Source organism: Syngnathoides biaculeatus, chromosome 5 (genome assembly GCF_019802595.1).
Source record: "Syngnathoides biaculeatus isolate LvHL_M chromosome 5, ASM1980259v1, whole genome shotgun sequence".
Taxonomy (NCBI): Eukaryota; Metazoa; Chordata; class Actinopteri; order Syngnathiformes; family Syngnathidae; genus Syngnathoides; species Syngnathoides biaculeatus.
In genome coordinates, this window is record NC_084644.1 from 7,038,200 (window position 1) to 7,160,095 (window position 121,896).

Genomic DNA, 121,896 nt, shown 5'->3' on the forward strand with positions numbered 1-121,896 from the left:
TCAGTTGTGATTAAAAATTAAATCCTTTATCATCATCTGAGGATGCAACCGTACCACAATAAAGTGCGCTTGCCCGCGCGCGAGCGTCGTGCTCAAAATGCTCTCCGCTAAGTGATTAACAATAACCAAACAAGAGAGGACGCCGGGGCCTAAAAACAATTATTCTGTAACAGCTGTTGAAGGAAAAAAAAAAAAATCCTTGAATGTTTTCCCTATAAAATTTAATGTGACAATATCTATTCATGAAGTCAGCAAGGGGAGTAGTTTTATCCATAGACAAAAACATTTGCCATGTTGGCGGCATGTAATATAGTACAGTATGTCATTTCTGCAAATTTATGCATGTGTTTTTCCCCTTCTGGAATGAAAATGGTGACTTTCCGAGCATTTTGGTCAGACCGCAACGCTCGGTGAGATCATAAATGTTGACGTCAATTTTGATCTGAGATTCTGTTATCCTCATGGGAAATAATGGAAAAATGATCACTTAAAAAAACATTTGGTAACTGTACATACAATGTTTTTAGTAACGTTCTTAATAACAGTGTTTGAATTGAATCAACAGCAATTTCTTTTTGAGACCCTTCACATATTTCGAAGCACATGAGAGTGAACTGATGAAGTCTGCTCTGATGAGAAAGAAGGGAAACGTCTTCCAAGACAACCACAACAGGGCAGTTGCGAGCAAACCAAGGCCCTGAGAATGAAATGAGCCTGATAAGTGAGAATACCCACAGGCATGTTTAAAGAGAGGGTGGAAGGGTGTAAAGGCCTCACAGTTCTGAGGACCCGGGTTCAATGCCGGCCTCGCCTGTGTTGAGTTTGCATCTTCTTCGGTTTCCTCCCGCATCCCAAAAACATGCAACATTAATTGGACACTCTAAATTGCCCGTAGGTGCAATTGTCAGTGCGACTGTGTCTCTCCATGTGCCCTCCAATTTTCCGGCAACCAGTTCAGGGTGTACCCTGCCTCCTGCCCAATGAGAGCTGGGATAGGTTCCAGCACTCCCCGCGACCCTTGTGTGGATAAGCGGCTAAGAAAATGGATGGATGGATCGACGTTTAAAGAGAACTACTGGAAAACCATGCAGAGACGGAGGATGTTTTGGTATCGTTCTTTATTCATGGCTGTCTTTAGGCAAAAGTGTGAGCGAGATCAGCTTTTTTCCAGATGCCCCAAACAATCGGAAAAGGGGATTCATCAGAGAAACTGACTTTACACCAGTCCTCAGCAGTCCAATCGTTATACCTTTTGCAGAATATCAGTCTGCCCCCGATGGTTTTCATGGAAAGAAATACTTCTTTGCTGCGCGTCTTGACACCAGGCACTCACACCTGCTTGCTGTCAAGCTCCGCACTGGTGGTTGACCCAACCTCACAGCTGAATGAACTTTAAGAAACCGTCCTGGCTTTTGCTGGACTTTCTTGTGCGCCCTGAAACCTTCTTCACAGCAATTGAACCTCTCTCCTTTAAGTTCTTGATCATCCGATAAATGGTTGACTTAGGTGCAGTCTTTGTCGCAGCCTTTTAGTGCATCAGAGTGATGACTGCACGTGTTTCCTTGCCGGTAACCATGTCCCCATCAACGCGCTCACCTAGGAAGAATCACTGACCCGATGTCAGCTGGTCCTTCTCTGTCAGGGCAGAATTGCAGTGGAAATGTCCGGGACGAAGTTCATTTTTACGGCAATTAATTTCAATTCATTGGATTTTTTTCATAACATTTTGGAGTATATTCAAAGTGACATCATAAAAAATGAAGCAGATTTTGTGAAAATTAATATTTGTGTCATTCGGCAAACTTTTTGGCCACGGCTGTAAATTTCTGAAAAAGAAAATGATTACTGTTTTCAGACCTTGTGTAGACCTTGTTCATAAAAAGAATTCATTTCATTCATTTATTCATTTTTATCATTTTATTATGACAGCTATAATCGAATATATGTATTTTAAAATTTGTCGCCCAGGTGCAAATAGCAAAACAAAACACATACGCATATTCCGAGGTTGTCTTTTAACATTCGTTTTTGCAACGGTTTTGGATGAAGCGTACAACCTTGGAAATATTTGTAATTTTGGGGTTCTACTATTAGGATATTCAAGCTAGCTCAGGCCCGCCACACAAAAAGCGACTGATCTGGACAGTCATTAAAAAAAATACACACAAGTTTACCAACTCGCCTCAGGTGTTTTTTTTCCAAAAACTTTTCGAGGCCCCACATATCCCTACTATTAAAAAAATTGTGCGACTCTCAAGGAAGAAGTGGATTGCACTACCCGCCATTGGTGTGTAATTACGAAATGTAGAGTTCGTACGCCTACCTCACCGAAATCATTGCCGGTCAAACAAAGCATTGTTCAATGCTAAGTCCGTTGAGACAAAACAAAAATGTCTTATAGCACAACGGCCAGAGTTTTGTCTGGTACCGTTAAACATTTACAAGGTGATAATAAACAAAGGTACGTGGAAAAATGATAGACACTTGGCATAGAGGACCCATATTTAATGCCAAAGTCGATGTTTTCGCTGATAAAAAATTCGACTGTTGATTCACTTCTGCTTGTCTTTGACAACTGGACCTACACATGGATCAGGTGAGTAAATCTTCGGGATTTACACGGAAAAGTTTGAAAGTGCAGAAAAGTCTGGACGCATACAAATACTTCGTTCCCAACGCGGAAACGTACTCGGTTACACATTAACCTTTGCCAAAATCCATCAATCCTTTCAGCTAATATTCAATACAAATGCCAATATTTAAATAAATGACCCCTGGTTTTACACAAACTCGCTTTCATTAATTATGATTGGAAAAATAAAAGAAAACGGGGACTCAGCTCCTCTGTACACGGAAGCGTATTGCGGCCACATGCACACACACACACCTCTAAACCTCTCTGCAATAGACATTTTTTTTTAACATGCATTGTTCTCAAATGATTCAATTTGGCATCAGAAATACTTCCTAATTTGAGATTAAGAATAATTCCTACCTGAAATGAAGTGATCATATTTGAGAGGCTGTTGGCAGTTGTGCGACAGAGACTCTCCACACTTTGCTTTTTGATCCAAATGTACATTTGAAATTATAAATCTCGTGGGATAATTCTATTTGTAAAACTGCATATTATATTGCTTGACTGTATCTTGCTTCCTAAGCCAGAAATGTTTGCTTTTGTTGTGAAAGTTGGCCATATGGCCTTTTTAATTGTCCTTTTACATCTGCAACTTCTGTTTTCCAATCTTACAGTCTAAGATGGGCCACCTGACTCTGTTCATATGCACGGCGCACGGTTACATTTACGGCTGGAACAAATTCCTCCGCCCTTCGACGTACAAGTGGTACACTCCCCCGGGCTACATGCTGTGCCTGGCGGTGCCCTCCGTGGTGCTCGTGCTGAAAATGCTGATCTTGGTGCCCTGCGTGGATCGAACCCTCACCCGCATTCGCCAGGGCTGGGAGAGGGCCCCGAGCGTGGAGGGGGGCCAGAGCAAGGCCACAAACCTGTGAGCATCTGAGCTCCTGGTTCGTCGGGAGTGAACTCGGTGCCATCGGGGATGGAAAAGACTCGAATCAACTTTCTTAATGAGTAATTGTTGATCACTGCTTCTCATGCATTCTCCTGGCATCGTTGAGGTTCTACAAGGTAGGGTAAGTTCATTTTGGGCAAGTTGGAATACGATTGTGGCCTCTGAACAAGATAACTTCCCCCCAAACGGAAAGACCGTCCAGGATACGAAGCTTTCTATTTCTCAGCTGTGTTTGTTGTTCCTCTTTTACCAAATGCGTCAAAAAATAGACTTGCATCCCTCCCTCGACGACGCGCATTGTTGTGATAAACAGAAGCAATCATTTCCATTCCTCTCTCTCCAAGTGGAGGATCACCCCCCCCCCCCGAAGCTGCTTTCGTTCGCACGGCCCAAATTTTCCTCCCTCTCAAGGGCGCCGCGTACGCAAAATTAGAATAAAGTGGTCACCCGAGTGGAGCCAGTCTCCGTCAGCCGGTTCGATGAAACACGCTTTACCCGGTAGAAGGAGAGACTGGTTTCGAGAACACAGCACAGAAACACAATTGTGTTTCGGTTAGACGTACACATGCAGCCGTAGTTAAAAAAAAAAAAAAAAAATGCTTTATTACTGCTGTCATCTTCTCTCTTTGGTATCATAAATCCGTGGGCAACTGTGCTTTACTGTGATTGGACCCAAATAACCGTGTTATCCATCTTGCTCCCCCAAAAAAACAGTGAGATTTTCATGCTTTATTTTTTAGAATTAAATTATAATGAATGGAATATTTTTTGAAGGTTATTAGTATTTTGTAATCTATGTAAAATAGTTTTCATTAAAAAATAATTCACACTGGGGCGGCACGGTGGAGCAGCTGGAAAGCGTTGGCCTGACAGTTCTGAGGTCCCGGGTTCAATCCCGGACCCACTTGTGTGGAGTTTCCATGTTCTCCCCATGCCTGTGTGGGTTTTCTCCGGGTACTCCGGTCTCCCCCCACATCCCAAACACATGCGACATTTATTGGACACTCTGAATTGCCCCGAGGTGTGATTGTGTGTGCGGCTGTTTGTCTCCACGTGCCCTGTGATTGGCTGGTGACCAGTTCGGGGTGTACCCTGCCTCCAGCCCACTGACAGTTGGGATAGCAACCCTTGTGAGAATAAGCGGCTTAGAAAATGGATGGATAGATGTGTGACCCTTGTGAGGATAGGTGGCTTTCAAAATAGATTGATGGAAAACCCAAATGTGCTTTTGTAAACATTATCATTGTGAGTGTGGCTGTTTTTCTCGATGTGCCCTGCGATTGGCTGGCGACCAGTTCAGGGTGTACCCCGCCTCATGCCCATTGACAGCTGGGATTGGCTCCAGCAATCCCGCGACCCTCGTGAGGATAAGTGGCTAAGAAAATGTATGGATGGATGGGTAATTCACGCTGTTTATTTTGTATTAATTTAAACATTATTAATTACAGTATTTTATTTTATAAAAACAGAATATATACAATAAATTGTTTTGATAATTGAGATAAATTAATAAGTAAATTTTAACAGGAAAATTGGCTAAATTAACAAATATTACAAGAATCTTTGTAATATAAAATCTTGGGGGGAGTTGGACAAAAAAGCCTCTTGATTGTTTCACATAAAATATTTGACTTCCTGAAATCTAGTTCGCTTTATCATTTTACTGTGAAAATCTCTCACTGTGCATTTTTATCATTTTTTCCCCTTCTGAGTTTAATAGTGTATTTTGAGCATACAAATCATTAAACATTCCTTAAGTGAAAACATCATCGTGACCTGTCAGCTAATGTGGCGCTCGCCAGCAAATAAAAAGTACTGAGTTGTGGGGTGCTCAGCTGGGACATCTGGTGGACAGGTGGGGAGTGACACGAATTGAATGTTAATCGGATAACGTCCAAGCCGAAGTGGGAGCAAGTGAGGAGGATGGAGCAGCTGTCGTTATCATATCCTCGTCCGCCCCCGTGCCCAACATTTATGCCAAAAACAAAACCAAAAAAACTTTGTTATCCAGCATCTAATAACATTATCTTCTCACACAATCTGTAATCCCTCCTCCACCCTCCCCTCCTCTTGTATTAGCCTCTCTTCATCAAAGAACCGATGTTGCTTTCAGGCTCTTTTGGATCCCATCTTTAGATTTAAACGAGATTCAAATATTGCCCCGGGAAGCCATGAATCTAATAATGCGCCGAGAAACTGTGAAACAAGCTGTCTTACATATTGTAAATTTCCTCTCGCGGTGAAATTTCACACACCTAGACAACTCTGATACACTTAACAGGATTATCTATGGCCTGCTAGAAAAAGTAAATAAACTGCTGCATTGTGGGTAAAAGATACACATCGTGTACTGGAATGACAAATTCACATAGGACTCATCCGTCTCATGTCAAAGGGTTTAATAAAAGACAGAAAACACAACGACATTCGTCTCATTTACTTCAGTTTTTTTTTTTTCAGCGTCATTGCTAACTTCAGGTTTTAAAAGTAACGAGCTCATTTTAAAAAATGCAACGAGTAGAAAGAACAGATATTTGTGTTTTAAAATCTAAGGACTAAAAGTAAAAAGTGGCCAGAAAAGGAAATGATCAGGTAAAATAAAGATACTTGAATTATCTATTTAAGTACGGTAACAAAGTACTTTGGTACTCGCTACGCACATAACGTATGTTTTCACACACTTAAAGCTATGGTAAAATGTAGATTTAAAAAAACCTGCAACAAATATTATCAGCCATGCCAAATGTGAAAGATTTAAAATAAAAAAACAAAAGCTGTCAAAGCTTTAAAATCAAGGCAAATCAAAATGTTGTCTCCGCTGCGGCTAGTTCGCTAAATTTGTGGAGCTACTTCTTTGTTTTGTGGTTTTGTTTTGTTGTTATGCGCCGGGACATCCGGACATATTGAAGCCGTAAAAATATACCCACTTAAGTCCTGCGTGAGATGGAATACTGTACTGTATATCCGACACGGCCTCGCTATGGCCTTCCCCGATGCACCGAGTTGCGATTGCCGTGAGCTAGTTTGTGCGCGAACGGGCTGAATGGTGTTAGCATGAAGGCAAAAGGTCATTCTACTCGACTTGGTGATGTACAGTATTCAGTAGATTGACCAAAAAACTTTGAAATGGTAATAAGCTAAAAAAAAGAAAAAATCTTCAGAGAGCCAGACCAAATAAATTATTTGGTACCTACATCTCTAAATCTCAATTTTCTCCAATAGTACACTCATTTGAAAAAATGCAGTAGAACATTAAATATAAATATTTAATTATTATCAAAGTCGTGAATATTTCCATCCTTTGGCCTTTGATGCTTGGTTGATATTTTCCACGTGTCACACTGTCTGGATTTCACTTCCTCGGGTGAATATATGCATCTAACTTGTGTTATCATATTAATGCACTCATGGAAATAAGAAGCAAATGGATGCACCTGCTGTGCGTACATATTGATGTTTGATCTCGTAACGTCTGCTTCAATTTCTTTGCTGCATCTACACTCTCACTTGTAATGTAATATTTCCTAGGGTCCTCCTCTGATGGAGCACTCGACACGCTCCCCTCGCCGTGATAGGATGAGACGTCGTAAAACGGGGGGTGGGGAATAACGAGTAAGGACAAGAAGTCGGCAACTCTGAGCAAATGTTTCCCGGAGAAAGACTTCAGTTGAACTCTGGAAACGGATCAGACGCGCGCGCAACTCTGCGGGGAGTTTATCTGAGTTCATGGATAGGATAGCGCGGAGTCATGGTTAAAAAAAAAAATGTAAAAAAAAAAAAAAAAGAAATACGCGACTGTGCAGCGCCGTCACTACTGCGTGTTTTAATTAGAAGTACGTTTCCATTCATACGGGAACAGCAGAAGAACGGCAAAGCCGAATCTGAGCGCAGAAATCAACAGAGCTGAATACAAAGAAGTAGATGAGCAGTTGGTCCGCCAAGATGGTGACCACCAATACTTTAGTGGACAAACTAAATATGGATTCATGGTAAATATAACGCTCGTGCACCTTTGTCACCGAAATCACGTGACTGGCCGGAAGTGCCGATCAAAAAAGCATTTTTCAATGCGAAATCAGTTGGAGACGACACGAAATTACATCTTACAGCACGACGCCCGGAGTTTTGTCCGATACCATTAAACGTTTAGAAGATGATAATAAACGAAGGTACGTGGAAAAATTAGATAAACTCGGCATAGAGGACCCGTATTTGATGCCGAAGTTGACATTTTCGCCGAAATCTGACGAAAAGAAACTGGACTGTTAACCCGCTTCCGCTTGTCTCGACAACTGGATCTACACACGGATCTGGTGAGTAAGTCGTCGAGATTTACACGGAAGAGTTTAAAAATGTAGAAAAGTCTGGATGCATACAAATACTTCGTTGCTGGATCTGTTCTCAACGGGGAGAAGGCTCGTGAACGCGGAAACGTACTCTGCTACACGTTAACCTTATCCGAAATCCATCGATCTTTTCAATTGGTATTCAATACAAATACCAATATTTAAATAAATGACTCCTGCCTGGTTTTGCACAAACCGCATTCATTAACTGTGATTGAAAAAAAAAAAAAAAGAGGACGGGGGAGTGGCTCCTCCATACACAGAAGCATATTGCGGCCACACACACACACCTCTAAAACTCTCTGCTACAGATATTTGGTTTTTTTTAAATACGCATTGTTCTCAAATGAGTCAATTTGGCATTATAAATACTTTGTAATTTGAGATTAAGAATAGTTCCTACCTGAAATGAAGTGATCGCTACACAGTCGTGTGTATTTGGTTGGGCACAAGCAATCACGTTTAATTGCCGATATCTGTCGATATTTTCTGGTCTTTTCAGCCGTTATTCCATAGACTGACCTCTTTGAATATCTGTCTTGTCGCTAAATTTGTATTTTTTTTTTTCAACTTGCCTCCATTGCAACATAGCTTGTATCCATATCTTTTTTTTTTTCTAGCCCCACCAACATCCTTTCTTTTTGCTGCGAAGCACAAAAACATTTTTGGGTGGGGGAGGTGGGGGCAAATAATCCAACAGTATATCTGTTTTTTGCAGCTCGAGATTTTCTCCAGTTTCATTTCTCGCTCTTCCGTGCTTTCATGACAAACGTCCTTGTTTGGAAAGCAATCCTATGTCCGGTTTAACCCGCTTAATGCGTGGAAGAAGGTCGGACCGACCCCCCCCCCCCGAGCCCCCCCGCCCGCTCGCGCTTTAATTCAACCCCGCAGGTAGTGAATCCGAAACGGCAAAGCATTTCGAAAATTGTGCGGTGTGAAATATGATGAGGGAAATAGATCTTGTTAAGTAGATGCAAATTTAATAAAATGTGTTCCTGAAAAAAGCGAGCAGGTGGAAGCATCATTCAATCATTGGCGGTATAAACAGGAAAAATAATGTTGACACCGACCACGAGGCTTTGTGTTTGATGAGAAAAATCGACAAGCTCGTCGGTTGAGGTTCAGGGTTTGAAACTTTAGTTTTTTATTTTTTGCAGCTTCCTCCAACATTCTGAAAACATTTAATTTAGGTGACTTGAAGACCCACAATTTTTCTGGATGTGTCAACGTTAATCTTCCTCTTCTTTTCCTTTCGGCTTGTCCCGGTTAGGGGTCGCCACAGCGTGTCATCTCTTTCCATCGAAGCCAATCTCGTGCATCTTCTTCTTCTCTCTAACGCTCACAACATCCGTCAATCTTTTCTTTGGTCCTCCTCTCGCTCTTTTGCCTGGCAGCTCCATCCTCAGCACCCTTCTACCGATATACTCAGTCACTCGTCTCTGAACATGTCCAAACCATCGAAGTCTGCTCTCTCGAAACTTGTCTCCAAAACATCCAGCTTTGGCTGTCCCTCTAATGAGCTCGTTTCTAATCCTATCCGGCCTGTTCACTCTGAGCGAGAACCTCAACATCTTCATTTCTGCGACCTCAAGTTCTGCTTCCTGTTTCTTTCCTCCGCCTGCTTCCTGCTTTCACTGCAGATCACAATATCATCTGCGAACATCATGGTCCAAGGGGAATCCAGTCTAACCTCAGCTGTCATTACTACCGCAGACAGGAAGGGGTTCAGAGCGGATCTCTGATGCAGTCCCACCTCCAACTTAAACGCTAATGTGAGTGCTTCTTTTTTTTTTTTTTTTTTTTTTTTTTATCAATTGTCCCCGGCAGTTGGCCAGTGACCAGTCCGGGGTGTACTTCGCCCTTCCCCCAAAGGCAGCTGGGATAGGCTCCACTTCACTCTCATGAGGATAAGCACTAGAGAAAGTGGGCGCATCTATAAAAGCAGTGGAAGTACTAGATTGGACCAACACGAACTCACACACACACACACACACAAACACCCCGATGGGGGGGAAAAAATGAAAAGCACACTGCAACTTTATAGTTTCTTTTAATAATAAGTAATACCTCTACAGACAAAGCAAAAAATAATTACAATTAAGGAAACAGACAGATTAAAAAAAACATGCATTACACAAATGAAAAGAAAAAACTCAAGGGAACCGTACTGTACTAATTATTGCTTTTTTTTTTCAACCCCAGTATGCTTTCTTCCTTTGATGTTTGAAAATTATGTTATTAAATGAATTCAAAGTGCTCGCATTCTGGCCTCGATGCAAAATTATGTAATATCTGCTCGGGAACCGTGCGGCTGACGCTTATGATACTGATGCCCGTTGCGGCAACGTGCTGACGTCCAGATGCTTTTTATTTACTTGAGCTTTGAAAAGGCAAACACGATTCAAAGAACAGTCCGGAAGGTGATTCCGCAAGAGATTTACACAAATTCCCGGTAAATTAAAAAAAAAAAAAATGCACATGACTGACGTTTTAATATATTGTGGCTTGCCCTTTAGCTTTTCTCGATACTTTCACGAGTGTCCATCCATGCGTGCAGTACCAGGCAGCAGAATAATAAACACCACTACAGCACAGGATACTTGTTCGCCTCCGGTTATTTGCATTTACAAACGCATATTTTAATTCATATAATCAATGAAATGTTTTGAATTTTTCTTTTGTTTGTTTTTTTAACAGCCACTTGAAGGCTGAATTCATGGGGAATGATTACTTGCGACGCTACACCCAGTATTTAAAAATAAAATGCTATCCAACTTTCATACCCGACGGCCCTCAAAGCAGACACATTAAAAAAAAAAAAAATCACACTGACGAACCTTAAAAATCATGCTATAAATTGCAGGGATGATAATTTTCCGTGGATTCGCGGAATTTGAAGTTTTTTCAGCTGAAAATGTCATTTTCGTGAAACGTGTTGAGAAAATTTGTGTGTGGGGGGGGGGGTTACGGCTAGACAAGGGATGATGCTGTGGTCAAGACTCGCTGCCGCTAGCATCTATCGGCAACACTCGTCGTGAAATTAGTCGCAGCCGTGATAGCGGAAAACGGCGTTGCTATCTGTTTGCATTGAATTTGGTGTTTGTAATGACAACATTACGATTTCCGGCAGCTTTTTGGCGAACATTTCACAGAGTAGCATTCTGTTCACTACAGCAGAGATATAACTTATAGACATACGTACACATATGTTATCAAGCGCTCTTCATGTTTGCCAGTATGGCAAAAGTCTTGGAACGAAAAGATGAAGCTCGTGCCGGGGAAATTGATAAAAAAACACGGGGTGAAAAACTGTTTCAGATGGGCATGGCTTGAAAAATGTGTAATTGTGCAGATAGGAATGAAAACTGTATCGACGTCTTTAACCGAACACGTACAAAAAGTGGGCCTTTCCGGCAAAGTGCTGTGCACTCTGTGTTCCGATACGATCAATTATGGAAGCCGAGGAGCAAAAAATATCCAGGAGGGTATCCGAACCGGGAAACCCAAAGGTAAGATGGACGTAAATTTCTCAATTATATCATTGACAACTGTTAAAAACATTAGGCCTATCTGTAGCACTGGCCCTGTAGATCATGCATTTTATCACTCACATTTAAATTTCATGATGTCTCTCTCTCTCTGTGTCTCATAATTATATATATATATATATATATATACACACAGTATATAAATAAATTACTTGTGTGCTTATTTCTGAAGTTTAACCAGTAAGTGCAGTAGCCTATTTGATATAAGTTCCCCTCAGTCTACATTTTTATGTCTGAAGTTTGGCAAAATTATTTTGGTTGTCTGGACTCATATTTTAAATTTTCAAAATTTTATGATTGCCCTGTATTTACACTGTTAGAAGTGACCAGAGGTCACCATTTAACAGTGTGTTTTATGAAAAATGTTCACGCCCGAAGGGGGGCACACCCCCAAAATTGGTCATTCTCATCCCTGAAATTGAGATTATGATTTTTCTTAATGTCCAATAATTTCACATCTGAATCACTGCTGCGTGAGAAAAAGCAACAAGTCACCCAAGTGCCATCTGCGAGGCCTGGTGGGGCACTTCCCCGCTTGCCCCAAATACAAAATCGCCATCTGTTTTCACTGTTAATGTCCGTCAATTCCGACCCCCCCCCCGACCCCCTGTGTCTTCCGCCGCGCCGTTCTTACGTTAACAGTGTTTTCTCCTCCTCGGGGTCGGTCCTCTCCCAGCCCCGACGAATGCGGGTGACCGTCCGGTCCACGCAAGGGAGGAGGAGCAGCAGCTTCAGCGCCAGCACCGCAGAGGGCACCGCCAGACTCAGCACGTAGCCTGGCGGCATGTACCACTTGTACGTGGAGGGCCGCAGGAACCTGTCCCAGCCGTACAGGTAAGTGTGAAGGGTACACAGGAATAAAGTCAGGTAGCCCAGCTTCGACTGGAATACAAGAACGGGAGCAATCAGCGTACTCGGTACGTAGAATTATGTGCTGCAAAGCGCATAATTTTAACCTTTTGCGTTTGTGTATATTCGCCTGCACGCGGACAAAGCGCTTGTAGATGCAAGCCAGTGACCCACGTTGAGGGACTGCCTCGAACTTACGGTACATTTGATGAATAACATTAACATTTAAACTAACGCTCTCATTTAAAGACAAAATGTGTGTGTGGAATGTGAAGATGAGCTTCACGCGACCCACTTACATTTATGAATGACTTAGTTAGCGAGGCCAATTATATTTCATGTTGGAGGAAAAGGCCACAGCGGCCCAGACTAAAGAAAGAAAAATGCTAAAACGAGTTGTTGTGCATGCCTCCGACCATCTGATTTCTGAGCCGCTTATCCTCACAAGGGTCGCGGGAATGCTGGATCCTATCCCAGCCAATGTTGGCCGGGAGGCGGGCGGCCCCCTGAACCGGTTGCGGTAGAGACAGACTACAGTCAGACTCACAATCGCTCCTAGGGTAAATTGAGAGGCTCCAATGCTAATACAATCCAAAGCGTTGGCCTCACAGTTCTCAGGACCCGGGTTCGATCTCGGCCCCACCTCAGTGGCGTTTGCATGTTCTCCCCGTGCCTGCGTGGGTTTTCTCTGGGTACTCCGGTTTCCTCCCACATCCCAGAAACATGCAATATTAATTTGACACTCTAAATTGCCCCTTGGTGTGATTGTGAGTGCGGCTGTTTGTCTCTATGTGCCCTGCGATTGGCTGCCGACCAGTTCGGGGTGTACCCCGCCTCCCGGCCAACGTTGGCTGGGATAGGGTCCAGCATTCCCCCGACCCTATTGAGGATAAGCGGCTCAGAAATCAGATGGTCGGAGGGATGCACAACAACTCTTTTTAGCATTTATCTTTCTCTAGTCTGGGTCGTTGTGGCCTTTTCCTCCAACATGAAATATAATTGGCCTCCCTAACTAAGTCATTCATAAATTTAAGTGTGTCGCGTGAAGCTCATTTTCACATTCCACACACACACACCCGCCCTGCCCGTTGACAGCTGGGATAGGCTCCAGCACTCCCCGCCACCCTCGTAAGGATAAGCGGCAAAGAAAATGAATTTATATATACTCGAAATCCCTCCCAACCTGACAACAGGGCTGGAAAATTATTTTTCCCAGTCAATTAAAAAGAAAAATCCTCTAAAAAAAAAAATATATATATATAATATATATATATATATATATATATATTGTTGTTGTTTTTTTTTACTTTTACGAGAGATTTTTTTTTTTATTGCCATTCCCCCAAGGTCCAGAGTAGTCAAAGAAGACTGGAATGTTTGTTCATTTAACCTCCCCACTCAAAACTCAATTCAAGCTTTGTGAAGCAAAACAGCCCGTGGTCAAACTCGAAAGTATAAGTTTAAAAAAAAAAAAAAAAACGTAAAAGTGTTGCCAAACTTGTGGAAACATGAATTATTGAAGTATAATGTAATAAAATGTGCTCAGTTCAGAGCCAATCAACATGATCTAACCTGGGGGTCATCAATACATTTCGTTTCTTGCACGTCCAGTAGTTCCTCTAATTTTCCACCCCACGTGAAACTCAGCGATGTTTTTTTTCTTTTTTTTTATTTCAACCACAGTGTAAAATATTACCAGCAGACAAATTGAAAGTGGATAAGCGACCGTTCCTTTCTAATTATTTTCAGCACGGACGCATTTGGAGGATCATCAGGCCGGTTGCGGCTCGCAATTTTTCAAGGGGCAAGCCCGGATCCAAAGCTGGCTCATATTCATTTGTCTGAAATGCCCCAACAATATACTAGTAGCCTGTATTCCATACTCGGTGACTGCCAAATTTGTTGGCGACAGAAAGGTGTCAAGCCGTTTGTCTATTTTTTTTTTTTAATACCTGAATGCAAATTTAAGTGGAGCACAGCTTCTGTGGCACTTTATTGTTTGATAAGTGAGCCTCAAGTGCCTGATTGTCAATCAACCAGTTGAACTGGAAAGGACTGAAGGCTTTTTGTGCTCAAATTGTGGCACGCAATAACACACAAAACAGGCAAACAACCCGCAAGTCTTTCAGAGAGGGCGGCTGAAATCAAAAGAACACAAAAGCCGTCATCGTTGAGGCGGCCCTGAAGGGCGCGTTGAAGAAAAAACAACAATCACAAAAATCTATTGATGCACAAACTCGACTAAAGGGAGAAATAATAACCTACATTGGAATGATGTGATTATTCGGAAAAATGCAGAAAATGCGAAAGGCCTGTTTCAAAACAATAAAGCCAGACTTAACAGAACTGATTGAAGAAATAAGAACAACAATAATGAATGACAAAAAGGGGAACTCGAAACCCCTCCCATCCTGACAACAGGTCTGGAAAATGATTTTTCCCAGTCAATTAAAAAGACAGGGATGAGAATTTTCCGCGGATTCACGGAATTCCGAGTTTTTTCAGCTGAAAATGTCATTTTTGTTTTTCAAAATTTTATGATTGCCCTTATTTACACTGTTAGAAGTAAGCAGAGGTCACCATTTAACAGTGTGTTTTATTAAAAAAAAAATTTCATACCTAATCCAGACATTTTCAGTGTTTTTCCAAATTGGTCATTCTCATCCATGAAAAGAAAAATCTTCTAAAATGGAAATGTACTTCAAAATATATATTGTATTTTTTTTCATTTTTGGCAACTACAACTGCTTTTAAAGTGCAGTCGGTGCCCTTTCAAAGGTTCATTTGTGAGCCGGCGCGCGTGTAACAAAGTGACACAAGCTCGCCTTTGCCTCATCCGAAATCTTCCAGCGGACGCTTAATACGACGCCGCGTCGCCACGCGCGCAAACGCGGTCGCCCTCATGCGCGGTTGCATAATGAGAAGTCTGTCGGGGAGCTGCCGAGCGCAGGAACAGCTTGAGCCTCGCTGGGAAAAAACCCGCAGACGTTTTGCAACCGGTTAACGACTGCCAATGTTTTCGGTAAACAGGCCGCGGGGATTTTGCAGGGCCGCGCGCGGCACACTGGACCTTTGTATTGAGGGTCAGCACGGACTAAAATGGCGTCAGAGGAAGTGGGGGTTGAAGGGGGGGGGGTGGCACTACCTGTACGTAGCTGAATTCTCTCCAGCTGAGGGCGTTGCTAACGGAAGGCAGGGATGTTATTCCCAGCAGGACGTACAGGCCGAATCCCAAAATGCCCACCGAAAGGTAAGAGTCCGATCTCCAGGCCACTGTCGTGTCGAACTTTGACGTTTGGTTCTCCTTGACCTAGACACGGAAAGGAAAAACATGACAACAACAAAAAAAACCACAAGGCTTTAAGTACTTATGCGAGAATAGGTTGACATTCTTTTCACAGGCGGCATTTTACCTGCGTGATAACGTAGTCCCAACCCTTGAATCTCACATAATATCTATAAGATTAAAAAAACAAAACAAAAAAAAACAACATTAATCGATATTCTTGGTAAGGTGCAAGCAACAAATTGATGTTCTTTCCTACCAATTTTCTGCGATCTGGTACTAACGATGCCAGCTTGAATTTTTGGGGGGGATTTTAATGTAATTATAATTTCGCACTCACTGCGAATGATTTAGACAACATCTCAATAAATTGTGCTCTCACGTGTAACATCCATCCCTTTTCTTCGCCGCTTATCCTCACGAGAGTCGCGGGGAGTGCCGGAGCCTCTCCCAGCTGTCAATGGGCAAGAGGCGGGGTACGCCCTGAACTGGTCGCTCAGCCAATCGCAGGGCACATGGAGACAAACAGCCGCACTGACAATTAGACCTAAGGGCAATTTAGAGTGTCAGATTAATGTTGCATGTTTTTTGAGATGTGGGGGGAAACCGGAGGGCACGGAGGAAACCCACGCAGGCACGGGGAGAACATGCAAACTCCACACAGGCGGGTCCGGGATCGAACCCGGGACCTCAGAACTGTGAGGCCAACGCTTTACCAGCTGCTCCACCGTGCCGCCCGCGTGTAACATATGACTCCAAATTGATAGAGAACAAGGAATAAGACGAATTATGCGTTTTTTTTTACTTCCTCCTCCTCCCTTTGCTGAATGAAAGCCGAATGAAAACCTGCATTAATGTTATTTGCCTTTCCTTTAAAATCTTTTTGTCGTTGTATGAATGCCCGTTCGTTACACATTTATACGCTTTCAATGAAATCAAACAGTTCCTTTTCACTGTGTTGGGGTTAAGGATTTACGCCACATTAGCGCTCGGATGACAAATGTATTAAAAGTTTTGCTGATAAATTGATTTTAGAGCGTAAATTGTTGCCATTGGTCGGGTTACTACTATAATATTAACCCACATGTCACTATTTATTGCAGAACACAATCCAATTACACAGTGTTGCCCATTATCACCTTATTATTATCACACCTCCTCATTCATTTAACCTAGTTCGTTATTTATAAAAATGACTACCGGTATCCTTTGGTTGGAAATATGCACTAGCCTGAATGTCAAATAAATTGTTCATCTCTAAACTGTATCCCTGCAAATATAAATGAAGTTTAAACTTTAAGGCACCTAATTGGGATGATGAGCGTGTAGAGGACGTGCAGAGAGGCAAAACCCAGAGCCAGCAGTCCCAGCTGCTTCCTGCACAGCATCCAGCGGTCCAGCCAATCAGGGAAGCGCCTGGAAGAGCAATGGCCGTCTTTTGTCTTGAGCAAAGTACCAAAACGCTCCGATCGCCTGCTTTTCCGACGTCTTACTTGTACTTGGTTCCCCTGTAGATCTGCAGGAAGGCGGCCATGATGCCAGGCAGGTAACACAAGGACAACATGATGAGCGACACGATGGGGCACACCTAAAAGACGCACAATGCGCGCGGGCCGCGCGGCAGCTGCTTTATTTCACACCCGAAGGTTGCGTACTTTATATAGTTTCAAAAGAAAAAGGAAGCAATGCGGACCTTGTTGGCCAGGGAGACCATAATTCTGAAGGAGATGTCTTTGCCCTGCACCGCGTAGGCGTACACGACGTCTCTGATGACAACGTAGAAAAAGAAGAAGGCGGCGAGGCCGACGGCGATTTGGAGCGGCAGCCTCCACTCGGGGAACAGCTGCAGGGGGAAGTCCTCCAGTTCCTGGGCCGCCGACAGAGAGCCCCGGTCCAAAACGGCGAGGCCCATCTTGGTGGCCACCTCGGCGACGGCCCGCTTGGCCTCGGTACTGTTGCCGCACACGTACACCTGCGATACAACCACACACGTGCGGGATTATACAGTCAAAGTTATAGAAATGTGGTCCATAAAGTCATGCTTTCTTTTGGGGGGTGGGGGGTAACTGGAAGAGAAAATGGGAAAATGTCACAGCGTGCCGTTGGAGGCGATCAATATTTGCTACAAAAGTTTTGGTATCAATAATCAGATATTTATGTGGTAAAGATTGATTATTTTAAGGTTTTTTTTTTTTAAACCTATACTAAACTACATCTGTATAACTTAAGATACTATAGTATCTATCCGTCCTTTTTTTCACCGCTTATCCTGACGAGGGTCGCGGGGAGTGCTGGAGCCTCGATACGATGCTAATACTGTATATACCGTAATTCCCGGCCTACAGAGTGCACCTGGTTACCGAGTACCGTATTTTCCGCACTATAAGGCGCACCTAAAAGCATTTAATTTTCTCAAAAGCCGAGGGTGCGCCTTATAATCCGGTGCGGATCAGTATTGAGCCTTTAGTGCAGCTCCATCTAATGGATGCATAACATAACTCCAGCCTCTACTGTAGTATCTATTCTATGCGCCTTATATTGTGGTGCGCCTTATAATGCGGTGCGCCTTATATGTGAAAAAAGTGTTGAAATAGGCCATTCGTTGAAGGTGCGTCTTATAGTGCGGAAAATATGGTACATTTGTAAAGGAAATACCATTTGGTACATACATACAGCTGTGTAAAAGGCGCAAGTGCCCACATTGAAACCCACACTGAAACACGAGATATTTACAAAGAAAGATAGTACACAGAAAGAGTTTAACACTAGCGTCGTGCTAAATTTAGCACTAATGCTAGCCCTAATGTTAACAGCGCCGGTTACCAGTAAATATCACTGAGACAGGCCAGTAACACAGCAGCAACACGCTAACGCAGCTCTCACGCTAGCGCAGCGCAAACAGGACCGGTATAAGTCACTTCCTCGACATATATATTCCACCGGTCTCACTTTTACCTTTTCTGCTTGAGTGCCCCCATGCGCCCGTTAGAAAAAAATGCACAAATTCGCCGCACCGCCACATAAACCGCAGGGTTGAAAGCGTGTGGGGAAAAAAGTCGAAAATTACGGTACTACCTAATATATACTAATCCTCTGTTCCAATACCATTCGGCCTTATTTTTCTCCCCGAGAAAATCTCCCACTTTGTTTTATTGATTTTATGTATTTAAACAGGTACTGTGCATAATGAATGTTCGCATGTTAATTTGCCAAATGATCGCCTTGGGCTCCACCTCCCCCTCCCCATTCGTACTCCCTCGGCGGCTCGATGCAACATTTGAAGTACAAATGCAGTAAATACAAGTACAGGTACACGTATCCTTCCGTGGCAGGCAACCTCCAGAACTCACGTTCAAAAGATGCTGAGAGTTATTGTAGGATAAAAGGAACTTCATAAAATTAGAGCCTTTTTCATCCAAAACAAACAGTAAAAGGATTACAGAATTTTGCATTATTTTCATATAATTTCCATTTTTGGTCATAAATAATAAACTATGCAATCAGACTTTTGCTACATTGGGAAAAAAATATTTAGCTCGTTGAATTAGGAGAATTTTAAAAAGTTCCCTTCTTGCATACGGTGACAAGAAAATGAACATAAATAATAATTCCACTACAATAGTATAATAATTCCACTATAAACCTCATAATACAATCACAGGGAAATGTTTTGGAACATAACCATCTCTATATAATATTTCATATACGTTCAAAGCAGCATAATTCTCATTTCGATGATTTAGCTACCTTACGACGACGGCGTCAACACGCTGTAAATATTCAATGCAACATTAAATGCAATGAGATCCAAAACATAAGCAATAACTCAGCCCTGACTGAGATAATAAGAAACCTCAATCTCAAGTGACACCATCAGCCAAGTATTAAATTAAAAACACAACACGTACTATATTTGTGTTGGAGGTTGCAGCCAGGCACATTATATAACTGATGATTAATGATGAATTAATTAATGAAGTGATTAATAATTGGTATAGGAATTACAAAATAATAGCTTTCAGTGTGTTGCAGTGACGTTTACAGTAATGCAAACTACAACCATAGAAAATAAATGTATTAAATCAATCAATACCTGTCTGACAATATCATTCAAAACTTATCATATTTAAAAATTCAGTTTGATACAACTCTGACACTCTTATGACTGTTCTTAATGTGTAACACTATAATAATCCAGTACTCATTTATGTTACTTTAATTTTGTCCCTTAGGTGCACCTTACATAAAGTAATTTATGTATCTTCAAGGATGAAATTATTTGAAAAAAAAAAAAAAAATGAACAATTTTCTAACAGTGCTCCAAATAGACTAACAAACACAAAAACGAGCACGCACACAAACACACACACGCATATGGTCCTGGCGGCCCTTCGGGAGCGTTCAAACGGATCCGAATGAAACGAAAAAAATACTCACATATGCTGCAGTTTCGCAGTACAGAGGCGGGAAAGCGAAACGTGACGGGATGCTCAGATCTAAGAGTGACTTGGAGTTAATTGACTCAAGGGCGCATCTGACGCGCCCCCCGCACCAAAGACGCGAGGCCGACTCGTCGAATTTGGCCGCCGCCACCGCCGCCCGCGAGCGCTCTGATCCGAACTTCAAAATGAGTTAATAATATCATTTGGACGGAGGTTCTTTCCATTATTTTGAACTTGTTGGTCAGCACCCCACTGGGGGGGGGGCACATCGGACACTTGCCAAAGGCTTGTAGCTCTGAAATTCCGGAATAAATTGCCTCGAAATCTGGACGCTTAACATTTGAAAATGCCAGAAAATGAATTTGTTGCTAGTTTGGAGATTCTTTACAAATTAAAAAAAAAAAAAAAAAAGTCAGTACTACTGCTATGCAGACTTCAAGCGGGCAGCCCGGAGTTTGTACCTGTCGACAAGCGTCTGAGGGTCCGTTCTGAAGAGACCAGGCGGACAAGGTGTTGAAGGCTTTCACCACGTGACATCCGGGAAGTAAACTGCACGGAAAACGTTGTCGGTCAGTCCAAAGTCGGGAGGTGGGCGTATTGAACGGGCGGGATTCGGGCGCTCTTACCTCTGCAAATACGCAGCGTTGGCCTCCGGGTACAGATTCTTCTCGGGGTTGTTGCTGACGTCGACCAGCACCTTAGCACCGAAACAGAATCAAATAGTTGCCGGACTGAATTGAGGAAAAAAAACAAACAAAAAACAAAACAAAACAACAACATGAGGTACTTGTGAGGTTGCCCAGGAGTACGGACGGGCGAGCACCGATGCCGGTGTGATGGTCTGAGAGCTCCCGGTGCTGAAACGTCTCCTTGTGATTAATGCGCATGCGCGTGTATTTTGTAAACTTCCGGCATGTCTGAAACATCGCCATCGGTCTTTCAACATGTGCCATTCGACAACTTGTCGCTGAGCGTTCATGTTCGCTATGGACGTCTCAGAAAGATGAACACAAAGAATGTACATATATGTGTGTAGCTTTTTTTTTTTTTAATCAACTTTTGTTTTAAGGTTAGGGAAAAACGTATGTTAGCTCCCTCCATGTAGAAGAAGGGGAACTATGAGACCGGGGGATTTCCCAGTAAGCGTCTGCTACGTACCCAGAGTTCCCCTGTTAGCTACGCATGCGTATTGATCACAAGAAGACTTTTCAGCACGGGGGAGCGCTCAGACCGTCACACCGGGTTGACCTTGGACGGTCCGCTGAGCCCATCGTCGAGTGAAACTGGAAGCTGACTGATCGATGCGATTGCCTGGCTACATCTATCTATCTATCTATCTATCTATCTATCTATCGACCGCTCAGACCGTCACACCAGGTGTAGTTTCCTCAATGGGCTAATCTTGCCTTCTTTCATCCCTTCTTTACTTGCACCACAAAAGAGGAAACAAAAGTAATCCTTGACTCAGTCGATGCGGTTAAAGAAAACTGTTTACTCAAATTCAAACTGGAAAAAATAAAGTAAATAAAATTGTCAATGAACAAAAATACAAAGAAAATGATGTGAATTGCGGAACCCATCAACCCAATCATATCGCAGAAATATGTCCGATTCATCATCTTTCAAAACCCTAACCTGAACTCTTGCTATGTGAGTTTACATATGTGTACACAAAGCTTATTTTGGTTTGAAATAAAATGCAGTTCATTGTGAAGTTACTCTCAGTATTTCTCAACAAACCACAAATTAAAGCCGCAAATATTGTTCATCCTAACGAGTCCAGTTTTTGCAGGCTTTTTCCCATATTCAGGGAACTTGATTGCACCATCCCGCCCTCAATTAAATGTTTAGTTGGAAGAAAAAAAAGTGGATGAAAAGTTTCCCGTTGACTCTTTGATGGAGTAGCTGCATGTGCGAAACACTTTTTGAGCATTAATGAGCGCACTTAGAAACAATTTCGACCTTTAATTCCCGGAAGACGGATTCGACGGATGCCTTCCGAAAGCTATTTCTGCAACCAGCGTGTTGGTGATTATTCTTATTATTATTATTATTATTTTTTTAAATAGCGCAGTGTGCACATTAGTCGAGATAAATAAATACCTTCCCGTCCAGTTGTGACCCGAGTGTCTCCATGAAGCCGTAATGTTCTCTGTGTACGCATACGAAGACCACGCTGGCCAACTGGGATGCGGCCGCGTAGCTCATCACCTGCGTTGGACGCACAACGAAACACGTGGTTACACACTTCCGTCACACACACACACTTGCAGTAGACATTTTACAAAACTTTCACTGGGAAAGCTAGCTGAAGACAAAATGATTTACCGTTATTTCCGGCCTACAAGCCGCAGCTTTTTTCACACGCTTTCAACGCTGCGTTTTATGCGATGATGCGGTTGATTTGTACATTCTTTTTAACGGCTGTAAGGGGGCACTAGAGTGGAAAAGGTAAGAATGAGACCGGTGGAATATATGTGCCGAGGAAGTGACTTTACCGGCTGTGTTCGCGCTACGCTAGCGTGTTGCTGCTGTGTTACTGGCGTGTCTCAGTGATATTTACCAGTAAGTTTTATTTTAACCAGCCCTGTTAGGGTTAGTGCTAGCGCTAGCTTTAGGACGTCGCTAGCGTTAGCACCGCGCTAGCGTTGCTAGCGTTAGCACTGTGCTAGCATGAAACTCTTTCTGTGTACCGTCTTTCTTTGGAAATATCTCATGTTGCAATGTGGGCACTTGCAGCTTTTACACAGCTCCGGCCTATGTATGTACCAAATGGTATTTCCTTTACAAATGTACTCGGTGAGGCTTGTAACCAGGTCCGCTCTATAGTCCGGGAATTACGGTATTTAAAAAAAATATACCTCAACCCTGTAAATTCTGAATTGCCAGATTGATTTTCATGTGGTCAGATTTTTTTATTTTAATTTTTTTTGGGGGGGTAGGGGGGGTGAAAAAAAGTTACAACAAGCAAGTGGCATTCATTCTATTTTATACAAAATTTTATACAAAAGCACAATTAGTTTTTCCATAATCAGCCAAATTATATTTATTTTAAAATGACATCTTCATGGAAGAAGGCCACTGAACAGGTAAAATAATCACAACGTTGCAGCCTGTATTTCAAGTTAGTACCTGCAAAGTTTCCCGAGTTCCCAGAATGACGCAACCTTGTAAGTGACTCATTCGCTTACCTAATTTTGCTACAAAGTCCCTTCGATGTCTTCATCGGAATCATTCAGCGATCGTGACAAACTCTTACAATGGAAAGATCTTGTAACATTTGCACATTAATGTCCACCGGTTATTTGATTTAAAAAGAAAAATCCATGTACTTATTAATGCCTACTCTACTTTCATAATCCCGATTGTTTATTTTGCACGTGTCCCAGATCATTCCACAGCCGCTGCCCCTTTAAGAGCCCCTCTGATGTATTCAATACGATTCTTCAATGGAGGCTGAAACAGCAAATAGTTGCCGGTCGTTCGTTGCGGAAAAAATAAATATTTACACTTCGGCCGCGGGTGTCAAACTCGAGGGCCCGGGAGCCAGATCTGGCCCACCAGATAAATTATCTGTGGCCCACGAATGTCAATCGTGTGAGGCTAATTCCAGCATTCTTGAGAAAATCTGGACCAAAAATCTAAAAAAAAAAATATATATATATATATATATATATATATATGAGGATTTTTTTGTTTTTGTTTTCTTAACTATTTATCCATGAGTTTGTTGCAGCAGCAATGAACTGATGATGATATAATCATAATAATATGGCTTCACAGTCGTGAAGCCCCGCTGTGGGAATACTTAACTGCAAATGTGACCCGTGACAAAAATGAGTTTGACACCTGCAGGCCTGCACATATCTCAAATTTGCTGATATTATGTGATTACTTTTCAAGAAAAGAGGAGGTGACTAAATTAGTTGACCGCAATTTAATCACGTGCAACTGAAAATTTATTTGTTGAAACAGAGATGATGCAATGTCAAATTATGGTGACATTGGCGCCTAAAAACGAAAACAAACCGGCCTTTATGCAGCAAAAGTCCAGGAAACCACCACAAAATGATGAGGAATTTGTTGGGGTTTTTTTTGACAGCCACAATATGTTTAACGTCCCAGAATTATGTAACCACATATGCATGTGCACATATTTCGTCAACATTAAAAAAAATAACAAAAACCAAATGCTCCGAAGCAGCAGAAATATCGAAAACGCAGACCTTATCAGGGACTTTCAACTCAACTGATAAGGTGCGTTTGTTTGTTTGTTTGCACGGCAAGAGAGTTACGGTATGATTAGGATTTTTTTTTTTTTTAAACGTCACCTGAGCTCCTCGAGGCAGTGGGCCGCAGCCGAGCGGTCTGCGGCTGCCGTACACGACCTCGTGGCCCGTCTGCAGCAGGCGCTGGCCCAGCGAGCGTCCCATGTCTCCCGTCCCAAAAACGCAGACGGGCTGCCGCTCCGGGGCGGCCGCCGCTCCTCCTCCCAGAGGATGCAGACACACGCTCATCGGCTTCCCCTCTTTTGACATCGGCCTCGTCTCCCCGGCAAAGTCCGCAGCGACCGACCTGTTGATGGTCGACAACCGTTCCCCACCGGAAACTCCAAATAACAATCAACAAATATATCCCGATGAAAACAAATCCCCTCTCGATCCTATTTATGCGTAGTGTGCATGTATGTCGTCTTCTGCCACATCACTCTGTTGACTCTCAGATTTGGGTGATGGAGTTTTTGTATTTGCTTTAAACCCCCCCACCCCCCACCCTGCACGCACCCCCTCCCATTTTCAGGATGGGCTTAGGGTGAAGTCTTTCCCAACTGTGATTCTCTGTGCCAAAAGGTGGGAGGTGCATGTTTGTCCTGAACCCATAATAACGCTGCTGTGCGAGTGTGCGTGTGTGTGTGTGTGTGTCTGGTTTCAAATATCTTCTGGGAAACCACCATTTTTGTCTCTTAAAAAAAAAAAACAAAAAAAAAAAAACATCAGTTCCCAATACTTCTGGTATTTCTTGTATTGTGAAATCGTTTTAAGCCCAACTGTAGATATATATATATATATTTTGCAATTGCCTCATATCGGATATTCCTGAAGAGACAGTTATGGTAAACATTAGCCAACACGGATTGGACACAAAGTGGAATGTTCCAAAACGCCCTCCTCTCCCCCATAAAAAAAATAAATACTTTTAACACATGTGACCAAAAGGAAGCCACACTTCTGTTTAGAGGGTAAGCAAATGCTCACAAGTGCTCACCGACTAATTAATAGCAAAGCAAATTTATTTTGTATAGCGCACTTCATACACAAAGTAATTGAAGCATTTGAAAACAAAGCGATAAAACATTTAAAACGGGATAATTAACAATAAAAATGACAAACAAAATATTTGTTTTCTAAAATGACAGTTAAAACCTGATACAGTGCAAGTAATATGATCAAAAAAGTGGATATATTCTAAAAAGCATGATAAAAAAAAAAAAAAAAGAAGAGTTTTCAACCTGGATTTAAAAACGTTCCCACTTGGGGCTGACCTCACCTCTGTTGGCAACTTCTTCCATTTGTGCGCAGCTTGTGGCGACCCCTAACGGGACAAGCCGAAAGGAAAGCAAGAAGATAATAGCTAAATGCTGCTTCGCCAGCTTTGCTTTGGACTCTGCGCTCCACTATTTGACCCGAGCCAGTCGATCTCAGAGCTCCACTGGGTTTGTGTTCCGGAAGAATTTCTTTCATGTGTTCATGACCTAAATCATTTTGAGATTTATAGACCAGTAGCAGAACTTTAAAAACTATTCCAAAGCTGACTGGAAGCCAGTGCAAGGACTTTTGGATTGGCGTTATATGCTCTGACCGCTTTGTTCTGAAGTTCTGAATGAGCTGCCGCTGTTTAATACTTTGGTTTTTTTTTTTTTTTTTTTTTCCTCGGGGGGGGGGGGGGGGGGCTCCAGTCAGAAGACCATTACAATAGTCAAGTCTACTTGAGATAAAAACACGAAAGAGCTTTTCCTGGTCTGCTTGACACATACAAGACTTCACTCTGGATGGGTTCTATGTTGCGATACGACCAACCAATTTGCCGGTGAATGGCGACTTTAATGTTAGTAAATCATGTTCTTCGTTTCAAAGGTGTAGCGGGCCTCGTTAATTTCCCAAACGGTTCGAAATGTTCCAGCGTCGGAGAGAGTTAAGGTGAAAGGCTGACCCCGCGACCTGTACGACACTGTAATTACTCCCTCAGCTGCGCCGCGATACAAAAGTCCACGCCGGTGTGGAGGAGACTCAAACAGAGCGCCGGGGTGGAAGGGATGAAATTTATTGCCGATGTGCTTTCCTGCGCTGTAATTAGCCCGAGACCCCAACAGCCATTAACTGGCAATTAGGCGGGGCAGTTTTTATTTATGTATCGCGTTTCCTGCACGAGGCCAAGTGTGACTTGCATAAATAGATGCGACCGCCTGATGGGGAATTTCGAGTGACGACATATTTGAAAATTGATTGGCATGGCAAAGTCAATCGTTCCAAACGCAATACTTTAGAAAAATGGAGATATTGTGGGCCCAAAACAAAAGGAGTGCCTTCATCCTAAATAACTGCAAGTCTGTGTCTGTTTTAAAGAGCAATATGAAAAAAAAAAAAAAAATCACAAGTCCATGCGAACAGAGATGAGAGTACGGGTGTCAAACTCTAGGCCTGGGGGCCAGATTCGGCCCGCCACATCATTCATGTGGCCCGCAGAAAGCAAATCATGTGAATCTACCTTTTTGTTTCTTGATCAAATTTTCTCCAAAATTGCAAATCGCCTTCACATGAGAGATTACAAACATATTTTGTGAGTGTCATAATCCGGACAGGTAAATTGGACCTTGATAAATGTAGTTTTGCAGTCATAATGGTTCTTTCTTGGAATCCTCGACGACAGCGTGGCCTGGAACAGAAATCAATTTGTGACTTGTGGCCTGGAACATGGATAATGTTCTCAGTTTTTCATGTTTTTTTTTTTTTTTTTTGGGTAGTCTAATGTCATCGTATAAAAAGTAAAAATGATCACGACGGGCACTTTGAATCCAACTTATTGGGATTTATATTGTGTTTTAAAGGTGGATGATAAAAAAGATGTCAATCCATCTATAAAATCTCTTATTAGTATTAGTTAAAAACTGGCGGCGCGCTGAATCAGCTGATCAAGCGTTGGCCTCACAGTTCTGAGGACATGGGTTCGATCCTGGGCCCGCCTTTGCAGAGTTTGCATATTCGTGGGTTTTCTCCGGGCACTCCCACATCCCAAAAACATCCAACATTAATTGGACACTCAAAATTGCCCCAAGGTGTGATTGTGAGTGCGGCTGTTTGTCTCCATGTGCTCTGCGATTGGCTGGCGACCGGTTCAGGGTGTGACAGCTGGGATAGGCTCCGGCACTCCCCGCGACCCTCGTGAGGATAAGCGGCATAGAAAATGGATGGATGGTTAAAAACTGAAAAAAAAAACTGCACACTGCAAAAGTCAAATCAGTAAACGAGTGGAAAAAACGGAGAAAGGGAACAAACGGTGGTGTTCTTGTTGAACTTTTGTATCTTTTCAAGCGGCTCAGCGGCGTGACGATCGTCTGCCCTCGCTCGTGTGTTCCAAATTGTCTTCCAGAGATCAGCGAAGGACGCCGCTTAACCTCTGCCGCGTTCGCGTTGTTTTTGAGTCCGCCGCCAGCGCGTGGGCGGCTTTTTTGATGCTGAAACCCGGAGTGAAAGGAAGCAGTAATCACTTTAAATGATGACACGGGTTTCAAAGAATTAAAAAAAAAACCATTTTTTTTTTCTTTTTAAACGGGGCCCCGAGCAGGGGAGGGTGATGACTCGATCGCAGGCCGTTACGCTGATTGGCTCGCCTGCAAAAAGACGCGCGTTAGAGTTGCAAGTCGATGCTATCTCACTAGTCACAATCAAAATGATTGATTTTGGTTACATGTGACATTTGCTTTAGAGTGTGTACTATCCCCCCCCCCCCCCAAAGAAAAAAACGAGATTCTGCAAAAAACTGCAGGTTTAAGAGTGGGGGTTCGACCTAGATGAAGTGAACACTCTCCATGATTAGAGGCCTAAGCTCCCCTGATAAATAAATGACTGAGATGATGCGGTTGCAAAAGTGTGCACACTCCCAACAACTAGGAATGTGACTGCGTTCAAAATAAATGACAGAGATGATGGGGTTGCAAAAGTGTCCACACCCCTAACTACTAGGAACGTGTCTGTGTTCCGAATGAACCAATCTCATTCAAACCTGTGTAAAATGAACCCAAATCTAGTTGAGCTGTTCTAGTAGGCTTTCACTTGAAGGTCGTTATCCATCCATCCATTTTCGTCACCGCTTATCCTCTCAAGGTTCACGGGGAGTGCCGGAGCCTATCCCAGCTGTCAACGGGGAGGAGGCGGGGTACACCCTGAACTGGTTGCCAGCCAATCGCAGGGCACAACGAGACAAACAGCCGCACTCACAATCACACCTAGGGGCAATTTAGAGTGTCTAATTAATGTTGCATTTTTGGGGGCGGGGGGGGCAGAGTGCAGAGGAAATCCACGCAGACACGGGGAGAACATGCAAACTCCACACAGGCGGGTCCGGGATTGAAACCTTGGACCGCAGAACTGCTAGGCTAACGCTTTACCATCTGATCCACCATGCCCGCCCCACCTCCCTGATAAATGTGCAATCAAACACATGGAAAACTAGCAATTATTCAATGGAAAGCACAAATTTAAATATTAATAACTACAGTGAAATCATGTGCGGTCGAGTGTGATTTGATGTCACAAAGAAAGGTGGGGGAACGGGGGGAATGGGGGGGGGCAGCTGCGTTCTGGCACCGCAGTCCAGATAATTGGACGGTTGGAATTTTCAGGCGACCAAGCGGGAATAATCCAACGGAAAGGCGCCCAAGGGGGAAGTCCAGCAAAAATTCATATTTGGAAAAAGGAACAATTGCGAACTGGACATTAAATGTGTCAAAAACAGGAAAGCATTGTTTGTAATGGTTAGTAAAAAGCAAAAACTACGATCATCTTGACTTTAAGTTAGCGAAAAAAAAAAAAAAACTTTCTCAGAGCTGCTACTCTGCTGACGTAGTGCAGGGATTCAAACTCTGAGCTGCCGTGCAGCTTGAAGGGGACATATAATGAAATATCGACGTTTTAATTGTACGGCGGGCCTCCGCTTTGCTTGCCCGCCAAATCCGCCAAGTGTGAAATTAAACAAGCAAGTCAATCTTGTGTAGCGTTTGCATGTTCTCCTCGTGCTTGCGTGGGTTTTCTCCTGGCACTCCGGTTTCCTCCCACATCCCAAAAACATGCAATATTAATTGCACACTCTAAATTGCCCCTAGGTGTGATCATGAGTGCAACTGTTTGTCTCGATGTGCCCTGCGATTGGCTGGCGACCAGTTCAGGGTGTAACCCCGCCTCCTGGCCGTTGACAGCTGGGATAAGGCTCCGGCACTCTCTGCGACCCTTGTGAGGATAAGCGGCAAAGAAAATGGACAGCCGGATGGATCATTTTTAATGTATCATATCTGGTTATGCATGTACATTGGTGGTAACGGTACATTGTTTTTTTACATTATTTGCCAAATTGTGAAACGTATTATGGAAGACGCCAAAAATGGTATATTTTTTATATTCCCAATTTCTAGGAATGACCAGCGTCAGCGCGTCCTCGCTACGACCAGTGAGACGCAGCGCTGCAAAGCGAAGCATAAAGTTCGAAAAACTACACTTTGAAAGCAAAGTAAGTGATAACGTCGTCCTCTGGTCACCTTGTGGACGTACATTTCACGTGTAAAATGTACTTTAGCGCAATCAACACTGTTGACACGCTTCATTTGCTCTAAATATGTCAATATGTGGAAGGCGGAGGGGGGGGGAGAAAATCTCTTTTTTTTTTTTTTTTTTTTTTGCTGAGCGCTTTAAATGGATTACAGAAGAAAATAAAGTCCAGCTGGCATCTTGGCAGCAGATGATGTGGTGGACTTTGTTGGCTTTGGACAAGCTTTGAGAACAGTGTTGCAATCTGTGCTTTTTCGGCTTGTAGACAGGAAGGAGGCCTTCTACTTTTGGACGCCCCCCACTTTTCCCGCGCAAGTTGTGCAAGCGCTTGTGGCCGGTTGTCTGCCGTATATCACCGGGATGCTTTTGAGGGCTTTCGAGCGAAATCTCCCGACTGACCCCTCCCGAACTAGCGGGCTATAAAAGTAATGGGTCAGATCCGATCTATCCGTCCTTGTTGAAGCGTTGGCGCACCCGCTGTGAAAGTGGAGCGCGGGGATGAGACGCGAGTCCCGATCCGACTGCTTGTTAAATGGAACTTACGAGAGCGGCAGGATGGAGGAAATTGCACCGCATGAATAATTAGCGTCGTCAGCTGCAGATGTGTGTTTTGGGGACATTTGGCTTCACTTATGGTTTCGTCTTCAGCACTCAGCTGACGCATTGCTCTACAATCTAGTTTTTGTTTGGATTGGCTATCTATCCGTCTGTTTATCCTTTTTTATATATCTGTCTGTCTGTCCTTTTTATCTGTCTGTCTCTGTTTATCCTTCTTTTTTATCTGTTTGCACTTTTTTATCTGTCTGTCCTTTTTTATCTGTCTCTGTTTATCCTTCCTTTTTTCTCTATCTTTGTGTCTGTCTCCTTTTTTATCTATCTATCTATCTATCTATCTATCTATCTATCTATCTATCTATCTATCTATCTATCTATCCTTCTTTTCCCTCTCTCTCTCTATCTGTCTATCAGCTTCCTGTTTACGGTTTTCTGAGGTTGTCGCTTTTTGCCTGCACAGCATTTGCATAGCGAGAACTGATGATTTAATGACCAGATAGGTCCATAATTTCCTTTTTGTATTACGTGTCCCGTGTACGCAAAAGTCCGATCCAAATAATGAAACAGAATAAAACAAACAGAAACACAAATGGTACGTTACGATTAACTGGGTCACGTGACCACACACTGCCAAATTTTGTCACTGTTTGACAGTCACGTGTGATTAAAGTTGTCCCCGTGTCAAATTGTCACTCGATCGCACGCTCCGGCTTCCCCTGCTGAGGAGCTGCCGGCGCTCCCTTCTGGAAAGTTCTTTAGCCGTGTTTACTGTCAAACGCTGATTGGAAAGCCACATTGTGATGAAACTTAGCGCTTGACAAAAAAGCAGCCAATGACATTGAGATAAAGGAGATATTGTGCAGGGTACAACACAATGTTGAACAAAATCTGTTCGTTCAGATTGCAATGCAAATAGAAATAATAGTTTGCTACATTGTAAAACTTGTCCATTGTTTTTTTTTTTCAAAAGTGTTTGCAAATGTTTCTGCTGAAATCAGTTTGTGCTGCAGACCGGCTTCACGTTTTTGAATATCCAAAATAATCGCATGAGTGTCCTTGATGAAGCTGCTCCTCCTTATGAAATAAGAAGCTGACGCGAATGCTTTGAACCAAAGTCTTGCGATGTACGCAGACGTCAGTTCATCTTTTGGAATAAAAGTCGAACAAAAAAAAAAAAGGGCGAAGGACTGAGATCTCGGGTCAGATGCAGCAACACTCGTTTATTGTTGGGGATACATTCTAGACACTCGCGCAATATGGGAAAATACTTGGAATGTGGAAGAACACACACTTGAAACACTAAAATGGATGAAAAGGTTATTTGTACACACACTTTTTAAAATATTCGTCCTTCCTGATCTTTGACTTGCTGGTTCTTCAAATAAGGGCCAAGCGTGCTTGCTTCAAGCTGTTTTATTTCTCGCTCCCAGTCGACGTGACACATGAAACAAAATGAGAATGAAACATTGTGAATTTCAACACAAAAATGTTCAACCAAACCGCATCGTTTCCATCCATCTATCCGTTTTCTTTGCCGCTTATCCTCACGAGGGTCACGGGTAGTGCTGGAGCCTTTCCCAGCTGTCAACGGGCAGGAGGCGGGGTACACCCTGAACTGCTTGCCAGCCAATCGCAGGGCACATGCAGGCAGACAAGAGTCGCACTCAAAATCACACCTACGGGCAATTCAGTGTCCAATTAATGTTGCATGTTTTTGGGATACGGGAGGAAACCGGAGTGGCTGGAGAAAACCCACGCAAGCACGGGGAGAACATGGAATCTCCGCACAGGCGGGTCCGGGATCGAACCCGGGACGTCAGAACCGTAAGGCCAACGCTTTACCTGCTGCTCCACCGTGACACCCCCGCATCATTTCATCCAACAAAAATGTCCCCTTAACGCCGTAGAATTAAAATTTAGCATCAATGTCGTGATTCATTTTCAAACAACTGCTACTTTAACACACACGGTGGCGCAACACATGTAAACACGTAACAGAACCGGCAGCCGTACTTGAATTCTCTCTTCTTCTTCTGCGGGGGCTCAGCCGAGGGCCGCGTCTACGTCATGACGGCAACGCAACTCTTTGAAGTGCGCGACTTTTGGTTGGTGAGCGGAAAAGCGGGCCGTGGTGTTTCGGAAAATAGATAAGACGAGTCCAAAGGATCCTCCCGAGGGTCCTCATGAGACTTAATGGGAGTTAATGGGGTTACACTGATCAGGGGAGTCGTGGGAGACCCAAGGTTCGTACAGCTCCGAACAGGAAATACACATTCACAGCGGATGCAAAATAAAAGGCCGATAGCTGATTCCTGGAATCGTTATTTTGTAATATTAAAAAAAAAATAGAAGAATTATACATGAGGCTTCTGCAGGGATGGCCTCTTTGATTTTCTTGGCCTAAACTACTGTTAGGCGCGTGTTTGAAAAGTCCCCCCTTTCAAATCTCGTTCGCTTAGCAGCACTTAATGAGATCGTCGTGAGTTTTTTTTACCTGAGAGCAAGCCTTTGATGAAATAAGTTTTTTTTACCCCCCCCCCCAAAAAAAAGGGGGTGGGGAATAGTAGGTCAGGGTGGCTACTGTAGCCGTCAGAGCTGTGTGCATGTGTCGAGGGTGATATATAGAGGTGACCTGGAGAAAATAGAGAAGGTTTTGGGGGGGGGGGGTGCATAGCAGTGAAGAAGAGGCAGCAGCAGCAACACAAGTGACACGCAGCGGGAGGGGCCATTCAATTTTAACCGAGAGAAAGAAAAAAAGGCCCGCCAGACGGGATAGTTACTTGTGCGCACGCATCCGTGCATAAAAAGCTTTTGAATTCATAACGACAGTTGAATGCGTGGATTGCGATGAAAACGGAGTGTTGTGCGCATAGTTTTCCTTCACGGTAACCTGACTCCACTCCTCTTCTTTTTTTTTTTTTTGTTAATCTTTATTTTTTTAGCTGTAATACTTTAGTAGAAACCAAATAGTATAAGATAAAATATAGCAACGGCATGCTGACCTTGCTCAAAAACAGTACAGGAACGTTATAAATTGTTTTTATCTGTTGTAAATTATTATGTTAGAGCCAGAACTTGAAAAAAAATGCAAAAAAAAATAAGTGATCAGCTTCATTGAAACAAACACATTCCATTCAATACAGAAAAATATATATAATATAATATATATGCTGTATACTATATAATATACTTTGACTCTAGTTCTAGATACGTCTACTGTATTTATTATTCTATTCTATTTATCTTAGGGGCGGCACGGTGGATCAGCTGGAAAGCGTTGCCCTCACAGTTGTGAGGTCCCGGGTTCAATCCCGGCCCCGCCTGTGTGGAGTTTGCATGTTCTCCCCCGTGCCTGCGTGGGTTTTCTCCGGCCACTCCGGTTTCCTCCCACATCCCAAAAACATGCAACATTAATTGGACTCTCTAAATTGCTGTGATTGTGAGTGACTGTTTGTGTCTATGTGCCCTGCGATTGGCTGGAAACCAGTTCAGGCTGTACCCCACCTCCTACCCGTTGATAGCCGGGATAGGCTCCAGCACTCCCCGCGACCCTTGTGAGGATAAGTGGCAAAGAAAATGGATGGATGGATTATGACCTTCAAGTGAAAGCCTACTAGAACAGCTCAACTAGATTTGGGTTCATTTTACACGTTTGAATGAGATTTGGTTAATTCTGAACACAGTCACGTTCCTAGTTGTTGGGGATGTGCACACTTTTGCAACACCGTCATTTATTTTGCACACAGTCACATTGCTCATGGTTGGGAGCGTGCACACTTTTGCAACCCCATCATCTCAGTCATTTATTTTGAACACAGTCACATTCCTAGTTGTTGGGGGTGTGCACACTTTTGCAATCACATCATCTCAGTCATTTATTGAGATGATTAAGATGTTTTCAATGAGGTGAACATAGATCACAATGATTGTTTGAAATTGATCTTGGCCTCATTTTCGTAACGGCGAATCGGATCAGTTACTTTTTTTTTTTTTTCAACGATTCAATGCGATTATGGATAATATTTGTTCACATGCTCGAAATTGGTCCACTGCACAACGGGGTGCAATACTATCATTTTGCCAAATTACGAGCAATATTGGCCAGGCAATTTATTTCCCCTCTTTTTTTTTTTTCTTTCCCCTCTCCTCTCTTTTCCTGACAATTCAAATGATAAAAGCATGTTGCTTGGAGCGGGGGGGGGGGGCGAGGGGGGGCATTAGCAGCAATCGGTTGTTCCTTTTTGAAGAAGTTAGCGTGCCCGTCGACTCGACGGGATTTGTATTTTCGGGGCCGATGTGTGAACATGGCCGCCGAACAGGAAAAGATGTTTCGGCCCCTATTAGATGCCTCTCCTCGCCGTCTCGCTCTTATCGCCGTTTCCCCCTTCCCAGATTGGGCCGCTTTCATCCAATTCCCAGAACCGGAGGGGGGGGGGGGATGCACAACACCGGGAGGGAGAAAAAGCACACACAAAAAAAAGGGCGACTACACACGTACTCGTGCGCGCACAAATTGCCCCGGTACAAAGCGCAAAATGCGGCGCCCGCGCGCTTGTGTGTATACGGACACGCGAGGCCTTATTTCCAGATGCTGTCAGTGGGGGGGCGAGCTGGAGGAAGCGCAGGATGAATTCTCCTCTGCCTCATTCCATCAAAGTGGCGTGACACCCCTATTTACCGCCCCCATCCATCTCCACAATGACTGCCGACCACCGCTGTCTGCCTGTGTGTGTGTGTGTGTGGGGGGGGGGGGGTCGTAGGGGTGGGGGCAGAGAATTTAGTGCCCTTCGCTGTTCTAACATTGGGGGGTGGGGGGGGGTGTTGCAGAAAGAACGGTCGTGCCGGACTTGCAACAAGGAAGTTGGAAGGTTGAACTGTTTTCTTCGACCGCAAACCTCACCAAGAAATGGCCTTTGGTTCACAGGTGGCAAACTCAAGGCCCGGGGGCCAGATCTGGCCCGCCGCATGATTTTGTGTGGCCCCCCGAGGCAAATCTACTGTTTCTCAACTTCCGTGAATTTTCCTCAAATCTGCACCAAAATTTCCCATTGTCGTATGCTAAATGATAATATTGAGATATTGCAAGCATCCCCTTGATTTATGATTCAAAACTACTTCATAAATTCCACATGCGGTTAGAGATATTTATGATTTCACAGACATAACGCCCCTCTCAGGGAAACTGTAACTACAATGCGGCCCGCGACAAAAATGAGTTTGACACCCCTGCTTCAGTTGATTCCCTAATAGGTCGCCATTTCTTTTTTTTTTTTGTCCATCCATTTTCTTAGCCGCTCATCCTCACAAGGGTCGCGGGGAGTGCCGGCGCCTATCTCAGCTGTCGACGGCCAGAAGGCGGGGTACACCCTAAACTGGTCGCCAGCCAATCGCAGGCCACATCAAGACAAACAACCGCACTCACAATCACATCCATCCATCGATTTTCTTTACCGCTTATCCTCAGGAGGGTAGCGGGGAATGCAGGAGCTTATCCCAGCTGTCGACGGGCAGGAGGTGGGGTACACCCTGAACTGGTCACCAGCCAATCGCAGGGCACATGGAGAAAACTCATAATCACATCAAGGGGTAATTTTAGAGCGTCCAATTAATGTTGCATGTTTTTGGGATGTGGGAAGAAACTGGAGTGCCTGGGAAAAACCCCGGGAAGAACAGGCGGGTCCAGGATCGAACCCGGGACCTAAGAACTGTGAGACCAACGCTTTCCAGCTGAGGCACTGTGCAGCCCTTTTTTTTTTTTTTTTTTTCCTTCTCGAATCTTATACGTCAGGATTTTCCTCTGGCTTTTCTTTTCATGGTCCGAAGTGTTCTCATCAGCGCCGAGCGTCCGAGTCCCCGACCTCATTTTGTCTCCGATTCCACACGCGTGCACCGGCCTCAGTTACGCCGCCGTCCTTCTCCTCCCCGAGCCCGTGGTCATCCGTTTTTGTCTTCAAAGTATTGTTTTTTTTTTCAGGCTTATCACTGGCCACCTCTGATCCATGACCACGAAAATGGGAAAACGGAGTGAGTGGAATCAAATGGATATCAACAGCATAGACCAGCAGAACTTGTCACTTCTCCACCGCTGCCGAATTTTAGGTGAAATAAACCCGTCACGAGAGGCACGCTGGCGCAGCTGGAGAACGTTGGCCTCACAGTTCCGAGACCCGGGTTCGATCCCGGCCCCGCCTGTGTGGAGTTTGCATGTTCTCCCCGTGCCTGCGTGGGTTTTCTCCGGGCACTCCGGTTTCCTCCCACATCCCCAAAACATGCAACATGAATTGGACGCTCTGAATTGCCCCGAGGTGTGATTGTGAGTGCGGCTGTTTGTTTCGACGTGCCCTGCGATTGGCTGGCGACCAGTTCAGGGTGTACCCCACCTCCTGCCCGTCGACAGCTGGGATAAGCTCCTGCATTCCCCGCTACCCTCGTGAGGATAAGCGGTGGGTGAAGAAACTCGATGGATGGATGTGATTGTGAGTGCAGTTTTTTTGTCTCTATGTGCCCTATGATTGGCTGGCAACCAGTTCAGGATGTACCCCGCCTCCTGGCTGTTGACAGCTAGGATAGGTTCCAGCACTCCCCGCGACCCTTGTGGGGATAAGCGGCTAAAAAAAATGGATGGATGGATGGATACCCATCAGATGTAAAATTACACATGCACAAAGTTTATCCACTTTAAGATTGTGCCAATAGAAAGGTAAAATTCTTCATTTGACAATATTGTGACTATGAACTTTTTACAAATCACAAAATCTACCAGTTTTTAATTTTGAACCAACTCGTGGCCAACGTCCCATTTTTGGGACATCGTGATTTTCACGCATTATATCCTTCAGTATATCAAAATATAAGTGTTTATCTAATGTTAATCGGATTCTGATTCTGGTTTTTGGGACGATCTACGAAGAACCCAAATACCCTCTCGCCAGCAGCGTCCCATTTTTGGGACGAGATTATAAATGAGTAAAGTTATCATATAACTTCACCATAAACGAAAAAAAAGTGTTATTTCCTTGATTTTGGGCTGTTAGGAGACTTTTATCTCAATAAGGCAAAAAAAATTGCCTCCCTGCTTATGAATGGGTTAAAAATGTTATTAACCAGTTCAGTGTCAAACATAGCATGAGAACAATTCGATCGAGTCTCTTGGCCTGTTCAAGGTCGGCGACGTGTCGAATGGGTGCGCCGCTTCTTCATTCCGCGAGAGCCTTGCGGCATTATCAGTCACTGTAATTTGACGGGGCGCGTATGCGCCCGCGCGCCATCGCGCTCGCAAATCTGCACAGTCGAGCACAAAAAATCACGCGCGTGAAATTTGTTACGAGTAGAACTACATAGATATTGAAAGACGTGGCTTATTTTGTGTTGTCTTGACCAATGTTCCCGCTAAGCTGCGCTACTGCGCAAATGCGCACTTGTCACACACTTTCAGCGCACATGAAAACCGATCCAGCGCAGTGAACCACAGCCTGACGTCTTTTTTTATTTTTATTTTTATTTTTTTTTTTTTAACACGGTAGCACACGGTCTCTGCTCAGCCTACTTCGACACCGCCCCCCTCCGCTCTTAAAAGGGTACACTCAGAATTACAAAAAGAACACACACCCATAACTTCACATCTGCGGGCATGACTGGCGGGACCACGCCTGCAACGTTATATCTGCGGGCATGACTGACCACGCCTGTACATTTTTCAAATGTGAATGGCTGGGCATTATGTCGCCTCAAGGTTGAGAGTCTGAATGTTTTCACGACAGCATCGGGTTGAAATGCATTTGAGTAAGCTTGTTTTTGTTTAAAAAAAAATTAAAAAAATATATATATATATATATTCATCATGGAAAGAAAAATCCACCCATTACACACACAGTTTAGGCAAGTTTTTTTTTTCCACGTGGCTGTTACACCTGAGAAAAAGAGTTTTGGAAGACGAAGCAATCATTTGCTTCTGTGAAATATGAAAGTCTTTTTATGTTGTTGTGGGGTCGGAACGAGCGCAGGCGTTTTAAGTGCACGGCCGGCGATGCGTTCGGAACATTTTAATCGCTGAGGTTATGGTTTAGCTTTTTTTGTGTGTGTGTGTGTGTGTGTAGCTAAATAAATGAGTAATTGAGCATGAATTTGGTTTGAAATAAAATGCACAAAAAGCACTGTTATACCTCACAACTGTACAACAAATATAATAATAATAATAACATTCTGGAGAAGGCGGCACGGTGGATCAGCTGGTAAAGCGTTGGCCTCAGAGTTCTGAGTTCTCGGGTTCAATCCCAGACCCACCTGTGTGGGTCATGTTCTGTTCGTGGGTTTTCCGGTTTCCTCCCACATCCCAAAAACATGCAACATTAATTGGAGACTCTAAATTGCCCCTAGGTGTGATTGTGAGTGCGGCTGTTTGTCTCCATGTGCCCTGCGATTGGCTGGCGATCAGTCCAGGGTGTAGCCCGCCTCCTGCCCGTTGACAGCTGGCATAGGCTCCCGCACTCCCTGCATCCTCATGAGGATAAGCGGCAAAGAAAATGGATGGATGGATAAATTGCCCCTAGGTGTGATTGTGGATGCGGCTGTTTGTCTCCATGTGCCCTGCGATTGGCTGGCGACCAGTTCAGGGTGTACCCTGGCTCGTGCCAGTTTACAGCTGGGATAGGCTCCAGCACTCCCGCAACCCTCATGAGGATAAGCGGCAAAGAAAATGGATGGCATACTGGAGAAACAAAATGAGATGATTTAATGTGTATAAATAAGCACGTGCATTTTAAATATGATGTGGCATAAATTGCGATGATTTGTGAATAAAAATTTAAATTTGGACGGTGAATGGGCGAAGGCTGATGATTCTGGCGCCGCTGGCGAGCATCCATGATGAATTTCAATCGTCAACATTCATCATTGATAAACAGCGAGAGTCCACTTTTTTTTTTAAGTAACATTTTCAAGTAAACCTGACACATGTCGCCGAGTGCGTTACTTTTGCTCCAGAATCCCCGAGAAAGGCCAGACGATCATGCGAGGCTGCCTTTGGACAAAGATGTCAACGGATTCAGTGAGCTGTTCATGCAACATCTTTTCTTTGAAATCCGCGGCCTACTTAATTACGTTGGACGCCACGAGGAGGATTTCTGTTGAAAATTGCTCAGCGGGGTGAAAAAAGAACAGACCGCCTGCTGGTTACGTAAAGCCAGTATGCTCCACATTGTCCAAATTCTATTTAAGATGCATTAAAATATGACTTTTGCATATGTTTCTGGCGCGCAGGATGGAGACAGCCGCCGGTTTTATCCGCAATGTTCTCCCTTGCACCAGTAAACCAATCTGCAAAAAGAATATCCATCCATTTTCATTGCCGCTTATCCTCACGAGGGTGGCAGGGAGTGCCGGAGCCTGTCCCACCTGTCAACGGGAAGGAGGCGGGGCACACCCTGAACTGGTCGCCAGCCAATCGCAGGGCACATAGAGACAAACAGCCGCTCTCGCAATCCCACCTATGGGCAATTTGGAGGGTCCAATTAATGTTGCATGTTTTGAGGGATGTGGGAGGAAACCGGAATGCCCGGGGAAAAAACCCAGGCAAGAACGTGCAAACTCCACACAGGCGTGTCCGGGATCGAACCCGGGACCTCAGAACTGTGAGGCCAACACTTTACCAGCTGCTCCACTGTGCCTCCACAAAAAGAATAGTGATGTTAAAATGTCCTAACCTTGTGTGCGTTTCAGCATCGAGCATTTTTTAATTTTGAATTCGTGCTACAACACAGGTGTCAAAGTCGACGCCCGGGGGCCAAATCTGCCCGCCACATGATGTTATGTGGCCCGCAAAGGCAAATCTAGTGTGTCAACTTCGATCATTCATATGAAAGTCTGGACCAAAATTTCAAATTGTCGTGTATCATAAATGATAATGTTGATATATTACAAGCATTTTTGTGTTATCAAAACATGAATACTTGGAAAAACGCGATTTCTGATTCTAAAACGAGCTCATAAATGTAGTGTGAAATATGATGAGGTGATTTAACGGTTTTATGGTTTCACGGTCATCGCGGCCCTCTGAGGGAAACCGGAACCACAATGTGACCCCCAAAATTTCTTTGACACCCCCCGTTCCACAATGAACAAAACCAAGCGACGGATTCATTGATAAAGGCCAGGATGAAGTTTTTGTTCCAGTAAATCTGCGCAATTGAAGCTGCCTTCAGCAAACAAAAAAAAAGAAAAATATCCATAAAACGGAGATGACGGCTCTCTTAAAAATGTTCAAGTGTAATGGACTTGCTGCAAGTTTGCAATTTAAGCACTTTGAATTGAAAAAAATGGATTTTGTCGGTGTTGTAGCGACTTTGCTCTGGTTGGGCTCTTCCATAATAAATTCAAAGTTTGAGGCAAATCGGTACTGCTTATACAGCAGTACTTATCGTACGTCATTATGAGTTACAACCTCATAAACAGTACTGCTGTATTTCCTGCGCGGTGATGCGTGTTTAAATAGCCCAAAGGCATTTATGAATTATCGAAAGTGCTTACATGCTTCCTCCAGATTTAATTAAAGTCGCCGCCCGAGCAGATGTGACAGATTGGAATTTGCAGGTCAACAAATGAGTGCTCGGGTCACCCGATATTATTTTTTGCTTTGTTTGTTTTTGGGCGGTCAAAGGTTTGACCGTTACATGCTTTTAATTGGAATATTTAAAAAAAAAAAAATATATATATATATATATATATATATATTTTTTTTTTTTTTTTTTTTTTAGTTACCTGTATAACAGTGTGCATTTAGCTGGGACACGATCATCATTGCAATTTTTTTTTTTGAGACTGCAACTTCAGAACTGTTCCCATGACACAGAAAATAACGTTTATGGATTTTATTCTTAACCTCGCCAGCCATATGAAGGCAAGCAGGGGCAAAATATAATATAAATATAACGCACTCGCTGACCATTTTGACCAAAAATGCTCACCCCGGTGCCGACGCCGTTCCCGTGCATTATGTTAAAAGCTGATTTTTCCATTTTTCCCAAGCAATAATTAGCCTCTACGGCTCTGCGTGGAGCATTTCCTTTGACATCTATTAAACGGCATTAAATTGCCTTCGAGTGCTTATTAGTTATGCCGCTTGGACATAACAATTTACATTAAAAAAAAGTAAAACGTGCAGATTAGAAAAAGGAATGCCGACGGGCTCTGCGGAATCATATGTGAGTCGAGACTGTAATATTTCTGGGTGGACTTCATGAACGAGCCGAATGGAAATGCGTGAAATCATTTTCTTGTGATATTTTGAGGAAATAAGCACCAAAGAAGCGAATGTTGACTTTGTTCTCCCCGTGCCTGCGTGGGTTTTCTACGGGCGCTCCGGTTTCCTTCCACATCCCCAAGACATCCAACATTAATTGGACACTCTAAATTGCCCCTAGGTGTGATTGTGAGTGCGACCGTTGTCTGTCTCTATGTGCCCTGCGATTGGCTGGTGACCAATTCAGGGTGCACCCCGCCTCCTGCCTGATGACAGCAGGGATAGGCTCCATCGCTCCCAGTGACCCTCGTGAGGATAAGTGGCAAAGAAATGGATGGATGGATATTGACCTTCGAGTGAGAACAGCTCAACTAGATTCTGATTCATTTTACACAGGTTTGAATGCGATTGGTTAATTCTGAAAACAGTCACATTCCTAGTTGTTGGGGTGTGTACACTTTTGCAACAACATTATCTCCGTCATTTATTTTGAACACAGTCACATTGCTAGTTGTTGAGAGCGTGCACACTTTTGGATGGATGTTCGATGAGTGTCATCCATCACATGCTTTCCTCTTAGTCAGTGGTGTCGCTAGGCCTGTTTTAAGGGACGATCCCCCCCAATGCTCTTAACCCCCCCTACCAAAAAAAAAAAAATTGTTTGAGATGATCCCAATTTTTAGGGTCTTATCCCCCCCTTCCCTTTTCTCAATACACCCATACAACCAAGCGACCCAAATACTTGAGATTTTCACAATTTTTTGCCCGACATCCCGAATTTCGACGATCCCAACTTTAAGTTTAAATGCGTATTTAAATGAAAAAGTGTCCTTCAAATATATTTAGCTGTGTGCTCGGTGCGCGTTTGACTGAAATTTGCACGTGCGGCTTTGCGGTCGAGGAGGAGGAGGAGGAGAAGAAGCAGCACGCGGGTGTAATTTAATTACTGCGCAGATAAAGAAGGTCGCCGGGGTTAATATCCTGCGTTGGCTGCGCTCTTCCCCGGCCACACTAATTGCTTTAAACACTTTCAGGAACTTGATTGACTCCGAAGGCCTTTTAAGGCGTTAACGTTTCCGCACCTCTGTCCATCCCTCGCTTTCCGGCTATCTGCAAATGTACTCCACTCCTCTTCTCTGGCCCCTCCGTCCCAAATTAAAATTTCTATGAATATGGCAAGAATTACGCGGCCCGTCGTCCGTGGACGCAACCTGTCGAGCTTTGATTGGCGGGCGATTTAACTCTTCTTAACCCGGGAGAATCCTTCATCTCCCGCGCGCTAATGACGCCGTTAAAACTTGTTCTTGATGTGTCGAGTTGCGGAGAAAGTGGGTCCAACGTTTTCTTCCCGGGGGGGGGGGTTTAAAAAAAAAAAAAAAAGAAGTGCAACCCCCTCACTTTGGCGCATATCTGCTGAGATCAATCCTCTCCGCACACGCTTCTCCATTTTCACTCCGCGAGACCTCTTAATGAGGATGGAGGTGAACGGAAGGAGTTATTAAAAAGTCTTCACCTTCCTCCCGGGACTGCTAAAGAGGAATTATGCGCAACTAAGTGCACTTATCGCCACTGTTAGGAGTTATTTCACATTTCCGCCGCCATAAATCCAACATTCTCCGCGGTGACGGCGGCAGTGGAAAATCATTTCTGCCGCTTTTTGGCGTCTCTCATCCTCCTCTTTTTTTTTTTTTTTCATTTCAAGGATTTGCTTGGAGATTTTCATTAGAAGGCTTCAAGTGAAGGATGTTCGGGGGGGGGGGTCGCAGATTGTGAGGCGGACAAAAAGGTGATGGGGAGGGAGGAGGTCGACGAGAGTGACAGGCGAGACAAAGAACAGAAATGCGCACTGATAAAGCGATTCAATATTTGCACGGGTCACTTCCCTGTTGCGCTCCTAAAAGTGTCACGTCCACGTGATTTTCCGACCGTTTGGGCCACACACGGGCTCAATTGGGCGGCAGGGCAATGTCAAAATGAAGCTGTCCAGACTAATCGGGCTGCGGTGTGCATGTGATGGAGGGGGGCGTTTTGGGGCGGGGTGGGGGGGGCGCTAACAAGTGTTTTACAGTTGCGCCATGTCGCTAATAGCAAATCAGGAGGCTTGACTTTGCACACGCGGCCCGTCATCACCAAGATGTCATTAGTGCTGCATGGAGGGGCTGATTTTGCGCAGCGCCTCCCTCTTTGGACCATTTGCATTTAGCTCCATCTTGTGGTGACTAGAAGAACTGCCATAATGCCAGCGATCCGGAGAAGATATGTTTTGACCATCGAGATCTGCGCGCTTATTTTAGTCGACGTCTTTCATCAAGGTTGAGCGGTTAGCAAATCTGGCAGACACTTCTGAGGTTGGCGGTTTGAATCCGGAATCCCGGCCTTCCTGTGTCGCGTTTGCGTGTTCTCGCCGTGTGTGTGTGTGTGTGTGTGTTTTTTTATTTTATTTTATGGGCACTACGGTTTTCTTCCACAATCCAAAAACGTGCAAGTTAGGTACACTGAAGACTCTCACTCAGGGGGTTTCAAACTCATTTTTGTCACGGGCCACATTGTGGTTATGATTTCTTTCGATATGACATGATGTAAATGTGTAATTACCGTATCAGATTACAACATAAACACAGTGAATTGATAGATAACTAGTTGAGAAATTAGACGTTAAGGATACTAATACCATCCATCCATTTTCTTTGCTGCTTATCCTCACGAGGGTCGCGGGGAGGGCCGTAGCCTATCCCAGCTGTCAATGGGCAGGAGGCGGGGTACACACCCCGTACTGGTTGCCAGCCAATCACAGGGCACATCGAGACAACAGCTGCGCTCACAATCACACCTCGGGGCAATTTAGAGTGTTTGAGTATTGTTGCATGTTTTTGGGATGTTGGAGGAAACCAGAAAACCCACACACGAGGGGCCGGGATTGAACCCGGGACCTCAGAACTGTGAAGCCAACACTACCTTCTGAGCCACCGTGCCGCCAGATACTAATACATTTAACTATTATCCAAGGTACTGTAAAATGATGTTTAATTATTACAAAAAGAAAACTTTTCAAAATCTCCACATTTGTTACATATAACAATTTGAAATGTTAGTATGGATTACATCAAATGATGTGGTGGGCCAGATCGGGCCTCCGGGCCTTGAGTTTGACACCCATGCGCTAACGGGTCTTTAAATGGATGCGAATGGTTGCGCTGCGATTGGCTACCAACTAGTTTCACCGGCTCACTTACAGTATTTTATTTTATTATTTTTGAAATGAGAATAGTATGCCTCAAATGCCTTCGAAGCGCCGTTAAAATTATTTTATTTGATGTCAAAGTCACGCATTTTCAGTGAAATTATCTTCAGTCTGGTCACATCCAAACGATTTAAATAAGGTAATAAATACATTTTTTCTCCCCTCTACGCAAATAGTAAGATGCAGTAATAGAAGACGTGTTGAGGCGGGCACGCGTGTGATTTAACTCAAATGCTTTTTCCTGGCCTGTGCAGACAAGATGGCGCGCTTGGAAAAAAAAAAGGTCACGACACGCTGTTACATTTGATATGCTGTGATGACTTCATTACAAATCCGACATCTATGAGGTCTCGCAGAGCCGGCGAAAAGATATGAATATGATAACAACCTTCATTTTGTACCTCTGACAGTTGGACGCGAGACTTTTCTGCCATTGGAATATCCAGGTTCTGTTCGTGACCCTGAAAATTTGGAAGCGCAGCCGAGGAATTGAGCCAGTCCGCCATGACGACCTCATTACGCCCTTTTATGATTTTTGCAGATGATACGGTTGCGGTGGGGGCTCCATTCCTGCGGTTGTTTCATCCATCTGTGTTCTTATCCTCACAAGGGTCACACGAGTGCTGGAGCATATCCCGTGTTTTTGGGATGTGGCGAAGGAAACCGGAGTGCCCGGAGAAAACACGCAGGCATGGGGAGAACACGCAGAATCCACACAGGCGGGTCTGGAATTGAACCCGGGTCCTCAGAACTGTGAGCCCAATGCTTTGCAGCTGCTCCACCGTGACTCCTGTGGTTGTTATTCATCAGAAATCATCATGTGGCCCTTTGTGAACATCGGATGATTTTCTTTTAATTTCATTTTAGCGGCACGGTGGCGCAGCTGGTAAAGCGTTGGTGTCACAGTTCTGAGGTCCTGGGTTCAATCCCAGACCTGCATGTGTGGAGGTTGCGTATTCTCCCCGCGTCTGCGTGGGTTTCCTGCGGCCACACCGGTTTCCTCCCACATCCCAAAAAACATGCAACATGAATTGGACCCTCTAAATTGTCCCTAGGTGTGATTGGGAGTGCGACTGTTTGTGTCTATGTGCCTTATGATTGGCTGGCGACCAGTTCAGGGTGTATCCCGGCTCCTGCCCGTTGACAACTGGGATAGGCTCCACCACTTCCCGTAACCCCCGTGAGGATAAGCGGTGAAGAACATGGATGGATGGATAATTTAGTTTATTTTTCTGTTAACGCTCAATCTGGAATGATTCATATTTTCATTATTTAAAAAATATACAGCGGTGATTATGTGAAATGTAAGCGCCGGTTGCTACAGCAACATCATTTTAAAAGTGCAGATGAGGACGAGAAAGATTTTTTTTTTCTCGTCCATGATGATTTCAAGCTGAGTAAAAGAGAGGTAAATTTATATCCACACTTGGAACCTTTTTTTTTCTCGAGTTCACTTGATTTATGCGAAGAAATAATAAAGCTATCCGTTTCGGTGCATAAAGCGTACAGTATTGTGCACAAAAGCTATGAGTGGCAAAGGTGATCCATCACCAGGATTTGCATGCTCAGTATTTGCGCTTTGAAACGGTCTTCGGGTGCGATAAATATCTCACCTGAGCATAGCGCAAAGAGACGCACGCCTCATTCCCAAAAAAAAAAAAAAAAAAACAAACAAACAAAAAAAACTGAAGACGACTTGACAACAGGATGAATCTACTGCAGTATGTTTTCAGATACATGTGGAAAATAAGTGAATGATTCACTGAAGCTAATGCTAACACGCTCAATGAATCATACACTATGCTCGGTGACAATTGTAAACAAGCGAAAAATGAAAAACAGATGCACAAAAAGGCACGAGTTCCGTGCCTGAACACGGTCTAACTGTTGTAACGGTCTCTGACTTTGTAGCCTTTATTTCCACATTTCTTACCCACCATTCCACTGTGCGGTCTCAAAAGGCGGCCATGCTAGCATCAAGCGTCAAAATAAATGTCTTCACATCAAGATTATTAAAGGTCAAGTGTCATGCTTTAAATATTGTAAAATTGATATTTTCACGAAAAGTACATATAACATGATTCACTTCAATGGCTATACGAAAAAAATAAATATGAGCGGAGAGCGCGTCAGCCATGCGCAAAGTTGCGGAAGTCTCATTCGACATTCAGGCGGTAGCCATATTGGCTGCATCTTCTGTCCGTGATGTCACACTGCTGTGACGACGACGGTGTAGCCAAACCGCCTCCCCCTCCGATCCATCTCTGCGGCTATGAGCCACAGCGGCCTGGCGCCGCGTCCGCCGGTCACGGCTTCGGCCGGGGTGGCACATCAACACATTTAGCACCCCTGATTTACGGATTACGTCCCCCTCCAACTATTATTGTTTTTTTAGTCGCTCTGTACACCCCTTCCTGTCATTTTGAACCCACGAAGCTCTCGTCCTTTGCACCTGTGCAATCCATTTTTCACAACAAACCGGGTCTTTTTAAAAAGTGCGAAAAGCGAATCCATCCTCTCGAGTGTTCGAACAAGATCCAGCAATGCAGCGAGCCGGCATTTTGGCTAACACGAAGGAACAACGAGCTACCTTCCCGCAGGTAAAACTAATGGAAACAAACGAGTCCACTTGGGGGCGCCGCTGTCCTTTACGTCACTTCCTGCTTCTCGAAAACAAATCCCTCGAGAGGATTTTCATGGTGGGAGTTACAAAAAGCCATATATGTCAAAATTATGTTTTGTGGTGAAAAAAAATGGCTGTGTCCATACCGGGTGCCATTTTTTTTTTCCATTAATAACATACTAAAAATCATGCATTTTATGACAGTGGACCTTTCGATATCATCACTCATATACCTTGAACCGTAAAAGTCATTTATAACACGAACCCCTTTAAGTCTGGTTTTTATCGTATTGTATGTTGGGGGTATTTATTGACATTTTAAGGTACTTTGTGTGCTTGAATCTAGTTTGTATTTTGAAGTTTGTGAAAGATATTGTTGCATAGGCAATGAAATCTGACTCGTCGACGTTAATGATGGCTGCAAATTTAGCCGATAGGCAAAGTGCTTTCATTTTCTGCCTCGTCGGGGGTCTCCTGGTGTGCTTGTTGAAGGTTTCTTCGTAGTTTCTAGACTTGACGGTGAGGTTTTGAAGCAATTTGCAAAGTTGACCATTTTTGCAAAATCTACTCCCATTGAGCAGCTAATTTTTGTTTTGTGTGTGTGTGTCCACCCGGGGTGTCTTCTGTTGTTGAAAATGTATTTTTAGCAACTTTTGTTTTTCTTTTTTTTTGACAGTTATGGAGCTGACAATTGAAGCCCTTTGTTAAACCGTTTTTGGGGACTAGTGACTCCTCTAAATCTTCGAGCCTTTTAAGGCCATTAGTGTCCCGTCGATGACGTCATCAAGTGTCACGGCTCTTTCATCAATGGAAGGACAAGCAGAGGTGCAGTTCTGTCGGGTCTCGAAGTCACGCAGGGCGCGTGGTGGTGCGACTTGACAAACAAGCCCCGTGAAGATCCCCACGATACGCAGGAAGGTGTTACAGCTATTTGCATACCGGCGGGGTTTGAGGAGGACTTGACATCGGAACAGGAAGCCGGTTAGGCATTTGAAACGTGAGGTTTTAGCAGCCGCGTTGGATTACATTTGCTTTGCAACCATCTGCAAGGGGGGGGGGGTGAAAGAGGGAGAGGCAAGGCTGCAAAACAGCAAAATTAATAAAGAATACTTTTAGTGGAGTGACTGAAAAGTTCCTGTCTGCACCATGGGGAAGTCAGGTAAGAAGACTGTGTGCAGGATGAAAATCGAATGACTCGTACTCCCGTTTTTTCTTTTATGTTTCATTTTTAAGAGTAGTTTGTAGTGTATTCCGCGTCGGCTGTGAGTCAGAAGAAGTGACATTTTGTGCGGCGGCGCGTTGCTGCTCTAAATGCGCCCATTGTGTCGGCAGTACCAGTGGAGAAAAAGCGCACGCGAGTGATGGCACCAAACTTGGCCGACAATCACCGCCAATCTCCGTCTGGCCTTTTTAAACGACCACACTCGAGCCACGGGATGGATTCTGCAATAACATCGAACTTTTTGTTCCGATAGTCGTGCATGCCTCTTTTTTTTAAAATTATTATTCTTCCCCCCCCCCCCCCCTGTCTCTTCTCGATCTGCCTCTTCTCGATCTGCCTCTCAGCCTCAAAGCAATTTGCAGAGGAGGTTTTGCAGTGCCATAACGACTACAGGAGGAAGCACCAAGCTCCGGCGCTCAAGCTGAGCGGCAAACTGAACCGAGAGGCCGCCCGGTGGGTCCACAACTAGTCCGAAAAACAAACACCCGAGTTTACACGTGCGGGACAGACCGCGAAATTCATTTGGATCGAAAACACCGATGCAGTACCCACAAGCTGTTGTGATATACACTTTTTTTTTTTTTCGTTCCACGTTGCAACTGTGCAGCTGCTGCAGGAAGTGATTGCACAAGAGTCGTTGCATTTCCGCAAACCGGTTTTTATTCTTCTCATGACATTTGTGTGCACAAGAGTCACGGCGTTTCCTCAAACATGTTTTATTCCGCAAGCGACACTTGGAACGACATAAATAACCTTTAATCGCTGGAGACTAACGTGAAGCGAGGACTAAAATGTCATGTTTGATGTTTAATTAAATCCATGTGGGGGGGGGGGGATAACATGAATCTATCAGGATGTACTGAATATCACGCTCAGATAAATCACCAGATATCTGAAAAACATGACTAAACTGATACTGAGAGAAGATGTACTTGAAACGCTATGACTTTTAAATCCATCCATCCATTTTCTTTGCTGCTTATCCTCACGAGGGTCGCGGGAAGTGCCGGAACCTATCCCGGCTGTAAACGGGCAGGAGAGGTACACCCTGAAGTGGTCGCCAGCCAATCGCAGGGCACATGGAGACAGTCACACTCACGATCACCCCGAGGGGCTATTTATCCATCCATCCATTTTCTTTGCCGCTTATCCTCACGAGGGTTGCAGGGAGCGCTGCAGCCTAGAGAGACAAACAGTCGCAGTCATAATCACACCAACGGGCAATTTAGAGGGTCCATTTTGGGATGTGGGAGGAAACCAGAGTGCCCCGAGAAAGCCCACGCAGGCATGGGGAGAACATACAAACTTCACATAGGGAGGGCCAGGATTGAACCCGGGACCTCAGAATTGTGAGGCCAAAAGCTTTACCAGCTGATCCACCGTGCCGCCACTTTTAATGTATACAGTAAATATATATATATGTATATATAAATGTACTCGATTTATGGATTAGTGTGTGCTTCTTTCACTCCTGTGTGATTACATTTATAAACAGAAAAACAGAGTATTCTAAACATCTTCTGTAATGTTTATACAGTTATTCTGTCATTTAAAATTGTATGTTTTGTTTAAAAAAAAAAAACACTGAAATATTTGGAAGTGGAAATTCAATTCACAGCTTAGTGAACTTTAGACGCTAACTCGGAGAAGCTACTTAGCGGACAGCAATTAACAATGTCTGTCAGATTCAGTGAAAAACAGAAGTGATTGGTTACATTTAGTCCTTTTTTTTTAAGTAGTAATTAGTGTTTGACTTCGAAAAATATCCAGTGCAGCGATGACATCATTAAAAGTAGGTGGCTAACATGCTAAATGCTACATTAGCTAAGCGGCTAATCTGCTACATGACCTTTTTAGCTCCCTTCTCAGATGTCTTATTATCATTGTTTTGCTACACGATTCTCTTATTATCTAATATGTAAATATTTGATGTGTAGTCATGTGATCTATGTCTTTTGTCTCCTTGAAGTTATGCTGAAAGCCTGGCTAGCACGCGCATCCTAAAACATAGCGAGGAGTCGAGTAGGGGAAGCTGTGGCGAGAACCTGGCATGGGCCTCCTACGACCAGTCAGGTACACATCATCATCATCATCAGACCTTTTCATTTAAGTCAAATATTTTCTGCCAGTGTTAGCGCCGGTCGCAAATGTTTACCATCTGGATGTTTACAGTAGAGCGCTAATGCACATCCTTCTCCTGAAAAGCTTGGATCTTTTTTTTTTTTTTTTTTATTGGTATTCCTTTCCATTTTGGAGCTCAGACGGCGTGATTCAACATTGAAAAATGCGCCGCTCTGAGTCATAAAGCATCTCCGACGGTGCTGCGCGGGGTGACCGAAAGTACAGCATTGTAAATAAAAAAACGTATCCCCGCGGGGATTTGCGCCGATCAAAAGGGATCCGGCGACAATGCCGTCGCTGCGATTACGGCGTGTGACAGAAGAGTGATTTGATGGCACCATAAATTTGAGGTTACTCTGCGTTGCAGGGAAGGATGTGGCCGACCGCTGGTACGATGAAGTGAAGCAGTACAACTTCAACTCTCCTGGATTCTCCTCGGGAACCGGTGAGGAGCTCACGCATCACACTGAGTAACGTCGCTGTGTTTTAGATCTTTACGTGGGAAAAAATGAATAGCAAGGTGTTCGGTATTGATTCTGATGTCGTGGTGAGTAGCTCGGATGGTCGGTTATCAGTAGGATCACGGCACATATTTTACATCGAAAAGATGGAGCGGCACGCCATAAAATGAACAAAATGGAGGTATGTGACAACGCGCCCGAAACTATCTGCAGTGCGATGCGCGTCACTATTTTGCGTGGACAAGGCTTGTTTATTATTGCACCAAAACACACACAAGCTGCTTTTCTATGTACGACCTCCATTTTGAATTTTCCAAATCGCTCGAGAAAAAAATTGTAGTTTTTATTTGAAAATTTTCTCCCCTTAAAACTTCGATCAAAACCTGTCGGTAAGATATATATTTTCCAAATTACTATGATTTATTATTTTTATATGTAGTTATTGATTCATAAGTGAAATCTGAAGGCCATGACCGCTCGCAGTGTTTTTTAACGCTCACAAAAACTGTTGGTCGCGTTACAAAATCGGTCAAAATTGCCAGATTTGTTGCTTTTTATGCAATTGTAATGAAAATAAGTGCAAATGGTAATTGTTTAGTCACGCTGTCGTCACAGAAAATCATGAAAATCCGTTGAGAAACAAAAACGTGATGACATTTTGAAGATCCCAATTAACCAGGAAGGTCGCAACGTTTTGTTCTTTTCTATTGTTTTACCAATACCATAATTATCCCATATTCCCAGTCTTTAAATGGTATAAAAATGTTTTTTTTTTTTTTAATTTAAGCTATTGAGATCATTTAAGTAATATTTTAAAGGGTTTTCAAAGCTCTTTCCAATGATAGCAGGTTTTTTTTTTTTTTTTTTTTTCAATTCCATGAGCTTGAAATTTTATGTAACATGCTTTCAAAACAGTATCCCCATAACATTAGTTTTGTAAACCAGGGGTCGGGAGTTCGTTTCTCACCGGGGCCCCCCACTCCCCAAGAGGGGGTGCGTCAGGAAGTGCATCCGGCGTAAAAACTGCGCCAAACAAATATGAGCGTCCATCTGAGACACAGATTTATTTTTTTCCGTTTAAAGGCGGAATTCTTCTAAAAAAAAATATATGTATTCTCCGTTTTTCTGCAATTTTCTGACCGTAACCCTTGCCAAAATCCACACTGGTTCATATTCCGGTCAGGCTTTTGTAAGCGAGGTGGAATATTAGATACACGCCTGTTGATTGGTCAAATGTTTTCCTCCTGACCAATGAAAACGCTTGTTGTATACGAGTCAGTTCACGGGGCCATTTTCAAGTCAACACGATGGGGGCGCTAAAGAGGAAAGACGCCTCTCAACTGAAAGAAATTGATTGATGTGTCAAAAATAAATCCCGACGGGATTGGATGGAACGAGAAATCGTCGATACAGTCGGAAACAAGGAAGTTACCACTCTGTTAAGCGACTTCATGAGCAAAATTGATCGACCTGGTAATGATCATGGATCAAGAGGTTGCAAGGCATTGGAAGTTCACGCCAAACGACAAAAACGCGTCAAACAACTGAAAGCAACGAGAACGAATTTTACCATAGCTGCTACATTAAGATGTCAACCCAAGACCAACAAGCAACCCCAGTTGCAGACGGGTTGAGAGTTCAGAACCAATTACTTGTAAAAAATGTCTGTATTATTTACTGACCACGACACATGACGTTAATAATTGTTGTCAAATTCGTGCGTTTCAATAATTTCCAAAAACTAGAAATTAAAACCGTTTTTGAATGGATACGAGAAACACGCTATGAAAACATGCTTGCATGCCATGATGCAAATCTGAATTCAATTTTGTTATTAGTTGAATTTGTAATTTTTTGGGGGTAAAGCTATGTACGTAAAATAATGAACGATCATATTGTGTACATTCTGAAAACAGAATAGCATTTATTTATAGATGTACTTGATATATTTCATCCATCCATTTTCTTCACCGCTTATCCTTACGAGAGTCCCGGGCAGTGCTGGAGCCTATCCCAGCTGTCAAGAGGGTGGAGGCGGGGCACACCCCGAATTGGTTGCTAGCCAATCGCAGGGCACATAGAGACAAACAGCCGCACTCACAATCACACCTACGGGCAATTTGGAGTGTCCAATTAATGTTGCATGTTTTTGGGATGAGGGAGGAAACCGGAGTGCCTGGAGAAAACCCACGCAGGCACAGGAGAACATCCAAACTCCACACAGGGGGGTCCAAGGATTGAACCCAGGACCTCAGAACTGTGAGGCCAACAGTTTACCAGCTGAGTCACTGTGCCACCAGATGTATTTCATTCATAATATAATTTATAGAACTTGCATGTTAAAATTGGTGATCATCCTTTGATCATGCTTGCAGCCCCCACACCCCCGGCTAATCAAATCACGTCTGGGAACAATCCGAAAAAGTTTTTTTTTACGAGCACTATCCTGAAATAACGTTCACCTAGTCTCAATTTGACAAATCGACTAAGTGTAAAATCAAAATTTTTGCTTCCGATGTTCTTGTCTTTTTGAATTCGTGTTTGGCGTGCAATGAAGCTGTCGTCATCGTGCCGATATCACAAAATGCGCATCGATCAGACGCCCGCGACGCGGGAACCGAGGCGCGAATCACATTTCCTGCCTTGGAATCACGTCCGCAATGTGGCGTCATTGTTTTAAGTGCTTTTTTTGGGGAACCGAATGCGCTTCACAGGCGACTCGTAGCGGCTCCACCTGATGATTCATGCTCAACTAATGAGGGGAAAAGTTTACAGAATGCGAGAGCGAGAGAGACCAATCTTGAAAGGAGGAATTCCAAGTGTGTAAATATTTAAAGAAACTGGTTTGTGGTAGAGGGCAAGTAAAACGCTTTCTTGGTTGGTACCAAGCTTATATTCAGAAAAACGTCCTTTACCATTGGGGAAAATCAACTTATTGAGTGTTACCGTAATTTCCGGCCGACAGAGCGCACCTGATTATAACCCTCACCCAGTACATTTGGAAAGGAAATACCATTTGGTACGTACGTAAGCCGCATCTGCGTAAAAGCCGCAAGTGCCCACATTGAAACACGAGATTGTTACGTGTGAATTTAGACTAACAACTCCTTTGTTCAAACCAGCAAAATGCGACAAGGCACTTGTATTGTGTTTCTGACAATTTAATCTCACACATATCAACACAACACAAACACGATAAAATAGCTAACTCAAAATAGGCGGTCAAGAACAGAGGGGTTGAGCCACGACGGTGAATAGTCACCAATGTTGAACGAGAGTTCCCAAACAAGCAGATGTTCGTCCCAGCGGGTATTCCAAGTTTAGCCAAAGTTCCATCCGATCCAAAAACAAAAGCTGTAGTTAGCGTTCCGAGCAGCGTAGTTTCCCAGAGCAGCGGCGAGGTCGTAACAAGAAGCCTCGTTGTCCGTCTTTCTCGTCCTTATATTGGTAATCCTTGAAACTTTTCAGACTTCCGCATCACAAAGAACACACGAAGAGTTCACGTCACAAAGAACACACACAGACATTGCGTCACACGAACCCAAGAAGCATCAGAGGAAACCGCGTCACATCATAAGGACTTAAAAGTATGAAAGGAAACTGTCACAAAGACCCGTGTTATAACAACTTAAAAGCATAAAAGGAAAATAAAGAGAACAGAGAATAAAAATACACACACTCATAACAAGATATTTACAAAGAAAGACAGTACAGAGTTTTCAAAGTTTTAAAAACTTAGCTTAGCTTAACATAGCAACAAGACGGTAGCCCAAACAAAAAACATACAGGTTAAAAAAAAAAAAAACTGCCGCAGCAGGTACACAGTAACAATATGTTAGGACAGCAGTAACAGGGCTCGCGCGGTGCTAACGCTAGCGCGGCGCTAACAAGGCAAGTTGAAAAAAAAAAAAAAAAAACATACTGGTAAAAATCACTGAGACACAGCAGTAACACAGCAGCAACAGGCTAGCGCAGCGCTAACAGAACCGGTTAAAAAAAAAAAAAAAAAAACATACCGGTAAAAGTGACTTCCTCGGCACATATATTCCACCGATATCACTCTTAAAGGCAATTCATTTATTGTACTTAAAATGGTGTCGTTATTTGGAGAAATTATAGCCCACTGAAATATGAGCTCTCCTTTAACAAGTCGTAAAGACGGCAGAATCTGAGTCGCGTTGAAACTCACGAGTCGGCTGTCATTCGAGAAAGGAAGGAACGATGTTTTTTTCTGCTCATTTCTGTTGAGGAATGCGAATATGTCAGCGTGCCGTATCCAAGCAGTCACGTGAGCGGCGTTTCAGAAAGTCGAAATGTTGCAAGCGCGCTGATGCGCTAATTTAGCCAGCCACTCCATTCGCTTCATAAAATGTTTCATTTTCAAAAGTCATTCGCTTTAGCTCTGCAGTCATTGGGTGGCTTCCAGTGTTGTAATTTGGAAAAACAAAAACTAATAAACATTCCATTCCAGTTGTTCCACATTTCCTCTTTGCCATCTTCAGTGATGACATCACCGCAAAGCAAAACACACTCACCGAGTTGAATCCTCACAAGATTTCCCCCCCATGTGTTATTGTTCCAGAAAATTCTCATTGATCTCCAGATGATGACGTTTCAATCTCTCTAGGCGGCAATCATGGATCAATTGCGCCCTCTGCTTGTTACTACACAGTTATAAAACCCACCAGGCTTAGTGGCTGCGTATCATAATATTGTTGAGATGGCTCCAATTCATCCGTTTTCTTTTGCCGCTTATCCTCACAAGAGTCGCGGGGAGTGCTGGAGCCTATCCCAGCTGTCAACGTCCAGGAGGCGGGGTACACCCTGAACTGGTCGCCAGCCAATCGCAGGGAACAAACAGATGAACTCACAACTACACCTTGGGGCAATTTAGATTGTCCGATTTAATATAACATGTTTTTGGGATGTGGGAGGAAACTGGAATTCCCGGAGGAAACCAACTCGGACACGGGGAGAACATGCAAACTCCACACAGGCGGGTCCCGGGATCAAACCCGGAGCCTCAGAACAGTGAGGCCAATGCTTTACCAGCTGCTCCACCGTGCCTTTTTTTTCCTTCTTCCATATTTCAAAAACATGCATCTTGGATTCATCTTAATTGTCTACAGGTGTGAGTGTCAATGAGATATGATGATCATTTTGGTGAGGCTGCCATCCATCAGCGGTGTCCAAAATACTGCCCGGGGGCCATTTTGGAGACATTTTTTAACTGGCACACTGCATAAGAGTTTTTTTTTTTTTGTTTGTTTTTTTTTTGGGTCCATATAAATAATTTCAAAACGTTTTCCACCTTGACCTGTAACGTTCTTTATCGTGATCATGTGTTCCGCCCGCAGGCCACTTCACCGCAATGGTGTGGAAGAACAGCACGACGCTCGGCGTCGGTAAGGCCGTCGCCTCGGACGGCTCCTCCTTCGTGGTGGCCCGATACTTCCCGGCTGGGAACATCACCAACCACGGACACTTTGAGAACAACGTCCTCCCCGCGAAATCCGCAGGTTGCCCTTCTTAAAAACGCCCCCCGCCGCCCCCCCCAGCTCCCGCCACTTCACTCAAACGTCGCTGCATTGAAGTGGTGAGTTGACGAAGGGGAGTTCTACTGATTGCCTTTTGGAGAATCGTGCGACCGTCCAGCGTCGGACTTGAGGAGCCACTTTTTCTCCTCGGGAAAGGACTTAACAAACGGCAAAGTGTTACTACTGTGTACCGACGCACAGGGACTCACCGTGGTGTGTATTTGTCTACAAACAAACTAATAAGAGTAACAAGGAGTCTGTTTGACGTCTGAAATGAAGCCATTCAACATTTTTGGTATTCTGGCTTTTTTTGTACTTATCAACCAAGAATCTCATGTTTGTGTTTTTACTAGTACATATGATGTAGTAAAATTGTGTGTGTGTGTGTGTGTGTAGGGGGGGGTTCATATTAAAAAAAACCTGTTGTAATCTGCCAATACTGTTAATTAAAATGACAAGAATACTGCGATTAGATTTTCATTTTGTTGTTGTTTTCTACCGTACATATGTGGTTGACTTATTTTTTGCAATATGACCTACTGCACTGCTTTTTAACTGTCAACTTCATCGCATTATCCTCATAGTTACTATTTATAACCGTTACATTTTGCCTTTACATTCTTTGTTTCCTTTATTGCGATATTGGAGTGCAAGTAAGAACTACAGTATCAAAAGATTTGAGAATTAACTCCTCATATGTACACCAAGAGTGGAATAATAAAATATGGCATTATGTTAAAAAAAAAAAAAAAAGCTGTTTCTTGCTACATTTTTCTGGTGAGAGGCCTCAGTGTAGTGAAGCTCCATTGAATAGAAAATGTGTAGTTAAACTCATATTTTGTGAAGAGCTTTGTATATAAAATTCAAGTGAAGTGCACTATCATGGGAAAAGAAAAGTCTTTGTGGGGGAAAAAAGAAAATAGCCAAAGGGATTTTTATGGCTGTTCAAAATTATTTTGAAAAGAAAAAAAGAAAAACTTTTGTATTAATTGTCATTGAATTTACCGTTTCTCTAACCATCTCCAAGTTATTAGATGCAGAAAAAGTGCCATCTACTGTAATTCCCGGCGTACAGAGCGGACCTGGTTATAAGACTCACCTAGTACATTTGTAAAGGAAATACCATTTGGTACATATATACGCCGCACTTGTGTAAAAACTGCAAGTACCCACATTGAAACACGATATTTACAAAGAAATTCGGTACAGAGAGTTTAACGCAAGCGCTGCCGCGCTAAGGCTAACGCTAAAGCTAGCGCCATGCTCACAGAGCCGGTACATACCGGTAAAAAAATCACTGAGACCCGCCAGTAACGCCCTAGCACAGCATTAACAGGGTAGGACAGGTAAAAGTTACTTCCTTGGCACACATATTCCACCGGTCTCACTCTTACCTTTTCCGCTAGAGTGCCCCCTTGCGGCCATTAGATAAAAAATGCAACACCGCATAAGCCTCAGGATTGAAAGCGCGTGGGAAAAAAAGTCGCGGCTTATAGGTCGGAAATTACAATAATATATGAGGACTGCAACAATGATTTCCCAGAATGCATCGCAAAAGCTTTTGCATTGTCCTGTAGCTCGTTAGCGTTGAGTATCTTCAGAGTGAAACTTTGGATTGGAATCTCACGTCGTCGTGTAGATTTGTTACCGTATTTGTTTGTCAAACACAATTCGCTGAAGTCGTAACTGTACTTTAATCAAATTCTGCTTTGAATACATTTGCAAGTATGGATTGCAATAGTCAGTAGCAGTAGTAAAAGTTTTCAACCTATTTTTGCCCAATGTACTTCATTGTTAACAGATTCTTATTTTCATGAATAGCAGGAAGAGTGTGCTGAACGTGTCGCTTTTGGTTGTCAGGCAAAAACTATTTTGAGGCGTTTGTGAGCGAGTCTGAAGGCGAGCAGAGTTCCGTTGACCGCACCGCACATTTGAAATCAGCGCAGTCCGTCCGGCAAAGCTGGCATCCTAACATACTTTTATTTATTGAGCAGGTATTGGAGATGCAACATACAGTAGCAGCGATACAGAGTGGGTTTTTTAGGCTTCGGGTCGAAGAGGAGGAGGAGGAGGAAGAGGTCGAGCTTCAAAAGCACCCACGGCAATCACATGGTCAGCTCCTGGGAGGAATATACAAAAATTGAACATGCTGAAAAACTCTATTCGTCATTTCTGCGGGTGTGTATGTAAGTCAAATCTTCATTTGAGTGGTCAACAGAAAAAAGTTCAGCCCGCGCGGTGCGACGGTCTGAGCGCTCCCGGTGCTGAAAAGTCTCCTTGTGATTAACGCGCATGCGCGTGTATTTCGTAACTTTCCGGCCAGTCCGAAACATCGCCATCGGTCTTTCAACATGTGCCATTCGACAACTTGTCGCCGAGCGTTCATGTTCGCTACGGACGTCTCAGAAAGATGAACAACTTTCTGTTTGTTTGTTTGACTTTTCAGCACGGGGGAGCGCTCAGACCGTCACAGCGGCTACAAATTCCGTGGTTGTGAAGCGACACCTGACCTGACGCTCACACTGTTGGTAAACACAAATCGTGGACCAACTGGTTGTGTTTGGGTGGCTAACAAGTCAGTCGACAATTAAAAATGACGAGGGGAAGAATTTGTAACGACATTGTAGGTAACAGATAAGCCGACACTTTCTTCTTCTTTGGAAGTTGAGCTTGTACTGCCATCTAGTGGAGAAGAACTCATCCACGGATGGCTGAAGAGTTTACCAGGGAGAAATTTGGCTTGTCGTTGACCTCCCATTTTTTTTCTCCCCCGACTCAACCCCCCCTGCGCTATCTGTGATTTATTAATTTATTCCGCCGTCTGCCGCGCTCACCATGATAGCGTTGACTATGTCGTTCTTGTTGTGTTGCAGAGCACGCACGGCCTTGGCTCGGGACACGTTGGCCTGAGCCATCACCAGCTCCACGTCCCTCTGCTCCAGACCCCCGTCGTCCACCTGCGAGCGCAGCACCGGGGGGTAAGAAATTTTGTCCAGCGTGTCTTCCGCCGTCCCGCAGACGAACGAATTGCGAGGCGGGCGTATACCTCCTCTTCCTCCTCTTCGCTCTCCTCCTTGACGTTGAGGCTGGGCGGGACGGGGGGCGCCAAGGGGGTGGAGGTCACAGGGACCTTGAATTTCTCTGCAGCGGCTTTGTGGGCCTGTTGAGAAAGATCCTCGATCTTGGGAGGGTGACAGACGAGAAGAGTCAGAAATGATGGAATCTTTGGAAACCGCCATCAGATTTCAAGATAAAAAGCGATTTACCTTGGCCTCCCCAAATACAATATAAATATCCGACGCGGGGCTTTTAAAGACGTCTGGTCTGCTGATGACAAACAGGATGCTCTTGGACTTTCTTATGGTGATTCTGGTCACACCATGGACCGGCTTTAGGCCCAGTTTTGACATGGCCTGCAAACGTAATGTCATTAAATATAACGGCGTCTGAATTGAAAATAGAGAAGAAGTATCGTTAACCTGACCTTGCGGGCCTTCTTCTCACTGCGGCTCTGTTTTGGTCTGTTCGGGCCTTCGTCTACAGAAGAAAAGGACTGCGGGAGAGGGTAAGTGTGATTTTTAAGAAACATGGCACCCAAAATGCTAATCCGAAGGAAATCAGAGCGCAAACGTAGAACTTTGTGTCATGCATCCTACTGATGACTTAAAAAAATCATAGCCAAAAACTCAACTTTTATTTGGTTCACTTAATTGTGTGTACTTTGGAGATATCTAAGATTCATCACTGAGACCGGTGGAGTATATGTGCCGAGGAAGTCACTTTTACCGATCCGGCCCTGTTAGCGCTGCGCGAGCGTGTTACCGCCGTGTCTCAGTGATTTTTACCGGTATGTTTTTTTTTTTTTTTAACCGGCCCTGTTAGCACGGCAGCACCAGCGTTAAACTCTCTGCGTACCGTTTTTCTTTGTAAATATCTCGTGTTTCAATGTCGGTTTCAATGTGGGCACTTGCGGCTTTTACACAGCTGCGGGGTATGTATGTACCAAAGGGTATTTCCTTTACGAATGTACCGGGTGAGGCTTATAACCAGGTGCGCTCTGTAGGCCGGCAATTACGGTATTTCTAATATTTGGCTTACTTTGTTTTTATTTTCAAAATAGGAGAAACAGTTTCCACGATGACACAAAGTACCTCTAGACTAACCAGCAAAATACCGACTCAATAATAAACATATTCGTAAATGAATATCTCCTCAACAGAATGAAAGACGGCACTCAGACTCACCCTTGGTTGAGGAGATCTCACCGGCTCCTCCACCAGTTCAGGGACTGAGCCCTCACTCTCAGACTCGTTACAAGAAGCCACGAGAGAACCTAGACACACGCAACAGTCTTTTGTTTTTGGGGGATTTCGTTATTTCTGCAATTTATGGGAGAACGTAAAATGTGTCCCCAATGCTCAACGTGTGAAATAGCGACTATGAAACATGTAAACTAAGACGATCTGACGACGGCTATACAAGCATCTGTTAGACGAAGCTATTTTTAAATTTAAAAAAATATTAGGGATAGGAATTCATCATTGGAACTTCCCTTTGAATGGTATTAAAAAAAATCTCAGTCAATGTATCAAAGTATCTGGTTGAAACCCAGCAAGAGTAATAAGGAGCCGAGAGAGTCATTGCGGAGTGATGATGAATAAATCTCAATGTCTTATTATTTAAGTTTTTCAGATTTTATGATGTACTGTAACACTACAAATGGAATGGTGCAATCAAAGGAAACGATGGTGGAGGAGACTCACAACCGTTTTTGAAGTCTTCAGAATTCGCATGGCCGCGCTTGACCGAACAGGCCGACTCTTTGTCGGTCAGCCGATGAGAAGAGAATGGCTGGCTTTTGTTTGGACTGATTGGAGCGGTTCTTGCTGTGGATCCACTTCTGTTTCCTGTTGCTTCTTTGACGACGGACCTTTGAACATGTCTAGAGAGTCCACGATCCTCCTCGTTGTCTTTTGCTCTCTTGACGAAACTGGAATCTTTATAGGGCACGTACTCGTGATCAATACTTGAGCTGAGAATATCGGTTATTATTTGCAAAACATGCGATCCTTACCTTCGGCCGAATCCTTTGTGCAGCCTTGTTTGGCGGTACGGCATGAAGAACTGCAAGATGACTCCTGAGTTGGCTTGGACATTTCCAAAGATGCTGAGGCGAACGCAACACTCTGGTCGGATTTGGTCAGTGTTGTGATGGTGGCCTCTTCCGCATTTGGAAGAATTTGGGAAACAGCTGCTTGTCGGCTCGTGGCAGAAGTGGCGTTAATTGTGGCAGTTGTATGGGATGTTGCTTGGGAAGGCAGTTGGTGGGATGAAAGTCCAGAGTGGGATACCTGCACACGTGTGGGAAGGTCTGGCTCTGGCTCTGTCGAGGCTTGATGGATGGGTGAGGAAGAGGACACGGGAGACGCTGAAGAAGAAGATGGCGTGGCGAGCGTGTTAGCCTGTGAGATCTGATCATCGTCTATGTTATTGTCATTAATATCCACTCGGATTCCTCTCTCACTATTTGACGGTGGTCTGTTATCAAGCACTTCCTGTCTGTTTTCAAAGATCTCTGCTCTGTTGTCAAGTCCTTCTTGTTCCTGGTTTGGTTCTACTGGAGCATTGAGGTTCTCCGGAGTAGGCTTTTCAGAGGTCTCTAATTGGACGTGTGATCCAGATTTGTCTTTCTTCCGCTGACACTGGACTGCCGACATTTCATTGTTGGCCTTTTTGCCTTTATTCATTTTTGAAAGGCCGCCAATCGCCACTGAGCTTCCGTCTGTTGAAGTGCGTTTGGGAGCGAGAGGTTTCTTTTCATCATCAGCAACTTCGGGGCTAGAGTCCAAATTAGTGGCCGCCTTAAAGGCCTTGTGTTGTTTCCGTCTTCGCCCTTTCTTAATCGCGCCGGCTTTTTCTGTGGAAAGTGCATCCTTGGCAGTGTCATGTGCAAAAGCCTCCAAGGTAGTTTGGGAGGAGGCGGGAGTTTCCTTTTTCTTTCGAGAGTTCTTTGTGCATCCCCTTTTCACGTTTTCTTCGTCACCCGTCCCTGAGTTCAAACTCACACACTGCTGTCCCTTAAAGGCATCTTTAGTCTTTGGTTCATCAACAGGTCTGTCAGTCACAAGACTTGCATCACTTGTTTCAGGCTCCGCCAGCACTTCATCTGATTCTGACGGTAATCCGTTATTTGCACGTTGATTGGTTGTAGATCCGTGAGATTTACATGTCGGATTAAAGGACCCAAATGACCCATCTAGTAAATAAAGTGCAACGTTTCCGTCCTGGGTGATTGTCTGATCATCTGGACTTCTCTCTGGTCTGCTGTTGAGATGTTGACTTGTTTCAGATTTGCTCTCTCTGGTGTTAATTGATGTTAAGCTACAATGAGATTCTTCTGGGGATGGTGTTTGTGTTGTGCTTGATGTTTGGCCAGCAAAACTTCCCTCTCGGTCTTCTTCATCATTGGGCGCAACAGAAGCCCTTAATGGCATCTCTTCGAGGGGAATATTAGAAACCGATTCCGTGACCTTGACACTCACAAATTCGGGTTTCACGTCCTCTGACAGAGCGTTCAGTCCTTCACGCATTGCTATTTCAAGTGACTCAAATGTGGAGTCATTATTATTGTTGGAATCCATCCACGTGACTTGAATTTGCGTGTCTGTGTTATCATTGGCGTGATTTAGATTGCTGACATCATCGTTAGGCAATCTCTCTCCCCCATCTGCCTCTGAAATCTCTTCAATTGATTTCCAGCAAACCAAATCAGCCTCAGAAGTTCCTTCTCCTATCGGTTCTTTATCTTCCTTCCTCTTTCCATCCATTCTGTTGTGATCTTTCGTCTCCAGAACATAACCAAAAGCAATGTCGTATTTTTTGTACGCTTCATTATTCATGTTAGGAGTTACAGTATTCTCTGTCCTGCGGCCTCGTGTGCCGCACACAAGTACGCTGTCTGCCTCTAACTCATACTTCTTCCCCAAAGACAAGGAAAGAGACTCTCCTGCTCCCCAAACTCCAAATTCAGAAATGGATCCTGAATGTAATCCATACTTATCATCACACCAAATCCTGGGTCCATGATCAATTTTACTTCTTGTGTCTGTTTCTGAATTTTCTCTTTTGGGTGAGATTGCCAGTGGAGAGTGAGGTGATCCTGACACTCCAAGTACCCTCTCATCAGTACTCAAGTTCTCCTGACCGGAGTCACCGGGGCGATGTTCAGGAGTCAAGGTCAGGTTGTCGGCAAGTCCTAAAATCACCTCCGGGGAGGGAGAGACTGGGATATTGCTGGGGTTGGGACTTGGCTCTTTAGGATAGGAGAGAGGGAGGACACCTTTATTCAAGTCATTAGTAGCAGTGGTCATACCCAAACTAGAGAAACCCAAATCAGTGGCTCTACAGTCTACGCTTGTAATGTCTGCTCTACTGTTCATATTTTTCTTGTTCTGGTCTTCTCTCTCAGGCTTATCAGATCTCTTGGAGGAACACCGTGATGGCACAATTCTACTTGTTCCTGCAGCAACATGACTTCCTGATTGATAATGACTGTGCTTAATAAGCAATTTATAAGAATCCCTTTCTTCGGTGCCTTCATTGGGCTGTTCTACCCCAACATCCTTCATATCATCCTCATCTGCCGATTCATTTTGAAGAACTGGACTACCGTGGTGTGTAGTCTCTAGTTTTCCAATAGAAGGGCAGTTGGAGGATTGGGCAGTCGTGTGGTTGTGAGAGCGCTCACAATGGCTGTGTTTAGATCGCTCTTCCCAGCCAAACGTTTCGATCATCTCAATCAAATTCCCATGGCCTTTGCGAGAAGAGTCACACTGAGTGGGAGCTGTCAATAATTTTGCAGGGATCTCATCTGCTTGTCCCGGTTTTGTATTATCTGATGGACTAGAACGTCCCATTGCTTCTTCAGATTTTTGTCCAATTTCTTTGAATTTGGACTCAGTGGACACGTCTGCAGAAAGACGAGTTGTTTCAGAGTGATTCACTTTTGTATCTGGACATTGCTGTATGTCCAAAGATTCAGTTTGATCAATTGCATTGGCTAATCCAGTTTCCGATTTTGATGGTATTTCAGTAGAATCCAGTGTCGGTTCTAGCGACTGCGCATGCCTCTCGGTGCTGTACAGTCGCTCATCTTCCTCCCCGTTATAGGAGGCAGAATCTAATGAGTCGTCTGTACCGTCTTGGAAACAGAAAAAGTCATCCAGACCCTCATTGATAGACGTCTCTGACAGTGTATGAAGAAAAGAGGCTGAGCTATCCTCATCGGTAGCACCCTCCACCACTTTTCTGACGTACTCTCCCTCTTCGTCATCTTGCTCCTCATCTTCTTCCTCTTCAACCACTCTCACCTCCACCTTCGCGTCCTCAGTCGGCTCAGCACTGTTGTCGCTGTCATCATCATAATCATCATCATCGCCCTCATCATCGTGCCCACCATCCACAGTTTTATTGCAACTGGCATCATCATCTACAGAGTCGTCGTCGTCATCTTCTTCGTCACCGTCTTCAACATCTGCTTCCTCCTCTCCTGCTGCATATGCATCGACATCCTTGTCTTCATTCCTGTCCATGACTACTTCGTTGTCATCTTCTGTGGGAAAGAGAGTGATTTCAAAGGAATCTGCTTTAAAAATAAGGCTCGTGTGAGGAGGAAACGGGATGAGAGAGACGGGAATCATCCTTTCTTCTTCCAGTAAATCCTCAGCACTAGCAGTCTGAGGAAACATAAAAGAACTGGGGCCAGGCCCACCAAAGGCTCCAGGACAGAACGAATCCAGTTGAACGACAGGTGAGTCAGGACTAGGGTTGGACGAGGCTATATCAGGAGTGACATCTGTTGACGTTTTCTCTCGCTGATCAGGTATGTGTCTGTAATTTACCTCGGATATACACGGGTCCAGTTCCAGTTTGAGAAACGTATGTGTGGGTCTGCAGTGATCCTCCATCCTTGCACCGGCCTCCTCTCGCGGACAGAAAGAACTCTCAGACTCTCCACCATCTTCCTGGGAGTCACTGGTGTGGCTGCTACTGCTCCTTGGTGGAGATGTATTCTTTGTCGCCCAACAAGGACGACAACTTTCTCTGGAAATCCTGGTCTCATCTTCATCATTTTGAACCTCTTCTTCTTCAGGTATCGTTGCACCTGTTATCCCAAGCTGCGGATTAATGATATCCTCCGAAGAGTGCATATATAATTCCCTTACCGTCTCACCCTCACGCTCTGGACGTGTTCGCACTTTGTCTTCGCCAACTTCATCTCCGATCTCAGACAAGGAACCAACAAAACAAGCACGGGCCTCCTGCGTGTCTTCGGCGAGCAGGAGGTTGGGAGAAGTGGAAGGGGAGGCAGATGATGCATAGGAAGAGGTCCAGCTTCCTCCCTCAGCTGTCATATAAGAGCCAGAGGGGGAGGTCACAGGGGAGCAGAGGTCGTCGCTGTCTGAGGGCAAGCCTGGAGAGGGGGAGAAAGCAGGAGATCCAGGATATGAATGATGTTTGAGATGCGAGGAGTGTGGCGCCATCTTGATTGGAGTAGAAGGGGCGGTGTAGTACAAGTCAGGGTCGAGGGATGAGGGCAGGCCCACTCGGAGCGGGTCGACGGAATAAGTTGGCTCACAAAAGGACAGCGTGACCGGACACGCCTGCTCACGGACAGATTGGGAAGGCACTTCGACGTTAGCAGGGCTTTGAGCCGCTTCCTTAGACATCAAATTGTCATCATTTGTGACAGGCTCCAAACAAGGGGAGGACACGGGGTAAGGTATTGCAAGCACAGGGGAAACGTGTAGAGTTGAGGATGGCGCATGTTCCGTTTCTTTATCTTCCTTGTCCAGGTTTTTAATTTTGCACTTTTCATCTTTTGTTTCCGTTTGAGTCGTGTTTGTCTTTGTCTGAGCTTCAGCAAAGCTTTGGATGACTGTTGATGGGTTAGCCTGGCCACAGTGTCCATGCAATCGTGTCCTCTTCAGGATCTCCGATGGTTTGAGGAGTGTCTCCTGGCCCATCACCACCCTGGTGTCTGTGGTCTTTGGCTCTGGATAATCACTCTCCACCTCAGAACCAGTCAGGACCTGGGGGTGATACACACATATTAATGTCCTGCATCTAGATCAGGGATAAGAAAAATATATCTTAAACAGACTTTGATTCTCTCCATTTTTACAGGGACAAGGCGCCCACAAGGTCCATGACCGCCTAACTTTCCAGACAATCTCGGCAGGTTTTTGTGTCGATGGTCAGACCCCTCGGGTTGAGGTCTTGGAGTCCCAGTGGAGTTAGGCGTTGCAAGAAATAGTCTGGGTCCAAATGGGGAAGTGTGTGATGGTAGTAGCTTCTGGGGAGTGCTGGGAGAAGGACTGGAACCGCTGTCAGAAGGGGACGAGCCACTGTCACTGGGTGTAGACGCCGTGGACGGATGTCTGCTTTTGCCTGGAAAACACAAATTCCACAGTTGTGAACGAACCTCTCCACTTTTCTCCTGCCAGATACCATTAATGATAACACATCACACATCTGAACCTTTGTAGGGATCAGATTTGATCTTTGATCATTGTTAGATCATCTGGACAGTCGCATTTCCTTTCGCTCTTGCTGTGTCTCTCTTTGAATATCAACATGTGCGATTGCAGTATACTGTACATGAAAAGAAATATCTTCTTTCTTCAAGTCGTATCACATTTGAACCCGTCAGAACAAGTAAGTCATGTATTTGACTACATTCATCCAAACATCCCGAGTGGTTGTGCGATGTGAGTTTGTCTCTGTGACACCGAGGGAACAGAGGCTTCATTTTAACTAGGCCGTTGCCACCGTGACCTCAATCCGCATGCTGATTGGCCATTTTGACACACAAGTGGCACAGCTCTGTGCCAGCCACTGACACACACTCGTGCACACGCACAAACACACACTGTTACTCTGCCAGTGATCATTGTCACCCTACTTCCCGAGCACTGCTCATGGCTGTGGCGGGTGCAAGCCTCAGCACTTGGAATCGCTGCTTGTTCTCCACCACAGCAATAAGCTCAGAAGTGTGTTTGTGTGCGAACTGAGTCATGCCTTGGAGACTTGGCTCGAATGAGAGCGATACCCCCTGCTCAGCATGCACACAACTCAGTCAACACAACGTGGCCCAACATAGAGAATGAATGCTCACCATGCACGCTTTTGTTCTTCCCTGCGCAACTGACGAAAAGGCAACCAGGTTACTGGAGCCTAAACGTTAGCCGCCATATCTCAGCTGCAGTTTCTTAAATAGCTCTGCGCCGCTCCTCTGGGTGAAGGCGGTGAAACAATAAGTGGAGCAGCGTCGCTGAGGCTGCGGCGCCTCCTCGACAGGCCTGAGGGGAGTCAGCCAGTGCTCCAACCAAAAAAAAGAGAACTGTGTGGACGTTCAATCCTTGACTGTCTGGTGCTTTCAAACGTATTAAATGGGATTTCTTGCGTGTGTATGTGTGTGTATGCAGACCGTCAAACATTTCCAATCCATAATTGCATTGAGCTTAGCATGGAGGCACGCACTGGAAAGGAGAGCAATGAAGATTAGCCGAAGTAAAAGAGAATATATGTGCGTGAATGAGAAAGTTGGAGGGGGAAGAGTGAGGTTACAGGGAGAAGAGATAGCGAGGGTGGACCACTTCAAATACTTGGGGTCAACAATCCAGAGCAATGGTGGTGTGGTAAGGAAGTGAAGAAACGGGTCCAAGCGGGGTGGAACAAATGGCGGTAGGTGTCTGGTATTCTATGTGACAGAAGAGTCTCCGCTAGGAAGAAGGGCAAAGTCTATAAAACAGTGGCGAGGCCGGCCATGATGTACGGATTACAGACGGCGGCACTGAAGAGACAACAGGAAGCAGAAATGAAGATGTTGGATGTTGAGGTTCTCGCCAGGGATTAGAAATGAGCTCTTCAGAGGGACAGCCTAAATTGGATGTTTTGGAGACAAGGTTCGAGAGATCAGACTTTGATGGTTTGGACATGTCCAGAGGCGAGAGAGTGAGTATGTCGGTAGAAGGGTGCTGAGCGAGAGGAAGACCAAAGAGAAGGGTGATGAATGTTGTGAGGGAGGACATGAAGACTGTGGGTGTTAGAGAGGAAGATGCACGAGATGGGCTTAGATGGAAAACTATGACACGCTGTGGCGACCCCTAATCGGGACAAGCTGAAAGGAAAAGAAGAATTGCATTTAGCTTAAAAAGATTTTTGAGTTGATTCTAGTTGTTATAGTTCCAAATAAAATTACCTCAATAATATCTAGATGTGGATGAGCTTAAAGATGCCTTAATATACTTGCAAGGAGGAATATTAACTATTCAGTGAAAACAGACTAGAATACATCTCTAAGCTAAAATTCTATCACATGTCCCAATGTAGTTATTAAACATGGCGCTCTCTCTGATTTTTACTCATACCAGGTGTACGTTCTTGTCTGACTTATTCAGATACCAACCCCCAACCACAAACATACTCGACAGTTTAATCAGTCATTGGTCAGTGTTAAGCAAGTCACATACGGGAGAACTTAACAGAAATGAATCCACGATTGTACGTACATTTCCCATCGATTACACTTCCGGGCATGTTTTATTGCTCCTCATGGCAGCGCAACAGCTCAGCTGCTTCAAGCTCAAGAACAGAGCCACTCAAAACAACAACACGTGAGCCTCATTGGAGACAAATCTTCTTTTTTTCAGGTCTCATTAACTTTTTTTTAACGTCTCTTCCTAACTTTTTTTTTTTTTTCAGGAAGAAAAGGTGAGATCATGGACAAGCAATGATGTCATCCCTGGACTGTTCACAACCCCTTGGGGGGGTGTCATACACAGTGTCCATGGTATTTGCCTTCTTGGCGATTGCTACGACATGATGTGATGTGATACACAGTTTTGTGTTTCTTGTTTTAGCAATGCGAATTCCTTTCCACCACGTCCAACTGTTTGTTAGCTGCCTACTTCCTGGATGATGACGGTGGTGATGGACAGATGGGCCGTACCATTATGATTCAGGGAGATCGACTGTTCTATTGAGCCTATAGAGCCCGTGCACGTGACGTCACCATTTTCACGGCGCCATATTGCCGGTCAAACGGAGCTGCGCGACATTGAACGGGAGGAGAATATTTACAATACCCGAGACCTGTTGCGCTGTTGGTTGTCACAACGGACGAGACGGATATTCAAAGAGATCGTTCTATGCAATACCAGATGAAACCACCAGAAAAGACTGATGGATTTCGGCAATTAAACGTGATGGATGATGCCCAACCAAATACACAAGACTGTGTAGCAATCGCTTCATTTCAGGTAGTAATTATTCTTCTCAATCTCAAATTACCATAAAGTATTTATAATGCAAAGTTGGCTCATTTGAGAACAATGTACGATTAAAAAAAAAAAAAAACTGTCGCAGAGGTTTGTGCAGGTTAAGTGTGGCCGCAATCGCTTCCGTGTACGTTCCGTGGAAAGGACTCTGTCCTCTTTTTTTTTTTTTCCAATCATAGTTAATGAATTTGAGTTTGTGTAAAACCAGGGGTCATTTATTTAAATATTGGTATTTGTATTGAATACTAGCTGAAAAGATGGATGGATTCCGGCAAAGGTTAACGTGTGGACGAACGCGCTTCTGCGTTCACGAGCCGTCAAAACCTTCACTATGTTGGATTTATTCTTGATGAGAACAGATCCAGCAACAAACTATTCGTATGCGTCCAGAATTTTTATACACTTTCAAAGTTTTCCTTGTAAATCTCAACAATTTATTCACCAGATCCAGGCCTATATCCAGTTGTCCAAAACAAGCGGAAGTGAATTAACAGTCCAATTTCTTATCGGCCAAAACATCGACTTTGACATTAAATATGGGTCCTCATCGCCAAGTTTATCAAATTTTTCCACGGACCGTCGTTAATTTTCACCTTCTAAATGTCTGATGGTATCAGACAAGACTCTGGGCGATACAATTCCGTGTCGTCTCCAACCGACTTAGCATTGAGCAATGCTTAGCTTGACCGACAATATGGTGACGTAAACAAAAGTCACGTGATGAAAAGTGACGTTATGACGTAGGTGCACGAGCTCTACACTGATTTAAACATTCACAATATATTCCTGTCATCACGCAAGCCCTGCCACAAATAGTAAAAAAAAAAAACATTGAAGTAAATTTTGATTTCCCGCATTTAATCAAGATTGCTTTAATGTCATCCCAGTGCTGCTCCCACCAGCCCTGGCGGGCCGTGTTGGAACTGCCAACATAGCAAAGTACAAGTGCTATCAACAGTACCGCAACCTTTCACAACATCCCAAAGTTTTAGCATGCAAAGACCGTTTTTTTTTTTTTTTTTTTGTTTTTTTGCGTGATGTGTGATTTCTGCCACGCTGCTGTGTCATGATCCAGCAAAGGCTGCCGCGGAGGGCGGAGCCACATCGAGTAGGCCCATGTGACAGTTCGAGGGACGAAGATGAGGCTGCATCGTGCGCACGAAGACGCGGAGGCCGAGGTCCGGGGTTTTAGGGGGATGGGGGGCGGGGGGGGGGTGGTCGAGGGAAAGAATCGAGAATTACGTGACAGTCGCACCGCATGCTTTGCGAGAGTGAGATCAGGGGCGTTCCGTGGACACTTAGTGAAGGCTTTCTTTTTTTCTGGGGTGGGGTGGGGGTAAGTGACTAAGATGACATGCAAGTGCACCACTGCACAACTGAACCTCTTATTAAGAGATGGTCGCCATTCAGAGGCTCTCATAGTAACGTTTGCCTCTTTGCGCTCCCTCCCCCAGGCATCCTACCTGGTCCGGGGAGCCCGATGTGGTTCTCTCCCTGGCCCGGATGCTCGTCGGCGGGCGCGGATCCGTGAGCGCTCTCCCCCGGCATGCTTCTTTCTCTCCGAGCTGCCTGGCTTTGGCTCTGACGCAACAATAAAAAGCCAGAGCAGACAAGGTGAACAAGGGGGGGGGGGGGGTGACGGAGGAAGAGAAAGAGGAGGGGAGGTGATAGGGTGGGAGGGGAGGGCTTACTAGCGACCCAACACTTGCATCTTCCCTGCAGCACGTGGTTGTCAGCGGATAAGCGGCTGCAGGGTTCGCCCTCTGCCGTGTTGTCGCCGCTTTTGCCTTTCTCGGGGTTGATCCGCACAAAAAGTCTTCCCACGGCTTTTATGCTCGTGTTTTCTTTGCGTGTCGGATCCGCAGTCCCCCGCATGCCCGGGCTCTTCCTCTCCTCCCCTCCCGCATCCGAGCTCTGACAGGATCTTGGGAAATGATGTCAGCACAATTTTTTCCAGCATCCCTCTCAGTGCTGCCCTCAATTGTGAAGGATGATACTGCAAAAACAGGGCCACGACGGGGAAGAGAAATATTCATCAAACCGAGGAGGAAGAGAAATTAAGAAACCTGAATGCAGTAAATCTAATTACAATCTTTAACCAGACCCCCAAGGGCAGGGAGAGCATCTGCTTAATCCCCCCCCCCCCCACTTTCCAATATCTGCCTCTTCTGTTATTTTATATTTTTACGTGATCAGTTTCTATGGCAACCGAAAAACTTTCCGCGACAGTGTTAGCGTTCTAGAGAAGAGGGGAAGTCATGCGGACCTTAAAAATGCGTCTATTAGATTCGCATACGCATACACAGACTACAATTAATTGCAACCGTTTATATTTTATATATAATATTTGTCTTCCTCACTTGTGGTTGTTGTGATTACCTATGAAGCAAACAACTCTTCTCGTCTTTTAATGGACCTTTCCGATGGTGATCTTAAGCTCCGCCCCCTTAGCCACAAGCTTCCAAAATGGCGATTGAACAGAACACGTTTGAAGTCGATTCTCTATCGCGTATTCCAGATAATGTTGGGGTATGTTTTTTTTTTTTGCCAAATGCGTCAAACTTATCCAAGAGGGTTCTCCAGAGAGGTCTTGGCTATTTCACGCTAGGATATGTACACAGAATTAAGATTTTGGACGGGGCTTGGACGCAATGTCAGATTTACAGCAAAACGTTGGCGATTGATGCAAAAAAGTTTGACGCCTCACAAACTTCATATTGTAATCCAACAGGATAAAATAGTGGAATCGTACTGCGCATGTCAAGCAGGGTGAGTACTTTTTACTTGGAAAGATCACGAGTAATATCATCGTAGTCTTTATAAGTGAGTGGGTGCATTCATGTGACTTGGCTGGTAATGGAACCCAGTTTTCAGTCTAAAAGTCCGATGTGATACAAATAGGCAAATAGGCATTTCTCTTGCATGGCATCACGCAATTACGTATTCCTGACCCGACTCTTCGGCATAAAACATGACACGCTTCGTTCAGCAGATCAGTGATACACTAACAAAGTGAAAGTTGTTCTCCTGCACTGATAATAATTCAATGAAACTTCTCCCTCACTTACCTTCGAACATGCAACCTTGTGTTTGTTGATTTTGTTCACATTTAGTTGTACGTGCGCTCTTCCGCGAGCCTTAATCCATCGTAGACACTTTGTCGACTGTGTTTATCCTAGCAGGTTTGCTTTCATCAGTATTGCACGTTCCGCAAGCACATCTGAGGACCATTTTCTTTGTAACATTAACTTTTCCAAGCGCACGCTACTGACAAACCAGCGTTGCTTGTGGGACAATACGGCGAGATGGGCGTGTCAAGCCAGGGGTTAAGACAATGCGGCGACCTGATTGGCTATTATTGTACGAGTGATTGACAGGTCGGAAAGGTCCATTTTTCCTCAATGTCATTCATAACACAGTTAACAGTTTCATTTGCACTCAAAATTGTTAATGATAATTATTTTGTTGAGTATTTTGTTCCAGATTCGGACGCTGGTTGACGCAATAATGAGAGTGGTAGTGTACATAAGGAGCAGCCATTGGCAAGCTTTTGCATGCAAGGCTCACATTTGATTTTTAAAAAGGAGCAGATGGGTCAGGTAATTCATAAAAGAGGTAAACAAAAAGAGATAATAGTTCAGTGTTTATGGCAAGTCATTTCTTTTAGCAATATTTTCCCGTTTTAAATAATTCACTCCCTGCCCAGTTAATGTGAATATTTGACATGTAATGACGTCAATGGCATTGAGTTAACTGATGCGCTAATGAGATAAAACAATCTAAAAAATATATACAATACTTTTTAATTAACAATTGAGAGGTGAAAAAAAATGCTAAATTACCACAGCTGGTAAAACGTTGGCCTCACAGTTCTGAGGTTCCGGGTTCAATCCCGGACCCGCCTGTGTGGAGTTTGCATGTTCTCCCCGTGCCTATGTGGGTTTCCGCCCACATCCCCAAAACATGCAACATTAATTGGACGCTCTAAATTGCCCCTTGGTGTGATTGTTTGTGCGGCTGTTTGTCTCGATCTGCCCTGCGATTGGCTGGCAACCAGTTCAGGGTGTACCCCGCCTCCTGCCCGTTGACAGTTGGGACAGGCTCCAGCACTCCCCGCGACCCTTCGTGAGGATAAGCGGCAAAAGAAAATAGATGGCTGGACTACAGAACTGCTTGAACATAAATGGTCTGTAGGCCAGACAAAAGAATAACTGATTTGCCTTTGGGAACCATCGACTACCCCTAACCTTAAAAATATGAGCAGTTTTGCATTTTTGTCAGCGGTTACCAGTCACAACTGTACCAGAACATGAAGAATACTTGTTAGAGGCTCGTACGATTTGCATGTCTTGTAGTTTCATTTCGCCCCAGACATCCTCCGCCTGAAAATAAAGCGATGACTCTGGAAAACCACATAATGAGAGAAGGAATTCACAATAAAACCTTTTTATTCCATCACACACATCCGTGAAATTATCAGCATCATTTTGAATGCCCCCATTTAGCACATTTTCGCCAAATGTTCTGTAATGAAATCGCGTTCCTCGCAGATGCTGCAACTCGGAGCCTGACAGAAACAAGAAGGAGTGAAGCCCTCGCTGCTGGGGCTTCTGACTCCAGAACTCTTGCTCACCATCTCCATGGAAACAGGGAAAACCCCACGCGTTGCCACAGGAACGACAGGCAATATATGTGATATATTTTTATTGTTTGTTGGTGCAAGAGCACTCCCCCCGCAATGCTGCGCCGTTTGTGTGTGCGTGTGTACTGTATTCCCCGCTTCTAATTTTGCAACTGCGATCGAGACGAGCCAGTTCATTTGGCCATCTCCTCGGCCACAGCTTTGCCCAGCTTGTCCTTTAAATACGCCAACTTCTGATGCGCCGTCTTCAGCTCCAACCACTCATAATAAGGAACCTGAAACAGAAAAAGGCGCATTTAAGCATTTTTGTAAAGGACACTGCGTGGCGGCAAACCGGAAAGGTGCGATGATGACCATAGAAATGAACATCTTGAAATAAAGGAAAGTGGTGTATGGAAGCAAATTAGTGCCACCAGGATTAGAATTTGAAATGTAAAGTGATCATATTTTGAAAGATTGCTACAATTCACTGTCTGAAATTCAACTAAATTGGTCCTTCGAGCCGGATCCCAAGATGCCGGAGGATTCCAGCGCGTGTGTTGAATATCAGAAAGACCGTGGCCACGGCAGACTCCTTCTGAGTCCAAAGACCCTTTCCAGCATTTAGCATTTTATGGTGAATTTTAGTCGGCGAATTGTAGCAACTATTGAAAATGGGATCACTTTACATTTCAAATTCAAATCCTGGTGGCACTAATTTACTTCCGTAGTGGTACACACATTTATGTCTTGCATAAAGCGACCAGAAGTCGACCCACTTAATGAGGGGCAAAGAAAGTTGCTGCAAACCGCCTGCTGCACGTTTTGCTCCACATCGTCAAAGTTAATGGAGAGTCCATCTTTTTTTTTTTGCCGAATACCTTTTGCACTTTAATGACCGTTAAAGTTAGAAGGTCAAAAATAGAACTCACCGTTGCCAATATCAGAATCAGATTTAAAGGAGGGCTTTGTCAAAAAAATAGGAACTGGAGCACACATTAAAAGTTAGTAGATGAGGGTTCAATGTTTTCTTTTAATGGCAAAATTATCCACAGATTTCACCTAAAAACATTTCTAAATTGGAAACTATGATCAAAAGTCTTGTCGCGCAGACGTATCAGTGACCCCGGCTGGAAAACTGACAGCCAACCAGTGTTTGGTCCAGTGCTTCCTGTTCTGACCCACCGTTGCTCGTGGATATGTTTCACCGAACAGAGAACGTCCACGAATCTGGCATTTTGTGAAAACTAATTTCAAACAAAACAAAACAACAAGAATTATATTAATAATAATCATTAAATTAAATTAAAAGAACGACAAATTTGGGTGCGCTTTCTCATTGTTGTCACAGTTCGGGGCACAACACGTCGGCATCTTGGTCGAGCTCGAAAGAATGAAACCTGGCAGATATCCAGATATTGCGTGGATTTCAAAAATGTTCTTTACTTTAAATTTTGTTATTTCAATTCCTGTCCAAAATATATGTAATAATGATATTACTTCCGATTGGAGGATTTATTGTACATGGAAATTTTGGGCAAAGTCCTCCTTTAATAGCCAAGTATGTAACACCACACAAGTGAGTCATTTCAATTCCAAAAGTGACTCTCGTGTGTTACACAGATTAATTCAACACAACTACTATTTAGAGGACAATTTCTTAGGATGCTGAATGTTGTGTTAGCTGTCAGCTAGACAATTGTCGCAATTATAAAAATACAATCAGGGAAAAAAATTAACTGTACACTTGTATACTTACTATATGTATACTATACTGTATACTTGCACTTGTATATTAGCAAGATTTGAAGCAACCATGATCATAATCACAATCGCACTTACTTCCACGACGATGAAGCCGGCGAGCTGCAAGTGTCGCTTCATCATGGTGAACCGTCCCAGAAGGTCTCTACTCTTGGAGCCAAAGTTGGGGAATTCCCACGCTACAAAGGCGATCCTGAACACAGCATGGAGAGCACTTTAGAAAGTTAAGACGACAAATAGAACATAGATGTAAAAACAAACTAGATTAAGTTAGGCCTGCTTTGTTGTTGTTATCCACTGATTCCCCTCCCCAAAAAAAGGGCTGGACGGCTCATTGGCCACCAAAACTGAAGTCGCTGAAAGTAGATATCCGCCATCTTGATACTCCCACAACAACCATGCCGACTTGTGCGTTAATCGCCAGTTTCGTGGCTGTGAGAAAACATTCCACAGGTAAGTTAGAAAGATTTACTTTGCAACTGTTAAAGTTTGTTTGCAAATGTTTCTTTTTTTAAATTTATGATGAGCTTAATTCACTTGAACAAAATTTTAGTTTACAGTTGTTGTTGTTCACTCTCTGCTTCAACTTTAGAGGCCGACGGCTTTTCGCGAAAAAGCGAGGTAAATATTTTCCCAAACTTCATCAGCAGATCAGCAAGAAAACACATTTTCTGTAAAATTTCTGATAAATTTCATAAAACAGAACTCTGCAAATTGAATTTGATTTTCAAATGCGATGAAACAAGTTTAAATTTTGTCTGAAATAGGACGTCGCAAGAGCAACAAATGAACAATGAATTTAGGATGTATTTTCCCATTGGGGGTCCTTATTTCCAAAATAATATCGAACTGATTGACTTAAAATTTTATCAATAAAAAATGATTAGTTTTTTGCTAGGTTATTATGATATTGCTTCGCAGCGTATTTTGGGAAAAGTTAACATGTCACGGAAATCAGGCCAAAAAAATATGCAAGGTTTCTTGGTAGTCACGGTGTTTTAGGTCTTTCCTTTGGACTTATCCTTTTTTGTTTTACCAAGTCGAATTAAAAATCCTTCATGTTAGCAGAACCGAAAAAATGTCAAGCTCACATGACCAGTTTTAATTCGACATGCCAAACTTTGAGGAAAAACCCCGCCATAATCGAACCTTTAAACCACGCCCTCCACATGTTTTGGGAGTACCAAGATGGCGGCCAACTGGCTTCAACCAATCGACACACCGCTCGATGTGAATGCTATCCAGTGTTTTTTTTTTTTTTTTCTTCATCTAACTCACCGCCGCGCCCCTTCGGGTAAAGCCTGTTTCCCGCCTCCAGTCGGAAGATGAGGAGCTTTCAGCTGGGATAATTCAATCGGCTTGTTGTCACTATCGACTACCACTTCACAGTCTGAAGAGCAGAAAAGCAAATTACATTTGGAAATAAGCCATCACCAAGAAGAACTGAATTCAATGATTAGCACACATTGCTTCCTGTGTGATGAATCTCTCCACCCCCCCCCCCCCCCCCTTACCAATAGTCCATCCGTACACAGTGGTGACCCCCGTGCGATGCATCGCTGTCCTGCCATCCACCAAAGCGGCCAGAGCCTCCCTCAGGCTGCTCTGCAGCGGGGAAGGAGCTGAAGCGCTGGCTGGGACGTGCAAAGCGTCGAGGCGGGCCGAGGACGATCCAGGATGCTCTAAATTCAGCGTCGCGGCGAGGTGCAGGAGCTTTAATTTGTAGTTTTCGACTCGAACTGCACTGCCGTCTGCAAATGGGGAAAAACATACCCCAATCAATTGTGCCAGAAATGTGTACTGCTCACTTTTGAGATGTGCGCACCTGACAGCTTGTCAACGTGTTCCTGCTGGAGCAGCGGAATGAGGTAGTCTGGCTTGGCCTGCTGCACCACGCACAGGGACCAAGCGACGTCTGTCTGTAGGAAAGGCTCCAGACCTGAGAAGGAGTTCTCCAGCACTGGATGAACCTGAACACAACGCGTACAAGCAAGACTTTTTTTTAATGAGCTAGTGCACCTTTGATGAAGACAGTCTGAGACGGTTCCTGTGCCTACTTGGGCCGTGTGGAAGGATGGGTGGGGTGGGTGATGGCTTGGGGGGAGGAGAGATAAAATTCAGCTAACTGCAACCAAAAAATTGGTCAATGCCTTGAGGCAATAAAAAATACATACCGTAATCGTAAAAGCCGTGACACTTTCACACTTTCAATCCTGCGGTTTATGCGGTGATACGGATAATTTGTCCATTTTTTTTTTCTAACGGCCGCAAGGGGGAACTTGAGCAGAAAAGGTAAGAGTGAGACCAGTGGAATAAATGTGCAGAGGAAGTGACTTTTACCGGTCCGGCCCTGTTAGCGCTGCGGTAGCGTGTTACTACCATGTCTTGGTGATTTTTACTGGTACGTTTTTTTTTTTTAACCGGTGTGACGGTCTCCGCGCTCCCCCGTGCTGAAAAGTCCCCTTGTGATTAATGCGCATGCATTACTCACAAGGCGAACTCTGGGTACATAGCAGATGCTTACTGGGAAATCCCCCGCTCTCATAGTTCCCCTTTTTCTCTATAGAGGGAGCTAACATATATTATATCCTAACCCTAACTCTAATCTAACCTTAAAACGAATGTAAGCACATACCTGTACATTCGCTGTGTTAGGGTTAGCATATATCCATAGCGAACATGAACATTCGGCGACAAGTTGTCGAATGGCACACGTTGAAGCATGGATGTGGGTGTTTCGTCGGAAACTTACAAAATAGACGCACATGCGCATTAATCACAAGAGGACTTTTCAGCACCAGGCGCGCTCAGACCATCACACCGGCCCTGTTAGTGCGGCGCTAGAGTGAGCGTTAGCGCAGTGCTAGCGTTAGCATTAAACTCTCTGTCTACCGTCTTTCCTTGTAAAGATCTTGTGTTTCAATGTGGATTTCAATGTGGGCACTTGCGGCTTTTACACAGCTGCGGCGTATGTATGTACCAAATTATATTTCCTTTACAAATGTACTGGGTGAGGCTTATAACCAGGTGTGCTCGGTAGGCTTGAAATTACGGTATATTGACATAAGCATATTTGTGGCACCTAAAACTGTGTGGCTCTTGTTCATGTTTTCCACAGATTTGTTGCAGATTAAAAGAGAACTGCATTCAGTTTTGTTGAATGCGCAGATGAGCGTTTGCTCACTGAATCTGACAGTGGGGTCATAGATGTGCTCTGCTCCGAATAACACGGGTTCGTGTATGAAGTACAACCTCCACAAGGAAAACTCATGTTTTTTCCCCACTCTGGGATGTGAAATAGAAGCATTACTTGTTGTTGACTGGCACGTTCAAATTATTACCATACCTTCATAAAATTATCCCAATTGTGTGGTGGCACCAAGTACTTGCCAGAACATCACTAGTACCTTTGCATAGAACTCTTCTCCTCTACTTGGCTGGAAGTTCAGTCTGGCAAATGTCATGAGCATGTTCCAAAGCTGCAGATTGCTGTACTTCTCACTGTGCTCCATATAATGCTGGTTAAAAAAAAAAAAAAAAAAGATGCAAATAAGAAGTTACAAAAATGTTGTCACGCTCAACCATGAACCTTTCTAACGTTTAACTTAAACGTGAATTCCGGTGGTTTGCATTAACAATGTATCCAATAGATCATGTAGTATGTACTCTATTTTATGTTGTTATGTTATGATGTGAAATCCTCTCTTGTTTAATAATGATTTGAGAAGATTCTTATCGACAATTACGAATTTTCAGGGGCGCTGCCATTTTCGCGAGTCACATGACCAATGTGGGCGGATGTGACGTGTTAAGTGCCGTTCCAAACGCTGGATTACATGGGACACCATTTATGCCCTGCGCTGATTTCTCAGATTTATCCTCATGTGATGAAGAAATAGCAGTATCGGTTGATCGGGAAGACGGAGGAATACTTCCATACACAGCCGAGAGCGCACATAGGTCATGTGACTCACGAAAATGGCAGGGCCCCTGAAAATTTGTCATTGTCGATAAAAATCTTCTCAAAACACTATAAATGAGAGAGGATTTAACATCACATTATCAAGATAGTGTTCATATTACATGACCTATTGGATACATTGTTAATGCAAACCAGTGCATTTCCCCAGGAAGATTTCAAGGTGTGTGGTTACAAGGACTGACCTCGGCAAAGGCCTCGAAGAGCGGGACGTGAAGCCATTTGAGGAAGCCCATCGACTTTGCAAAACGCGTGACGTCGGACGAGGTCAGTTCAGAGACCCTGGGCATCAACTCGGAGGCCATCCGCTGAAACGCTTGAGATTGATGGAAATTCAGCTTGCCTGGAAAATCAAAATGGCAAACATTCTTCAGATAATGCACGAGGTGGACTTTCCTGTAGAATCTAGCCCAATACAAGAGTGCTATTAAACAGTTATTGATGTTATTACCGTATGCGAAGGCCATATCGAGTAAGAGCGGAGTGGTGAATTCAGACGACGGTCTCTGGAGGAGGTGGTAGGACAGAGCCCTGAGGAGGGCCACGGACCTGCGGCCCAACGCCGCTAAAGACACGCACACTTTGCGAATTTCTTCCGCTGAAAAGCCTTCCGCGAGCTCCAAAGCCTTACGGGAGGGAAAATAGAAGAAAGGTTAGCAGAAAGCACCGTACATACGTACGCATATTTTCAGATAAGGTCGGTGCATTTATGAACTCAACTGCACAGATTGTCTATTTTTATAATACAGTGCTGCGTTGAGACAGGTTAGCTTGCACGACCGAGTATTTATTTAGTGTAGCTGGAAACTATAGAAAATGGAAATCATGGAGTGAAATACACAATGAGACATGAGGAAAACTGGACAAAATATGCCATAACATCAAAAGATGCTACTACATAATGTGGAACCAGGTTTATCTTAATTTTGTTCATTGGTTCCCACCACTTATTCCTTTTGTTGTTGTTATTATTATCATTATGTGTTGTGCAGTGTATTTTTTTTTTAACTCACAAGTATTGCATCTTGTCAGAACAGGTATCACCCAAAAGTTCCGATATCCAAAAGTTCCAATAACGAGAACATTTGAAACCTCAATTTTTTTTCTTTTATTGAAGCAAATATGTAAATCTGTGTACATTGTTTTTGGAACATTTATTGTACGGTGCTTCAAGGTGGTATCATTTTTCTTCTTTTTTTCACTACAATGATTATTCTTGTTTGCCCTTTAAGGTATTTTTTTTTTTTTTTGGGCTCACTTACGGGTATGAACTTGATTGAGGATGGCCTACTAGGTTATATAATTGGAGATGAGAGAAACCCTCCTATTCTGCCATTTATAAAGGTATTATTATCCCACTGTTAATGAATGTAAATTATTTTTTTATTATTTATTTTATTATTATATTAATTTTTTTCTCTCTCCCTTTTTTCTTTCTTTCTCTGTATATAAAAATGTGGGGAAAAAAAAACAATTTAAAAAAAGAGAAATAACTTATAAATGAAGTCGCTGTTTTCATTTACACAACAAGAAAATACTTATTACTACTAATAATTGTAATCTCAATGTTGGCTTTGTGTTTCAAAACCACATTTATGTATTTACAGCGAACATGATGAACATAACGCATCACCATACCTTGTCCTCGAGTCTGTCCATCAAGACAGGTGACAAATGTTGTCCTTTGGAAATTAACCCGCTGACAGTTTTGGCGTCTGAGATTTCAGTCCAGCGCAGTTCCAGCTGTTTTAGCGCCGAGTTCACGATGGCCACATCTTGCTGGGCCTTCCTGCTGGTCCCCCACTCTGCCAGGAAGCCGAGGTGCTTGTAACTTAACCGGCGGATTCGCCACAGCACCTCCGTTTGGATTGAGGCCAGCAACGGATCCGTTTCGGGGACGCCGATCACCCAAAGAGCCCGCAAGATGGACACGAGGGTGCTGTTCCACACTGTTGATATCTGGAAGACATACATCAGGAATTCATCCTCACAGATGTTGACATCCGGGCACTTGCTTCCTCACCTGCTGCGGTATAATATCCATCATGTCCCGCAGCCTCGTGTCCGCGGCAAGCTGTCGGGGAAATTTCCCCTGCGTCTTCTGCACAATCCTCGTCCACGCCAGCAGAGTACAAGCTGCTTGGTTTCCATTCCCTCCATGTTGTTCCCAGGCTCGCAGGACGTCCTCGGGCACCGCGGCCTTTTCCACCGTCTCCTCCAGCTGCGTGCGTGTCGGCATACTTAAAAACGCGTCCTCTCTCGCCTGCGCCCCCCTCTCTCTCATTGACCTCTCCGACACATACGGCCGGCACCGAGTCCTCTGCAGCTCAGCCAGGCCGGCGGCTGACGGCGGCAGGCAGGCGGCGGAGGCCTGGGAGGAGGTCCTGCAAAGCAGGCGGGCGTATCGGCCCAAGAAACGAGCAGCCATGGGGCTCTTGAGGTCGGACTGCGGCGGACAGATGAGAAAATGTTCTCACTAGTCAGCAGCCCAGGGTACCATTCCACATTGAACCTAAGATGACATTGGACAATACGGTGAGTCTACACCATTAAACAGTAAAACAGTACACAGAGACAATGAATATTATCAACCAGGTTATGAATAAATGTTATGATCACATGGCTCGAAGTAATTTAGTACAAATACTTTGTTACTACAGTGTCATTTCAAGTAGTTACTCAAGTATTTATTTTTCTGATGTATTTTAAATTTGTATACTCTTTCAATAACTGTAGTTTTGTTGGCATACAGTGTTTTGGTTTCTTTCAGCACAATTGTAGTTTTTTTTTTTTTTAGAAAAAAGGAGAATTATTTTGTTTGCAGAACATAGTACATACTACAAATAGTATTACTTTTATGACATAATTTTAAGTACATTTCAGTGTGGTAAAGAAGCGAAGAAACGGGTCCAAGCGGGGTGGAACAGTTGGCGGAAGGTGTCTGGTGTTCTATGTGACAGAAGAGTCTCCGCGAGGATGAAGGGCAAAGTTTATAAAACAGTGGTGAGGCCGGATCAGAGACGGTGGCACTGAAGAAACAACAGGAAGCAGAACTGGAGGTAGTAGATGGTTTGGACATGTCCAGAGGCGAGAGAGTGAGTATATTGAAAGAAGGGTGCTGAGGATGGAGCTGCCAGGCAAAAGAGCGGAAGAAAGGAAGAGCAAAGAAAAGGTTGCTGGATGTTGTGAGGAAGGACATGAAGACAGTGGGTGTTAGAGAAGAAGATGCACGAGATAGGCTTGGATGGAAAAAGATGACACGCTGTGGCGACCCCTAACGGGACAAACCGAAAGGAAAAAAAGAAGATTTTAAGTACATTTCAGCGTCTGGACTGTTTTTTTCCTCCCCTGAAGTAAATAAATTGAATAAGAACTACTTCTGCAAATCACTTTCCCCCTGTATCTTAGTAAATGCACTCCTACTCGAGTACTTTGCTACTTTTGGAAAGCCTCTCTGTTTGCATTTCAGCCATTAGCATAGTAAATGCTTTTAGCAAACGCTGGTTGCGTAACACACACACACACACATTGTTTTGGTCAGCAGTACGCTGCAGAACTGGTGCAGTAGCCTTGCAAGTAAGTGTCACCTGTCCCCGATTTGACAAGTAAGAGACGAGACGTGCAAATAGGCGGCGGCGGTCTTAGCTGTCAGTGTTGTGAAATGCTGACCTTGTCGCGTAAAGTGAAGACTTCTCAATCAGCAATTTCACCTCCTGTCGTGCGTCTCTTGCCAAACAGCAGCCGTCCGCCACGAATCACAGCACCATCCGTTGTCAAAAACAGCCCGCAACACAGAAATAAATGAAGTGATACACTTAATGGAAGGTCTTCACATGGGAAATTGGAATGCAGTCGCCGGTCGCATGAAAATGGCGTCATCGGCAAGCCACCGTCACACTCGCTCTCCTGCAGTTTAATTTTTTTCCCCTATTCATTTTAAAGTAGTATTTTTCCCGATAGCTTACAAAAACTACATAACTATTAAAAAAAAAATTAAACAGCTTGGTATTCTTCCGCTACATACTGCCGGTTGGAAAAACAGCAAATAACAAACAACTACCGCCACCTAGAGATTGGAGTCGGAACTTGCCTGAGAAACGAAAGTATGCGGGGATACTGGATATATATATTTGTTAATTTTGTTATTTTTGAAAGAATCCATGTCGACCTGATTCTTGTTCCATGAGCACCTTTCTTCCCCAAGATACACAGTCATAAGCATAGAAATAAAAAAGCCATCGAAATGTGTATGAATTGATTGTCACACAGAATACAAAAGAAATCAAACAATTTCTTAAAGTTTATTAATTGGAACGTATAAAAACAAGCATGCAACCCAAAAGATAAACCCAAAAGGATTGCAAAAAACAATCATTTACGCAACAATAATAGGAATGTCTTGTAAATCTTACAAAGTTGGAGTTTTTAAGTAACTTTGGCAGAATATTTGGGAGGAGGGAAAACTGTGAGCGTTTCAAAATGCAATGACGAATTTTAAACTTTGTCACACCAGTTTAGTGTAGATCTACTGAGTAGATGATTTTCAATCATATATTCAAGCATATTTTGGGCTAGTTTCTGCTCCTCCAGTTTAGCAAATGTAAAACTAAACTTGTCATGGGAAACAATGGGGAATAACATCAGCTGCAGTCTACCCTCAAGTAATTTACGTCCCTCATTCGTTGACGGTTTTCCCCATTTTGCATCCTACTCTACTCTCCAGATGGCGATTCTGCCGTCACGCCGCTCAGACCCGCTCAGGACGTAGCGGTCCTCCGCGGAGCAGAGCGTCTGGATGCTGTCCGAATGGGCCTGCAGCTCCTTTGCCACCGTCAGGGTCTGCGGGTGAATCACCAGCAGCCTCCCTCTCAGCTGAGCATCGCGGTGACCTCCCACGCTGCTCTCACCGCGGCAGCCCACCCAGATCTGAAGTCGAGGGTGACGAAAGTCACCCAAAATAGCTCTCATTGTCAAAAAATAATAGTAATCAGGCGTAATAACCAAACAAGGCCTACCTGGTCCTTGACTCGGATCATGCAGGTGACCCCTGAGCAACCTGTCAGGGAGATCTTCTTGAAAGCAGCTTTATGGCCGTCGGCGTGCCACATGAAGAGGTCGCCGGAGTCAGCCAAGCCTGTCCAGAGCTCCCCTCGCTGGAACACGCACACAAAAAAAAAGCATTAAAAAAAAAAAAAAAAGTCAAATTTATCATTTTAAACTTTACAATGTCATTCACACTGCACACATAAACAACCACGCGCACTCACAAATGGACAATTTGGAGTCTTTTTTGGAGTTAGCAGACGTGCTAACCACTTGTGTAGTCTGCTCGCCATTCACCATTTTAATCAATGATTCACAGTTAATATTATTGCTATTTTTGACTTTTTAATTCAGTGAATTTTTATGCTCTGTGAGGTGAAAATAAAACGTAGTTTCGCTGGCAGAAGGCTTTAGAAACAGTAACTTAAGTTTTTATCTCATCCAAGATGGAATACTCCATCCATCCATCCATCCATTTTCTTTGCCACTTATCCTCACAAGGGTCGCGGGGAGTGCTGGAGCCTATCCCAGCTGTCAACGGGCAGGAGGCAGGGTACACCAATTGTAGGGCACATCGAGACAAACAGCTGCACTCACAAATCACACCAAGGGGCAATTTAGAGTGCCCAGTTCATGTTTTTGGGATGTGGGAGGAAACCGGAGTGCCCGGAGAAAACCCCACGCAGGCACGGGGAGAACAAGCAACCTCTACACAGGTGGGGCCGGGATTGAACCCAAGACCTCAGAACTGTGAGGCCAAAGCTGCTCCACCGTGCCGCCCCTAAAATTCTTCTTTTTTCAAATGTAAATTTTTTTTACTGTATTATTGTTTTTAGATGATGTCATGTTTAATGCTTTTACATTGAAGATAAGCAACTCAGAAAATGGACGGATGTTCAATTTTTATTTATGTACAGTACGTTGTGTCAGATGAGGGGTCCTCGAATATTAAGTATTATTTTGTCACTATTTACATCCACAACATGTGACACAAGATGAAGTAGTTCGCGGTCAATATTTTGTATTAGAGTCATTCATCTTGTATTGTTGGTCAGTTTACCTGCACAATGTTTTTCTAGTCACAGTGACTTTGCATTATACTTGTTAGGAAAGATTAACGTGCTACATGTTCAACAAAGATGAGGATAAGTCACCTCTGGAATGACAATAAAGCTGCTGAGTGCACTTGTCGGACCTCGCACGTGTTCAGGTAGCAGCAGCCTCCTTTGTGGCGTCCCGCTCTTTTTCAGTTCCACAATGCTGTCACTGCAGCCTGTAAAAACAAATCATTTGGAAGGTTAAATCTGATGCGCGTAAAGGCAGGAAAACATGCGCACTTACAGCACCACAGCGTATCGCCGTGGATCTGTACGGAAGAGAGATGCTCGCAGATGACGTGAAACTGTCGCGTCACCTTCAAGCTGGACGAATCCCACTGCAGGATTGTCCCATCACAGCTGCATGAGTACAGCTCAGAACTGCAACGAAAGAGCATTAACGTGGGAATAAGAAGACTCGAGTGTGGCTTCTCTTACAAAAAATGGGTTCGGTTAATGCTCTAAGGTGTGATGGGGGGACAGGAGCAAACTACAGACGACTTTAGAATGAAACAGACTACAACCTGGAGTAGTTAGTTGCCAGTCAACCATTCCCAACATTCTCAACGATTACAGGACTCTGGATAATGTAAATTCTCGGTGAGCATGTAAAATGTTCCAAGTAACTTCAACCAATGTTAAGTTTGAAGCGACATGTCAAAGATGCAACTCATGTAACGCACGTCTACCTGCTGTGTTGATTTCCTGCGTCCAGTGCGAGTCCCGTCACCTCGTTCCTGTGCTCGGTAAGCCGTTTGCTGCAGGACAAGCTGTGAGCGTCGACGATGTAGATGACAGAGTCCTGGGAGCCGATCCAAACCTGGTCCTGGACCAATCCCAACATGCAGTTCTATTGTGGACAGGTTGGGCTTCAATTTAGTATATCAAAAAGTATTCTCTGTTAAAATATTTCTAAAGAACTTTTTTAAAGTAGCTCTAAAGAATTTCAAAGAACTATAGAACTTTAGGACCCAGTCCCATAGAATTCCTATAGATACATTTTGTTCTGTAGAAATTCTAGAGAAAACTTTTAGCAGGGTTCATTCTTATTTGAGAAATTGTTACATTCTGCACGGTAACCTCCATTTGGAACCCGAGGACTAATGTATATACTGTAATTTCCGGCCTACAAGCCGCAACTTTTTTCACACGCTTTCAACCCTGCGGTTTATGCGGTGATGCGGCGCTAGTGTTAGCGCACCTAGTCATAAGCCTCGGTACACGGAAAGAGTTTAACGCTAGAGCCGCGCTAGCGTTAGTGTGATGCTAGCGTTAGCCCGATGCTAGTGTTAAACTCTTTGTGTGTACTGAGGCTCATAACCAGGTGCCCTCTGTAGGTCGGGAATTACGGTATACATATTTTTTAAAATATGGGACGGCTTGATTTCACTCACCAGCTGTGACTCGCCAAGACGGATAGCGTCCTGGAGGATGGACCAGCTCGCGGCATCGAACACAACCACCCTGCCCCCGCTGAGGGCCACCCACAGCTTGGGATTCATCTCATCCTTTGAGTCGTCGCATGTCAACTGACCTGTACAGGAGAAAATGTCCATTCACGGAATCAAAAGTCTGGATACTGATTAAATGGACTGAAATATAACAATGGAAGAAGTGACAATGGGAGAAAGGCAGGTTTGAAGGAATTATGTGCAAGAATTGGTCACCAGTCAAATTCATTCAAGGCTCCAAGTGGACAAGGATCGCACATTAGCTTTTTGGTACAAATAGTGAACATATTTCGGGGTTGTCTATGTTTTTTTTAGCCATGCAATTAAAAAAAAGTTTGACAAGAGGGAAAGAATTCCCAATTTGTACAATGGCTGGATCAAAAGGGTTTTATGTGCATTTGTTCCGTCTGACCCGTATGTACACTTAAAAGGCTGGAAAACATCTCATGACTATATATATGTATATATATAAAAAAAGAAGTCAATCAGCATCCGTAATATCCACCAAGGAACAAAACACGTGTGGCATGCGAGCATTTTTGTTGTCGCGCAACAAAACTTCATCACAGCTATTCTGTAAAAATAACTTTGATGGCGATAGAGAGGGAAGTTGCAGCAATGCCGACGACATCAAGACGGCAAAACTAGAAATGCAGCGTGAATGACAAACATACAGCATATACTGTAGATGTACATGCATACAATAATTCTGCACCAGGGGTGCTCAATGAGTCGAAAAAAAAAAAGATAGCCGTATTTTTCTGACCTTTAGTTTACCGCGCAAGTGCAAAGAATGACACTTAGTACAGGAAAACACGCGAGTCAGCGAGCCCCCCCGTATTTTAAGCCCTTGCTTAAGAAATCTTATCAAAAATGAGTTTGGACGCTGGAGTAAAGAAGAGGACAAAAACATATCACTTTCATACAGAACGGGAGACGGACTTATTTTTCACGATGTCATTTTCGAAGTGTGTTTGACTCGTTTGCCAGCGTACTATTGTAATACCTAAAAAGTTAAATGTGGAGTGGCATTTTCGAACTCTTTATGGAAAATACGACGCCGACATTCCGCCGAAAAGCAAGCTGAGAATGAGAAAAGTGAACCAACTAAAATGCCAACCGGCGGCCGCACAGCAGTCGCTTTTCACACAATATAGTTCGACAGCGAAAGCCGCCACCGTAAAGGAGTTGAGTTACACGGCGCGGTGAAGCCGTGGCTGATGCGTGGAAGGACGTCGGCGTTGCAGTTGGAATCCACTAAAATGAGTGACACAGGCCAGGTGTGCATTTTTATTCAGATGGTGTTTAGTGATCGTCAACGTGAACTAAAATACTTACAAAAAATGTTTATAGTTCTTATATATTCGAAAGAAAAAAAAAAAAAGATGGCCACGCCTCTCCCCGATCGTGAGAGGCTGGATGCTTGAAAAGTAGATCTAGGGGTAAAAAAAAGTCTGGGCACCCCTGTTCTGCACTATGATTATGTACATGGAAATCATCACCCGGTCTGCAAACCGTACCTGGAGTGTAGAGCAGCATGCGGACAGTCTGCGGCTCTGCCAGGTCCAACGATGGGTTAATTTTGTGTTTTAGCATTTCGGATGTAGTTTTCGGCACCATCATGGGCACTGTCCAGAGAAACGTACATGCAATTTACAGACGACAGGAACAAGAACGTTAAATCACGATTTCTCATATTTGGAAACAATCAATCAAATAATCATGATCGAAAAGGAACGATGGCGTTCCAAAGCATTCGAGCATAGCTTGCATAAAATCGGTCTAGCAAGCCGTGTTGTTCGTGGACAGCACAGAATTGCTAATCCAGTTTGTTCCCCATAAAAAGTGCAATTCATCCATCAATTAAAGAAGGGTTTACCAAGTTCATTGTCAGAAATCTCACATATTCTGTATGTAAACTACTGATAGACATGAAGAATCTATTAATGCTAGCATGACTCAAACATCTCCTTGATGATCAATAAAATATCTTACGTTGGAATCAGAATCTGGAATCTTACTTTTGACTCAACAGTAAGTGTAAACAGTAGTTTTATCGTTATTGGAGAGGAAGAGTAAGCGGGCACCTTCATGTTTGATCTTGTCGAAATAGGCGAGCTTCGAGGCAGCACAGATTGACCTTTGGCTGCGCAGAACCCCCACCACGGCATCCATCAGCAGCACATTGGTCAGAGCCTGAGTCATGTACTGAGGGTACTAAAATTGACATCATCTGAAGTGTTTCACTTTGCGTCAAAACCACGCCTGCCAAGCCAAAATTATTCCTTTTCCTTACCTTATGCTGGTCGGCCATCTTGCGCCCGGCCCACATCTCCTTGACCACAAGATTCCAGAGAGCGGTTTCTGTTTTCAGGTTGGCCTCGAACGCCTCCAGCTTGCCGGAAGTTCGGATACGCAGAGAAGGAATCCGCAGCGGGAGAAAAGGAGCCGAAGCGACCTTTACCTCCTGTATGGAAGAGCCCTTAGCTGTTAGCTTGTTAGCCAAGTTCACAGGAAACGATCATGATTGAAAAGTTTTTTAAACTAAAAAAAGCACCTGTATATCTCTGAACATGGTGATTTCCTGGAAGCCCGGCCGACCCTCTGGGAGTAAGAAGAGACGCTTCTGGGTCATGGCGATTTTACCGACGCCGCGAGAGGTCTTGACGCAGGACGACACCTTGTAGACGCACTCGCTGTGGTCCAGGTGCTCAATGACCTCAGCGGGGAAGTTGACGTCTTGAGCCTCGGCCTCGGTTTCCTTCCAGAAGGTGTAGAACCCTTTGAAGATCTCGGGGTCCACTTGCTTTGACTCACCTAAGCACACGTGTATACCCAATCCGATTTCAGCTTCAGTGTGGCCGTGCCAATATAATCTGCCCAAGACCAACAGAATCGTGAGAGCTAATTGAAAGTAAACATAATCGGTCTGTGTTTTTAACCAGTAGGATTTCAAATTCTACAGCTGGGTTAGGTTCAGCACTTCCCGTGACCCTTGTGAGCATAAGCAGCTAAGAAAATGGATGGATGGATTCCAAATTTGACAGCTGGGATAGGCTCAGCACTCCCTGCGACTGTTGTGAGGATAACCGGCTAAGAAAATGGATGAATGGATTTCAAATTTGCCCTCCCAATGGCCAGTTAGCTGCTTATCGATGACATCAGAATTTTTCCATCCTCTGATTGGTTGATATCACACCGAGCCAAGTTCAACTAGCAAACTATATTGGTGCGATCAAATTTTTTATTTAATGATCAGCATCTCTAGGGGGTATGAAGTATTTTTTAAAAATTATTTAATAAATATTAATTTTTAATTTGTCATGTTCTTCTCCCTTTGCTTCCCAAGTTACTGTATTATCTTGGTTTAATAAATTATTTCAAATTGCTTTACTTAAGTCTACTTTGGAGTCTAAGACTTGTGGATCTGGCGGGAGGGCTCCAAGGCCAGCACCTGGTTCCTGGGTCTGCACCAGTCAGACCGAAAGGGTGACGTGGGTCCCGCTTCACATGGGCTGACACCTGCGGGAGAGGCCATAGGGGTCAGGCGCAGTGTGAGCTGTTGGTGGCCAAAGGCAGGGACTTTGCCGATCCGATCTGAAGCTGACTCTAGGGACGTGGAATGTCACCTCTCCATTCGGGAAGGAGCAAGAACTGGTATGTGAGGTCGAGAAGCCTCCACACAATGCTTAGGTTCTGGTACCAGTCCTCTTGAGAGGGGTTGGGCTCTCTTCGTGAGGGGCGCCAAGGTGCTCCGTGACTAAACCACACAGAATGTTTGTACAAAAAACTACAAGATCCATTGACATGAAGTTTGTGGTGGGGACGTCATTTCTCAAGCAAGTCCTCATCATTACTTCTTGAATTTTCAGATCCAAAGAAATTTGTTTTCACAATTTTGAGGTCTCTATTGACCTTGGATGCATGTTCAGGGAATGTGGGAAAGTGTGTCTCAGTTTGAAAAATAATGAAAAATGAGTCCAAGTCCAATCTTAGAAGAGTTTCACACAATGAGGACTCAGGACTCAAAATCAGGGGTGGGTGGGCAACCCAAAGCCTGTGGGCCATTTACTGTGCGGCTCATGGGAGTATTTGATCTGAACACGCATGCATTTTGAAAAACATTTAACCACTTTAATCCACAAAATATCATGCACCCATTAATAAAAACAAACAAAAAAAAAAAACGCATTTGTTTAATTCATTTTCATAAACTTTGCTTGGACCTTGCAGGAATTTATAAAAGCTGTCACGGCGCCTGATAGCGAAACACTCCTGCAATAAATCAATTTCAGAAGATATCGCTTTGTTTTCTGTTGCTATATTGAGGCCCGTTTATTGTTCAGATTTATTTATAGAACTGCATAACGGCATTATTGTGATGTAAGTGCGAGGAACTAAATATAAACATGGTACACTCGTGTTCTTTGCGTGTCCGTATTTGGCGCAACTTGCAGTCTAGAAATTGTACTTCATGCTGAATACCAATTAGAATGGAACAGATTACAGGACTGTTGCGTTTGTTTGTAAAAAAAAAAACAACAACATTTGTATATAAAGACCTTTTGTTTCTAGCGAGTCATTGGCTGCAGGGTTCATGGAGTGCTTGGCCTTGCGTGCTTCCAAACCCAAATGTGACTTCTTGAAAAAATGTGTGGCAAATGTAATGAATTAAGCACAGTTGGGTGTGAGTATCAGCAAGTAGAAAAACAATCCAACTGTAACAGTCAGAACGACAGATTTCATTGTACTGTAATGTAAATGTACGTATCACGTTTAAATGCAAAATAGATTTGATTTCATGATGTTGGCTACTAATTAAAATGTGAATGGAGGACAATAGATGATCCTTAAGTTTGTTATAAATAACTTTTGGAATGTGCTACACAATGTATCTGTTGTATAAAAACCATTGTGAAGAGATTTTATTGTGAAGGTGGATGGTCACATGACCCTGGTTGCGTTCAAAGCACTTGTGGAATTGTGGGTAAGAAGCGGGAAAATATTAATTAAAGGGGAAGGCCACTCATTGAAAATAACAATGTATCAGATAGGTCATGTCCTTGGTACTATAACTTTAAAATAAAGATTTTCACCAGATATCATTTCAAGTTCGCTGACATTGTGGCGGGTCACATGACCTACGGATGTGACGTGTCGTGCGCTCGACCCGCTGCTCGGTCACGTTCCTACACAGTTATTGTCAGCTCAGATTTCTCGGATTTATCCTCTTCTGATGAAGAAATAGCAGTATCGGTTGAACGGGAAGATGGAGGAATACGTCCATACAGATTTGAACCTGTGGCTGTCAATAATGTTGAATATTGGGATGGTTCTTTGAACGGGAATGACACGGAGTCTTACTACTCGGAGGCCGACGCGCAGGACATAAGTGCGTAAACAAAGGCCCCCGGAGGTCGTGAGCAAGCTCCGGGCCGGCAACTGGCTGCCCGTTGACAGCTGAGATAGGCTCCAGCATGCCCCCCGACCCTCGTGAGAATAAGTGGCAAACTCAATGGATGGATTTGAGTTTCACAAAAACATGAGTTCTTTACTACAATTAACCCATTCATGGACAGGGTGGCAATTTTTTTGCCTTATTGAGATAAAAGTCTCCTAACAGGCCACAATCAAGGAAATAACACTTCTTTTTCATTTAGGGTTAAGTTATATGATCACTTTATTAATTTATAATGTTGGCCCAAAAATCTAACTGCTAACTTTGACCAATGAGTTATCCTCTCCTGATACCAAATTATGGCTTCAGATTAAGACACTTAAATATTTTGATATACTGAAGGATATCATGCGTGAAAATCATGATGTCCCAAAAATGGGACGCTGTCCACAATTGGGTTTTAATATATCATTTTTCGTCTGTCTTTGGAGTGATGCATAATCACATGTAGAAGAATTCAATAGTCTTCTACTGATTAGATGCCGTCATTCGTACAATCGAACAATAACCAAACGGGCCCAGCTTTTAAAATTGAGTCTATAAACTTGGATAACCTGGCATGATATTGCAAAATTGCAAATAAATATTGTATTAATGTGCGTGAAGTTCATGGTAATTTATTTGAATCCTGATATCAGCAAACAGTAGAGTCATTTGTTGACCATGTTGTTGGAAAATGGCAACACATTATTCAAAAACATGTTTACTCCTTAATGGGAAAATGTGCGCAAAATGGGAAGGAATTCCCCTCGAAGTCTTCTTCCCGTGTCCCTCCCTTCCATCACTTACTGGCAGAGAGCGCGTCGAATAGGCGATGTATGGTCGCCACGTCCTTAAGGATTCCGCCCTCCTGGATGCAACGCACAAATTCCCCTCGATCCAGATGCTTCCGAGGCAGTTCGAACTTCTTGAAGTCGTCATCGAGTCGCGCCGACGGTTTCTCGTTTTCCGTCTTCACCTGACGGTTTGAAAAGGTGACGTAATCCTTTGGATGTTGAATTCGTGAAGGTGTAAGGCTACCGACCTTGAGGATAAGTCTTTTGAGCTCGGGCCATCTGTTGGCTTGCTGCTGCTCTTCCTGTATGAGCGAGTCCACCAGCCACGTGACCACTCGCGTGGGGAAGATGGCCGTGTCGGTCTTGTGGAGAGTCTGGAAGTTGGCCAGAGCGTTGAGGCGCCGCGAGCACAGCAGATTGGTAAAACCACGCAGGTAGTAGTATCTTGGGGACAGATAAAACAACTCTTAAGTTTAAGTGCCGTAATTCCCGGCCTACAGGGCGCACCTGGTTATAAGCCTCACCCAGTACATTTGTCAAGGAAATACCATTTGGTACATACACAACACACGCCGCAGCTGTGTAAAAGCCGCAAGTGCCCACATTGAAACCCACATTGAAACACAAGATATTTACAGTTAAAAACGGTACACAGAGAATTAGCTAACTCTAACGCTAATGCTAGCGCCATGCTAACGCTAGCGCTGCGTTAACAGGGCCGGTTAAAAAAACATACTGGTAAAAATCAGTGAGACACGGCAGTAACACGCCAGTGCAGGGCTAACAGGGCCTGACCGGTAAAAGTCACTTCCTCGGCAAGTATATTCCACCGGTCTCACTCTTACCTTTTCCGCTAGAGTGGCCACCTGTGGCCGTGAGGAAAAAATGCACAAATTAGCCGCATCACCGCATAAACCACAGGGTTAAAAGCGTGTGAAAAAAGTCATGGCTTGTAGGCCAGAAATTACGGTATAGTTTACCTCCAGGGTTGGAGTCAATCTAATTTAACACAAGACTTGTGCAAAAGAAAGAACATTTACTTTAGCAGGACCCTTAGAAATAGCCCCAATTACCCTAAAATAGACACTTCAAACCACAATGGCAGAATTTAGGGCTTGGTATCGTGAGGACTTTTTCTAACTTTTTACGTTCCAAAGAATTCTGCGAAGAAAGAAAGCTCAAACTCCACATGTATTATTTTGGTCATCATCGACCTTTGCCGTCATGCTGTTGTCCACATGCAATCAGGAAAACTGAAATATGGGGGTGTATAAAATAATTTCTTTTCAAAATCAGTCGTGAGTATTCATTTAAATTGGGGGCAAGTGGATAATAGCTTTAAAAAAAATTACCTGGCTAGTAGAGTAGAGTTTTCACTTTGGACCGAGTCGATTGCCTTGCCAAGAAGCCGGATCAGCTCAAAGTAATAACTTTGAACAGCGTGAAAGGACAGACAATCGGGAAATTCTGGGAGCTTGAAAACCGTCACGGGTTTGGGAGGCAACCTCGCTGCTTGGATCAAAGGAGAACATGCAACGAGGAAAACATCAGTGCCTGAAACTAACCAGCTCAATTGCATCCACTAAGAGGTTCTGTTGAGTTGTTCCTTTCCAGTCTCACCAGGTTCACACATGATGATTCTGGTCACTAGTGAACTTCTTTGAAAGTGAACGGTTTGCTCTTGGTCGCTTAGGGTGGGAAGGCTCATTCCCTGTCGAGGAATCAGCTTGTTCTCGGGGAGGGAGCTCTTTCTCCGATCTTGGATCTCCTGCATGGTGGGCCTGCGTGGGATTTCCAGTGATGCCTTCATCCTTGTGGGAATCGGATCGGGAAACAAAAGCAATAGTGGGCAATAGTGGTGCAATGCGACGAGTTACAGTTAGGTTACGATGAAGATCTATCATATACGTATATATTAGTTCAATAGAAGATTTTGTATTTTCCGTACCGTAAGGCGCACCGCATTATAAGGCGCACCTCCAATGAATGGCATATCCTAAAACTTTCTCCATATATAAGGCGCACTGGATTACAAGGCGCATAGAATAGATGCTACAATAGAGGCTGGGGTTACGTTATGCATCCATTAGATGGAGCTGCACTAAAGGCTCAATATTGATCCGTATATAAGGCGCACCGGATTATAAGGCGCACTGTCGGCTTTTGAGGAAATTAAAGGCTTTTAGATGCGACTTACAGTGCGGAAAATACCGTAAGTCTTTTGAATTTGACACACCGCGGAGAAGAATGTTTTTGCCAGATTTGAATGATTGAAAAAAATGGCAACATATATAAAATGCGGCTCAAAATGGTGACGTGAGCACTCAGCGTCGACAACGAGGCGCTCTAAAGCGGCCAGGCTAGCAGACTATCCGAATGGAAAGATGCATTTTCAGGGTGCTCAGGTTCTTATGGAGTGGGGAGTGGAAAGTGACGCGCTTGGGCCGTGTTTCAACCACGCCCACAGAAACAGGAAAACTGAAATGCGGAAAAAAGTTTTAGCACTAAAGCTCCTCAATCCAGCACTACGTCGTTCTTAGTTTTCCCACATTAAGCCTTCACAGCATCTTAAGATTCCTCCCCTCCACCATCTCCTTGCCACACCCCAACCTGACCCCACATAAGGGGAGGGCAATAGATGGATAAAAAGAAAAAAGATCCATCGTTTCCTTCAAATGGTCCCAGGCATTCATATTCCATCAATTTTCTTAGCCGCTTATCCTCACAAGGGTCGCAGGGAATGTTGGAGCCTATCCCAGTTGTCGACAGGCAGGAGGCAGGGTACACCCTGAACTGGTTGCCAGCCAATCCCAGGGCGCATTGAGACAAACAGCCGCTCTCACAATTACACCTAGGGGCAATTTATTAATGTTGCATGTTTTTGGGATGTGGGAGGAAACCGGAGTGCCCGGAGAAAACCCAGCGACAGCTTACTTTTGCATCTCAGATCGAGTGCTGAGTTCCATGCGAGCAAAGTTGTCCATCTTCCTGTTGAGACGATCCCTGAGGAAAGAATGGAAGATGTGTGTCTCCAAAACCTGCAACGAAGCCATAGAACGACACAACAATGTGTAAAACTTGGAATAAATGTACATTTTTCTGGAGGTAAACCCCACAAACACGTAAACCTACCAGCTAAAATGTTAAGTTAGCCAACACTGTTTAGATTGATTAGACTGCACTTAGGCACCTAATATTGAGTCCTGTGAGCATTTATGTTTTTGAGTATTGTGTGATACATAAAAGGACAACAATATAAAACGCATTTACATTTTTGTAGAAAAGTTGTTCCGCTAGTTCTCTGCTTTTCAGGAACTCTTCACCGTTAAACACTCGGTGTTCATAGTTCAAGTGCCTGCTCACATCTCTGCAAGGCACAAACAAAGAAAGAAGGTCGAACTAATAATGTGACAACATGAGCAAAAGTGTTCTTCATAATATTGTATCCCATGAATATAAGCGAGTGACAACCGGAATATGTTGACAATGAGTTCGGTGGTGATGCTCTGAATGTCACGGTTCAGATTGCGCTGCCACGCTCGTCTCCGGGCGCGTTGAACCTCGATGTCGGTGCAGCTCACACGCTTGCACTGCTCCAGGTCAAAATGGATCTTCAGAGATTGACACCTATACGAAACTTGTTGGTTATTATATGGCCACTGACAGCCCAATATACATTTTGAAATAGATATTGTTATGAAAACTACATATAATATTATTCACTTCAACGTCTATACAAAAAAACCCCGCGGAGAGCGTGTCATTCATGCGCAGGGTGGCGGCCATATTGACTGCAACGTCATTTGCAGATGTCACACTGGGACAGTCGCCATTGAGAAGAATCTGTTCCACCTGCTATGGGAGATGAACATGAGAGATTTTTGGATTTTTCTGACGCAACCTCTGACACGGAAGCTCTTTTCGAAGAAGAGAAGATCTCACAATCGAGTGAAGTGGCCGGGTCAATATTACCCTATCGTTTCGAGCCATAATTAGATGATATGCGGATCACTTCTAACTAACAACAGACTCCTCGACAGTATGTGTGACAGTATTTAGGGTACTGAGGAGGACCCATGCCGGGCGAAGTAACTACTTCAGGGGTGCCCAGACACCGGTAGCCGGTGGGGGGAGAGCTCCTTTCTCCTCCCACACACAGCCAAACCGCCTCCCCGCCTGATCCACCTCTGTGTCGGGGCTAACGCCGGCCCCGGCATTAGTCGCCACTGCACATCAACACATTTAGCACCCCTGACTTACGTACTTTATTAAGTTATTATGACGTGGATCTTTTGTTACTTCTGAGAGGATTACGTCATCCCCCCCCCCCAACAATTGTTGGGTTTTTTTTAAATCGCTCTGTACAATCTACCTCTCATTTGGAACCCACAAAGCTCTCGTCCTTTGCACCTGTGCAATCCATTTTCCACGACGAACCGCGTCTTTAGGAAACGTATGAAGAGTGAATCCATCCGCCCGAGTGTTCGGGTAAAATCCAGCAGTACAACGAGCCGGCATTTTGGCTAACACGGAGAAAAAAACAGCTAATCTCTTGCAGGTACAATAGGTGTAAATATGCAACCCCGCCACTAGAGGCATCTTCCTATTTCTTCTTGAACACAAAGTCCGAGAGAGACGGCGGGAGATGAAAAAAATCGATCTACGCCAAAGTCCAGACTTACCGTGAAAAAATGGATGGGGCCATTCTGGATGATTATTTTCAGTTAAAAACACTAAAGTTTATGTTTTAGGTGTCAGTGGCCCTTTAATCAAAATGAAATATTGAACTAAGTTTGTAGCAGGTATCAGGACGGCATAGACCTCTGCGTGAAACAGTCAGCTGCAAGCGGGGGGATCTCTGGTAGGTCAACAGTCTCCGAACAGGAAGTGGACACACATCCTTCATCAATGTTGATGAGGATCAGATCATCTGTTTCCTGCATGGACAGAAAAAATGACGCAATTTTCCAACGTGTTTAATTGAGCGACTGGTCCGGGCAAATGCCCTCACCGCCGCAACTTCTTCAAAATGGCAGAGGTGGCAGCCCATGAGGAAGGCGGTGGGCGCCATGAGGAAGTCCAGCATGCCTCTGGCCAGGACGGGAACGTAAGGATGTTGCCACGAGAGGGGCTGCAAAACCAAGATCGGCACAAACAATGTGGGACGTAATGCATCACTTCTATCTAAATCATCTAAAAAGGGGAGGAAAAAAAAAAACAAAGATTAGCACTCCAAAAACTGTACATAATGTGACTATAGATTGAACTAAATATCTTGTCAAATAGTTCTTCATAATCACATTTCGTTGAAAAACAAAATGACAGTCAATGACAACATCAAAGCCATCCATCCATCCATCCATCCATCCATCCATCCATTTCCTTTGCCGCTTATCCTCACAAGGTTCACGGGAGTGCTGGAGCCTATCCCAGCTGTCAACGGGCAGGAGGCGGGGTACAGCCTGAACTGGTTGCCAGCCAATCATAGGGCACATGGAGACAGCCATACTCACAATCACACTTAGAAGCAATTTAGAGTCACCAATTAGTGTTGCATGTTTTTTGGGATGTAGGAGGAAACCGGAGTTCCCGGGGAAAGCCCAAACAGGCACAGGGAGAACACAACCGGGTCCGGTATTGAACTCGGGTCATCAGAACTGTGAGGCCACTGCTTTCCAGCTGATCCACCCTGCCGCCCAGTGTTTTAATAGTGCCAATAAAATGTGCATTTGGGGGGTAGGGGGGAATACTTTGAATAATTACCAAAATTCCCAGCCGACAGAGCGCACCTGGTTATTAGCCTCACCTAGTACATTTGTAAAGGAAATAACATTTGGTACATACATATGCCGTAGCTGTGTAAAAGCCGCAAATGACCACATTGAAACACGAGATACTTACAAAGAAAGACGGTACACAGAGAGTCTAATGCTAATGCTAGCACCGCGCTAACGCTTGCGCCGCACTAACGCTGACACTAGCGCCGCACTAACAGGGCCGGTTAAAAAAAAAAAAAACATACCGGTAAAAATCATTGGAACACGGCAGTAACACGCTGGGCCGGACTGGTAAAAAGTCACTTCCTCGGCACATATATTCCACAGGTCTCACTCTTACCTTTTCCACTCGAGTGCCCCCCTTGCGGCGGTTAGAAAAAAATGCACAAATTAGCCGCATCACCGCATAAACCGCAGGGTTGAAAGCGTGTGAAAAAAGTCGCGGCTTATATGCCGGAAATTACGGTATAGGTTACCTGCAGGAAAAGCAGCAAGCTCTCAGCCACCAGCGTCAGTCGGGCGCAGCTGGCGGAGAAGAGGACGACTCTTTGCTCTTGGAGGAGGCAAGACAACACCTGCACAGGGAAGAGAAGGGACAGGTGAAGTTTCTAGAACAGCATGCGTCCATCTTTATTTGTGCAGCACCTGCAGGAGCTGATGCGGACGGAAGCAGAGGAAAGGCACGTGAAGGTCTAAATCTACAGCTGGGTAATCTTTGTCTTCTCTGGATGGCAATTCGATCATCAGAGGATGCAAAGTAAACATCTGAGGGGGGGAGACAAACATAGCATCGTCAAGCAATATGAGGATTTTTTTTTGTCTTTTTGTTTTTAATATTATGAAGACTGTCACGGATACCAAGTGGAGTTGTCCGGGAGGCGGGATGGGCACCAGCACCAATTTGGCTGCAAACTCTTTCACCTTCTCCTCAACGTCCGAAAAGCGACAAGCTCGGAGCTCCATTAGAAGACTGACGGGGAAAAAGGGGATGAAAGAAATCTGGCAATAACATTGGTTCAATCGGACCATCACAAAATCGCCATAACGCATGGAAAATAATGTCCCGTGCTACCAAAATATAACTTTTGGAAATGCAAGACAAATGTATAACAAAGAGAAAATTTAAGGCTGTGTCAAGATCTCGAGTTGTGTTTTTTTTATTGGTTGTCAGTTGGCTCTTCTGTGTATTTTATTGTCTGTTTGAAACCAGATTGTTCTGTTGTCCTGTTCTGTTTGCACTACTGCATTCTGTCTCGCGGCCATATTGGATTTCACACTTTCTCATTTTATTCCCTGCTAAAATAAATTCTATAGAACATTTCTGAAGTAGTTCTAAAGAATTTCTACTATAGAACTTTACGACCCAAGTCCTATAGAATTTCTATAGAAACATTTTGTTCTGTACAAATTCTGTAGAATTCTATTGAATTTCTGTAGAAATTTTCTAGCAGGGCTTCACTGTAATTATGGTGTTTTCAAAGTATTTCTCCTTATTCTGATCCTTCCTAGATTAGTCGCTGTTTGTAGTACTGTGGTGATACCATTTTTCATACTCACTAGAAGCGCTTCAGGTTCCCATTTTTTTCAGTTCTAACAAAGCGCTGTACACAAATAATCATACCATCATAACCAAACAGCAACTGTATTCTTAACATAAGATAATATCTAATCTCGATGGTTTTGTGTTTTCACGTGTTCTGGCGAGAAAACAGAGGCCTCACTGAAATCGAACGGCGGTGCGTTTGCACAGCGAACTCGCAGCCACGCCTCAAGCGTGTAACAATATTTTATAAGAATAAAGAGAGTGAATGACTCCTGCTATGTCTGCTTTGGAATCCAGTTAACTACTGTAATTCCTAGTTTAACGCTAGCTAAACTCTTTCTGTGTACGAGGCTTATAACCAGGTGCGCTAATGCTAGCTCTGCGCTAACGCTAGCCGCAGGGTTGAAAGCGTGTGAAAAAAAGTCGCGGTTTATAGGCCGGGAATTACGGTACATGCCATTCCAGGCTGTATTATTCTGAACAAAATTTGGTTGTGCTTCCTTTCCACTCACCATGACAGACAGTCTTTTAGCGCAGTGAAGTACGGATACTTGGAGATCACACAAAAACTGTAGGGACAGAATAGTTTGGAGCCAGCTCCATTCTGACTGGACGACGTCAACTCCTGTAACGCACAGCGGATGCAGTTCGACTCGGCTTCACGCGTGAGGGCGGTCATGTTTACTGGTCCCCACCTGGATCGGTCGCCAACACTGCGCTACTACTCCATGGGACTTTTTGCCAAAGACGTCTGTGAAAACCAGGAAGTGGAACTGCTCCTCTGCCTTTACGTTGGTCACTTGGAGCCCACCTCGAGAAACAAAGGCAGGTCAGTCACGGCAGTCGTTAACAAATTTTTAAGAATCCGTTCCTTCATTTTCTTTTCACAACTAACATGCATTTTATTCTCTTTCATGATAGTAGGACTTCAATTTTTAAAGTGCATTTGTTGGCACTGAGAGCAAGATATAAATTTCGCCCTGCCAAGAAGCCGAATCAGAACAATAGTTTTTAATCCCTGAAATTGGTGGTACTCTACATAAAATGGATGTCATGACACACAATATTTTTGTGAAACCTCTTTAACTGTACCCAAAAGTTTTCAGAATTTGAGAGAGCTAAATGCTAAATCGTTAGCAATCACGATTAGCATTACTGCGCTAGTGATAAAAAATGAACTCGCCCATTCAGCTCATGCTTATCCATGGGACGTGTAATTGCATATATAACAGTGTCTTAAAAATGACCTACAAATGCTCCTTTGTCGTTTTTGCCAAATGCTTGAGGGAAAGAACCGAAGAACCTAACATCAAAGAGCTCAGCACACACCACAACCCGGACTTGGACTTGCTGTTTCTGAACTCTAAGTCGTTCGTTCTACTTGCCGTCTGATTTTAGATCTTTCATCCTCGCTGGTGTTTAAATTCCTCGTCAAAGTAAAAAGTACTAAGCACTCCTCGCGCTCACTGAACAAGTAACTATCCATCCAACCATCCATTTTCTTTTGCCACTTATCCTCACTAGGGTCGTGGGGAGTGCTGGAGTTCATCCCAGATGTCAACGGGAAAGGGGGCGGGGTACACCCTGAGCTGGTTGCCAGCCAATCGCAGGGCACATCGAGACAAACAACAGTCGCACTCAAAATCACACCTAGGGGCAATTTAGAGTGTCCAATTAATGTTACATGTTTTTGGGATGTGGGAGGAAACCGGAGAGCCTGGAGAAAACCAGGGAGAACATGCAAACTCCACACAGGCACAGCCAGGGTTAAACCTGGATCCTCAGAACTGTGAGGTCAACGGTTTACCGGCCGGTTCACCGTGCCACCCATTTATTAAATTGTTTAATTTTTAAAAAAATGTCGTTAATTGAGTATATTTTGCCTTTTGTGGCGTTCAATACCAGGGAAGCAGAGTTGAGGCAAAGCCGTGAGGTCGATGTCTTTGGGAACTGCGGCGTCTTCACTGTCTTTTCTACCATTTGCCGCATCTTCACCTGCACAACTGTGACGGGCTACAGTAATAAGACACAAAGATGAAAAATTGAAATTCGCAAGATATGCAACATTTGGGGCGTGAAATTTTTTTTTATATTAGCCTTTTGGGTGAAATTCAAGGATGGATCTAAAATACACCAGAGGAGGATCTACAGAATAGAGCTCGTGCACCTACGTCACCAAAGTCACACGACTGGCCATATTGACGATCTAACAGAGCATTCTTCAATGCTATGTCGGTTGGAGACGGCACAAAAATATGTCTTATAGCACAATGCTCGGAGTTTTGTCCAATACTGTTAAACATTTAGAGGGTGATAATAAACGAAGGTATATGGAAAAATTAAAGACAGTTGGCATAGAGGACCCATATTCAATGCCGAAGTCGATGTTTTCACCGATAAGAAATTGGACTATTAACCCGCTTCCATTTATTTTGGACAACTGGATCCACAGATGGATCTGGGGAGTAAGTGGCTGAGATTTACACGGAAGAGTTTGAAAGCGTAGCAAAGTCTGGACGGATACAAATACTTCGTTGCTGGATCTGTTGTCAATCAAGAATAAATCCCACAGGGTGATAGAGCCACTCAGATTTTTTCAATACAAATACCAAAATTTAGATAAATGACCCCTGCTTTTACACAAACTCGCATTCATTAACTATGATTGGGAAAAAAAAAAGACAGCGAGTTGGGTCCTCCGTACACGGAAGCGTGTTGCGGCCACACGTTAACCTCCGTAAATGTCTCTGCGATAGACGGTTCATTTTCTTTTTTTAAATACGCATTATTCTCAAATGAGCCAATTTGTCATAATAATTACTTATTGGAAATTTGAGATTGAGAAGAATAATTCCTACATGAAATGAAATGATCGCTACGCAGGAGTGTGTATTTGGTTGGGCACCCTCAATTACGTTTAATTGCCGAAATCCATCAATATTTTCTGGTCTTTTCAGCGAATATTCCATAGAATGATCCCTTTGAATATCCGTCACGTCTGTTGTGACAACCAACGGCACAAATGGTCTCGGTTATTGTAAATATTCTCCTCTGGTTCAACGTCTCCCACAATGTCGAACAGCTCTGTTTGACCAGCAATATGACACCGTGAAGACGTTGACGTCGCGTGCACGAGCTCAATAGAGTTTGCGCTTTTAGATCCGACACGAACAGTAAGAATCTCACACCTCGGCCAGGTGACGCGGTGGATAAAGACGACCGCTTCCTCTTCTTCCTCAGCAAGGGGCGATGCCTCCTCCCATGCGACCTCGCCGCTTGCGAGCCGCTGACAAAGGGAGGGGCGAGGACGTGCAGGACCTCGGGCTCCAAAAAGACGCGCTCCAGACTTCTGTGACGGTTCACAGCCTTCAAGCAGAGTCGCCACACATCAGTTCGTCCAACTTTTTGTGTTGCAGAAGCGGAAATTACCTGGCAGAGCTCGCGCAGTTTCTCGGTGGACGCTCCCACCACCACACAGGCCTCGAGCAGAGGAGAAGGCAGATGGTCCGACATTGTTGACAAGGGTTCAGAACCTGACCCAAAGCCTCACATCGGCCGGGACTCAAGCACTGAGCTGCAAGAGAGAGAGAGAAAGAGAGAGAGAGAGAGAGAGAGAGAGAGAGAGAAAATAAAAAAGAAGGCGGAACGGTGACATGCAAATTTGACACAAATAATATCACATTAAAATTGAACGGAGCGACTGTTCCAGTAGATTTGAATGGTTTTGCAATACGACAATCGACATATGACTTTCTCATTTTTTTCAGTTTCTCAGAATACGGTGTTTACCATTTAGGAATCACAAATTTTGAACTTTATTTTCATTTTTACACTTCATTTGTATATTTTTAATCTGAAGCAGGTCACCCATTTCCAGGGTCTCAAAAGTGTAGAAAATAAAATAAATCAGAGCTTGCCTGGATGCAGACACCTTCAATTGTTATTTTTTTCTTCGTTTGTTTGTTCGTTTGTTTTTGTGAGATTTTGCGCTCTCGGCTTGCCATCCCTCAGAAAGTCCCAAGTTCCTTTTCACACAAGACAGCTAAGCAGCTGCCTTTCTGGAAAAAGCGTGTCATGAAATGAAATCTACAATCAAGTGCGGTGATTAGAAATAAAAAGGGTTTACATAAAAGTATAACGTTTCGCACTTGTGACTTTGCTCGACGACTTTTGTGTCCCGGCAATAACAAGAAAATCATAAAGGCTCTCATTGTCCAAATACTGCAATTAAATTTATACATTACATTCATCTAGCCAATGAAGTTATGGGAAAGAGTAGCGTAGGCTAGACTCAGGACAGAAGTAAGTATCTGCGAGCAGCAGTATGGTTTCATGCCTAGAAAGAGTTCCACAGATTGCTTTGAGGATGCTAATTGAAAAGTACAGAGAAGGTCAGAAGGAGCTAAATTGTGTCTTTGTGGATCTAGATAAAGACTATGACAGAGTACCAAGAGAGGAATTGTGGTACTGCATGCGGAAGTCTGGTGTGGCGGAGAAATATGTTATATAGAATAGTACAGGACATGTATTAGGGCACCAGAACAGTGGTGAGATGTGCCGTAGGTGTGTCAGAAGAATTTAAGGTGGAGGTAGGACTGCATCAGGGATCCGCCCTGAGCCCCTTCCTGTTTGGAGCTGTTAGGCGAAAGAGCGAGAGGAAGACCAAAGAAAAGGGTGATGGATGTTGTGAGGGAGGACATGACGACAGTGCGTGTTAGAGAGGAGGATGCACGAGATAGGCTTAGATGGAAAAAGATGACACGCTGTGGGGACCCCTAACGGGACAAGCCGAAGGAAAAAGAAGAAGATTCATCCAGCCTACAAATCAGACAATAATTGCCCTCTTTAGCGCTCGAGAATGCTCTTAACTACGCCATTCAAAGATGGAGGGTGTACAAATGTGTTAGTTCGCATAAAATCCGCGAGACTTTACAACACGCAAAATAAACGGTGCAGTTTTTATCTCTGTGTTAACTGTTCTTGTACCACATTAATGGAAGTGCATGTTTAATTGTGCCGTTGCACGCCACAGCTGGACGTGTAATGTGGAACTCATTACAATGCATAATCCTTTTAATAGCTTCACATGCCATTTTACATCAAAACTGCACTTTGTGTGTCTTCCCACAATATAATATTATCCATTCTTCTAAAGATCCATCCATCCCTTCTCTATTGGAGCTCATATCCCAGCCGACTTGGGGCAAAAACCCAAGTACACATTCACAGTGACTGAGTGGGAATTGGACCCACGCTTACTGCAAATGAACATCTTACATCAGTGACACTAATCCTAAATTCGCTTTTTTTCCCTCCTAACCTTCGTTGAGCCATAGCACATTTGCACATTTCATACATCACTAAACAGAAATCTCACAAAAATTACGAAAATAATGTGTCAAATGTTAGTTGAACACCAAAGTGTTATTGTGACGTATGACTGGCAGGTGGACACAAGTTGATTGTACAAATGTCTGCCACCTAGCGGACAAGCATTAAATTGTTCTGCCTGTGGCTGTATGTGTATGGATAAAAACAAAATACACGTCTACTTTTTTTTAATCAAAAAGAAATTACACAAATGTTTCGTGTGATTTCAAAAAGCACATGATGATCTGTCACGCCACGCTAGAGTGTCAAATTCACGTATTAATGCTCTACTTGTTGTCTGTAGACAGGCAAGAATGCAGTACTGTAGTAAGAAGTGAAAGAACAGAGGACCAGTCAAGAGAAAGCATTTACACTTTCAAATTATCCCCCCCCATTAACCAAACCACGTATCCTCACAAGGGTGACGGGAGAGCCAGAGCCCAACCCTGCCAGCTTCGGGCAAAAGGCGGATTATTACCCTGAACTGGTCGCCAGTCACTTGCAGGGCAGATATCGACACCGTCACTGAGTGGGAATTGATCCCACGCTGCTACACCATTAGTGACTCTACTTTCAAATTATTTTAGTTTTAAAAAAGTGATTAATTCTTGTGAAATTGTGTCCTACAACAAATTTTGATTGTAAGAGTTGAAATAATCAACAGTCCCGTGAAAAGTATTTGCATCACTGTCCTGTTCTCAAATTTCTGGTTTTGTACATAATTTCCCCATCTAATCTTCAAGATCAAGCAAATGTAAATATCAAAGAAAACCCATGTAAACATACAAGTGCAATGCAGGTTATAAATAATGCTTTTATTGACTAAGTGGGAAACAGACAAAAAACATTTGGGGCCAAAAACACCCTGAGCCGCAACAACTGAAATCAAGTATTTTGTATATGTGATGAGTCTTTTTCATCTCTGTGGACATATTTTGGGCTGTTCTTCCTTGCAGGACAGTGGAGGATTTAAGCATGGACGGCCTTTTCGTGCTCATGCCACTGCATTTTAATGGGATTGAAGTCCGGACTATTACTTCGTCACTCCAAAACCTTCGTTTGTTTTCTTTTTTTTTTTTTTTTTTTTTTTTAAATAATTCAGAAGTTGACTTGGTGTACCTTGGATCATTGTCCTGAGCTTCAGCTTGAGGTGACATGATGACTGAGCGGTTCACCTTCAGGGTTTTACGGTAAAGAGCAGAATGCATCATTACATCAGTCACCACAAATTGTCGAGGTCCGGCTGATTCTGAAGGATCAAAGCAAACCTTGCTTTGATCCTTCAGGACCTGGACGATTTAAAGGATCAAAGCAGACCCAGACCACCATACTACCATTGGGATTGCTTTGATCCTTCAGGACCTGGATGAGGACGAGGTCCAGGTCCTGAAGGATCAAAGCAGTCCCAGACCACCACACTAGTGGTAGCGTGATGGTCTGGGACTGCTTTGATCCTTCGGGGCCTGGACAATTTGTGGTGACTGATTTGCTTTCTTTTTTCTGAAATGCCGTTACATATACAAGAGGCAAAAGGCAAGATACCTTCCATAAAGTTCCAACTTTTTTCTTGTCAGTCCATAAAATGGGATGTTCTACCAAAAGTCTTGAGTCATTTAGACAGTTTTTTATTTTTTGTAGACAAGCAAGGCCTCTTTATACTCACGCCCCCGCATTGCATCATGTGACCAATCAGGCTTGGGTGTGGTCAGTGAAAATAAACTCAAGCTTTCCCCAAAAAAATGTTATTAGCCACATGTGATTTGATAAGGGGGGCAATTACCTTTTCACCCAGGTAGCTTTTACCCCCCACGCCCAATAAATAAAATCACAATTTAAAAACAGATACGTACAACACAATGATTAAACGCTCTTTGTAAATAAAACGTAGATTGCCACACAGACCCTTGAACGGTAAATTGTGCCACAGAATCGAGGTGGAAGGTTACGTCAATGATTGACAGACAGTTGTGGGTGGACTCAACGTTTTTTTGTCTTCTTCTTCAAAGTAGTTTCAAAAACAGCTTAAATCTTCTGTATAAAAATCTGTACAGCAGCAAAAAAAGAAAACCACCGCAAACATTGGTGATTAACTTTTAAATCAACGTGGGAACAGCGTACACAGCGACAAATCTTGACACACTACAGTACATGAAATCCAGACAATTCCAAGAAAAACACACCCTGTCCGGGGTTTCGATGTGCCACACTCGTACCTGTAAGATAAGAAATCAAAACCTTTGGTGGCTCACGACGAGGAATTTGCTTCTGCTTTTAAATGTTAAACCGTCATAATTTCCTGAGTAGGATGACGTTTTCAGAGCAAATTGTTGCACAAGCAAATGATTATTTGAAAATTAACCGCTTTGCAACCTCCTGAGCCTTCTGCGTTAAAAGGCACTTTGAGTAACTTATCAGACTGCATAATAGATTCACAACTTCTGAATATCACCTTGCATAGTCAAAGGTTTTTTTTTTTTTTTGCAGGCTGCAGGATTGGCGTCGTTACTATTTAAAAGACATTGCTGCACTATAGTAATCCATATCATCAATTTTATAATTATTAGTCACAGTGGGAGGTAAAAAAAAAAGGAAACTTATGATAAAATAATTCTAAAGACACAGAGTCACCGCCAAAGTTGATAGCCGCTAAAGTACCTGAGGATATCAGCTAGGAATTTCACAGAGTGTAGTTAGGAAATTATGTGCAGCCTGAATCTTGATAAAACTGGCATAATGAATCGTTTCACATTACAATTAAATGCCACTGGCGTTCCAGAATAACGGTGTGTAGTGCTGTATTAATGGCACATGAGCCTGTTATGTAAATGTTTGAAACGTGATCACAGTGAATTCAAACCCATCCGTCTGTACGAGGGCAGACGACACCGGACAAAACCGAAAATCTAGAGGTTCGGTTTTCTATTAACCTGGCTGGGGTGTGTATTTACATTTCTTGCAGGAGAGGCCAAAGTGACACTTTCGCACCGTTGTGATTGTCTACGAAGCACTTCGAAGGCATTCCATAACAATGCGGGATCACCAACTCTCACTTTGAGCTTCACTGAAATGTATCTAGTCAAACTTTTTTTTCCAGCCCCGTTCAGTGTGTGTAGTTCACATTCAGGCTGAGGTAGCAATGGGACGTCATTCCAATGAGAGAAATTTGTGCACATCCATCACCACTGTAATGCTGTGGTTATTTTTTTTCCAATAATTTTTCATCTCTGCTTCATGTGTAAGACATCTGTGTTGTTTACATTCAGGCGACTGGTTGCGTCTCGGCAGTCCTAAGGCAATCTATGTCTGCCGGCTTCCGCAGAGCCGTTCTCTCACCACCTTCTTCCCTGTTCTGGTCCAGCTCCAGTGACAAACAGGCCAACTCCTGGTCCTTGGAATTCTCATCAGGATAAATAACGAGGAAACACGCGGCGAGGAAGCCGAGGAAGGAGCTGCCGGAGGCCACCATCGGAATGACTCGCACGCTGCCCACAGCCTTGACGACCGTTCCCAGTGCCGATGCGACTAGAATTTGGCTTATGTAAACCTGGAAATATTGAGAAATTATACAGACTTGAGCATTATGAATTTAAGACATGCAGAGTCGTCTCTGATTGAACATCATCAGCTCAGGGATGCATTCTAGCACTTGTCCTCAATAGGGCCACAGATGTGCTGGAGCCTTTCCCAGCCGGCACTGAGTCACAGGCAGAATATACCCTGGAGTGCCAGTCAATTGCAGGGCCCATCGAGACAACGCTCCCCTCCAAAAAAAAACCCCAAACATCCACATTCACATTCACCCCTCGGGACAATCTGTGCATGTTGGAATGTAGGACGAAGCACACAAGAGGACATGAGTCAAGATTTGAACCTAGAATCTCAGAACTGTGCTAACCACGAGCACAGTGTGCAGCTCCAGGTAAACCTAGTTTGTACTTTCAAATATATATATATATATATATATTTTACCATGCTGTGATTCAAAGAACAATCTTGGAATGTTCCAACTATGTGCTGTATTGTGAAAAATAACTCTCCTTAATGGAGGACTGTGCTGGTGTAGTTGAAACTCCAATAATTGAAGGATCTTGTTCTTTGACAGCAAACAACTTATACGTGAGCAGTGAACTCAATTTTGCCTCAATCGTGTCTAGACACGACGAATCAAAAAAACAAAAGAGTTCTGATTGCTCAATGAAATGAAAATTGTCTGCGACAGGTAAAGGAGATTTACAGAACACACTTTTTAACATTCTTAACTGCCACGTGTCAAAACTGCTTAAAGTTGATCACTATATTATAAAAACAAAAAACAAAAAAAATCTGCCTGTGTGGAGTACGTTGACACCAAAGTCGTACTGCTTTATATGGGAGTTTCATCCAATGCATATTCATCTTGTTCTTCTCTTAATTGTTGACGGCATAATTTTGAAATAATTGTTGCCAAAAATCCAAAGAAAATGCAAAGCTTGCTGCACAATTTCCTCAGTTTGTGATCAAATTATACACAGAAGCATTAGTGGGTCCATTCAACATAAGAGGTTCTACTTTTATTTGAGTCCTGTTGGGTAACGCAAGTAAAACTTGGGAGCTTGGCACGAGTCATTTGACTTACTTGGCATGATAGGATAGCGCAGTCAATACCAAAACCTCTTCTAGTGTTGGCTGGACTATGGTGGATGTACTGAGAAAAGCATTACACCAGCAGGGAATTTAATGTTTGCTGACAAATACTGTTTTTCTGATTGCTAAAACTCTATTCGGGGATTGCATAAATACCTCCTTAATTTCATGGTACTGTCCTAGTAAGGCATACGGACAGTAAGACATGCTCATTGAGATGATGCCCATGCTGCTGATCATCACCATGGCGACGTAAACATTCGGGAAGATGGCCATCGCCGCAGTTCCTAAGATTAGAAAGGCATACATATAGTGAACACATAAAGTACAGTATAAACATTGTATGTCAGTGATTGTACCGTATTGCTGCTGTTTATTCCATCATGGATTCTCACCTATTGCGAAGCCCAGAGTCCCCATAATGTAGATGACCCTGATGCTCAGGTCAAAGTTATCTAAGTACTTCTGAAGGATGGCTGGTTGGGAAACAGACAAGCGCAATTGTACCACTGATTACTTTCATTTTGCAGAGAAGAGACTCAAGCGAGTGAACGGTCTTGAAACGCTTTATCAGGAGTTTTTGCATTTATACCTGAGCAGAGAGCAGCAGTAGCAGCATTTACCACAAGGCCCCAACACCCCATCTGCACACCGCTGTTGTAATTCTGGAACTCTGTGGAATTGGCTACCGCCTGGAACAATCACATTACTATTAACAGACATATTGTTTCAACAATATGAATATGCCATAATTTCCGGACTATAAGCCGTGACTTTTGTCACACGCTTTTAACCCTGCGGCTTATACAATGGTGTGGCTAATTGGTGCATTTTTGTGACGGCCGCCAGGGGTGCTCGAGCAGAAAAGGTAAGAGCGAGACAGGTGGAATATGTGTGTCAAGGAAGGCGCAAGTTTAATGTAACTTTGCGCTTTCTGCATGCATAAAATTACCATGAACAGATGCTCATCATAGAAAATGCAAGAAGAAATACATATGACGCAGCTTTCAAGTTAAAAGCAATCAAGCTGGCCGATAAAGAAGGAAACAGAACTGCTGCACGTAAACTTGGCATAAATGAATCGATGGTGAGATGCTGGAAACGGCAGCAGGAAGGACTGGAGCAATGTAAAAAGACAAAAAGAGCTTTCAGAGGTAATAAAAGCAGGTGGCCTGAACTGTGTTGCTGCTGTGTTACTGCCGCGTCACAGGCACTTTTTTTGGAAAGAAAAGCTAAGATATATTATTAAAACTTTGAAAACACTTTCTGTGTACCGTCTTTCTTTGTAAATATCTCATGTTTCAATGTGGCCACGTGCGGCTTATAGACAGGTGCGGCTTATGAATGTACAAAATGTTTTTCCCTTGAAAAATGTGCTCGGTGAGGCTTGTAATCAGGCGCGGTGCAGAAATTACGGTATACATCAATTTATTTCTAATACATTGATTATTTGTGTGCTCAATTTCTTCCAGGAAAAACAGACAGCTCAGTGTGTAAAGTTAAAACTGATACGGGTGCCGGTGAAGGCCGCCAATACCACCAATGATGGATTAAGGTCCGGGGAGTTTCCTGGCCATGGATCAAAATGTCGATGTTTTTCTCTCTGAGCCACGCATAATCACTTTTGCCATCCATAATAAAGGTTTGGGTTTTATTAGAATGTGCATGTGTACCGAAAGTTGCAGCCACTGCAAACTACAATATATATATATATATATATATATATCTCAAGTAGGAAGGGTGTCTGTGTACCTTCGGGTCTCCATGGAAGATGACTTGGCCCATGAAATCTGTGTAGAAGACAGCTTGAGCTAAATATGAAAACCACGTGACCAGGTGGCAAACACAAAGCCTCCACAGCGGCTTTGGCATCTGCACAGTATAGAAACAGAAGAAATATCATTTCAGAAAAACCTGAGTTTGGAAGTAATATTTAGAAACATATTGTAGGTGTCTCTCACCTTCAGCATTGACAACCAGAGCAGTCGTACAGTCTGGCCCCTGTTGGGCCTGTCATCGCTGCCGGAGTCCTCTGAAGAAAGGCTGCTTTCCGATAGCTGAAACTCCCGCCTGGCTCTATGCAGCTTCAGATCGCTAAGATCGTTCAGGCTGCGGGAAGTGGTGATCGGCGGCGGACTTGAGGTGGTGGTCCGTCGCAATCGGTGACGCTGAGATCCCACTCGTCCATAATAAGAGAATGTAAAAGAAGGCTGAAGGAACAGGAACAACAAATTTTTATCAACGAGTTTTATTTTAGTTTTCGCAGTTCTTCGTGAAAGGTGTATGATAAAAGTGTTTTACTTGTCGGTAGAACGTATGTTTGTGTGGGCGCGGCGAAGATGTGGCGCTGAAGAGCCGAGGACCGGCTTTGTTGGAGGTGTGGCTTTTGTTTGCGTTGGAGTGCTCAGCGGGGGACAAGCGAGCATTGACACCAGCACCATTAGCCAGCTTGGTCTTCTCAACAGGAAGGAAACAAAAGCATGTGCATCTTGTAAAATTCCTCTTGAGCATACAAAAATATCAGATAAGAGATGTACTTTACCTTTGATTTCATATGTGAGCTGTCAGGGGCGGGACTAACTTCAGGATGACCGTTAATCTGGGCATTAAGATCAAAAAAAGCAGAATCTCCAGATTCCACAACCATCAATCCATCTGCAGGTTTTGGCGGTCCATCGGGATTCAAAGACCCAATACTCTGATTCGAAGGACTGAATGCATCTTCTAGACCTTCCTGGATTTCAGGTAAAGCCTGCTGTAGCTCAGGCAGGAAAAGCTGGATCTGCAGGTGGAGGTCGGGATCCAGGTTGATTGTCGTGTCTGGCATGGCTAAGACTGAATCGCTTTTACTCCGCATTCGCTCCATCACCAGGAAGTCCATTTCCTTAACCTGAAGGTGTGATTGGTGGTTCTCTCCAAAAGGGGCTTCCTCCTCTGCGATGACCTCGAGAAGCTGTGGTGAGTGACTAACGAGTCGGTAAGATGACTGACTGTCTGAAGTCCTCCCTTTGGTATTAAGCTGCAGGGATGGCACAAACTGTCTCTCGGGGATGCTGAACATGTGCAGTATGACAGAGATAATGAAAATGAGGGCTGTGAAAAGGAAGAGGACTTGCTGCTGTGACTTAAACACTTGACCCAGAGAAGTGTTAGTCCAGTCGAGACCGCCTAACATGTAGCCCAAAGCGCCACCAAGCCCTGCAGAAAAAACACACACACAAAATAGCATCATTGTTTGCATGCCAAATTATGTACGTACACGTTTTTCACAAGATTGTACACTGGGCTCGTTATTGATTTATTTACATTGGAAGAAAAGAAGCAATAAAAGTTCTGAATTTGTAGTAACTGCTCAGGCAAACGCAAGCGGACTTTTCTATTGTCACTAAGCAGAACATATGAATAGTTAACATGGGACAATTATAGTTGTTATTTATGTTGTGACCACTGTGCTCTCTCTCTCTCTCAATCTCTCTCTCTCTCTCTCTCTCTCCCTCTCTCTCTCTCCCCGACAGTCTCTCAAGCAGATGATAATTGTGATCTGCATTGAACGCAGGGAGCAGGCGGAGGAACAATTAGAAAGATGGAGGCACACACTGTAAAGGAGAGCAATGAAGATTAGTCGAAGTAAAACAGAATGTGCGTGAATGACAGGGGCGGATGGGGTAGAGTGAAGCTCCGAGGAGACGAGATAGCGAGGGTGGACGACTTCAAATACTTGGGGTCAACAATACAGAGTGTGGTAAGGAAGTGAAGAAACGGGTCCAAGCGGGGTGGAACAATTGGCGGAAGGTGTCTGGTGTTCTATGTGACAGAAGAGTCTCCGCCAGGATGAAGGGCAAAGTTTGTAAAACTACGGTGAGGCCGGCCATGATGTACGGATAAGAGACGCCGGCACTGAAGAGACAACAGGAAGCAGAACTGGAGGTGGCAGAAATGAAGATGTTGATTTTCTCGGTCGGAGTGAGCAGGTTGGATCGGATGAGAAATGAGCTCATTAGAGGGACAGCCAAAGTTGGATGTTTTGGAGACAAGGTTAGAGAGAGCAGACTCAGATGGTTTGGACATGTTCAGAGACGAGAGAGTGACTATATTGGTAGAAGGGTGAGGGAGGACATGAGGGGTGAGGGAGGACCTGAGGACAGTGGGTATTAGAGAGGAAGATGCACGAGATAGGCTTAGATGGAAAAAGATGACATTCTGCAGCGACCACTAACGGGACGAGCCGAAAGGAAAGAAGAAGAAGATGCTGTTCCTCTACTCTCTTTTCAATCTCAACCCAGCAGGCCACAGCAGACGGCTGTCCCACAAAGCCTGGGTTCTGTTCCACATTTCGTTAACTTTCCTTAAAAGTTTTTTTTTTTTTTTCTCGGTGCAGTGTCGTGTACAACGCTTTGAGATAACTTATTTTATGAATTGGCTCTGTTTCAATAAAACACATTTGACAATTATATTTGACAGAGGAACTGATGACTATAAGAACTGCAGAGAAGAACAGAGATCACAATTGCAAAAACATCAGCCACAAAACCTTGTTTATATCATGGCAATAATTTCTTCTTTTAAAGTCTGTTACCGAGCACCAACACCAAACTAGCGCTAACGTTTTAGACCAATGCTTGTCAAAATATTCTTTTAAAAATAAAAGGCAAGCACAATATGTCATTGTACAAGGAGTCCTCAGTTTCTGACACAGTTCCGCTCCTATGATGGTGACTTGAGACAAATTTGTCCAAGTCAGAATGTGCCGTTGTCTCGCCTGTGCAGTGATAAATGTCTAACCACAAGACTGTTTTGGCTGAAAACTCTTGATAAATACAATAGACTCCAATGTAAAATATTAAATACAGCACTTATGTATCAAAAAGCACTTTGCGTGGCTTTTTCTGAAGGTTGCCCGTCGTTCGCAATCTTGAAGTAAACTAAGGACCCTCTATAATTCTTTACTACTTGTCCTAAACTGGGCACATTAAGGCTTCCAGGGCCACATTCGGGCCACAACCCACCACTTGAGAATCCTGTTATAGTATGTCCCAATTTCCGTGAAGTTGTGTCTGAAATTGTTACCTGCCGAAAAGGCGTGGATATTTAGGGCCATATCTTGCTCCTCAGTTTCCGCAACATCGAGAAGGTACGCTCTAATCGGTCCATCGCACGCATCGGCGCAAAAGTCCAGCACGATCACTCCCAAAACTGTGAGGATGATGCCCATTGGCTGATTCCCGGGTCGATCGCCAATGGAAAGCCCTGAAACAAAACTCACATTCATAAGGCTAAGCTACAAAGAGACATCACGGAGCATTAAACTTTGAACTCACCGATTAATGATCCATTTAAGAACATCGCCATACCGAGCAGGACGCCAACGCACAAAGCCAGGATGAACGGCCTCCTCCGACCCCACGGCAGCGTGCAGCGGTCGCTGGCTGAGCCCATCACAGGTGTGAAGATGAGACCGAAGATAGGACTGACGAACCACGTTAGACTGTAATATTGCTCGGGCAGGCCTGGGGACAAACACACACACAATCGAGTCAATTCATTCAATATATTCAAGGAGTGGTCACAGGACATTCAACTGTTGACTATAAACCTTAGAATTTTAGTCCGGGAAGAAAGAGTCGATAGTTGTAAAATGATTCATTTCGATGAATCCTTCCCTTACAAGGCAACTTTGTGCCGCCGTTTTGGAACGAATGCTGCTGAACGACAGCATTCATCTTTTTTGACACGCACTGACGTACATTTGAGTGGACTACATTAGAAGCGGGCTGAAACTTTATGATGCATAGATTTGTTTGTATTTCTGCATTATCTAAAGCGTTCTTCCTCGAAAACAAAGCACAAATCAGCTCGTGAAAAAAATGATGATAGCTTCCTTTAAAGCCTGAGTGTCATCCCTATAAACATTCTAAAATAGATATTGTAATGAAAAATACATATAGCATTATTCGCTTCAATGTCTATACGAAAAAATAAAGATGAGCAGAGAGCGCGTCATCCATGCACAAAGTTGCGAAAGTCTCATTCGACATCCGAGTGGTCGCCATATTGGTTGCGTCTCCCGTTTGTGACATCATCCCGGACATTCGCCGTTGAAAACACGTTGTGGCCCCCACTACGGGAGACAAACACGCCCCTTCTGACACGGAAGCTCTTTTCGAAGAAGAGAACATTTCACAACTGAGTGAAGTGACCGGGGCAATATTACCCGATTGTTTCGAGCCATATTTAGATGATATGCGGGTAACTTCTACTAACAACAGACTCACAGACAGGATGTATGAGCCACCCCGGCCGAAGCTGCGCTCGTCCGCGAGGCACGGCTTCGGCGGCCGCTCATCCGCCCACCTACTATGGGACACGGAAGCTCTTTTCAAAGAAGAGAACATCTCGCAACCGAGTAAAGTGACCGTGGCAATATTACCCTATTGTTTTGAGCCATATTTAAATAATATGCGGATCACGGCCAAACCGCATGCGGCCAAACTACCTCCCTGTCCGATCCGAAGCCGACGCCGTGATCGGCGGACATGGAGCTGACGGGCACATTGACCCATTTAGCACCTATGACTTACAGACGCGGATCTTTTGGTACGTTCTGAGTGGATTACGTCCTCCCCCCAAACTATTTTTTTTTTATTTAGTAGCTGTATACAAAACTACCTGTCATTTGGAACCCACGAAGCTCTCATCCTTTGCACCTGTGAAATCCATTTTCCACGACGAACCGGGTCTCTTGGAAACTTATGAAGGGTAAATCCATCGTCCCGAGTGTTCGAGTAATATCCAGCAATGCAATGAGCTGGCATTTTGGCTAACACGAAGGAACAAAGAGCTACCTTCCCGCATTTAAAACTAATAGAAACAAACGAGTCCGCTTGAATGCTCTACTGCCCTGTATGTCACTTCTTGCTTCTTCTCGAAAACAAATCCCTCGAGAAGATTTTCATGGTGGAAGTTACGAAAAGACATGCATGTTAAAATCATGTTTTGTGGTGGAAAAAACGCATGGGTTCATACCGGCTGCTGTTTTTTTCCATTAATAACATACTAAAAATCATGCATTTTATGACAGCGGCCCTTTAAGTACACACATTCCTGTTACGTTGCCTGCAAGACGACAGCATAAAAAATTTCCATCGCCTTGTAGAGAAGTGGAGGATTGTTTTCTTCTCCATTGTATTTCCAGCAGTCTAGTTCTCTCGCCGGCTGGTTCTCACGGGAAAAACATTTTACCCACGCTGCCTTCCTCTGCTGAGGTCTTTTCTACCCTCTTAAGTCAACACAATCGCAGTTACAGTTGCAAAGCATGGAGGGGGTCCGACAAAACACACTCCTGCTCTTGGCAGCTGCGTTACAAGTAGTTTACTGACAGTGTTAACAAAAACTGTGTGATGTTTTTACTTTTTTAAATGCCTTTTTGTGTGTGTATGGTAATGTTAATTAGCATTATGTTTACCTCCATAGTCAATCAAGGAAATAGAGTCGCTGATCCCTACTTCGGAGTACGCCACTATTAATAAATGTACATTTGTAGATATAATATGTTTACAACTGCATTTTTACCATGGGTAAATTGTATTGCCAAAGAGGACAGAGAGAAAAAAAATTATATCACACAACCATTTGACAAGACTACAAAAAAAAGTTCTCCCTCCGTTTTCAACACAGCGCCGCAAAGCCGGATGCTTAGAAAATGGAAATGCCTCCATAACCAAACCTAAACTTTCTCTCAATATTGCAAACGCGAGGAAAGACGGTGAAGCCGAAATGCGCTGTGTTGGACATTCTCGACATACCAGGAAAAAGTGCCTTTGTTCCTTTTGCCATTGACATTGCTGGGCATGCAGGTTACATGACACCGCGGGGCGATAATGTCCACGGTGCCAGTCCAGTTCCAAAACATTTCTGCTGTTGTCCCGTTAGTGCCGCGGGGATTTTTAGGCGTTATACTGAGTTGGGCAGTCCTTAAACCACCTCTTGCAATACATTAATTATGCAGTAAAATATTTACTTTTGTTGAATTGACAGTGAGGTTTTCCATTGTATGACTGCAACTAAGTTACCTGGTGCGAAAACACCCTTTCAAATGCTTTGGAACTAAAGTAAATACGTACAGTATCTGAAACAACATACCGCAAGAGTGTTTACTTAACCTCCGTATAACGAGAGTGGAAATGTTGTAAGAGTGGAAAACAGCATATTCGTTATAGCATTGACCCTAACCCTGTGAATCATAAATGTTATACTACCCAAGGCTCTGACGCAAAGGAAAGATACAAAGCCAAAATAGAGGGCAAAAAAAAGAGATGAAAAACTGAAAATTTTAGGAAAATCATCAGTTAAATAATGCCCGCGTATGTAGTAAAAGGGGAGTGGCCGCAATCATCCCACAAGACAAATGTTGATGTAGGAATTTGAGAGCTAAACAAACAGCAGTGGTGCGTTACTTTCCCAAAAAAAAAAAAAAAAAAAAAACCACTCAAGAACGCATGTTATCCGGGAAGGCTGTCAGCGAACGAAATCTTACTGGTGAATTCAATTGGATGCTGCAGGCTTCACCATAATCTCGGCCAGCCAATCAGTGCAAAGGAGTATAGAGCTTGTGCACCTAGATCATCAAATCACATCACTAGCCGGAAGTGCCGGCCAAACAAAGCATTCTTCAATGCTAAGTCAGTTGGAGACGACACGAAAATACGTCTTATAGCACGACACCTGGAGTTTTGTCCGATACCGTTAAACATTTAGAAGGTGATAATAAACGAAGGTACGTGGAAAAATGAGAAACACTTGGCACAGAGGGACTCATATTCAATGCCGAAGTCGATGTTTTCGCCGATAACAAATAGGACTGTTAAAGCACTTCCGGACTCTTACAAATACTTTGTTGCTGGATCTGTTCTCAATCAAGAATAAATCCCACATAGCGATGGAGCCACTCACATTTTTTCAATACGAATAAATGTAAATTTAAATAAATGACCCCTGGTTTTACACAAACTCGCATTCATTAACGACGATTGAAAAAAAAAAAAAAAGACAGCGAGTCGGCTCCTCCGGAAGCGTGTTGTGGCCACACGTTAAACTTCGGTAAACCTCTCCATGACAGATGTTTTTTTTTTTGTTTAAATATGCATTGTTCTCAAATTACTCCAATGCGGGCAGCTCTTTTGGACCGGCAATATGGTGCCGTGGAAATGGTGACGTGATAAGAATGTTCAGTTCTGATTGACAGAAAGGTATTGTATGTCCTAATATTTTGTACTTTCTCTTGCGTGAATAATTTTGGTACCCAAAATATTAGCAACAGCTCATTATCAACCACAATAACCACAACACATAACACAAAAAGAGTGTTAACATTATCATGTTAATGATCATCTTGGTTGTGGTTATATTGGATATCATTGCGCAAGTGGTCATACCGTTGTAGTTGGCTGGAGTATTTTAAGTGTGATCATTACGAATGGGGGGTGGGGGCTAATACAGTATTCTGCATTTGTTGGGCTAAAACGTACAGTTGTAATAAGCATAAGTGCCCTGTGACGGGGTTAAGAAATAATGTTCAATGTCATCTTGTACCAAGTTAAAAAAATAACCTGACGGCATAACACTGTTTATATTTAATTCTCAAAACTTAAATGAAATCATTGAACTCGCCATCAAGGCACCAGTCAACTCATGGGACCACATTGACAACTCGAGTAATATACTTGTACAGTATATGAGGTTTCATAAATGTTGAATCTTTGTTTACCTATCTGCAGCAACACCGGTATGACCAGAGCAGTTTCCATAGCGTAGCAGTATTCCCGGCCGAACATCACTGCTCCGTGCATGACCCATCGGTGCAGGGGGGTCTGCCTGCCTCCCACTTCCCCCGATGCTCCGTCTGCGTCCTCTGCCTCACTTTCGCTGTCGACTTCCATTGGCCTCCTTTTTTCCTCAAGGTTTAAAGCTGCCAGTTCTTCCATCGGTGCTTTTTTTCTTCACTTCTTTGAAGTTAAACTGAGGTTATCACCCTATAAGCAATACAATTACAAACTATTATTTTCATTATTCTTCATCTTCAAGCTCCCAAGTACTCACATCGCTGCTGTTTTCAAATATCTTCAGTGCCTCTCCGCTTCATGTCACAGTGTTATCCTTCCAATTGCTAAAAGGTCTCACGACATCAATCCTCTAATGTCCCACAAACCAGCTAAAAAAAGATGCAGCGTCCACACATTC

The 121,896-nt window shown here is 43.8% G+C and overlaps 7 protein-coding genes and 1 long non-coding RNA gene across 25 annotated transcripts in view; 3 read left to right on the forward strand and 5 right to left on the reverse strand.

Annotated features, from left to right (window-relative positions):
* LOC133501221 (metalloreductase STEAP4-like) overlaps positions 1-5,843 on the forward strand; it is an 89,945-nt gene extending 84,102 nt beyond the window's left edge. For all 10 annotated transcript variants that reach the window (XM_061820814.1, XM_061820816.1, XM_061820817.1 and 7 more), the window contains one exon: positions 3,253-5,843. In XM_061820814.1, coding sequence (XP_061676798.1) covers positions 3,253-3,513 — 261 coding nt within the window. In that variant the 3' untranslated portion in view covers positions 3,514-5,843. The remainder of the gene's footprint in view (positions 1-3,252) is intronic.
* Positions 5,844-9,910: 4,067 nt separating this feature from the next.
* Positions 9,911-24,738, reverse strand: LOC133500348 (metalloreductase STEAP4-like). Of its 2 annotated transcripts, none has more exons than XM_061818911.1 (10): positions 24,336-24,738; positions 22,108-22,215; positions 20,631-20,701; positions 20,466-20,553; positions 17,256-17,534; positions 17,056-17,078; positions 16,868-16,978; positions 15,690-15,732; positions 15,422-15,586; positions 9,911-12,309 (listed from the first exon to the last, which is right to left on the reverse strand). In XM_061818911.1, the coding sequence occupies exons 1-10, from the start codon at positions 24,540-24,542 to the stop codon at positions 12,058-12,060; spliced, it is 1,347 nt and encodes a 448-aa protein (XP_061674895.1). In that variant the 5' UTR covers positions 24,543-24,738; the 3' UTR covers positions 9,911-12,057. The 2 variants fall into 2 exon arrangements, with proteins under 2 accessions (XP_061674895.1, XP_061674894.1); XM_061818910.1 differs by having other exon boundaries at positions 17,056-17,150; positions 24,336-24,736.
* On the forward strand, positions 17,372-57,281 carry glipr2l (GLI pathogenesis-related 2, like). 3 transcript variants are annotated; one of them, XM_061818913.1, is made up of 8 exons: positions 17,373-17,511; positions 29,384-29,598; positions 29,690-29,784; positions 48,154-48,636; positions 49,044-49,152; positions 50,669-50,772; positions 51,188-51,265; positions 56,639-57,281. In XM_061818913.1, the coding sequence occupies exons 4-8, from the start codon at positions 48,624-48,626 to the stop codon at positions 56,812-56,814; spliced, it is 480 nt and encodes a 159-aa protein (XP_061674897.1). In that variant the 5' UTR covers positions 17,373-17,511; positions 29,384-29,598; positions 29,690-29,784; positions 48,154-48,623; the 3' UTR covers positions 56,815-57,281. The 3 variants fall into 3 exon arrangements, with proteins under 3 accessions (XP_061674896.1, XP_061674897.1, XP_061674899.1); XM_061818912.1 differs by lacking the exon at positions 29,384-29,598 and having other exon boundaries at positions 17,372-17,511; XM_061818915.1 differs by lacking the exons at positions 17,373-17,511; positions 29,384-29,598; positions 29,690-29,784 and having other exon boundaries at positions 45,846-48,636.
* A 1,241-nt stretch (positions 57,282-58,522) lies between these two features.
* Positions 58,523-73,478, reverse strand: nacad (NAC alpha domain containing). 4 transcript variants are annotated; one of them, XM_061819907.1, is made up of 12 exons: positions 72,519-72,596; positions 71,850-72,154; positions 71,622-71,739; positions 66,981-67,267; positions 61,893-66,909; positions 61,585-61,815; positions 61,063-61,151; positions 60,303-60,371; positions 60,085-60,231; positions 59,865-59,999; positions 59,653-59,775; positions 58,523-58,938 (listed from the first exon to the last, which is right to left on the reverse strand). In XM_061819907.1, the coding sequence occupies exons 3-12, from the start codon at positions 71,704-71,706 to the stop codon at positions 58,924-58,926; spliced, it is 6,198 nt and encodes a 2,065-aa protein (XP_061675891.1). In that variant the 5' UTR covers positions 71,707-71,739; positions 71,850-72,154; positions 72,519-72,596; the 3' UTR covers positions 58,523-58,923. The 4 variants fall into 4 exon arrangements, with proteins under 4 accessions (XP_061675891.1, XP_061675888.1, XP_061675887.1 ...); XM_061819904.1 differs by lacking the exon at positions 72,519-72,596 and adding an exon at positions 73,227-73,478 and having other exon boundaries at positions 58,524-58,938; positions 61,582-61,815; XM_061819903.1 differs by having other exon boundaries at positions 58,524-58,938; positions 61,582-61,815.
* On the forward strand, positions 72,613-74,848 carry LOC133500782 (uncharacterized). Its single transcript, XR_009795031.1, has 3 exons — positions 72,613-72,687; positions 72,890-72,927; positions 74,709-74,848. It is a non-coding gene; the product is annotated as an uncharacterized LOC133500782 (long non-coding RNA).
* On the reverse strand, positions 74,848-84,593 carry tbrg4 (transforming growth factor beta regulator 4). Of its 2 annotated transcripts, XM_061819908.1 has the most exons (11): positions 84,192-84,592; positions 82,546-83,034; positions 82,161-82,481; positions 80,974-81,148; positions 80,708-80,865; positions 79,951-80,061; positions 78,369-78,513; positions 78,058-78,294; positions 77,822-77,933; positions 76,622-76,736; positions 74,848-75,075 (listed from the first exon to the last, which is right to left on the reverse strand). In XM_061819908.1, the coding sequence occupies exons 2-11, from the start codon at positions 82,948-82,950 to the stop codon at positions 74,974-74,976; spliced, it is 1,881 nt and encodes a 626-aa protein (XP_061675892.1). In that variant the 5' UTR covers positions 82,951-83,034; positions 84,192-84,592; the 3' UTR covers positions 74,848-74,973. The 2 variants fall into 2 exon arrangements, with proteins under 2 accessions (XP_061675892.1, XP_061675893.1); XM_061819909.1 differs by lacking the exons at positions 74,848-75,075; positions 76,622-76,736 and adding an exon at positions 76,758-76,975 and having other exon boundaries at positions 84,192-84,593.
* A 336-nt stretch (positions 84,594-84,929) lies between these two features.
* On the reverse strand, positions 84,930-111,677 carry LOC133501100 (DENN domain-containing protein 3-like). Of its 2 annotated transcripts, none has more exons than XM_061820553.1 (28): positions 111,653-111,677; positions 105,097-105,241; positions 104,856-105,033; positions 103,570-103,680; positions 102,363-102,478; positions 102,180-102,292; positions 100,983-101,094; positions 100,770-100,889; positions 100,601-100,699; positions 99,359-99,478; positions 99,169-99,284; positions 97,819-97,974; positions 97,618-97,714; positions 97,282-97,385; positions 95,968-96,158; positions 95,700-95,856; positions 94,596-94,791; positions 94,361-94,529; positions 90,671-90,930; positions 90,410-90,580; positions 90,201-90,330; positions 89,634-89,741; positions 88,057-88,196; positions 87,352-87,512; positions 86,907-87,043; positions 86,720-86,838; positions 85,538-85,675; positions 84,930-85,448 (listed from the first exon to the last, which is right to left on the reverse strand). In XM_061820553.1, exons 2-28 carry the CDS (start codon positions 105,178-105,180, stop codon positions 85,230-85,232), a joined length of 3,822 nt encoding a protein of 1,273 aa, XP_061676537.1. In that variant the 5' UTR covers positions 105,181-105,241; positions 111,653-111,677; the 3' UTR covers positions 84,930-85,229. The 2 variants fall into 2 exon arrangements, with proteins under 2 accessions (XP_061676537.1, XP_061676536.1); XM_061820552.1 differs by having other exon boundaries at positions 95,700-95,859.
* LOC133500316 (solute carrier family 45 member 4-like) lies at positions 110,297-121,640 on the reverse strand. Its single transcript, XM_061818856.1, has 11 exons — positions 121,424-121,640; positions 117,012-117,167; positions 116,728-116,907; positions 114,203-114,858; positions 113,962-114,114; positions 113,622-113,870; positions 113,413-113,532; positions 112,253-112,352; positions 112,056-112,136; positions 111,817-111,947; positions 110,297-110,581 (listed from the first exon to the last, which is right to left on the reverse strand). The coding sequence occupies exons 1-11, from the start codon at positions 121,638-121,640 to the stop codon at positions 110,297-110,299; spliced, it is 2,328 nt and encodes a 775-aa protein (XP_061674840.1).
* Positions 121,641-121,896: the final 256 nt, after the last annotated feature.

Bases quoted from the DNA above. Each gene is read 5' to 3' on its own strand.
- LOC133500348 (XM_061818910.1), bottom strand. From the start codon at position 24,542: ATGTCAAAAGAGGGGAAGCCGATGAGCGTGTGTCTGCATCCTCTGGGA. The intron at 22,216-24,335 runs GTGACGTTTAAA...CGTCCAACGCAG, and splicing joins CACTGCCTCGAGGAGCTCAG to GTGATGAGCTACGCGGCCGC. The intron at 15,733-16,867 runs GTGCCTTAAAGT...TTAATCTTATAG, and splicing joins ACGCTCATCATCCCAATTAG to ATATTATGTGAGATTCAAGG.
- glipr2l (XM_061818912.1), top strand. The intron at 49,153-50,668 runs GTGGGTCCACAA...GTCTCCTTGAAG, and splicing joins CTGAACCGAGAGGCCGCCCG to TTATGCTGAAAGCCTGGCTA. The intron at 50,773-51,187 runs GTACACATCATC...TCTGCGTTGCAG, and splicing joins GGCCTCCTACGACCAGTCAG to GGAAGGATGTGGCCGACCGC.
- nacad (XM_061819904.1), bottom strand. From the start codon at position 71,706: ATGCCGGGGGAGAGCGCTCACGGATCCGCGCCCGCCGACGAGCATCCG. The intron at 67,268-71,621 runs GTAGGATGCCTG...TGTGTTTTCCAG, and splicing joins CATCGGGCTCCCCGGACCAG to GCAAAAGCAGACATCCGTCC. The intron at 61,152-61,581 runs GTGAGTCTCCTC...GCGTGTGTCTAG, and splicing joins TGAAGACTTCAAAAACGGTT to GTTCTCTCGTGGCTTCTTGT.
- tbrg4 (XM_061819908.1), bottom strand. From the start codon at position 82,950: ATGGCTGCTCGTTTCTTGGGCCGATACGCCCGCCTGCTTTGCAGGACC. The intron at 80,866-80,973 runs GTAATAACATCA...TTGATTTTCCAG, and splicing joins CGATATGGCCTTCGCATACG to GCAAGCTGAATTTCCATCAA. The intron at 75,076-76,621 runs GTAAGTGCGATT...TTTCTGTTTCAG, and splicing joins CCGGCTTCATCGTCGTGGAA to GTTCCTTATTATGAGTGGTT.
- LOC133501100 (XM_061820552.1), bottom strand. From the start codon at position 105,180: ATGTCGGACCATCTGCCTTCTCCTCTGCTCGAGGCCTGTGTGGTGGTG. The intron at 100,700-100,769 runs GTGCTGCACAAA...TTCCCTGTGCAG, and splicing joins GTCCGCATCAGCTCCTGCAG to GTGTTGTCTTGCCTCCTCCA. The intron at 90,331-90,409 runs GTAAGGAAAAGG...TGTCAATTTTAG, and splicing joins AGATGGCCGACCAGCATAAG to TACCCTCAGTACATGACTCA.
- LOC133500316 (XM_061818856.1), bottom strand. From the start codon at position 121,640: ATGGAAGAACTGGCAGCTTTAAACCTTGAGGAAAAAAGGAGGCCAATG. The intron at 116,908-117,011 runs GTATGGCGATGT...GTTTTGTTTCAG, and splicing joins GTGCGTTGGCGTCCTGCTCG to GGCTTTCCATTGGCGATCGA. The intron at 111,948-112,055 runs GTGAGAATCCAT...TTCTAATCTTAG, and splicing joins GACTCTGGGCTTCGCAATAG to GAACTGCGGCGATGGCCATC.